We start from the raw sequence: 129087 nt of genomic DNA, 5'->3' as shown, positions 1-129087 counted from the left end.
GCCTGAGAGAACACAGATGGAGGCTCATTCTGTCTTGGCTGCTCCACATTTCTGCTCAGAGACGTTGAGTTCAGCTACGGACACAGACAGAGCCAAGCCAAGTACTACACGCTGCTGTACTCCTACACTAACACTTAATAATAAGCCATGCAGGGTTTAAGTGTGTTTTTTGTACAGCCTGTGTGCTCCGTGTGTTTTCCTACGTCCAGCAGCAGAAGAAGAGCTGCCTCCCTCTCAGGTGTGTGTGCTGCAGCTGGTGTTGTGAATCAGGCCGATGACAGACACCTCCTATAACCCGGCTATTTCACAACACCAGGGTGGCACCGCACCACTGCCGACGAGACGAAGAATAAAGACATGATGCTGCAAGAGCTGCGAGACAAAAGATGTGTTTTTAATTTGCATGAATGAAATGAAACAGAAACTGATGTTTGGTTCTTTGTTGTTTTGCTCTGTAGCCTGACTGACTTTTTGTTAATTCCACCCTTTCATAACATCAGTTTCTGTTTTTTTAATTTTCAACACATATGTCCTCCGATATAAATCATGTGAAGTCAAATCCTCCCTTTACACAATGAATAAACACAGACATTTCATAAACTAAAAATCTTTCTTACCCTTTTGCTTTGTTAATAAATAATATATCCAATATTGTATCTGTGCGTTTGTTTTGTTGCTATTTGAGTCCAATGTATATTTAAATTTAAGGTTGTGGCAGCACAATGAAACTATAATTTACAGTTTATTTTAATTTCACAGAGAAACAAAACAGGCCTCAAAAGAAATCAAACTTAATGATCAGTAAAATACAACTGACTGGGTTAAAAGAACAGGGCCAGAAAATGAGTATCTTGAGGTTTCAATGGGGCGACTGAAATGTTTGAAATACTCATTAAATCCATCAGCAGATAGCGTAGTGTTGGGGTGTATGAACAGAGAAGCTCAACACCATAGTCCTTTGTTATGGCATGTAGATTAAAAAACATTCAGAGATTGTATATTAATGTAATTCAAAGCTGAATGGTTTTCAATGTAACCTGCTTTGTTAATGCTGCATCCTCTACCTCAGCTTCTTGTTGGGCCTTTACACAGTTCAGAGGGGAAACCTGTGCGCTTTAAAAACCATCATGTGACATCATGTATGTTGCATGTATTTCTAATGCTGGAAGAAAATATGTTTAAAAGCTTCCAGTCTTCAATTTACTCTAGGTCCTTTTTAATAGTGGTTGTTAACAATATATTACAGAAATGCTTTGCAAAACAAGATAGAAACAAACAACTTTATTTACATTATTTTTATTTTTCTTACCAAGGCCGTATCAGAAAATGAGGGAGTCAACTTGAAAGTGACTTGCAGAAAAAAGCAGATACTGCACGCAATTATCTGAGGCCATCTGATCTGCTGCAAACCACCTCATCAATCATGGTGCCTCCCTTATCAACAACTTATTCTAGCTGTGATCCGTCGCATCAGAAACAGATGGTCTGAACCCAAAACTCTGAGAAAATGGAGTCTGGCCTCTGGGTGTGACGAGTTGGCACTGCAGGAAATACAGTGACCCACTTATGGCTCTCTCCCTCAAGACACTGTAGTGTCCTTACATCTTCATGGCAGAGCCCCCCACTGCTTTGACCTGCTGTCAATACAAACCCTTCTCTCTTTATTTTGCGCTGCCTTAATTTGTGTAGGAGATCCAAAAGAAACGTTTTCTCTGAGATTTCCCTAATGGGGTATTATTTTGTAGTTTGAACCAAAAAGCTTTTCATAAACATAATAATGGCAGTAATGTATTAATTCACTAAAACAGTCTCATTGTAAACTTTCCAAAGCACTTAACCACTTTATGTCAACAATAGCGCCACCCGGTGGAGATCCATTTATATATTTATGTAATAAAACTGACTTCAGATTCACTCAGATTATTTCTACACTTCTTCTTGTACACAAATGTATTGATTGCTTGAGGGTTTTTGAATCGTCTAAAAAAATAAAATCTTTTGCATATTCTAAATATCTAGTTTGTATTTTTGCACCTTTAACAGTGAAAATACCAACCAAAAAAAAGTCTAAAAATACGGAAATTTTGAATTTACAAAAACATTTTAATTACATCCTCAGTTTTTAGCCTGCAAGAGATTTAATAAAAAAATCTTTAGTCCACCAATTTATACAATTGAAATGACTTTAATATAATTACTATATTAAAACATGAATGGCACAGGCACGCGACAGCCACTTGAAAAAACCTGACAGGTGTTCATAATTAGAGAACAGCAGGTGTTGAAATCGACGACAACGGAGAAGAAGATCCCGTTTGAATAAAAAAATAAATCGCGTTTAAAGACAAAACAAGATTTATAAAAACATAAATTACACTGAACATTACAGAAATGATACTAATCAGTCTAAAGGTGAGTGTACATAAAAATATCTTTGATGTAAAAAAAAAAAAAAAAAAAAAGCTAAGCTTAATGTCTGTGTAGCTGAAGGGTTCAAAAAGACATGCTAAACTCATAAGATCATTTTAAACTTTACAAATTTAAAGTGGAAATGTTCCTTCTTCAAACTAGCTGAGCGTGGTCCTTGTGCTTTTCCTCGGCTTCACGCGCCACCGTGTTGAGGGTAAATATGTTAACATTTATGAAAATGTCAAATGTTTTGTATCTTGTGGGAAGATGACGGTGATTTCTCTGCTGTACAGGAGTCTGTAGTGTGGATCATTGCACTGACCGCATGAGATGTGTTCTGTCTAAAGACCAAAGGAGCTGCAAATGTGCCAACGGATACTACGCTGACAAATGTGACAAAAGTAAGGACATTTTGTTTACTATCACTAATTATGTCTCTTAATAACTCCAAATTAGAAAATCTTATTTTGTCACAAGGGGTTGTGAGTCGCAGTCAATAACCTGCATTTACGTTGTGTTGAAATAATCGGAAAAATGGGTTATTACTGGGAAGATTTATGTAAAAGCTCGAAATTACAAGAACATTTTGGTACCCAACTTGTCCAGTTGACAGACTTGACGTCATATTACGCAGAAACATGGCGGACTGAAGAGAGCGTTGGCTTAATGGTCAAAAACATTGTTGCTATATTTATTTACGTATTTCGCATACATTTTTGGCTGATTTATAATTTGGTATTTGGTTGTAATCAGAAGTTTCTTTCAACGTTGGCTGACCAAGACCAGTTCTAAACATAAAATACAACAAATGTTATTTGTAGTGTTCACTTTGTTTTCATATTATTATGACTAAAAGCTACTGAACACATTGAAGTTGGAAGTGCTACTTTTCAACTAAGGAAATGGGACCATCCGAGGAGCAGGTGAATGCAGCATGAATCCTCACATTTTTAGTCCCTTGTCCTTGTCGGGCTTTAGACTGGGTCCTACATTTCCCAGAATGCAACCTCTAGAATCCCTTTGTTTTACCTTTCCTATCAAGTAAATTCCCACATCTTTCAAATTCTTTGCCCCCTATTTGTATCCCAGACCTTCTTTTTTACTTATCAATCATTACTTCTAGGTTATAAACTTAAATTAGCTTTGTTCATACAACATGTACACACTTATTAATAATATAATAAATGCTAGTGTTAGATAAGTAGCAAGTGTTAATTAAACATTATTTTGTGCCCTTACAAAATCTCAAGTGTTTATCTACATAGCCTTACTGACCTTACTTCTGCATTTGTTTTTATAGATGCAGACATTAAAGTTATGTGCGGTAAAGACTACATAACGTTCAGAGCCTTAGAGGATTTCTTCAAGTATCACAATGTGCCGCTGGAGTCCCTGCACCTGCCTAATAAATCCTGTCGTGCTCAGAGAGAGGTCATTCACGGGGTGCCATACTTCATGTCCAGGATATCTAGAGGCAAATATATCACCTGTGGAGGGAAGCCTTTAGAGGTACAACTGGAATATTTTCTAAGCGCAAACCTGTCGCTGTTGTTCCGCTTAGAAACTATAAACATTTTAACAGCTATTCCTGTCATTCTTTTGACGTTCTTACAGAAAAACTTCACTCACATCTTGTACTCCCTGAGTCTACTCTCAGACCCTCAGGCGATCGGAAACATCATCAGAGATCCTCTCATAAAAATGGACTACACGTGCGTCTATCCGTACACAAGGACAGTGAGCCTGCCGTTCCCGATCATCCCCTTCTCCAGGTGAGGAAAACATGTGACATTATGTTGCTCTATTCCTTTGTATTGATGCTTTCTTCACCTCCTCTCCTTCCTCGGACAGTGAGACAGTGATGCGTGTGGAAGATCTTGACGCCACAATACAGCTGATGTTGTACACAGATCACTCCTACACTAAGGCCTACACCAGTGCCCCCACAATTGAACTCAGAGAGAAGGTGGGTCAGCTTTCATCGACCATTTAAAAACAAATCTTCAAATTTCAGTAAACCTGTCTGTATCATGTCAGTGCAACTTGTGTGCAGGTGTTTGTGGAGGTGACTGTCACAGAGCCTGCAGATTTCTTCCTGCTGAGGGTTGATGAGTGTTGGGCCACACAGTTTCCCCAGCCGAACACCACAGAGGAATCGGTTCACACTCTGCTGCAGAACGGGTCAGAACAGCTCACAATCTCCACAGATCATCTCAGTTTATACATCTCAAAGTTTTGTCCTTTCTACTATGACAGGCTACCTCAGGGGTCTTCAAAGCAATGAAAAAGTATGGCATTTCATAGTCTCAAAATACAGCCTGAATTATATAAAAGTTCAACTTAAAGTATTGAGTTTCGTTTGAAAAGGTCTTTAACTTTATTTAGTCTTTTTTTTAAAGGAATAAATAGATCTGCTGACATCATTACAAATAGTCAGTTGTATGAACATTTTTGCCTTCATGTAAGGTAAAAATTCTATTTGATGTGACTTGGATGTTACAAATGTGCTCTCAGGAAATAAAACAAAAGTTCTTGCTACAAACATGCGAAGGTTAGCTTGTTGCTTCAGAATGTTAGACCAGCATAGCTATGCTTATAAAGCTGCTCCACCAGCTAAATGGTGCTGGTCCATGGTTTTGCTGGGTAAGAGAGTTCACCAACAGGGTCTTATCAGTCGCTTCAGGATGTTGCAAACTTGCATTCCTGCATATTCACTCAAATTCAACCAATAGCCGCAACTTTTTCGCAAATGTGAACAATCATCCTATTTCCCCACCCGTGTCAAGTCATGTACGTCACCAAACTCATTTCTTTGATATTCAGAATTTTGATCCCCTGAGGTCTGCAGTGTTGCCTGAACATCTAAGGGCATCTTTTACTGTAGTACTTGTGTCTGATGCTGGTGTGTCAGTGCTGGTTTTAAACAGTCCTTGCACAGTGACATAGTAATCCCTCTGTCTCTTATCAATTGTTTTATGCTGCTGCAGCTCCTGAGGAAATGAGTAGAACAGCATAAATATCATTATGTGTTGATTCTCATAGCATTGAATGTGCATGCACAGTGTGAAATGAGTATTTAATGGCTATTGATTGTAGTGCCGTTAGGTTTTTACACATTTTATTTGGAATCCTGACACTGAAATCAACCAAAAGTGATGTCAGATGACAAACAATTGTCTCAGCCAATAGAAGGTTTCATTGGAGCATTTGTCCCAGTCACTCAGAGTGGATGTGTAATATGTTACACTAAAAAAGGCTCAAAATATTCATTGCAAAAAAGCTGCCGCAAAAACAGGCATTTTAGGCCGCAACAATCACAGAAAATACCAGCGAAAACCTGGAGGGGCTCTCTTGTTCCTGATACTGGTACCCACATGATGTAGCTGGTCGAGCTGGATTACTATTTAAGCTAATTTGACTGCATCAGTACTAAAAATGTTTGGTCCTATGGTGTAACTCGATGTTTTTGTTAATATTCAATCCAATCCATTCATATTGTTTTTTTGGGCTTTAAATTCATTAATGACTGCATACTTTTGCCAGTATGGTTGTGAAGTTGGCATTTACTTCTTGGTTTTAAAAAGGTTAAATGTAACTTTGAGAACCCTGGAGGTATCCTGTATGAACTCTGCTCCTTCTCATCTTGTCCATCTCTTTGTAAGGTGTGTGAAGGACCGGACTGTTTCCTTTCTTAACATGACAGCGGGAGAGTCCGGCCGTAACGGAGGAAGTTCAACCGTTCGCTACAGCTTCGACATGTTTCGCTTCACGACAGAACCTAATGAACTCTTTCTGCACTGCACCGTCCGACTCTGTGAGCCCGACGACCACAAGTCCTGCACGCCTGTGAGCACATCTGAGAATTTTAAAATCTTTTTTTATTTATTAACTTTTACTGTTTGTTTTGTTTTTGTTTTTTTTAACATAGCCAGCATTTACAAAAAAAATCACACTTGTAAATTGTTTAGCAGGTATGTAAGACAGCACCTGTATTGTTGCGATCCTAAATGCAATACACATTCTAGGCCTCTTTTATTACCTGTAGTGAAAGCATGTTTTCATCTCCATCTAACAAGGATCCCATTTTTAAAAATAATATATAAAATATACCGTATATACAGCACTATAGAAATAGGAATTTGTTTATAGACCCTGTAAGAGTTACATTTTTTCAAATCTCCCAAGCAAATGTAATCGTGTTGCCAACAAAGACACAAAGGCTCTTTATTCCATTTGGTCTGTTTTTAGGGGTGAAGTAACCAAAAATAACACCATATAGGGATCTGGCTCGGTCTTTGTGCGCTTTTTTTTTTCTGAAAGTGTCATAGTTTGAAGTCTTAAGATGTCTTTGCTGTTATGGCTTCATGCTGTGTTATCTGCTGTTTTCGTCATCTCTACAGAACTGTAACTCGATCAGTAAGAGAGAAGCTGTGAGAGCCGGCCCCAGCCAGGGCCTCCTGTCATACGGACCCATCAGGATCGAAATGCCAGACAGACCCCTATCCAGTAAGCTCCTGTTTCTTTATCACTGCTGCCACACTTATACTGCAGTCAATACTGTGTCAACCCTTTTAAATTGTCCTCTAGCTGTGTTTCCTGAAAGCCTCACTGGACGCCATATTCTCCCAACATGCCTGATGTAGATTTTTGCACACTACAATCAACTCTCTGACTTCGTTTCAGGTGTACTGATGACGGTGGTTCTGCCTGTAGCAGGCGTCTGGACTGTGGGCTTCTTCCTCGTCATCCTCATCACTGTGGCCAAAGCAGGCAACAGGAGGCTCGCACAGAAAGACGAGAACTGACAGTAATACTGCTGCTGATGGCAGCCTGAATAAAACTTTTAAATGTCCCCTGATCTTGTTTTTTTTCCTGTCTTTAGATATGTTTCCAAAAACAGGGTTATGTCACCGCAGGAGATAAGCCTGAAATCTGTACACTACATGTTGGATTAAACCATTTTCTTCTTGGTTAAAGTGAATGTGGAGAAGCTCCTGTGGGACGTCAAAGATCAGCGTTTATCTTAATCAATCAAATCCAGAAACAGTGATGCCAGTAACAACTTTCCCTGAGACAACTAAAATCTTTTTTTACTTTGATACTACAGTGACAATATTTGACTTTTTTTGGCTCAACTGTCATATATACAGTATGTCATAAAAGGAAAATGAGATGTGTAATTTATATTTTTGATCAAATCTACAATCAATTTCGTTTGATGGTTAGCTTAGCTCCTGCTGTAACACTTTATTCAGCCCAGCCATAATTTACGTTTTAAGTTACACCTGTGCTTTACCTGCTATTATATTTAACTTAACTAACATTTTACTTTGAGGGACTCAAAACTCTATAGTGAATAAATAACATAAAACTTACAAGTTTAGTTTTAGCAGTAACTTTTTGTAACACGGGCAAAGTTGCTGAACTTAAATTAAATGCCTCCACACATTTAAGAAATAAATTCCTGCATTCATATATTTGTCTGTGGACTTGGAGCTATTGTTTGACTGTAGTTTCCTTAATGACCGGCAGGGGGCGCACTGACCACTGTGTCCTCTGATGTGGTCTGCTGTAAAAGAAAGGAGTGGGGCTTTCTTCTTTACATGAAATCAGAAGAAATCTTTTGTCAGATCTCAGCTGTGCGCTGGTGGTCTCACAAATATTTGCACAACGCGATTTCGTTCCGGGTAGAAGCCGAGGGGGTCCATGAGTGAAAATCAGTGCCGGTGAAATGTGATAGCTTTGCACTTGAGTTCTGAGTTCTCGTGTGTAAGTTTAAAAACTGCGTAATTTGAAGAAGCACTTTATCGTTTGCTAATCTGTGCGCCCGGACACTTGTGTTGGCTGAAAGTGAAAGAGGACTTGTTGCGGGACTTGTTGCTGTGTGATCAGCCATTGTGGACGTCGGAAAGGGGGAAGGTCTAGTTCATTTGCCCGCTGGCTACAGTGTTAGCTGTGTGCATGAAGGAGACTGCTGTGTGAACAGTTGGATGAGCCATGAGGCTGCTGGTCACAATGGACTGTCCGCAACCAGGAATGGATTAATAAGTTGATTCCTGTTTTCCGAGGGGTTGTAAATGCGCCTTTACATCCGTGAGACACTTTGTAGCATTTTTTCTCGAGGTTTCTCATGTGTCGGCTCCAAAAATGAGCATAAAGCTCACTTGCTGCGGAGGTTTGTGATTAAATGTGGACGGAGGAGGAGAGTATAAACCCTGCAGCTCTGTGTCCTGTATCTGCCTGCCGGAGGAACTTGTTTGTTTCTTGTCACCGCATCTTCATCACTCCACAAGTCTGAGCTCCCATCTGGGGATCACAGGGAGCTAATCATGAGGAAGATGGCATCCAAGCAGCCCTTGACTCTCAACATCCTCACACTATCGTCCTTATTCTCCATGATCCTGTACAGCACAGCGGCAGATGTCCCGGAGGAGGAAGACTTCAGTGCTGAGGTACAGTCATGTCTGTGGGTCAAAGACCAGAATCCCAATGTAGATGATAACAATATTCGACGTATTTATAAATATATCATGATATTGCCTGAGGAAATCCTGTATATTGGAGAGTAATAACCTTTGCATAAGCAGGTTTGAAGTTCAAGTCTTCATGTTTGTTTTTGCTGAATCCTCAAAGCATCCAGTGGGCAGTTCCTCTGCGGGTTTGTCATTTGACCTCCTGACCTTTTTCCACATAACACTGGGCATGTGGTGCACAGATGGAAAAACTGCAAATCCATCTATAGAGAAAATAGATCTTCACATTACTTAATTACGAGAGATTAAACTCTAAGTTTGAAAAGTAATTCACCATTATTAGTTATTGAATTTTGTTGGAATTGTTTCCTGAAGATACAATCTTATTGGCTACAAATCACACTTATTTTAATCATCAATCAATTTGCTGATTGCTTCTAATAGCAAATTAGTTCATCTTTTGGTCTATTAAATGTCAAAAAGCTTGAAAAAAGCACATCACAATTTCTGAGAGCCCAATGCGTCTTCAAATAGCTTCTTTTGACCAACCAACTGTCCTAAACCCAAACACTCTTTATTTCCTGTCACACAAGACAAGTCCTACATTTAAGAAACTGAAACCAGCAAATGTTTGACATTTCTGCTTGAAAAATGACTGAAACGAATAATCGTTTGTCAAATTTATTGGTGATAAATTGTCTGTCCAATAATCAGTTAATCGTTGCAGCTCTGGATCATATGTTACATTTCTGACTTAATTTTAGTGTTTATTAGCAGGTTAGGAATGTATCCATAGCTGGAGTACAAACAGGAAATGAGTGACTTCCTGACTTGTGCAAAACAATTATGGATAGGCTCACACCAAATATAATTATTTAAATTTTCAGATATTTGGTACTCTCAACAGATTTCCCTGCAATTTTGACTCACCACATCACAACTTAATGACTCCTCATGCTGGCGCTAATGACATGAATGAGGGTAACGTGAACGGAAGTTTATTGGCCGAAGAAGACGAGATGCTCCAGCCACTTTCAAATGCAAAGTGCTAATTTGTTTTTACAGTTGTTCTATAGTTCTCATTTTTTATTTACAGACTGAAAACACGTTCATTGTTTCATCTTGGTTTGTGTCAAATCTTTTTATGGGCATTTTGTATTCTTCAGTTAGTCAGGTATCGCGATGTACCATTACATGATTGTAACGATATATATCGTCAAAACGATATGAAAATGTCTATTGTATGTGTTTTTCTATATCGTCTCTATTGTGATGTCGCAAAACCAGAGGCCCAACTGCTGCACAACAATTTTTAAGTCATTTTGACAACACTTCATGTTCTAATCCTTGCCCGTGGTAGTGAACCTGGATCAAACCACAGAGGGAGGCACTGTTATTAACATAGAGAGGGCGGATACACAATGTGCAGAAAAGGACTCATGGCTCAGCCCAAGCGAAAACGCAAAAACTAAGTACTCTTACTTGGCAAGTATTTCATTCACACAGGATTATCCAACAATAGGCTTTAATATGAGGTCATTACATATAGATTATTTGTTAAATTACCAGAATACATGATATGTCGTGATATATCGTTATCAAGATATGAACAATCCTATATTGTGACATAGGATTTTGGCCATATCGCCCTGCCCTAATATCAACTATCACAGAATCACTGCATCATGATATTATCGTTATCATGGGCTACAAATCGCACATCGTATCGTGAGTTACTTTGCGATTCCTACCCTTAGTTGTTATCATAGAAAATATGTCTCTACAGTTTACATCATCATGAATACTTGTTCCTCACTCTCATGACAGTAAGTTGACCTTGAGTGAAGGATTTTTCGACGGCTTTTTTCAAGGTGAAGAATGAACTTTGAATGCACTTGTCTGTAAATGTTTGTACATGTGTATAAACAGTTAGTGATTGCTTTATAATGCTCTGTAAGGATTGGCTCATTCGGTCATAAAATGTCATTATACACTGTGCAATCAATTATTTATTTACTGTTAATAGTCAAGTAACAGATGGATGAAAGTTATCATTGTTGACATATGCATTAACACTTAAAGGTGATACTGACAGCTACATAATAATGTGTTTTTAGGTGTCTATACATCGCATAAAGATATCTATCAGGGAGTTTACCATTATTACAGTTTTTGATTTACATTTACATGAACCTTGGCGGTGTCTGTACATTAAAGTGCAACAAAGTGTTTTCTTGCATGTGCCATGTTTGGATTTGCTGTATTATGAGTATAGTGATATCTTAATATCATAATAATGATGGTCAGCCGGTTCCTGCAGCTGTATTTTTCTTTATCTTCTTTAGGCAAGCCCATTTTAACGTTACATTAGTTGAGACTTGTTCTGTGTGGCAGAAATCATCTCTACGTATTTTCTTCCTGAGAGTGTGTGCATGCATGATGGGTTTTTGTTTTGCACATGTGTGTTTTGCCCCCCAGGCCTGTGTTCATCCTGTTCCTGCATGTAGGTATGAGTCCCATGACCCAGCTTTGAGAGAGCTGTGCTGTTGTTTTTGAGCTCGCTGTTTAAGCCTCTTAAGGGGTAAAACTTTAAAAAACTTTAACGTTACATTAGTTGAGACTTGTTCTGTGTGGCAGAAATCATCTCTACGTATTTTCTTCCTGAGAGTGTGTGCATGCATGATGGGTTTTTGTTTTGCACATGTGTGTTTTGCCCCCCAGGCCTGTGTTCATCCTGTTCCTGCATGTAGGTATGAGTCCCATGACCCAGCTTTGAGAGAGCTGTGCTGTTGTTTTTGAGCTCGCTGTTTAAGCCTCTTAAGGGGTAAAACTTTAAACTTGACAGAGATGCCCCCCCCCCACCCCCCCCCCCCCCCCCAGGAGCCCTCGTCCTGTTCGCCCGGCTACGTGGCTCCACTCGCTTAATTTCACTGTCAGCAAACATACAAGAGAAAGAGGGAAGATTCAGCATGTGTCACACAGACAGACAGTCAGACGGATTATCTTTTACTGTCATGCAGAGCTTTGTGTTTATCCTGTGTCTTACAGTAGTGATATACAGAATAATTATTGTCCTTTAGTGTTCATGTTTCCAGATCTTCCTCTCCTCTCCTCATCTTTGCTGTCAGGGAGGAGAAAGGCCAGGAATGAGAGAGCAGGAATGTCGTAATGTTAATAGAAGCCATCTGCTTTCTTTCCTTTAACTCCTTAGATGCTCCCTCCTGTTATTAGACAGCGGCTTGTTATTGGATTAGCATAACAGTGCCTCACTTCCTGTTGCAGCTGTCCTATGCATAATATATACACCATACGTCACACACACAAACAGAATCATGTGTGAAGCTACTTCTCCTGGGCATAACTAACTTCTGACTCTCTCTTGGCAGGCATGGCTCCGTAAGTTTGGCTACCTGTCTCAGGCGAGCAGGCAGATGTCCACCATGCAGTCGGCTCAGATTCTGTCCAAAGCCATCAGCGACATGCAGCGCTTCTACGGCCTCGAGGTGACCGGAGAGATGGATCCTGCTACTGTTGCGTAAGCTCCATTAAGTTTTATTGTGCTGGAGGTAGGTGTAAAAAACAAGCAGCATTACTTTATCAGTGTGTGCAGAGACCACAAAATGAATCCAGGGATCTTGTAGAAGGTATAAGAGCTTGTGTACTATAGATGGAATGATAGATGGCCACAAACATCACCTGAAGATAACTACTTATCACAACCATCCTGGCTCTGGCTTTATCACCATCACAAAATAATAGTTCCAGATTCATCTCCTCCAATCGCCAATAGCTGCTTAACAGTGCTACTTTTTTATAACGTTTTCCTTATGTCACATCTTGGCTAATGAGGCCAGCCTACTGTGTTATATCCTCACATGCAGCTGTGACCTTGGTTAATTTTATCAGGCCTTTGTTCTCAGCCTGTATATAAAGATAAAGGAAGCATTACATTAGGTGTTGAAGGAAGAGTTAAAGTTTGGGAAACACAACTCCTTATGTGAGATTTAGAGACAAAAGTTGGATACTCTCTCATGTTTTTATGCTAAGTTTAAACTAAAGCTGCAGCTTGGGGTTAGCTTAGCTTAGCATAAAGACTGGTCACAGGGGGAAATAGCTACCCTGGCTCTGTGCCAAGGTTAGGCCTCCCAATGCCTCCCAAATTAACACATTATAGTTATTAGTTTAACTCCTACATCAAACAAATTGTAAAAAAAGAAACATGTTGGCAGATGTTTTTCTCTTGCCAGACCCATGCTAAAAGTTTTGTGTTTGTTCTAAGCTAAGACGAGAGGCTTAAGTGTAGATTGGTGCCTGTCTTCCTTCCCAATTCTCATAAAAACAGCGAATATGTTTATTTCTCAAAATGTCAAACAATTTTTTTGCTGACCGCCGGGGTCAGCCCTACACACGGGTCTGTATGTGACTGACTGAGTAACTGACTGACTGACTTAATGACGGTACTTTCACAGCCGTAAAGAGAGAGCGGTGCGACACAATGGCGGATCATGGAGCATATTGGACCTCCACTGACGCGACTCTTTGTCTATACGGCTCTGGATGCTTTGTTCGGGGAGTAGGCGGGGCTCCTCGTCCGCTGCTCGTCCGCTGTCCTCACCTACGTCCGCAGCGGGCACCTGCCATCGGCCTCATAAGGACAGTCCTTGTAAGACATTGCCCACAAAAGTGCACGTTGACCTGATGCGGTCAGCCACATACTAGGTTTTGAGCTACTCTTGTTAATATGAAAAACTGACAGGAGTTTCTTTCTTTGTGGTTTAATTCTTTCACAGTCTTTGTTTCAGAGATTAGCCCAGTAAAAAGGCTTAAATCCAGTGTTAATTTGTGAATGCTGCTATGTTGGAGTCCATTTCCAGCTTTGTGAGGAGTCTAGAAAAAGAGTATAAATGAGAATTTTTTTTACTACCTGTACAAGCTCCATTTTGTAGAACTGAAGAAATTCTGCTGCCACTTTTTCATCTACCAGGTTCTAATGTGCTCTGTGTGTGTGTGTGCGTGTAAAGGGCCATGCGTCGGCCTCGCTGTGGCCTTCCAGACAGACAAGCGTTGGAGTTGGATGAAGGCACAAGGAAGAAGCGCTACGCTCTCACTGGACAGCAGTGGAACAAAGACCATATCACCTACAGGTTCTCAGCCCTGAAAGTGTAACACTTAGACAAAAATACAGCTGAAAGTTCAACAAACTAACTCTAAAATGTGAACTCTTCTTGCTCCAGTATCATGAACCAGCAGATCCCCTCCTCGTTGGGCGAGGAGCGGGCGTACAATGCGATCCGAAAAGCCTTTGACGTGTGGAGGAGGGTCACTCCGCTCACCTTTGAGGAGCTACCTGCTGATAACAACATCAGCATCAACAGCAGCCAGGCGGAGCTCGCAGACATCCTGCTGTTGTTTGCCTCTGGTTTCCATGGTGATATGTCACTGTTTGATGGTGAGGGGGGGTCGCTTGCACACGCCTACTACCCCGGACCAGGAATAGGAGGTGATACACACTTTGATGCTGATGAGCCATGGACTCTGGACAACCAAAACCCACAGGGTAAGTGGGTTGGTTTTTATTTTTCTGATGAGAATCGAAGCTTTGAGTTTCTGGCAACAAGATAATATCCCTTATACAACAGTTATTTCTGACCAAGTAATCTGATTGGACAAACGGCATTTTATGTGTGCTGATACAGAGTACAACCGCACTGGGACTTTAAACTACATGTCCACTTCAGGTGTTCTCAATACTGTTCTCAATAAGTTTGTAGAAAAGTATGACAGAATCTTATTTAACTGTTTTCAAAGTAAATGGAGACATAAAGATAAATGTACATAATAGAAAGTAGCTGGTCAATGGTAACGTATAAACACACAAAGGAGCAAGTGTGCAGGAAACGTTTGTGTTGCTTGGCAAAAGTCCAGTTCAAGTCATGTTGCGTTGACGGAGGAAATGAACAGTTATAAGTACTGTTATGGTGATTGTAGTCATGTTGTATAAGCGCATTGTCACACTTGAGGCTGTGCTATTGCACTGAATATCAGCATGGCTGAGATTTGCTTCAGCAATTAGCTGTCGGAGGCATAATCTGCATTGTACTTAAGTTGATTTCTTTATCTTTATCTTGCACTCATTTTACTCCTCACTCGGGGTAAATTTTACCTGGTCATGGTTTCACACATATATCAGCTCATTTGTGTGGCAGGATTCAGACAAAGAGGGTGAGTAGGGCTGGGATATTTTCTGTTGTTGTCGCATCTTTGCTTTTTTTGTATTTAAATCTGTTGTTAGTTTTTTTAGTTAAATAAACAGTTAAACTCATCAGGACTTCTTGTGTCATAGTAAAGAGCCCTCTTAGCAGCATTATTCGATCATAGTCACTACAACAGCCGGGCTGATAATCAGTCCAACAACACAACCTCCAGTGTGATATTGCTTAATTACTGGCTGACTTGCTTCACTTGCTCCTCAGCTTGTGCTTGGTACACATTATCTTTTTAGTTCTGTCCTGATTGTCAAAATGGTGGAACTGCTCATATTGGGTATTTCAGAAATGTTCCCAGTTGGACAGCAACATTATCAAAAGTGTTTCTTCGTTTATTGATTTATGCAAGTTTTAAATTGTACTTATGTGAATGCAACTTTATTTTAGTGCTGTGTAGAAAGCACCAAGAGCCGGGTTTGTGTGATCACCTGTAAAGTTTGAGCTTAGGCACAATTTTTCATTTATTGCCAATGAAGTGTCTTGAGAAGTAAGCCACTTCTTTCTCACCTAAATTACCATGTGGTTAAATATATAACATTAATTTGTTTAATTTTATGAATATGCTGTATGTAACTGTGTGTCTTTCAGGTGTGGACCTCTTCCTCGTGGCTGTCCATGAGCTCGGTCACGCTTTGGGTTTGGAGCACTCAGATAATCCCAGCGCCATAATGGCTCCTTTCTACCAGTGGATTCACACACACAACTTCACCCTGCACGAGGATGATATCAGAGGAATACAGCACATATACGGTAAGAAGCCAACACTGTACTTTCTTTGAATCACAGAATCAGAAAATGTTTATACAGTCATCATTGGTAAGACAACTTCCAGAGTGATCCATCTTTTCAGCATTATGCAGTATAACTATAACAAATAAAAGGATACACCTATTTATTAATGTGTTCAACGATCCAGATATTTAAAGCCACTACCCAGCAGAGATTTGACTTAATGACAGGAGACACAGTAAGTGTCTTAGTCTGCTTAGTGGTGGGGCTTAAATTTGCATTGACGGGTCTCTATAGTCTTTTAGAGAACGTCATGCTAATAATCAGAATCATAAAGCACTGGCTACAATAAGCTTTGGTTGAGCTGAAAACCTTGAAACTGAAAAATATTTAACCAACCTGTTTGTAGTTGTGTAGTTAAGTAAATTGTCTCTGCTTGTGAGTATATTAGTTTAATGCTACTATTAAAGACACTGTGCTAACTTTCATAGCTTAGCGTAACTTTACAACCTTTCCAACAAAACAGGATTTTATTATCTTTCAGCCCTCGAAGGAAACACAAACCGTGATAAACAACAACACGGCTGCTTTGGCTCATATATCAGTGCAATAAGTGCAGAATGTCAGCTGAGATTTGGGCTTATATCACACTCTTATATCATCTGGACCCTTGTAAAGTCTTGTAAAGAAGCTTTGTGGACAGTATGTGCACAGACACGCACAGCCGACCACACACACAAACATCAGTGAGACTTCACTCAAAACAGCATTTCATGCATGCCGTTATGATGTTCTCATGCTTTTCCTGCATGAATGGATTGCATTGTTGATTGACTGATGACATCTGTGTGTGTGTGTGTGTGTGTGTGTGTGTGTGTGTGAGTGTTGGAGAGAAAAAAGGCTCATATGTGCTTTATATTGTATCTTTATTTGAGTTTCTGCTGTGGTCCTGCTATAAGATCTGTTTTAATAGGCTGAGTAATGAACCTGTCTCTTAAACTGCGACATAGATTCATTATAGATATTGTTTTCACTGAATGACAGACTTATGATTTCTTTACTGCTTTAGGCAAAAACAAGAATTTCCCAAAGGTTCATGTTTCCTCTTTTATGAGTTTCTTTGCTCTCCATGGTTTTGTCCTCGGTCGCACAGCTGGTATCAAACACTCGGCTTCAGTTTGGGATTCTTGCAATGGTTTTATTTTGCCCTGCAAACCCCAAATCTTTCCATACCCACACGACTCTGACCAAGTGATACGCCTACACTGGACTGCACCAGAGTGTATTCAAGTTATGGGACACTAGATTTGACAAACTTTGTAGGCTTTCTGCTGTAAACACTGCAAGATGAAATGTCTCTGCTGAAATTATACAGTAGTTTCCCTTTATTTAAAAGATCTAAAAGATCTGATTGGATGAAACAGTTGATCTGAAGAGTTTAATTGGAGACTTTCCCAGCATAAACTTTGCTGGTAGAAATAAACATTTGGGTCCTTTGAAGAGGTTCCTGGACAAGAGACCAGCAGCTGTGCATTAGCTACAAATCTGACTTCACATTTCTGTTTAGATATCATGCACAGAGTCTTAAAGCAGGAGAGATTAGCAGTCTCAAGTCCTGCCCAGTGCTGGAGCATGCATTACCTCCTTTGCTACTTGCTTTTAAAGGTAGTCCAGTTTTAAATGATTCCAAGTTGTAATGTTAATAATTATAAGTTATAAGATACTTAAATACACCAATGTTGCTATAAGTCTTTGTGTTTATGCTGTTTGTATCCTAAAGCCTCAAACAAATATGGTTTAAAAGGTTACTGTCAGGTGGGTGAGTGTGAGGCAACAGGAAATAGATATGAAAATAATTGGGCCAAACAGAAACAGTTCAGTAATTAACTTAAATGTGAACATATATGAGCTTACTGGCATGGGTAAAAAGCACAAGCCAAAGTAACCGAGAGTCCAAGGGTTAAAAAGACTGGGACAGGAAAAGGTGTGTGCAGGCCTGCAGACAGGACCTGATAAAGGATTCAGGCTATAAAGCTACATTTACCATCTGGCAGGGTATACATGGACCAGTTACACACTGCAGGGCTGATGAGAGAATGTATGTATGTCAAATTCAGTATGCCAAGACAAACAGGCACAACACTATGATGAAACAATAAATACAATTGGGACCAATTATATGGATACTGCATGTAAAAGACAAACTTCCTAAGGGCAGCAGCAGTGTGTACTACTAAAAGAAACAGTATGCGTTTTGGAATGCAGTGCATGACTCATTAACATGTTTATATTATTATACGTTTTACATAGGAACATAACAGGGGCGTTAAATCCCGCCTTGAACTGGCAGTGTATAAGAGGCTATAGGTGCTTTTTCGACAGCAGGAACTTTCCCCAGGAACTAGGAACCTTTTCAGGAACTCGCTTTTCGACAGCAGGAACCATTGTCTAAATCGAGTTCCATGGTAATAGAGTTACCGCATGAAAAGTCCCTGCTCAGGGGGTAGTTGCTTTCCAAAGGTCCAGGAACTTTCAGGGCAGGGCCTGCAGTGCCATCGACATTGGCCTGATTTGCATAATCTTCCTGTGGAAACGCAGACAAAAATTGGCCACATGAACCGTTTAGTTCCTTGAAGAGAAGTTCCTAGAACTAAAAGTTCCTGGTACTTTTGGTCGAAAAGCACCTTATGTGTCAGATGAACCACAGGTGGTGCAGTGGTTGGCGCTGTTGCCTCACAGCAAGAAGGTTCCAGGTTAAAATCCTGGGTCGGACATAGGGGGCCTTTCTGTGTTGAGTTTGCATGTTCTCCCCTTTGGGTACTCCAAGACATGCTCGTTTGGTGACTCTAAATTGCCCGTAGGCGTTGGCGAGCATGAATGGTTGTCTGTCTCTACTGTCAGCCCATTGGGCAATCTCGCCCTAATGACAGTGCGACCCTGAACAGGTTAAGTGGTATAGACAATGGATGGGTCAAATTATTATATGTAATACGAAAGGTGTCATTTGTTGTGATGACCTCAGCATTTCAGCTTCTTTTAGCTTGTTGTTTTTATTTTACAGCTCTCTACTTTACTTAATTTGTTCTCCCTCATGAACCTCACAGCTGATACCAAAGCTAGCAAGTAAACATTTGTGAAGCATTTACCAGCTGTAGAGCCAGTTTTTCCTCTCTTGTTTTAGTGAACACAAAAACAGAGCTATAAACAGAGTGAAAATTGGTCTTAGGACTTTATAAGGTGATGAAATGTATATGTTGTGATTACAGCTTACTTTGCCGCCTGTATGTGGCCGAAAAAATACAATCTATAGATGTAACATCATTGGAACTTCTGGCCAATGCACAGGGGCTTTAATTTTGAAAATCTCATATTGTGGTCCTTTTTTTTATCCTGTGATGACACAAGCGAACTGAAAGGTCTTTGTGTAGCCAGTCAGACTTTTAAAAATCAGCTTAAGAAACTTGCAGAACCTTAAAAACAAACACACAGATTTGTTTACCTTGACTCTCTGCAGACTATATTGTGGTTAAAATAACAGGTTGATTTTCTTCACAAACTGACATCTGAGTCACCGGCCAACATCAGCCTTCATATATTCCATGCGGTATTTTTAGATGTGTATAACTCAATACATCTATGAGTTCATCAGCTGTCCGTTCATATTACATAACTGCTTGTAACTGTGTGTTTTCTGCTCTTAGCAACCAGCCGGGCAGCAGCTCAGTCGCAGTTAATCAAGTGAGCTTAAAGCTGCTGCAGAAATGGAAAATTACATTTGCTTTGTGTGTGTGTGAGATAAAGAGGATACTGTGAGGGGAAAGGAGGAGACTATAAAAGATGTTTAATGCCACACAGAGAGGCTGCAGGGATTTATTACCCCTCAGATGGAAGTTTTTTGCACTTTAGATAAAAATAAAAGAGGAAACAACACATCTTCACTCTGGAAGTTTCTCCATCTTGTTCTGATCTAAACTCTGCCTCTCCATTTTTTGTCATCAGGGCCTCCTCTTGTATCGGATGCTCCTCCCACTTCTCCTCCCGCCCCAGGCGACGAACCCAACGATGACTCCCCCACCTCCCCATCTCCTCTTGAAGATGAACCCACCTCCACTCCACCTACCGACCCCCCACCCAACCCGACCCACAGCAGCCCACATCCCCCAGCCGAGCCAGAGACGAGCCCCAACCCCACTTCACCTCCTGTCCTCCCCACCTCCACCCCCACCGATGCCCTGCCCGAGCCTGAACCCGTCACCCCGCATGTTAGAAAAGATGTCCCCCCACCGCCACCTCCTCCTCAGCCACCTGCTCCTCCACAACCTCCCAAGGTGCCTGGCAACCAGCCCCCTGACATCTGTGACGGGGAGTTTGACACGGTGACCATGCTGAGGGGGGAGATGTTTGTTTTTAAGGTGAGATGCCAACAGATGATTGAAGTAACTAAATACAAATACTTCCTCCCTGTATTTAAGGGAATTTAAGCATTCAGGTATCTGTACTTTATTGGAGCATTGTGTTTCTGACATCTTTTACCCCCTACACTTTAACAAAATTATCTGTATTTTCTACTCCTTATGTTTGAGAACAGCTCATTACTAAAGTAACAAATTGATGGGAAAATAAAGCAGAAAAGGACATTCTTGATTTTTGTATCCATTAAATGTCACACACAGCCGTAACTTGACCTTAGCCTCCTGAGACCCTGCGTCCTCATACGGGAACATTACATTTTGGCTTCACAGCACCATAATATTTAATTCTGTGAAACTTAGACCCGTTGGTGTCATTCACTGATCAGTGTACATTCAAGATGGCTGTGATCCCGACCCAAATGTGTTACAGTTTCTGTCTTTACAGATGACTCGACCAGGGACAAAACCTCTTCAGATTTTACGATTGAAACTTGTTTATTTAATGTGTATGAACAGTTGTAGCTGGATATGGCAGACAAATTGGACTAATTTATCAATAGCAACAAGCTACAACACCGTTACGACAAGGTACTCACATGAGGACATTGGGACTTTTTCAATGGAACACAAAGACAATTCTTAGGTTTTATACTTATTAGGTCCTATTAATCCCCAAAAGGTAGGAGAAATTAAAAATGCATACCAAACAAAAGCTCAGGTCTCAGGATGTTAAAGACATATCGAGATCAAACAGACAAGAGAGTCAAACAGCAATTCCGAGTAGACATGTCAAGTAAAAGCAAAGTCCATGACCAACAGGAAGAACCTGTAGCCACGTGGGTGGTTTGAAATGGCCAACATTACAGACACTGTCTTAGCAGATTCAGAGCAGGAAGACAAGGCATTGCACAGAAACGGCCGGGTATCCCAGTATTCAGGGATACTTTTGTACTTTTAGGCAGTAAGTACATTTCAGAGCCAGTAATTTTTCTTCTTCCTTATATTACATAACGTTTGCACTTTTGCCACCTCTGGATGCAGAAACAGTGTTTGAGAGCTGTTAACTCTTATTTCCTACTCCTCCAAGGGGAAGTGAGCAATAAAGATTTCTGATTAAAGACAACAAGAAACAAATGTATTATCATCTTGCATGCTTGTGCAGGGTCGTTGGTTCTGGCGTGTGCGGAGGAACCGGGTCTTGGATAACTACCCCATGCCGATATCTGTCTTCTGGATCGGCCTGCCGAGTGACATCGACGCAGCCTACGAGCGTCATGATGGCAAATTTGTCTTCTTTAAAGGTTTGTAAAAGACGTTTTTTAACCAATAAAACATTTCACTGTGCAACCACATGCAGAGAACTCACCGATCTGTTACGTCAAGACCTGAGAGGACTGTGCTGAGCGTTTTTATGTTTTAGCGCCTTGCCTGAGGACATAACAAATGGCTGGTTAGTTTCCACACTGTCTCTCTGCTGGAGCCAGCGTGGAGCTTTTTAGGAGTGTTTTCTATAAACACAAAATGGGGAGTGAAACACAAATCTGATCTTTACTTGATTTGAACCGGTCAGACTGAAAGAAATACTTGAAACTCAGCATTTTCCCCACATAACAGGATTTACGAGGATATGGTAATAATTCAACACGGCTATAAGTCTCTGTGTCTGCCAGAAACACACACACACAAATATTTAAAACTCTAGGAGCTATGTGGCCTCAGATAGAGATTTTTAACAGTATTGGGTTTCAGAGCCTTTGCATGTGTGTTTATCTACATCACAGACTTTTAGTGTGTGCATGAGTGTGTGTTGCTGAGTTCACCGGGTGTCTTGAATGAGGCCGATGCAGCGTGGCGGTTGTAGCTTGCCCAGTATGACTCGACTCCAGCTGAGCCCTGAAAGGCCTCATGAGAGAAGTGGATTGCATCAGCCGTCTCTGCAGTGCTCCAGATGTTAACAGAGGCAGAGATTTCACTTTTATAATGAGGCCATGTGGTGATTTGTCCTGCATTTTCTGGAGTTTATAAACTTTTGATCATTTATTTACACTCATGAACATCCACAGATGATTCTGCTGAATTTCTGTTTTTGTAACTGTTGTTGCTGTTTGATCAAAGCACTCAGTGTGACGGGTGTAAGGAGAGCTGCACAAGTTGTTTCTGCTTTGAGGGAAAGGTCTTTAGACAGTCCAGTGTATGCATCCAAACCTGCAGAAATGGGCCCTATGAATTCAAAATTGTTAGCTATTATAGTAGAAAAAACCTTCGATTTAATGTTGTAGTTTAGAGCAAGTGTGCACCAATTAATAAGAGCCTGTGCACAAACTTAACTATTATAGTTTTAGTATGTTGCAGTGCAGCTGTGCCCTGGCAGTGGAGGCGGAAAGTGGCAGGAAAGTGTGCCCAAAGGTTAGGGTTAGAGAAAAAACTGGCTCCCACACAGGAAAATCTTGGAAAGTTAGTGTAATGCCACCATTTCTACCTTCCCTGTCCTTTCTACTTTACATCTGGAGAGAGACATATGCCATATGTTCTTGCCATGCCTTTCTCTCCATGTGCCCTGCTTTTCTTCCTCCTCTCATATTTCCACTTTACCTTATCTTACCTTACCTGTACAGGAAAGTTGTATTGTAATAAAGTTCTTGTTTGTCCTTGTAGATGATAGATACTGGGTGTTCAGGGAGGCTGACGTGCTGCCCGGATACCCGCAGCCCTTGCATGAGTATGGACAGGGAGTTCCTGCACACAAGATCGATACGGCTATCTGGTGGGAGCCTAACGGATACACATACTTTTTCTCTGGAGACAGGTACAGTAAATCTAAGACACATAACCAAACATCCAACAAGATACTTTTTAAGATAAAATCCATATCTGTATGAATCTCTAAACATCTTATTGTCTGCGTCCAGATACTGGCGGTACAATGAGGAGACCAGGACTACAGACCGAGACTTCCCTAAGCCAAACTCCAGATGGGGCAGAATCCCTAACTCACCCAAAGGAGCCTTCCTTAGTGATGATGGAGGTAAATAATAACTTATATAAAGCAAATATCGTCTCTGGTTGGAGGAAGGCAACATCAAAGCAGCTTCTGTTTAGAATCATCACAACAGGCACCAAAAGCTGTGCATACATACAGTGTTTGAGAAAACAGCATGAGTTAGGAGAGGTGGAGGGAGAGAAAGAACGAGAGGTTAGAGGGGTGACATGGGGTGTGTAAGAGACAGAGAGGGAAAAACTGACATTTGAGGCTGGTTAGGCTGGAGCAAGCAGAGCAGAGAGAAGGGTGAGGGGACGAGAGAGAGAGAGGGGGGAGGAATGAGAGCTCTGGTTTGAGGGTTGGCCCGTCCTTCCTTTGGAAATTAGATTTGTGGCAGAGCTGCTCTAAATGCATTCTGTAGCAGTCGATCTCATCTCCACCCTAATGTCTCTGCACGCCTGGTGTTCAATACAGAGCTGCATTTACACCCAGAAAATTACGCTAAAAAATGTATGTGGTTCTTGTGCTTCCCGTGCCAAGACTTCATGCATGTTACTCATTTATTTATTTATTTGTTATAGTTTGGTAAACACATTTTCTATGTAGTCTGGTTTTATGCTGACGAGTGTCTGCAAAGATAAGTGCAGAGGCTAAACTGGTGCCTTAAAGACATGCCTAAGTCTGAAGTTTGTTTGCAACTTAGATTTACCTTTTGCAAAATGAAATAGAAAAGGAAATGAGGCAGACTATGTAATGAGAGTTGAACAATCGTTGCAAGTCTATCTGTTCTATGGTCTTGGTTTAAATGTTTGCCTCTGTTAATATCTTCATTCAACCTTGAATTTTCTTTTCTCCAAAAACACTACCCTAAAGTAATCTATAAAAATCATTTTTTTTGCAGGAAATAGATAGGAAGATCAATACCGCTCTCAATTAGCTTAGGTTAGCATAAAGACTGGAGCCAGCTAGCTTTGCTCTGTCCAAACTTCAAAGGTCAAAAAGTGTGTCCACCAGCACCTAATTTTATACCTTGTTTTTATAAACTAAACAAAAACTGAAGCGTAAAAATGGCATGTTGTGTTTTTACAGGCAGTTACTTTGTAAAAAAATATTTTTTCCATGGCCAGTCATTTTAAGTGTCCCTGTGGGGTGCTTGGAAATTGCTCCCTCCCAAGAATTAGTCCAATATATCACACCCCATAAATTGACAAATAGACATTTTTACACTTCAGGTTTTGTGTAAATTAACACCTTTGTTGTTTGTTTAACCAGTGAGCTTTCGAGGTCTTAGTAGGTGGAGATTTTTTATTTAAGTTGGGGCAGAGCCAGATGTTTTCCCTGTTTCCAGTTTCTATGCTAAGCTACGTTTGCTGACTGCTGGCTGTAGCTTCATATTAACTGTACAGGCATGAGATTTCTATTTTTTCATCTTTCTCTCAAATGCATCCAAGAAGATCAAAAGAAAAACTTTAATTCACCCTAGAAATAATGAAATTATAAAATCAGGGCCTTGTGCTGGCTCAGACAGTCAACTCCAGTAAGACCCAAGACATCAAATATCAACACTGTAAATAATAACTGTAGTATATTAACATAATAATCAATCAGACATAAGTTGACTGACTTAAATCTTCTCTCTCTTCCTCTCATACAGCTTTCACCTATTTCTACAAAGGCACCAATTACTGGAGGTTTGACAACCGCAGGACAGAAGCAGACAAAGGCTACCCCCGCTCCATCCTGAAGGATTTCATGGGCTGTGTCGGAGTCCCTGACCCTAAACCAGACATAGACACCGAGCAGAAACCAAAAGACAAACCGGTCATCCCTTCAGACCGAGGCAAAGACGAGCACAAAGAGCCCGACCCGGGCACGGACAAAGATACAAACCCAGAGGAGGACCAAACCTCTAAGCCTGACAGCACAGAGGAGGAGGACAAAGAGGTGAACGTGGTCGTGACGGTGGCCGACAATGAATCAAAGGTCATGACCCTGATTATGGTGACCGTTCCTCTTGTGCTCATCTTGTGCATCCTCGTCCTAATCTACGCCATCCTCAGGACTCTGCAGAACAAGGAGACGCCGAGGGCTTTGGTGCACTGCAAACGCTCGCTGCAGGACTGGGTGTGAGGTGCCGATTTAGAAGAGATAAAACGGGTATTCATCATTTTTCTGGTGCAGTCACTGGCGTCAAAAGTTTCCCTGGTGGCGTGCTGGAAAGAATCTTTGACACAGTACTAAAGCCTAAGAAAGCAGAGGATGAATCACCGTTTTTGGCCTCATGTGTTATGAGACCTTTTATTGCTCATGTGAAATAATGCAAAAGTGTTCAAGTGGATGCCTGTGGAGCTACAGTCTACTGGCCTTTAAGTTTTCCCTACTGTGCCTCCCTTTGTGCCTTCCAAATGTCTGAAATTGTACCTCCATTTCTTATTCCATCACAACGTAAAAAAACGTGTCAGCCACCTGATTTGTGACTTCAAATCATCGACTGTATGAAAAGATGGACAACGTGTTTCCACCACCTCTCATTGTACTTACTTGAAGCCAAAACACCCCCAAGGCGGGCGCTGCAATCTTTCCCTGGGGACGTTATTTGGAGCCAGAGACTGCGCAGTAGAGATCGGCAGGTGGAGCAACGTTAACAACGTCCCGCCCGTTCTGCAAACCAAAACAAACATTTAACTTCCCGCAAAAAAGACGGCAAAGATCCCACAGCTTCTTGTGTTGGTCTGAACTAGATATTTACGGTTAAAGAAAGTTCAATGACTCCTCTACTCTGCTACTTGGGAACAGAACGCTGCAGGAGCCCGATTTGTCAACAGAGCTGTCAATCATGAGGTCACACCCCCTTTTTATAACATCAAATAACAAATTAATAGTAAACTTGTCAGAAAAATGAACACTTGGACATAAATCAGCATGATAAGAACTAACTACAATGACAGAAACCATGTTTCAGAAAAATGTATTCGATGTGTATTTTGATTTTATTGTTTGACTCATGTCCCATCTGTTAACATGGAGGAGGCAGGCTTTATGACCTATACTGCAGCCAGTCAGCAGGGGGCGATGGAGAGGGTTTGGCTTTACTTTTAGTGAGCTGTCATGTCGTCAATCTTTTTATACAGTCTATAGGAGAAACAGATGCAACGCACTAAAACATGTCCATTACTATCACCTTTAATTGCACAGATTAGGGACAGATGATTTATTTGTAGTAAAAATGCAGACATAGTCGATAATGCACATACATCATACAGAAGCAGTGAGTGCTTTTGGCTATGAAAACACTTAAACAAATACAAGCATTAATAAGAAAAAGTCTTCCATATGTTTGACTACGGTGCCTCAACCAATCTTGACTTTTTTCTTTGTTCAGAGCAGATAATTTGCACTTTTTTATTCTGGTTGTTTTTGTCTTTGTTTTGCTGAGCTTGCTTCACTGCAGAGTGTGTGTCTGTGTCTGTATGTTTGCGAAGCAGAACCCTTCATCATTATTAAGGAGCTTGTCCCCTGACCAGTGCAGGAATGTCAGACAGCTGTGTGCATCCATGACCGCCTGTCTCCCACTGAGCCTATTATGTCTGGCCCGTCTCACACACTCATGCACTAACATCACATGATGAAAGAAAAAAACCCGAGTGCACTCATATGTGCATGCATGTCCACATATGCAGACACACACACACCAACACATAGAGACCACTTACCCAAACAAAGGCACACAGAGTTTTTGCACACAGACACTCGGGCTCCAGTCTCCCCTCCTCCCACCACAGCTACGATAACTGTTCAGTGCACCACTAAAAAACAGAATCCCAGCGGAGACATATTGATATACGATTGGTGCCAGGGTTGACGTGAAATACAAGAGTCGGGGGGTTTATTCACATTTAACAAGTAGAATTGAAGAGTTTTGTGGTCTTTACAAAGTCTATCCATGTCGACTTAACCTGTGAAAAGTAAATCCACAGCAGTATCTGTCTCTCTGTATCTCCTCCTCTGTTTTCATGCTAAATCTAAATACAGACAAAGTTTATTGTAATGTAGTGAAAGAGGGAGAAGCCTGCAGGCTGGAGAGGAATGGGTCAGGGTCTGGTTTCCATTAAGCCCACATGCTGCTGATTTAGTGCTGTCAGGCATGAGGAGGGGGGAGAGAAGGGAATTGGGGGAAAAAAAATCCAAAAAGAAGGAAGTATAAAAAGTGGTGGTGGGGAGTAAGGAGAAATGAGAGAGGATGGATGATGAGGGAAAGAAAGAGAGGGTGGGCTCAGCCAGAATTTCCTTTCCAGTTTTCTCTGGGAAAGGAGGAGCGAGTGAAGGAAATAGAGGAGGAAGGATTTCGGGGAGGGGCAGCGCTGGCGTTGCGCCTCCTGACCTAGATCGGGACATTAGGTCCACCCCTCTTTTTAAACTCCTCTTGTTTTTTCTCTGCTTGTTATCATGAGATGGAGATTACTTCCTCTGCTATCCTACTCCGTTTTTCCAATCTCAGTCTCTTCTTTTTTGTTCTATTGCCATACCCCAGCTCCCAAATGTATTAATTATCTTCTCCTCTCGTTAGCTCAAGCATTTAAAATGTTCTTAATGCAGAGAAACATCTGCAGAGAGTGATCCTGGCCTAAAGTGTTCACTGAGGTCACCACTATCTATCTATCTCTGTGTAAAAAGCAATCACATGCTACAATTATTAACTTTGCTTTAGGTTCGTACCTTTACATTGTTGCCTTCACATTTCAGTGTGCCTTTTTCTGTGAATATTGGGGGGCATTTTTTTAACTATAAATAGCATGAGGGAAAGTTTTTTTTAATGTTTTTTCCTTTTTTTTTACTCTACTTATCATTTGTAGTTTTGTAAATTTTGTTTCTGTTCAGGTTTTTGTAACAACAGCAGTAGATTTTTATGATGATGTTGATGCATGCAGGGCATGTTCTGTAAGGCCTGTGAACACCCGTGTAGAGTACATTAAAGATTTCACAATAAAACTCACAGGTAAAAGCAACATAAGTCTTCTTTATAGCAGTTTCTGGCTTCATTTTAAGCTGCTTTGCACATTTCAAGTTCAAGGACTCGATTGTACCTCTGGCCACAAGAGGGAATCATTGCATCTAAAAACAATAAATTCTTATGTTAGCAGTTTTCAGCACATAACACACACACACACAAAGAATGAATAAAAACTAAAGGAAAGCAAGATTTACAAGTAAAAGCATCTAAAACATGTCTGTGCACTATTTAATGGAAAAATATTATTCTATTTTTAATTCACTGCATTATTTACAGCTCGAGTGACTTGTTACTTAGCAGCATAACATTTTTCATCAAAAAATATGTAATAAAATATTACAGTAAACAGTTTTTAATATACTTAAAATTAGTAAGCTAAGCTAGTATAAAAAATACTGATCTACTTATATATGAAAATATAACTCTGAAAGTGACCAAACTAACATTTTTCTGCAAGAATTTTACTTGGATGTAATAGACTACTTTTACTTTGGTATTACTGCTTTTACAGCTTCAGCTTACAGAGTATCGTTTCCACCAATAAACAGATGTATGTCTGTGTGTGCAAATGTGTGCACATGAGGTCCAAATGTGAGTGGGTGAGAGCACCCTCCTGTATGTCTTTATGTCAGAAGTAATCAGGATTAGCTCCAATCTCCAATCATCCACTGCAGCTTTACCTCTGCACCCGCTTTCTCTTTCATCTTCTCTTTCATCTTCTCTTTCTTCCGCTCCATCTGTTTACACCATTTCCACTCATTGTTTTTTTAATCTCTTGTACAATGAATAAAGTTTCAAAAATTCAACCAAAAAATAATTCAGATTTCCTCCAATCTCTCATCAAATATTGAGATCATTATTAACAATGCAGCTTTATCGTCACTATCCTCCTCTCCGCTGAGCCTGTCACCAACCTGCTCTTGTTATCCAGATGTTCAATTAGGATTGAGGCCACAATGATGCTGTCATATTCCAGCCAAGGGCTAAGGCTCTGTCATCAACCTGATCTCCAAGCTTATCCTGTGCTAAGCTGATAATGGGATATACCTGTTGCCTCCTGCCTCATCAGCACCATAAATTCCTCTGTAGTTCCCTTTCTCAAACACAATAACTGGCCTCAATGGATGTGGTAAAAACCTACCCACCTGGTGATTTTTTTTATACACGTTTGTGACTCCCTGATAACCTGCCTTCCAAAATTACAACTGCATGTAAAATGACCATGACACATCCTTGAACAAGTTGTTTGTTCAATATTAACAATACAACCCATCACAAGAAGCGTGTCATGTCTGTCATACCAGTCTTTGGCAGTCCTGTATCCATGCTAATCAGGCAGCATGCTTATCCCCTCCTCATCCTTTCCTTTAATCCATCTTTATCTTGATTTGTGTCTTCTTTTGCCTTACTTCTCTTATAGTCTTTCTTACTTGAATACACCCTGCAACCCTCATTTCTCAAAATACAGCCACTTAAGAAAGATTACAGCAGTAGACCTATGAACAGCAAAATGTTCATTGTTAGAAATTAAATATGAAAGCATTATGAACAAGCATTGTTGTAGCTGGAGATAATTTTAACTTAATTCTTTTCTCTTTTTTTTTACAGTTTGGTTGTTCTGTTCAGAAATTCCTCATACTGTTATTTTTATGAAAACCATCAAAGAAGTTTGCCCTTAGGTGGAACAATTAACATTAGACATGTGATGGGATCTGAGGAGCCACAAAAAAAGGTTAGAAATCACTAGTTTAATAACGTTGTTTTGTTTTTTGAAATGATGACTATATTAATCTGTAAACCACTTTTCTACAGACTGAAATATCTCAAAAACATTTAATACAACCAATATATAATTTATGACCACATATTTGCCAAACTCCCATCAGCAAATGTTCGCATAGTAACTAGCTAACTAGATGGTAATCATTAGCTCTGTCTACCTGCCAAACATTAGCATGTTAGCATCAATTGTGCGATCACCTTAGCATGTTGATGTTAGCATTTAGCTTAGACCAACCGACCAACTCTGTGCCTATACTCTGCCTGTGTTGACTGTTAGCCATGTTTTTTAATGAAATCTTGTAAATTAAGCTGTAAAACAAGTGTAGTTGAGTAAAATGTATGGTAACATCCCATCTAATTGTCGAGGAGTGGAGAAGTAAAGTACCTCAAAATTCATCATGTTAGCACAGCCACTTTCTTTCTGTTCTGTCATTCCACAATTTACTTATTGACAAGTAACTGAAAAGACAATGGATAGTGCAAATCCTGAGGGGCTTTGGGCCACATTTCAAGTTAAAACAACCTATTTGTTAACCAGTTAGCTACCAAACAACAACAGCTAATGTTAGCACACAGCCATTTTCTAGCTAATTGTATTATTACCTAGGTGCTGGCTGAATGCTAACAGTAGTTATCAAATATATTGATTTCCGTTTGAAATATGGCTTGATGTCCCTCTGAATGTTTAGTGGCTAATTAATCTTGAAGCGTTAACGTGATAAGGATTTTTTTAAGATTTTCACATACAACCTAGAAGACAGCAGTGTACAGTATGTTGTCAGAGGAAAATGCCCAGTGTGAATATGGTCCTTTACATGTACAGTACTTTAGTCATTCTACTTAGTTATTTTCCAGAGAAACAGTTGGCTGCATTTACAAAGATAGAAGAAAATTTTATCAGTCATTTCTGAGTTGTGGTCTCGTTACGGCTGAAGGAACAAGTTAAGAAGTGGATCATTAGAGGTCTAGTCAGACCCCAGGCTAAGACTGACTAATAAGCTTTACTTTCCTCTGTCTCCTCCTGACTGTTATTCTGTCAAAAGGTAGACTGTACAAAGTTAGTAACAGGTAGGTCAGCCAGTGGGCCTGCGGCACTTATTGGGGATCATACTGTAAAGAGGATGTGGTAGGACACAAACCACTTATTACTAACTAAATTCCTCTTTAACTTGGATATAGTGAAAGAGAAAGTGATAACCTATCTCTTATTTGAGACAGGATAGGCCTACATAAAAAAAAATCCTGACTTTGGCAGAGAAGCAAAATTTTAAATTCACAAACAAACTAATGACTTTGCAAACATAATATGACATATAGACTACTTGGTGTGGACCCTGCACTATGTTGCTGCTGGAAAAAGGTGCAAATCCCTGCAATGGGTGGTCATGAAAGGTGAGATCACCCCTTATTACATATTTGCTGTCTTTCAGGTGGGCAAGTGATAATACTTGATAGGTTACGGGAATGATGTCTTGGAGATACTATTCTCTATCGTTAATCTGTGATGGCTCTTGGACAAGGATTGTTTCCTGACCTTCAGGTGGGGCTGGTTAATCCCGTTAGCTGCAGTCAGCCGCTCTGGCAATCTCAGCAGACCTGTGCTGGCCTCGCCGCACTCTGGATCTCTAAGCCAACGGCATGCAGAACCTCCTGTAGGCACTCAGGTAAGGAAAACACGTTTTATTGTTTCTGTTTAGAAGAAGGAAAACACAAGTTGGTTGGTAAAATGAATACATGAGAGTTGATGCATGTTGATGTGATTGGATGATCTTTACAACTTCTGATATGCTTTGTTGAAGTCTGCACTGCCAGGTTTTAGAGGCCTAAATGCACAAATCCTTCTTAATTTACAAACACTTAAAGTAAAATTCTATCTTTAGGATGTATTCCTCTGATTTCCGCTCTTTTGACTGCTAAGAATGGTCAAGTGTTACGAGGATACATCAGGTGTTGATCCAGGCCTTAAGCAGTAAGGAAGGCTGTATTTGAGGGGCAAAGCTGCACAATATAATCCAATGGGACTAACTTCAGATTAGATCAGGCAAGAGGACCCTCTGATCTCTGCTGATGGGCAAAGTGTGTCAAGAGTTACACACTGGGAACACAACAACAGCTTTAACAGCTTAAATGTGACATTATAATTACGGTGATGTGTTTTTTTTAGTTTGTTGTGTGACCGAATATCTTAGTTTCAAGTGAATAAAACAAGCAATAAAACAGAAATAGAAATACTGCATTCAATATAACTACTTGTGATTATGGTCCACTGAGATTTTGACTTGTAGAAATCAATGTATTTGACATGACAGCTAAGAGAGCTGTCCTGTTTGCTGCGGTTAGTTTGCGGTACATCTTGAGGTTAAGTGGTTCTTTTCTCTGTTGCTGATGGGGATGTCATGTGTATAATATACATATTTCAGAGTGGTTTTGTAAACCTCTATCTTGAACCAGGGTCCTGGCCAATTTACATTTTGTCCCCTGTAAATTAGTGACAGATTTCTACCTGTCTAACTGATTTAACTCTTTGCAACCTGTGGAGGCCGTCGGCAAAGCAGCTTATGGTTCACTGCTGCCTGGGTGAGGTTTTACCTCTGCCCCTTTGCCCTGTAGCCTCCTGTGACTTTTCACTTGTGTACATGAAGGACATGATCCTGATTTCTATCTCCTTAATAGTGGATTGAACCTGCAAATCTACACTGCATACTGCAAACACAATTTATTTAGTAATCAAAGATCCAACTTTACCTGACTGATAACTTCTCTTATGAAGCTAGTCACATTCCAGACACTGCATACCACTGTGGAGGTTTGTAAATGTGTCTGATGAGAAACTAAAGACAAGTCTGAATTTATGTGGTTAATAAAACCATGAAGCAAAATTTTGGGTCGGTTCAAAATTGTAGCCTGAGATAAAAACATAGCAGGCGAACGCACCACCATCAGACCTCATTAGCTTAGGTTAAGGGCTCTCTGTCTGACAGATGGAGAGCCGCTTTAATGAAGACACGAGGAAAGCATTATTTAGGAATTATCATCAGCAGTGTCTGCAATGTTTGATGAAGGGCTTTTGAGAGCCTAACTCTGTGTGTGTGTGTCTGGGTGTGTGTGCTCAACAGGATGTTTAACTGGGTGGTGAAAGTGGTCCCACAACTCCCTGAAGCTCCTGGGGCAGAGGAAAATGCAAAGACCCCCGCTGCTGTACGGAAACACACACACACACACACACACACACACACACCAGCACACTTACTGTGCACTTTCTGAGTGTTCTTCTCTAATTGTTTTCTCTCTCTTCCTCTGATCTTACAGTCGCACACCAAAAACAAAGAGGGTGAGGACTAATTTCACTTTGCTTTGTAGTATTTGTACCGCACATTTAACTATCTACAGTATGTATACATGAGTGTGTCTGTTTGTTTACATGTAAGAATACAAATAACCATAAGTATTTTTTGTGTTTGACTCATCCCACAGCAAAAAACACAGATGAGACATCAGAGGACAGGTAACGCTCTTTGCTCACTACTTTCTCTTTATGATTTAATAAGTGTGTGTGTGTGTGTGTGTTAGTGTTTGTGTGGATGTACTGACTGTATCTTCTCAAACTCTATAGCCAGACCCAGACAGGAGTTTTAGGCTGGCTGTCTAATGGGTTTGTCAGCTCCCTGCCTCAACCATCTGGCACCCCTGGACTCTCCAGGTCCAACTCTGATGCCATGGTGAGCAATGTCAAAGTCAGGTCAGGCCCACATCAGGTCTTCTACGTATTTTCTTACAGGAAATAAGTTAAGAATTCGACTTACAACAAGGCCAATATTTGCCTCCTTTTAAATGCCAGATGTCAACCAGTCATGTTACACTTCAAAGTGAAACTTCAGGGTGAATGTTTCGTCAAAGTCAAAGGAAGAAGACGTGTTAGACAAAGGACAACAATTGTCTTTACAGTAAACACGATTTACAGGCGACTGTTTGGCCTGTATTTTATTTCATTCTCTTTTCTTTTCTTGTATGGCGGCCACAAGTCGGGAGATACCAGAGAAAGGTACAGTATGGTAAAATAAGAGCGAGATGTAATGCTTATTCATTCTTAAAGGTAAATTCAGCTCTGTGTTTCTCTCAGGACTGGAGTGATTGGCTGGGTGTCTCAGGGTCTGACCAAGGTGTTGCCTCAGCCTGATGAAAAGTACAAAGAGATTGATGACAAGGAGGAGCACACTGAGGTGAGACTCATGTAAATCAATAGGCCTTATTTGAGTCTCATATACAGCACTTTTTTCTTCAGAAACCATCGCACAATAGGAGCACCATATTTTATGTTATCGAGTTATTGTTAATGTATCTATGAACAAATGGATGAAGCAAGTAGATAAGCCAAGCGACAGCAAGATAATCGGTCTTTGACACTTGACTCAAACAACTTAATGCTGTCACACAGGCTTTTATGACTAATCATGAGAAAGGATTAGGCTTACAAGACAAACCACAGGAGGCTCAGCCAGGTTAAAGCCCTCCATTAACTTCACTGCTGTCTCTTCATGTGACTGACAACCCTCTTACTGCACCTAGACGCCTCAGGGCTGCAGGGATAAACATCCAGACATCTCCACAGAAGAAAGCAGAGAAAATGTTTGAAATGTTTTTTGATTTCTGCAGGCATACCATGACCTAATTATTTCATGTCACTGTGAAATTGCCCAAAAATTAAAAAAAAAAATCAAAAATCAACTTCTAATTACATGCTTAAGAAAGAATATTAATGTATTGCATCTAATTAACTTTTGCACATAACAGCCCCACTTGCAGGACTTCTTAACCTTAACCTTTTGTCTACAGGCTGTACTAGGTGTTAGGACATAAAAGGGGCCCATATGCGAGACGTTTATTGCTCTGTTGAGACTCCATTTGTTGCCCACATGAGGACACACATGTTGCCCTTACTGTGTGGAACTGATGGATTAACAAGTAACAAAGCAGCATTAACCTCTGTGGTGCATACATTGACATAAAAACTATAAAAATGGAGACAATTAATCTCTGTTTTATTTTTATTAAAAATAGCACAATACTTCCCTAATGTGGTGCAAGAATAATGCATACCTATATGTGTATATCCATACTCTGTTGGCTTGACTTTAAACACATTTTCTCTCCTATATCCTAGGTGTATGAAGTAGAAACAATGCCAGGTATGTGACTTCATTTTTTATAAAAATATGGTTGGTTCAGTTGATTAAAATAATAGATTTAAGATGCTAGCTGCTCTATGATTGGTCTGTCTGTCCAGATTACGATCCCCTCCCACACATCCCTGTGGTGGAGATGCACTCAGATGATGAAGACGAGGTAGAGGATCTACCTAGATTTCCTCCCAAGTGAGTAGTGAATCAAAGGCACACAAACATCTTTACTGGTTAAAAAAAAATTACATGTGAAGGGCTGACCTCTCTCGTTTCTGCTGCAGCGTGGTGAACTGGATAAAGCAGATTGTCCCTCAACCTGCTATGCTGCCCCCTGGTGCCGTACCGATAGAACCATCAAACAAGTCGACCCGCTCCTCCCTGGACAAAAGTACTCACACACACACACAAACACACGCTTGTAGCCTCTCCTTGAAACCTCAAAGCCTTAAAACCTCCCTCACACTAAGAACATATTTTGCAATTTACTGGTGGATACTTTGTATACTGATATATATGTGTTTCTCTTCTTTCTAGTTTTGTCTCCTCCGCCTGAATCTCTCAGTGGAATCTCACTGGATACTGACAGCAAAGCCTCAGGGTACATTTTTATCCCTAACTTTTTAAGACAATGAGTCACTGTCTTTCCACGTGTTCCACAAGATAAAGGGATAAAAGGGACACTTGTTATGATCTCCATTGGAAAAAATAGGAAATTGGATAATTGGAACTTATCGTGTGTGAAGGTGTCTTTTCACAGCAGACATTTTGACGAGTCATACAAACGTAGTTGGATAAGCACAAGTGTTACTAGAAATTTTAACAATGGCTTTATTCTATTTAGATGTTACAGTAAGCCAGGGCAGTGTGACAGTGAGCAAGCATGCATAGTACACGGACCCTCAAACAGAAGCTAAATTAAACTCAGCCATCATTCATTTTACTTTTTACATTTAGGCTTTTTCTACATTTGCAAAATATATCTTATGTAATAGGAATATCTTATATTTCTGCTGTCTTTCCAATATCATAGCCATGTCTGGTTTTCGGTTGGGCTCACCAATGCTGATTAAAGCATAACCACATCCTGCAACATAATATAACCACTACTATCACTATCACGATGGATGTGCATGTTTTGGCCAAGCTTCATACATAAGGGTCTTAATTTGTCTTCAGTGCATCTATTCGATTACAGTTCATGGAATACTAAGATGTCTACACCAGCAGATTTTACTGATATTTACCTTCAAATTGCCTTTGGAAGGATGAAATGTATAACTTGTTGGACTTTTGACAGTGTGGTTGGCTGGTTCGTGTCCGGACTGGGCCTGAAGTTGCCTCAGCCTGCAGTTCCACCAAAAGATGAGCCTCAGGTAACTTTTGGGAATTAATCTTCTTTCTTCTCCTCTTTTTATCTTTCAACCTGTCAACCTTTCCTGTTATGCATTGTCACCGTAATTATTCTAGAAATGTATCCATAGCAATTTAACTTTTACCAAAGCCTCTCTTCATTTGTCTGTTTTCCTTTTTTTCTCCCAGGCTGCAGCTGACATCCTACAGAAAGGTGAGTTTGGCTTTATTTCACTTTAATAAGCTTTCCCCTAGCTGTAGAAAAGTCCTCTTCCTGAGTGCCACAAATTCACAGTTCAATCAAGTGGATCTTAAACACAATGTTAAGCTTACAACTAACAGAAAAACATCTCTTTGACAACAAGGGGTGTGTTTTATTCAAGTAAGTCATATTTCCCTTTGAATAACTAATCCGATCTGTGTAATATTTGGAGAGTATTGTATGTTTTTTTTCTTGAAGCACCCTCTTGTTTTTCCCCCCATAGTTTTTGAAGAGGTGTTTTGGTCGGACGGTCGGAGCCTAACTCAGTTCCTCTTCTCCTTCTGTTTCAGGGGGGAAGGCGCTGCGAGCCCCTTGAACAGCAGGAGGAGACGACTGGGGGACGCTCTGATTCCCACAAAGACAGACAGACACACAGGCAGACAGATACCAATAGAGCTATTGTACTGTTGGCAGCGCAACAGGCGCTACACAGCTCCGTACAGAAAGCAGGCAGCTGTAAAATACGACAAGAATATAGACAAATATTCAACTCACCTTGCTGTACTCAATACAGTTCCATATGAATGTATTACTACTTAAATACGAGCACTGATTTAATTAAAATATGTACTGTATATTATATAGCAAATAAGATGTATTTTTCTCTTGAGTCTATGTAATTTCAATTTGCACGTATTCTGTTTGACAGAAGCATTTAGTAAATGCCATTCATTTGAAATTCCTGTAGGCTTTGCTATGCAGTGAAGATTGCAAACACTTTTTACTTTATTGTGCTTTAACCTGCACTGGATATTCATGTTGCCATTTTCACATCCATAAAAAGAGATACAACAATGATGCACTGGTTATTAAATTTAACACGAACACTGGTTCTGTTTAGAAGCATTTCAACACAAGGTGTTCAATCTTTTGTTTCCAATTCACAAATATCTAGAAATAATAATTAACGGCAGCTATATTTGCTATTTATTCTGTAATTGCCTAAAAAGTAAAATATATATCTTTATTTATTCTTGATATCTAGAGGAAACTGTTATAAAGGTTTATTTTTCCATGTAAAGTATGAGTTTAGTTTGTTGATCATATCACAGTTGGTGTAAGCGTTTCAAAAGGTTAAGTCGAGGTTTAACAACATATGTAAAAGCACTACATGCTTTGTAAGGCCTATTTTGATCCACTTGATCTGTTTCTATAGCTTTGAACTGTGAACTGTGGCCTGGGGATGTGGTGTGGTGTTGTTTTAGAGGGTTTGACTCTTTTTAAAGAACCATACTTGCTCAAATTGATCTTGACTGTCATGCAGACAGGGTGTTAGAACATATAATAACATACTGTAATGTAATGAAACTGCAGGAGTAATAAAGATTCAGTCTGAAATCATTTATGTGGTCTTCTGGTCAATAACCTGCTTTATAAATATAATTTATGTCTGCAAGCGGAATTCACCATCTGGAACACATTCATTACATCCATGCACCCTCACACATCAAGATAAATTCAATATGGAAGCTGTATTTCATGTCTTCCTCCTATTTAACATTAAACAAACTGCAACAAGTGACATGTATAGAAGCTCAAACCATAGCGGTTTACCTGTATTATTAGTATTCCTCTCAGAAACCTTGTATAGCACATGCACTAGATTTATTAGTTCCGTCATAAAGAAATCTTTTGATGTGCATCCATTGTTTAAAGAAGCCCTTCATATACGAATGTCCATGACAAAATCCAATGTCAACTACATCTCTTTCTACGTCTCTTTCTCCTTACACACAAATCAACCGTCTCACCCCCTCATAGTTTCATCCAAACTCAAACCTGACATGGTACTAGAAGATGTGGATTCAGACCACGAGGACCAACAGAAAAGTGAAGATCATACCACAAACGAGAAGAGACATAGTCTCCAACAGTCAAATAACCAACAAGAAACAACACAGCAGACACAGTCCAATTTCAAAGCCATCCCACAACCACAACCATCAGAGACTGTGACAAAAATGACTCAAGAAGACGCTGAGACCCAGACCGGGCGCTGGACGCCATTCATTCAAAGCATCAAAAAGGAGGCTGAAGATGTGGCTATGGCTACCATGGAGGAACGGTAAGAGAGGTGGAGGTGGTCAGAGCTGCAATCCTTGGACATTTTAAATCACTTCAATTTGATGTACAGTATATACCCCTCATCACATCAAACAACTGAATAATTGCAAGTAAGATTTGAAAGCTATGTCACAATATGGATCCTGACTATCCAATAATTCCAGCCTAACCACTAACAAATACTGGAAACTTTAAAAACTGTCATTTTAAAATTCCCTCTCTTTATAAAAAACATAAAAAATGTAAGCTGTATTTAGCCTTACTATGAGTCCTGTCTATGTACTTTGTTTTAAGAGCCATCTGAAAAAACTTAATTGGCTGGACAAGACATAACAGATATACACAGTGGTCGAAGGATTAATTTACCTGGTTTGGGGTGGGGCCAGATTTTGTATGGGATCTAAATTCTTAACAATAGGGAAAAAGACTTGTTACATCCAAAATTTTTATTAACCACATTAGTAACATTTACTGCAGAGCACAATAACATTGATGTGTCCCGTCCCTCTTCAGTCTGCTGTTGGAGCGCATGGAGATGGCCCGGATGGCTGAAGAGGTGGCCAGGCAGACAGCTGAGATGGCCATTAGACAGATGGCCAGTGAGGGGCAGTCCATCAAGCTCTCACTGGGGAGTCAAGAACTGCTGGAGGAGCCTGAAGTCGAGTAAGACCTTGTGCTCAATTAGAGAGATAAATTGTGTGTTTTTGGCAATGGTAGATATGTGATACTGCGTGTTCACCATGACCAGGCTGCCAGTGCCACCAGAAGAGGAGAGTGAAGAGGAACATATTAAAGTATCAGAGTAAGAATGCAAATAAAACATACTTTGTAGGACCCTTAGTCCTCTTAGTTTTCAACCAATGATTTATATCATACTGCTATTTTGCCTTTTCCACATCTTAGAGCTTTTTATATTGATTTGTTTTTGTAAGCTGGGTTCTTAGCTATGCAGGTGATATCTACTTTAAATATTCAGTTTCTTATTGTGCCCTTTCTATTTAATCAATGTAGTGGAGTAAAACCATAATACTCCATACTAAAATGTAGAGGAGTAGAAGTGGAAGTCTATAAAGTAGCATGAAATAGGAAAACACAAGTTAAGTTCGTAATATTGTGCCTAGGTACAGCTTTCGTAAATTTACTAGGCTATAGTTTATTTCCATTACTGGAAACACCCAAAGCCACATTATCCCCAGGTCCACAACCATGCGAATGCAGTGCCAAGTCTCACACTGGTCCCAAATCCCGTGGGTTCTCGTTATGTGATCTTTGCCGCGCGCTGCCTCAGCATCACACACAGCAACCATAGCTTCCCTTGGCAACAGCTACCCCAACCCGCCCCCTTCCCCCTCTCAACGGTTCCCCCGGTAACACTGTGCACCTGCTGCTGCTGCTGTTTCACGTCTGGAGTCGCAGAGAAAATGATGGACGGAGGTGTGATGAAATATTTTCCCGGTTGTTTTTCTAAAATTTCTAAAATCTCCTGATCTTCTGTACACGACCCCACCGCCGAGTTCGTGAGACTTGTCATGTGTCGATGCTCGGGACTTTTAACGGTTAACGCACGTGAATATTGACAGAGAAAGTGAGTAACGTCAACTTGTGATAACATCGTGATTTGGTAGTAAAACGACTCAATATATGTTATTAAATGAGATCTGACCTTTTTTTAAACCCATAACTTTATTCCTGTCATGATATTCACAGACAATTAGCGTTATGTTAGCGTTTGTTATGTAAGCCTGCCTGTTGTTGGACACCAATTCAGCCGTTTTTATGCTAACAACAAAAAGGAAACACTTTGTACTATCGTTAGCTAACACTGACTAAAGTAATTTCCCCACATTTACAGTAATGTGTCTGATGTGTCTAGAGTATAGACCTTTGTTTTCAGTGTATTCAGGCCTATATTCAATTTTTTAAATAAATTATCTGTTACAAGTGTTATTCTAGTGGACTGTGCACAATTTATAAAATAATGTTGCCGACATGCATTTGCCTGCTTTGGAGACATCAATTCACTACGTCGTGTAATCCAAATATAAGTATAAATGTGTGCTGCTTAAGGTAGTGCTTTAAAAATTTAATTTACCCTCATAAAAGATCTAAATTATTCTTATGCTATTTCTGTAATGTTCAGCTACAACAGGTCTTGAAGCTTGATTATATTATTACCTGTATGATGGTTATGTTTATGCTATCTTTAATGTGTTTCTAACCCATACAAATGAAGCCAAACAATAATTTCAGGGTTAAAACAATATTTAAGAGTCTACACAATTAGATACTAAGCCTTTTATTTACATCAGAATATGTTTGTGTTTCTATATATTTAATATGCCATCTGAAATTGCATGAAAAATACAATGTAAATTCTGTTTCAAGGTAGGTTATAGCATGTCTGTCCTAACTGTAGAACTCTTTTAATACCAATAACTGTTTTTTAATGGATAATATTACATCAAGTCCACTGGACAGTGAAACAATTCAACATACTGCAAATAAGCTTGATACTTTAATTGTTCAACAAATCTTTCCCCTGTCTGTCCTGCAGGGAGGAACAGAGCCTTGCTGAGGAAGAACAGGAGGAAGAGTATGACGAGCCTGCCATCAGGGAACTAGGTACATAGGTTCTTAAACTCCTGCATCGTATTCATCTCAGAATGTTTCTATAACATCAATATCAATTTTCCTTTATCAACATCTGACAGATGTATGTTCACGACTGTTGAGAATTAAAATATTTTACCTCACGAATACAAATCTAGAGCCACAAGAGGAAGTAGAGCCACAGCCAGCCTCCCCCTCTCCACCTCCAAGTCCTGAACCAGTGAAGACCACTGAGCCAAAGCCTGAACCAGAACCAGAAACCAAGACCAAGGAAGCCAATTCAGAAGCTGGGCCTATAACCAAGCAGCCACAGAAGGCAAAAGAAGACGGTCAAAGCCCTGATTCTGACAAAGCAAGTGAAAAAGTAATGTCAACATGATTAACGTGATGTTTGTCTGTGACTGTTAGGCATGACTAAGGTTATTTGGCCTTCTGCTTTTCTTGACTTAATCATTTGCATTTATATGGATCTTTACTTTTTCAGTCTCCTTTCTCCCTACTTGCTTCTTCTTGCTTTCTTTTTTTTGTTTGTTTCCTTTCTTTCCTTTGTTGTCTTAATTTAAGTGCTCTCCTTTCCTTCTTCCTTTCTTGTAGCCATTAATAATTTTCTCTTACTCACAACATATCTCATTCTTATCAAATCATTTTTAGCCAAGGAAGGACAGAAGAAGAATTTAAATCATTTGAACATGTAGTGTCAGGCTTTTTCCTGACGTTTCCACATACAGTATGTCATATTGCATCCTTACTGATGCTTACCACTCTCTGGCCATTCTTTCATGTGCTTTATGTTTCTTTGTAGGAAGAAGAAGCTGCTGGGGACGGCTGTGGTGGTATGTACTTGTCTTACTTTCTATCTTTTTTTTCTACAGGAAAGTCTTCTAAAGCTGTTGTATAACTGCTCTAATTAGCAGTTTCATCCTGCATGCTTGATTGGCGGGTTGTCTTGTGTTGATGTCACATGCTGCTGACTGACTATTTCATGCTTGTCTACTTTAAGACAATAACAACTATGTTTTCATTGTTGTACCCTTATACCTCTAAGAGTGGCCTCAGTCAACCTCACACTGTTACTGTACATGCTGACTGTAGGTCATAATCATTATCCATTTTCCTCTCTAGAAGAAGTCTGACATTGTTATTCATGCTGCCCACATTGCTGTTTGACTGTGTACTGAATCCATGTATCACCTTGCTTATATTCTGCCTTAACTGTGAATCTGCCTGTCTCCTCTGTAGCTCCAGTCAGCTGTGATGCATTTAAGAGCTGCCTGATGCGCATTCCTCACACCTCCGAGTGCCTCGGCAACATCAACGCATACTTCAAAGAGAACGGCATTTCTCCTCCTAAAGTACCCTCCATGCCTGAGTTACCCAAACAACTTTCTGACGTGACCAAGTACTTACCCCGCCTACCCTCTTTACCCCCTGAATTGCGACAAGAGTTATCCCAGATCAGACTCACGCAGGTCCCCCGAAATATTGCCCTCACTCTGACTGAGCTCTTGCCCAAGAACTCTGAGGGTTCAACTGGTCCCAGTCTGGCCGGTCTTTCCGAGAGCCTTTCGAACATTCCGCAGAAGATCTCCCAGTTCCCCACCCGGACACAGCAGTACTTCCTCAACGTCCGGAACCGCCTTAACAGCCTCATGCCTCAAGATGCCTAAGAAACAACAACAACAACAACAACAACAGCAAAAACAGAAGCAAGACAAAAATCTGCAAGATGTTGAGCTAAACCGGCTTGTCCGACACTCCCCTCTCCCTCCTCCTCACCATCCTCAGCTCAGGTCCCGCTCTCCTTCCCCATCCTCGCCCAATGGTAGTGCCCTCGAATTGCCCAATGTGCCATCATACCCACGCCTGCCACCAATTGTCAGCCCCCCATCAAAGCAGCTTAACTCACCATCCCGCCAACTATCGGGTCTCTCTAACCCGGCGTTCTTCATTGAAGATGACTCAGAAGTTTCAGCAATAAGACCTGCAGGTAAATGGTCAGCAGTGGAAAGTCTGTTTTAGAGATTCCACACCTGAACTCACTCTGAACTCTGAAAACAGTTTATGTGATTTATAGTTAGAAAAAAAAAAAATTTAGGAACTATTTTAAGAGTAGTATACAAGTATACAAGAGGAGGCAGCATACAGACTGTGACACTTTTTGTGTGTAATAAAGTAAACAGAAGTGTGGACCATGAGCCAGAGTAGCCAGGCTGAGTGGTTTTCCAGTCCTCTCAGCTATCAGGCCCCTCTTATACAGTACTTGCCTTTGCTCGTAATTGTGACCTGCTTTGCCCATTTTAGTGCAGCTCTATTCGTCCCAATGTCAACACATTCACACTATTTGTGATGCTCTTCATTAATCTATAAACATTTTGTACTTTCCATCTCTCCAGAGAGCTCTAGCCTCAGCCTTCGTCCAGCCGTTAACGTAGAGGATGTCGACTCAGACCATGAAAAACGACGGGAAGGAGGAGCAGGGGGAGGAGGAGGGGAGAAACAGAGCAATATCCCTAAAATCCTCATCCCCCAGGACCCCAAACTTACAACCCTCACTGTCCCTGTCACCCCTTCTGGAGGTCGACAAAGGTGAGACTTTCTCTCATAGTTTATTTATTCTTTGAGATATTGTGATGCTGAGTCTAGGTACTCCAGGTAATCTTGGTGTGCATAACAATGTTTTGAATCTTTTTCTCTCCCCCCCTTTCATCTACAGCAAAGGAGATAAAGAGTAAGCAACTGTTAGTTGTTTGAGTTTTAGTACTTTTAATTTTCTGTCAACATAACTGTACTTTTCTCTCTTGTAAAACACCACATATGCATTAGAGCCTGACCGATATGGGATTCTTCAGACTGATACAAATACCAATTTAAGAGAGAAAAAAATCTTTGAAAAACAACATGGTAACTTAAATGTTTAAACTGAAATGAAAGTAGACCTTCCATGTGGAATTTGCTTCGATTTTGCACCAATATGACAATGAAAAGGTAGTCAGAAGGCTGCTTTATTAAACAAATTAAATATACCAATATACTACACTTAAAAATAGAATATGTTACTTAATAATGCATTGTTGACCAATTTTAATGTGAACAAGAGTCTGCTCAGTGTTGATGCTCTGCTCCATGTCTTTATAACATTGAAACATAACACGCTTGGCAATATATTTAAATTAGGCCCATATTGTGGGCCCTTATATACAAAGCTATTTGCAGTCCTGTTAAAGCATCTCAGGTAAGAGAAATTCCCATATTGTTTGGGGTCTGATGTATATGTGATGTTTTACTGGAGAAATGTAGAACTGCTGTTTGAAAGAGATCTACTGCCCTCTACTGTCTGCTGTGCACTCACAGTTGGTAGAAGCATCATAGTCTGTCTTCATTTCAGTGTCCTGGGGAAACCAGGTGTATTCCTTAGAAAATCTGAAATATCATTCTCTTTAGTCCCAAGTTTTATGACATATTTTCTGCAAATGAAAGTCAATAAGACACACAGCAAACCAGCACACAGACAGTTTAATAACATGAATCTTTGTGGAGCTAAAAGTTCTTTGGAGGACATTTAGTATTTTTGTTTTGTGCTTTTCTGTTTGAGGGTACTGCTCACTTTTGCTGCATGGCTTTCACTGATTTATTTGCTTTTGGCTTCTGCATGGATCTTCTCATAGCATTGTAAAAATCAATAAAGTGATGACTCACAATCTTGCACTTGCATCATCACTTTGTCACCTAACTGTAAAGTATGATGAATTAAACTTATTTTCGCTCTTTTCTCTGATTGATATCATCTTTCTATTTAACAAACTCACTTCAAACCTGACTCTGACCAAACCCACAACAGTAGTGGACGGAATCGAAGGACTATCTGGACAAAGATGTAAGTATATTGTATTCAACAATTATTTAAGTATTTGAATTAGTGTTTTAGTCAAAACTGTCCGTATAATTAATTTTATTCTGTTTTATTTTGATAATTACAAATGACACGATCTACTTTAAAGCCACATAACAGTGGATTTGTATCTAACTAAGGCTAAAGTGTCCTAAAGTTTAACCAGTCACGTGTCTGTGTCTGCTTTCTTAACAGTAGGACGCTGCACTCTCAAAGTGAAGATGATGATGAAGAAGCCAGCATCCCTGTCAGAGCCTGGCCCAGCCAGTCCAGCCTGCACAGCACAGATGACATGTGAGCACTTTTCAAACACACTCACACAAACACCAAATGAAGGTAGAAGAAAGTGTGAGACAAGTCATTGAAGTGCTGAAATGTAGTAATGTAAGGGCAGTCACAATGTCATTTTATTTCTGATTTTTCCCAGACTGAAAGAACGTCCAGCGTCTTCAGCCAGTCAGACCAGCACAGTGGTCAACGAGCGTCTTCAGGAGCTGGTCAGGATATTTAAAGAGAGAACGGAGAAAGCAAAGGAGAAACTCATCGACCCTGACAGCTCAGATGAAGACAGCAACATCCCCTGTGAGTCTTATTTTCTGTCTTTTACCTTCACGCACGCACTTGGCTGGTCTTCAAGGGACATAAAGCCCTAATGCATCCATAAATACTAGGGATGCACCGATACCAGTATCGGGTATCGGGCGGTATCAGAGCTTAAGTACTCGTACTCATACTTCTGCGCCGAGTACCGTATCCGAATACCACTTTACGGCTTGACGTTAGCCTCCCGTTAGTTAAGCAGGTAGGTGTTAAAAGTGTTAAAATGTCAGCAACAGTTGCAGTTGCATAATTAGGTCTATTTACTTTGTTACAGTCAGAAAGTGAGGGACATCTGATGAAAATGTGAAAATGAAAAATATAAAAGTAAAACAAGTAAGAAATATATAGGCAGAAGGCAGGCTTAGATTGTAGCAGCTGTGTGTTATATTTTAGCTCAAGGTAAAAAAAAGCCTGCCTTTTTGTAAGCCGAGTAACGTAACTTGTTTGTACTTAGTCCTCTCTAATTGGGTCATTAAAGATAAACCTTCTTCTTTGCTTATCCTCTTTCATGCACTGACACAACATGCTGCAGGCCTGGTTTATAAACCAAAAGCATATATGGACCTATCTTCACAAAATCTTCCTCATGTGTTCGTCTGACCTTTTGCTCTCTTCCTATCTCACCTCCATGCAGCTCCTCCTCAGGCTCCAGCTCCTCAGCCTGCTCCTGGTGGTCAGGCAATGGACGGGGGAGAAAAGGAGGCACACGCAGGTCCCTCAGGAGCAGGAGAACGAGGAGGGTGTGGTGGAGTGGAGGTTGGGGCAGAGGAAGAGCAGTCACAGCGCTGCTGCGAGGTGAAAGCTCCTCGCTGGATACAAGCCTGTGTGCACTACCGCTTCCCTGCCAGCATCGACCCTTTCACCAGTGAGCACCCAGCTGAATACACAACATGCTGCATCAGAAATGAATGTGTAATCTGGAGCGTCTTTATTTTTCAGCCGCATAGTTGTAAATACTTTTCTAAAATGACAGATTAACGTTGGCTAAATAAGAAACACATTTTTTAAATCTTATTCCATAAAATAACTGAACACTCACTGAAACTTATTTTTTTTAAATGCAAATGCAATTATTGATTAATGAGAGGTTTTGGTAAAGGTGAATCTATTGTACTGTCCTGTTACAATACAGACACCTGTCTCTGAATCATCTGGTATAAATGCTTTTTCCTTTCATTTGTTTCACATTCATACAGACTTATTAAGCAAATGCAAATTCTGCTTTATAATACAGATTAGATCCTGCTTATTTGTCATGCTCTTTTCACCCTCAGTTTTTATTGTCTAATTTCCTAATTTTCTCCATCTGTCTCTCACTTCCTCCATCCTCTTATCTTTGTCTCTCTCTCAGATCTCATGTATGTGCTGTGGATGTTATTGGTCTCTGTGGCGTGGAACTGGAATGTGTGGTTCATCCCAGTGCGCTGGGCCTTCCCCTATCAGACTCCAGACAATATTTACTACTGGCTGCTGACTGACTACCTGTGTGATCTTATTTACATCCTGGACATCACCATCTTCCAGCCGCGCCTGCAGTTTGTTCGCGGGGGAGACATAGTGGTGAGTGGGACACTGCCAGACTTTACTTTAACTAAGCGGCATCTTATAGTGGGACACAGGAAGTTATATCGTGAACAAAAAATAGATAAAACTAGTTATAAACATCTCAGGTCTTCTTGATTAAATGTTATGATGTACACTACCAGTCAAAAGTTTGGACACATTTTCTCATACAAGTGAATGGGAAAGTGTGTCCAAACTTTTGGTAGTGTATATTCAGTAACAGTTTTTGCACACAAATGGATTTATTATAGCAGCCCACTTTTTTAAGTAAAATGTCAGTTTAAGAATCAACCTACCAGGATCAGTGCTTATTTTTACATTTGTTTTGGTTTAATTTCAGAGTGACAAAAAAGAGATGAGAAAGAATTACATGAAAACCAAACGCTTCAAAGTAAGTAACTCAAGCAAACAACAGTCCTTTTTTCAGTGTCTGCTTTTCTGGCTTTTTGACATTAATGTTAAATGAATCATCAAAGCATTTCAGTCAGTTATATTTTAACTTCCTGTTTTCAGTTTGATGTTGCCAGCCTCGTACCCCTGGAGATCTTCTATTTTAAAACTGGCATCAACCCTCTGCTCCGTCTACCCCGGCTGCTGAAGGTGAGCTTTTTGTTTTCACTCAACCAAACATTGTAGCCTGTTAGAACATCAGCATGCTTGGATTACCTCCGGGTACTCCAGTCCAAAGACATGCCCCTTTCACATGCTCCGTTCGTTGTCTGGTACCCCACCTCTTGCCCAATGACAGCTGGGATAGGCTCCAGCCCCCCACAACCCTGAACAGGATAAGCAGTATAGATAATGGATGGATGGAAGTCATGGACAGATTTATAAAACTCTGTGTGGAATTTTTCAGTCACACCAGATCAAGAATATGTACATAGCAGTGACAGTGACTAATACTGCTAAAATACCCTTGCTTGCTTTTAATGAGGAAGGTGTATCAAATATACTGAGCTGAATTACAATTACAATTACAATCAAACACAGTCAGTATGTCAGTATGTACGTTAGAATAACAAGGAATATAATTTATTTTGGCTCTACATTTCCATTCTTACAAATCAGATGGCAGTTATTTTAGACATTGATTCTTCAAATGTTTAATAGCAAATATTTTTCTGCTTCGCCAGATCAACTCCTTCTTTGAGTTCAACGAGCGTCTGGAAGCCATCTTGACCAAAGCCTACATCTACAGGTCAGCTGCAACCTGGTGTTTCTTACTGTGCTGCTCAGAATTTTCTGTCTTCTCAGTCTCTCTGTCTTCTTCTAACTTTGTCCTCCTAGTTTTAACTTCAGTGTTCAGTTTCTGAAAGTTTACCCCTCTGTCTCTCAGGGTGATCCGCACCACCACCTATCTTCTTTACTGTCTCCACTGTAATGCCTGTCTGTACTACTGGGGCTCTGCCTTCACAGGACTCGGATCAACTAAGTGGGTGTACAATGGCGAGGGTAACAGGTGAGGGGGATAATCACACATAAAGTGATGGCTTATTTTTGTGCAGAAGATTAGGAGAGTAGTTTAAAGGTGACTGATTGGTGCACAGATGTTATAACATGTAAAGAAAAGGTCACTCTGCCCTGCTGCGTCTTTTGACATTGTTTATCTAATTTATTTTAAAATCCAGCCCAATGTGTTTATTTGAAGCAATTTTCTTATTCTGCCTCTTTCCAATGCTTCATGTCTTTGTCTCTGTTCAGTTACATCCGCTGTTACTACTTCGCGGTGAAAACCCTGATCACCATTGGTGGTCTGCCAGACCCCACCACCTTGTTTGAGATTGTCTTCCAACTCATCAACTACTTTGTTGGAGTCTTTGCCTTCTCTATCATGATTGGACAGGTATGTAGATATAATGTGGACATTTTTACTTTCCACATTCATTATATTTAACAACAATAAAAAAACCACAAATACATTGTAAATCTCTTTGTGCAAAGATGGGTTAAATAAAAAATAAAAAACCTTTTTTGCTCATGTGTCTCTCAGATGCGTGATGTGGTTGGTGCAGCCACAGCAGGTCAGACCTACTACCGCACATGTATGGACAACACTATCAAATACATGTCCTCCTATCGTATCCCCAAAGATGTCCAGAACCGAGTCAAAACCTGGTACAACTACACCTGGCAATCACAAGGCATGCTGGGTAAGGAGAGCATTATGTGTTGATGTTCATATGTATCTTACACATCTGACCTTTCAGACATACCTGACCTCTTATTGTCTGCCTTTCAGATGAGCAGGAGCTACTTACTCAGCTGCCAGATAAAATGCGTCTGGACATTGCTATAGACGTCAACTACTCCATCGTCAGCAAAGTCCAACTTTTTCAGGTTGGTCAACCTATAAAACACATGAAAAAAAATATCAAGATATACTTGATAGAGAAATTCTAATATATTGTGATAATAAATAGATGATATTCGAAAACATTTCATGCAGAAAGCTAGACATTGTTTTTTTTCCTCTCCTTTTACAGGGTTGTGACAGACAGATGATCTTTGACATGCTGAAAAGCCTTCGCTCTGTTGTCTACCTGCCTGGGGATTATGTCTGCAAAAAGGTACCTACTGCATGCTTACCTGCCTGTGTTTAGTTTGTAAGAGACAACTTCTTTCAGTTGTACCATTTGTATTGCTCTGTCGCTCTCATCATCTGTCTCTGCCTCTATCTTCTGTCTTGTTCAGGGCGAAGTGGGTCGGGAGATGTACATCATAAAGGCAGGGGAGGTGCAGGTTGTTGGAGGACCAGATGGGAAGACTGTGTTTGTCACTCTCAGAGCAGGATCAGTCTTTGGAGAGATCAGGTAAAGACATTTTAAGAGGTGGTCGTTTAATGAAAAATGTTGTAAATGCATTACATATTTATCCGTTTTGACTTTAGTATCTAAGAAGCCAACTCTTAAAGCTGGAAAAAATTATTAGTTATTTTTCAGGTTGGTTTTAAATCTTTTCCACATTTTATTTTGCATGAAATCCCCAAAATCTTACATGAAGTATTTCAATTATCCACTGCTTCACTGAACTTGAAAAAATGTAATCTCATTGTCAACTCATTTATCTCTGTTTGGCAGTTTGCTTGCAGTGGGCGGGGGTAACAGGCGCACAGCAAATGTAATCGCCCATGGCTTTGCCAATCTCTTCATCCTGGACAAGAAAGACCTGAATGAGATCCTGGTCCACTATCCTGAGTCCAAGAAACTGCTCCGCAAGAAGGCCAGGTTAAACATCAGCAGCAATACTTACTGCAATCTTCAAACCACAACAGCAATTACTGCATCACTTTGCTGTCAGCTTTTTATATGTCCTGAAAAATGGATTTAGACAAGGGCTTTGATGCTTTTGGATGTCATTAATTATCACACAAGTCTGATAGAAGTGTTCACTGTCTCACACACAGGAAAATGCTTACTAAGGGAAAGAAACCTGAGCCCAAAGAAGAGGCGAAGGATCCCCCTCAGGTCCCGGCAGCCCACGTTAGGCCGGAGACGCCCAAACTGTTGAAAGCAGCTCTGGAGATGACCGAGAGATCGTCCGGACTCAAAGGAGCTCTGGCTAAAGTCAAAGAGAAGACCAACAAGTCCAGTATCTCATTACAGGTAAGTATACACAAAACCTGAGCTGACCAAAAAATAAACACATGCAGGGTCTTCTTTATACAGGTGGTTCATCTCTTCTCTTCTCTTCCAGCCCTCCATCTCCTCCTCTCTCCCTCCACCATCTCCCACCTCCAGCTCCGGACCTGACAGAGACGTTGACACGCCATCACCCGTTTCTGCTAGCTCCGCCACATTTCGATCTGCTTCCTGCTGCCACAACAACAACCCTGTGATGCCCCACTCTGAATCACAGAGCCACGGTGAGACAGAGTAAATGCCCGTGGTGGAGAGGAGAGGAGGGATTTAGGGTGAGAAAAGGAAAGGAAAGAAGTGATAATTCTCTAACAGACAAGGAAAAGGAGAAGAACAAAAAGAAAAAAGGTGGCAGCTGCAAGAGAGCAAAGGTGGCAGCAACTAAAAAGAGAGGAAAAATTGGAGCAATCAAATGGTAATAAAAATAGATAAATATTTAATGCTGAATATATTTCCTAGAAATCTACAGAATGGAGGAATGAACGGGAGAAGAGGTGTTGTAAATGAACATGTACAAAAACTGTCTTGATGTCAGCCTGATGTGCTGAAATTTGAAGTTTGCAAAACTATCAAGGTAGTGCTGTAGCCTACCCTCACACATTAAACTCCATTTTGTACATTATATTCTCACAGCCCGCTATTAACATTATGTTGTGCAATTGAAATGTCATGCACTGGGTTTCATCTCTATTTTCCCTGTGTTTCAAGCTGGTACACTGGAGAGTACATCTCCTGATTCTCTTGTTTCTATTCTCCCCACTGCGTTCATCTGTACTAATCTTAACATACGATCATCTAATGTAGGAGCAAGCCATTTATCGCCTGGTATCCACTTCAGAATTCAAGCCTAATCCTAATCTACACTGAGTTAACACTGTAGTTATGATGAAGATTGAATTCTGTGTGTGGTGGCATACTGAAGCCATAACAGTTAACTCAGTCAGTTGTACTAAATTTAACTTCTTTCTAAAAACTACAAAATGTTTTTGCTGTTGTTGTCTGCTTACTGTTTACAGATTAATTTGTAAACTTGAATTTGCCTTATGTGTTTTGTCCTTTACCTTTGTGTTGTGCTGGTGTGAGTAGCTTGCACTGCTGATGTTTTTACAATTTGTTTTAAAAAACTGTTCGGGCCGAGTACAGTTGTCTTTACGATTGTAGAAACATCATCCATACTAACATCACAAGATATGATACAGACAAATCAATGTAAAGTCATCTCAGATTATTCAATATGGATTGTCAGTCTGTCTTTTACCATCTTTACTTTAAGCATAACAAGCTCAAAGTTCATCCAGCCTCTTATTACCTCAAAACTGGATTATAAATGCTATTACATGCTTTTTAATATGTCACTAATCACTAATACATTTACCCACTACTACATGTGGTACACTTTACATCACTTTACATTAACATCTTGCAACACATTAACATTGTTATGTTTGTTTTGTACAATAATGTAAATATATTAGTTTTTAAAAATGTAGATAAATCACGTTTTCAGGTAAAGTCACTGTATTTCTCTGCAGTGTCATAACGTGTAAATGCAGTCTAAAAATGGAAAATGTTTAATTTGTTCTGTAAATGTGTTCAGAATTTAGTTGTGATGTAAGAATAAGCATTTTTGTATAGATGGTTTAATTATTGATACAGCCTCGGAAGACGGGGCCACAAACCAGCTAACCATACTGCCAGACAATCTGTAGAAAGGATTATTAATGTATTTCTTTACTAACTGTGAGTGTGTGTGTGAATGTATGTGCGCTTTTGCTGTGAGAGGAAAGGTGAGTGCTTAAAAAGGACTCAAAAAACTGTGTAAAAGTTTGTTTATAATCTTGATTTTTGTCACTGATGTAGCTTTGTCTTTTTGTGAGTTTTGTTTAAATAAATAACTGCTTTCAGCATTCTTTGTTTAGATTTTTACGTGTGACCTGCAGAAGTGGCTACTATAGATAAATCTACTTCTATATTTATGGTGGTTACAGGTATCCAGCAATGTTTTTTGTTTAGTTATAAGATTAATATATTTATTAATAAATATTCATAGCAACTTTCCACCGGTATCTTTCAGTGGGAAAATAATGACGGGAAACATAAACAATAATTTTCCTTTTTGTAGGTCAGAGGATTTATTTTTATTGCTTTGTGTGGGTGAAAAAAAACATTCCTATCAACTGAATGTAGGGGAACCAGGGCAAAACCTCATTACCCACAATGCTCCGCCCACTGACGTCAGTGTTTACTCTGCGGTCAGCTGATCCAACTGAAGTCGGACAGCAGACGGAAACGTACAGACTGTGGTACATTGTAAAGTAGCTTAGTGAGGTGACAGCAGGCTGCACAGCTCGTCTTTTGTTTCCAGTGATATGAAATTTGTTCAAATTAGTGATTAGTTAACTGATGAAAATAATGCAACTTATCGGCCTTTCATCACGTAGAAGCTAATGTTTTTAGCTTAACGGCTAACGTTAGTAACGCAACAGCTTTCAAACTTGTGCAGCTAGCTTACATAGTAAATGGCTAGTTGAGACGCTTGTGATGGTCCAGAGTTCTTTGTAACAACGAAGGAGAAGCTGAGATGGAAGACTGCAATGGGGAGGACATTATGGAAACACCGGAGCTTCCTCTGGAGGTGGGTCAATCTATTAGTTACATCATACACTATGGGCGTTGCATGTAAAGCCATAGTGACAGTGGATGAGACTGGTCATGACTGTTATTGTCAAAGGACCAAATGTCTTTCACTCATACAGTGAAGTCATTTAAGTTAATAATGTGATGTAAGATTAGCCTGGGATGGAATTTTCCCTTCCAGGATCAACAAACTTTAGAGCTCCAATGATTAATCAATAGTTCGTTTTATCAATTGAAAGAAAATTAATCGCCAAATGTTTTGATAATTGATTAATTGTTTTGTTGATTTTTTCAAGCAAAAATGTGTCACATTTGTACTAGCTCATTAAACGTTAGGATTTGCTGCTTTTAGTAATTTTGTAATTGAAAAGTCTTGGGTTTTGGTTTTGGCATTAGTTGCAGCCCTAATAGATTTTAATGTAACCGAATGCTGTATTTCTATCTCTTATTGTAGATCATTATTTACATCCTGAGCTTTCTTCAAACGTCAGACAGGAAGGAAGCCTCGCTGGTATGTCACAGCTGGTACATTGCCAGTCAGGACCTCAGCTTTCAGGTAATTTGCACCTGAGCAGAGAGGATTTGCACTCTGGGGTAGAGTTAGCCACATGTAACCTCTCTGTCTGTTTCTTTCTGGGCAGAAAAATGTCACCTTCAGCTTCCCAGCTTCAGCCTTGTCCCTGGAGCTGATCAGAGGTCTGGGGAGAAAGTCACGCTGCAGTCTGATTATCAGCCAGCTGGATGGACACAGTATGTCCAGATTGCTGCTTCTGGAGGTGCAGTACACTGTTATTATGATTAAATAATTTAAAACAATTTAGTTTAGATCTCTTTAGAAAATAGCTGTGTGTACATGTTAACAGTCCTGATGTAATGTTTAAAAGGATGTTGATAGAGAAAGCTTTACAGATGTTGGGCTTCATTTTCTTGAATAGATTTATGAGTGTTGTACTTTGTAGTGAACTGTCTCGGGGGACTTGAACACTTGAACACTGACGCAGGCTCTCTTCTTCAGTGTATCAGTCACTTTTATAATAATGTACTTGAACCTACTTGAAGTGATATACAACCTAGTTGTTCTGGTTTTGTTATATGTTTGTTGTTGGGCCTGTTGGAGCTATCTGCACTGTTTTACATCTACTGACATAAAAGTTCAAGAAAGCATTGGATGCAAAATAAGTTTACGTCCCTGAGTGCTGGATAACTCATGGACCTTTTTAATGTTTTTATGAAATTGATATTAAACATTTTAGGTTGAGAAAAACATTAGCATCTTTTAAAATGCATAATGTTGATACATGTTAAGAAAATGGAAACAATATGCTCCGTTTATGCCTTTTCATAGAGATTCCAATTGTTCAAGATGTGAGTGTTGAACAGCAAAATCAAAGAACAAAATTGAAGGAACTGGTCAATGATACCACTTTTTATACACATCATCAGTCCCAATCAGTCATTGACTTTTTTCTAACATCTACAGAGAAACAAGAAGTTATTTCAATTGCTGTTATGCATGCTGTTTGTCTATAACCGACTTTCTGTTGTTATTTTCCCTCCTTGTTGCGAATCCGCCACCAGACTCTTGCAACGCAGTGTCTCACTTCTCACTCACTGTTGATGTCATTTCTGCTTGTGATAAAATCCAGTCCTTCTCACAAATAATATCACACAGCAGCGATACAGTTGGATGCAGAAAAAGCTTTCCAAATGATGTAATGGGGATTTGTGTGAGATGTCTTGGACTGGTTTGGTGTTGGGATGGAGTTTGTGAACTGGATTAAATCATTTGTTATTCACTTGATGCTAGTGTCAAGACTAGGCTAGTGGACAAAACAGGGATGCCTAGTTTTTCCATTCCTTTTTGCCCTCACACCAGCGCCAATTGGAGAACAAATTAGGAGTTATTAGGAAGATGTTACTTACTTAGAACTACACACAAGATAGTATTATATGTGTCAATGTTAAACTTTTTCTTACACCCCCTTAGATTGTGTCACAGCTTCTCTGTAAATATGAAATAACTGTGTAATATCAGGATATACAAATAATTGATAATATATTCAGGCCTTGAGTGAATTTTGGCAATACAGTTTTATTTTCATCATATGATGGGGCACCTTAGGCTTTGTTTATCTGGTAATAAAAGCGTCACACAGCGTCTGTGGAAACTTTTTTTTGCAGCTCTAATTTGAATTGTTTACCTGGAGAGATGACATGAGCTCTCTCTTCCTCGTATATGTAAAATTATTCTGATAAAGATGAACATGCTCCCCAGAATACTTAATCTCCTACTGTTTTTACCTTTATGGATATTTAGATATGTTCTTCTGGAAAAGTCATTCTCTTGATTTATTTGACGTAATAAAAAGCTCAAAATTAGGATGAAGACTGCCGGAAGAACAGAAGACTTAGCCCTCCCTAAATGGCCACAGTTACATTTAAAATGAAGACTGGTCATAGATAAATGATTCCCCACTTTCCTAGATTGGTTCAGTAAACGAAAAAAATATGCTGAAAAAACGCAAACCTGGACATTAAGAAAACATTTCTAGGAAAAAACACTGGGTGAAGTGATTGCTCCGTGAGTGGGAAATTGTGTTTTGTTATGTAGCATTCACAATTGATCATTTTAGGGATTTATACCAGGACAGTACAATGAGGTCGTTACAGAGACTTCAACAAACCTTTTACATTTAATTGGAACAGTTTTATGTTACCCTCATGTGAAAAAGTTTTTTTTATTGAAGTGAAGAGACTAAAAAAACATTCACATTCGTTCTTGTTGCTCAGTCCCTCAGATATAAGTGGTGATATCTTGGTGGTGTTGAATACATGAAGGATGAGATTGGAGTTTGTTTCTCTCATTTCTTTAGGCAGTATAGGATCTTCAAAACAGATGCGGTGGTAGGGGAAGATATGAGACATAGTGGTAGGTTTGTGTGGATGTTAAAGAGATACAGAACTGAACTATGAATCGTTTTACTGAAGAACACCTGGAGCTCCCTCATAGAGGAAAATGAACTCTTGTTATAGAACACTGAGGCCAAATACGACAAATTTGGATAGGTGAAAAAAGGTATGATAAAGGAGTATTTCTTTTTGTACGTCTCCCTCTTCCCTGTACTTTAAAACAGTTGGGGGTTTTTTGTTGTCGAAAGTGTTGCTGCTGTCATGTGGTGACCTAGTTACTCTGATGGCTATAACCGTTTTCACTTTAAAAGATCGCATGCTTCTTTGTGGGTTCAGAAAATTCCCTCACCTTAAGGGCTTTATTCTACTTAGAAACCATTTAATAAGGTCTCTCCTCCTGAAAGGCAACATAATGTGTTCAAGGGAGAGGAAATTCTGAATCATTTCTTAAACATGGTTCATTCTCTTGAGTATTTGCATGGTATTATTTTAATTTCCTGTCATAATGATCAGGATGTCATAGCACAGTCAAAAATAAATCAATTAGAGTCCAAAGTTCAGTAAGTTTATTATAGCCTGATATCACAAGGTGTGCCTCTAAAAGACTGAACATTAAAAAAAACATTAATTAGAAACATTTGCAAAACATAAACTGTATATTTGTGAAATGATTTATATGAAATGACATTGTCAACAGTAAAAAGATTTAAAAAGATTTGGTACTATACACAATAACCACAAAAAGGTCTGGCACATTCACACCTTTGAAACAGTTGAAAACACCTATCTACAAAAATGTGTTACATAGAGTATGTAACCATAGGCAGAAAAACTTCTGTGAAAAGTTTGTTACTTGCCTTATTGACCCTCATCATAATAAGGTGTGTTTATTTGCATGTGAACTTGTAAACACTGAATTTCCCCTTGAATTTCCACCTGTCCTCAGGTGGGTCTGTGTCTGGGCTCTAAGTTGGAGAGCTTGGCCCTGCCTGGTAGCAGTATAACAGAGGCCTCTCTGCTGGCCCTCCTCCCTCGCCTCACCTCCCTACGCAGGCTGGACCTCAGGGGCCTGGACAGCCTCTTCATGTCCGGGGCTTTCCTCTCCAGGGAGGAGCACAGACAGCAGGTATTGTATTGTATGGAAAGGTGGGATGTTCTGTAGAGGTTGGCCATTTTTTCACTCACACTAGAATTGCCCGTCCTCAAAACAAGGGTTGAAAGCCCTGAAAGCCTGTTACTCTGGAATAATCTTGTATGTATATCTTAATGCATACTATGTTTGAACACTAGAGATGAAGTAATGGGGAAAAAAACATTAAAACCAAACCCATTTTAGGACTGAGACACTATCCTAAAACCGTGTAGCTACATCTTTCTTCAAAATCTAGGGAGGATCAATATCAGATTTTTTTTAACTGCTTAGATATAATCTTAAAGATTTTCATTTAAAGAAATGTCTGTTAAGTCACAATCTATCGCCGAATGAGGTAACACAATCTTGATTTAGCCTATGGCCCACTGATGAAAGCCTTTGCATTAGCAGTATATAGTATTAGTATGGACTGGGTGTCTGTGGCGACATTTGCAGAAAATATCACAAGGCGCCCAGCTAGTGAGGCATTTTCCATCAGCCAGCAGTGGTTGGTCTGCCAGAGAGGGTATGCGGAGCTAAGCGGCTGCTTTTCCGGTCTCTGCAAGTGTTGCGAGTAAACAGTAATCTACTATGGCTGAACAAACAAAGAAAAGATCTGTAGATGACTACAAATACAACAAAATTCAAAAATAAGTGAAAATACAAAGAAAAAGAAACAGATTCGATGAAGCAAACAGTCTAAAAAGGAAAGCGACCGTCAGCCAGGAAAATCAAGAGTTACAACCGTAACAAAGGGAGCCATCCGTAGACGTCTGGTTAAATTGGGACGCATTCACCCACATGTCCTTTTTATTGCCATTAGGTGCCGGCAAACAGAACAAAACTGAGAACTTCAAGATTATGACTTTAACATTTTTAAAATTAATATACTCCAGAATGTTCTAATTGTATATGAAAAGGTTTGTATGAATTGCTTTAAAACGGAGCCAAAAACCAAACCATGTTGACGTCACTAACAGCAATCTGGCTGTATAGTCTTGAAACTGCTTTCATACTGCACCCTCTGTCACGGAGAGACGGCAACTATTAGCTAATGAGAACTTTATCAAGTGAAAGCTAGTTTTTGAGTTAGCCACTGCTAGCCTTAGCTCAACAAAATTTAGCTCAGCTTATATCTGTTATTTAAAATAATCAGTTTTGATTTAGACTATCAACATGTCCGTTACTCGTTTGTTAGTTGACAACTAATTAAGGCAGAAGATACATTTTATTATTATAAAGAACAAAGCAAAAATCCTAGCTTAGCTCCTGCTAAAGAAAACATGACTAGCTTAGCAGAGAAATGTTAGCATGTAAGCTTTTGACTCTAGTTGAATTCATGTCATTTCATATGGTTAAGCTAATGTGAATATACAGTACCAGTCAAAAGTTTGGACACATTTTCTCATACAAGTGAATGGGAAAGTGTGTCCAAACTTTTGACTGGTAGTGTATTAAATAAACCGACAGTCAACAAAACTATTTTTTCTCAACTTTGCTGAGTCAGCTAAAATGAATGCACTCTGCCTTTGCTGAGCTGCATTAGATCTGCTTTTTCCAACATTTCTACTAGTACGACTAAAGCCATGATTTTTATCTCCTTTGGGAAAATGGATGAGGGTGCTATGCTGGGTATTCCTGTCAGTATTTCAGTGTATAAATGTAACCTTTCATGCTACTGCCCCACATGACATTTTTTATTATCTTTGTGTTGTTTACACAGCTTTATTGTTTTAACATCTTCCATCTTCTTGTTCCAGGTCAGGTTAGCTCTGTCGGGTCTGGAGGAGCTCGACCTGTCTGACCTGCGCTACCTCTCTGACCTCACCTTTAACCGGCTCACCGGCTGTACCCCGCGCCTCCGCCGCCTCTCACTGGCCGGCTGCCATATCGCTTTCGAGTTCGATCCGTATCGAGGCTGCCCGGTGGGAGCTGTTGAGGACTCGTCAGCGTTGCTGTCACTAAGGAACCTGCGGAGGCTGTTAACTGAGCAGAAATCGACCCTCATAGCTCTGGACCTCAGCAGAACCTCCATCACCCCTGAGTCACTGCGCACTGTTGCACAGGTCAGGATGCCTTTAGACCCTGCAACAGCGACTTCATTACAGGAGAAACCAGGAATTTAACTGCTCAAATCACACCTCAGCATCTATTTGCCAGTTTCTGCAGAGACTGTATTCTGCTTTAAACTTCTGAAGAGATTTAGAATCTTTTCATTATTTCATTATTCTTGTGTTACAGATGCTTGTCCTCACAGAAGACTCATACTGCAGGGATTTTGAGTGTTTTTCATCAGTTGATATTCTCTCTGTTCCAGGTTCAGGGTTTGGTCCTCGAAGAGCTGCGTCTGCATGGCTGTAAGGAGCTCACTGATTACTCAGTGGAGGTTCTGGTGAAGCACCAGCCGGACCTCCAGACACTGGACATCAGCTCCTGCACAGAGCTGACCAACAGGTCTGTAGAGGCCACAGCAAAGGGCCTTAAGTCAGTGACACACCTGTCCTTGTCCCGCGACTGGAGGATCACTGAAAAAGGTGAATATAATTTTTTTTGTGTCAATAAAAGGCTTAAATATTCTTTTGTAAATATAACACAACCAAAACTTATAAAATCTCACTCAGTAGCCATGAGAACAGGCAGTGTTCATTACACCCAGAGCTTAATCAACAGCTACAAAATATAATTGCTTTATCCTGTTGGGTTCATGAATTTGCTCAGCAAATTAAACAGCAGTCAGCCTGTTGAGTTATGAAATATTGTTGTGCAATATTGAAGTTGACACGTAGTCCTGATGGTAGCACTGAAGAAAAGCAGATGAAGTCCAGATTGATAAGGGTTTAACATCTATGAACTATGACTGTTTGCGTCGGTCTGCACATTTGATTTATATATATTTATTGAGTTCAAGCAAACCATGTAAGTTAAAGCTGCCGCTGGAGCAAAAGTAAGGGAGTCACAAAACATATTAGGGTACATCTTCTGGGGATCGGGAATATCCACAACATGAGAATCCTACCATTGTTTTTTTAGACAGCTTGTTGTGATGGAATTCGTGTAGCTTGACAAACCAGAAACAGAAGAAGACTCAGGAGACTCAGATGGCTTAAATTGAAGAGTTATATAGCTTGGCCAAGGAGAAGTGACAGAAACAATACACTCTGAGGCGTGATGTACTGCCAAGTCAATTCTACCAGACCATTCCTCGTGCTCGGTATTTAACCCTTCGGATGACGTGGTGTCTATCTACTATCTACCATATAAGGACCTCACTAACGCCAATAGTCCTAATCTTAGAATTACATTGTAAGCAATCTTACCTACAGTTCTCAGTCTCAAGTGCGCAGAGTGTGTTAAGAGAAGTCATGTGAGGTTTGGAGCCACTCTGCCGATAACAACAGATAACTCGAAGACCAACACGCGGATGGTGCATATCTTCATCAGCACACAGTAGGATTTATGATTCGCAGTGTTATAAAGTCACTCTGCACTTTGAGAATACTATCCTAGACCGTTTGGGCCTCAGCGAATTTAACAAATATCTCTTTACTCTAAGACCTGAATAAGGAAAATTCCACCACACTTCAGGGGGCAGTATTAATGTGATGTAGGCGCTTAATGAAAGGTCAGGAGGTCACTTAGATCATGAGGAATCATATTCTGGAGATTATGAATATTCATTCATAATGTGTAGGCAATCTGGCCAGTACTTGTTGAGATATCTTCCTCATGAGCACAAATAATAATTGTAATTAAATGCGTGCAAGTTTTTTTAAAACTGCACAACTCCATATTTTCATATGAAAATGAAACAAATGTGAGATATAAAGGGAGTCACTCTTAGAGACAAACCCAAGAATTATCTCCTAATTTTTAACACTTGTTTCTTTTATATGCTTACAGAGAGTAAACACCTACAGAGGACTAACCATGATTTGAAAATGTATAGTACCTTTGTATATTGTAGTGGTAAGATCTGTGTGTTCATGGCTTGTTGCCACCCAATGGTCAAATAAAGTCAGTTAATGTTGGTTTAAGGTTTGTTTATAATGAAATACAGTATCTTTTAGGGCTGCTAGATTATGGCAAAAACCATAATCACAAGGATTTTGGTCAATCATTGAGATCACAATTATTGAAAACTATTACTCATTGACTTTGGAACAGCAACCACTTATGCTAGTCTTTCACATTTTCAACTAATTCAACTAACAAATTGGCCGTGTCCCTTTTGTGGTGCAGACACCACCGTGTTACAAATCTTGAACAGTATTTGTTGCTGCTGCTCGTCAGACTCTTTGAAACCAAAGTGTCTCCAAACAATGGAATTACTTTTACCTTTCTTGATGACCAAAGGCTCTCTCTCTGTCATCTTGGCTCGGACTGAACTACATGCTGCTACAGCCTGGCGACTGAGTGTGGGCGGGGAAAAGGTCACTGCTGAGGGAAAGGGGCGCACTGGTTTTATATCACAGGATAGAACAAGAGCGTCATTGCGAAACGGAGTTCGGCAAAATAATTGTTTTAACTTGATTTTTTTTTATAAATCGCTGGAAGCCAAAGTCGTTACTGAAATTAAAATTCGATTAACTGAGCAGTCCTAGTATCTTTCCATTTCTCACCGTCCAGACACATTAACAGTCTCCTGTCTGTTATAAAATGTATTCTGCTTAACATTGATGATTTCCTGTCATCCACAGGTCTCGCTGACCTTCTGTCCCTCCCGTCCCTGAGGAGTCTGGATCTGTCTGAGTGTCTGCACGTCAGTGGCACAGAGATTGTGAGAGGCCTGAAGGGATCCAGCGGTGGCAGAGCGCAGCTGGAGACACTCAGCCTCAAGAGCTGCACCTACATTAGGGTGAGTGGGTGTGATTGCTCAGTCTGTAAGACTATGCATGTGTAACTGTGTCTGTGAAAACTGTGGCTCCTCCCTCCTCTCCCTTCCTCCCTTTAGGATCTTGCAGTTTTCTCTCTCACTCAGCTTCTTGGGGAAACTCTACGTGAGCTGGACTTGACTTCCTGTGTTAACGTGACTGACCTGTCAGTGCGGGCTATAGCCACCTACCTGCAGAGGCTGGTAATTTTGAGGCTTGGCTGTTGTAAAGAAATCACCGACTGGGGTCTGCTGGGGATGGAGGAAACAACCAAATGTGACCAGGACCAGGAAATGGTGAGAACTATATATAAATCAATCGATTCTTCTCAATTATATAGCCCCAAATCCCAAGAAAATGACACTTCAAATATAGAGCAGATCACTTGTGGTGTTCCAAGAGAAAATTAGGGAATAGCTTTTCTGTACTGTGGGAGTTACCTGTTTCTTGAATTTGTGCTCTTATCCACACAGGGAGACAGTGGTCCGCGGTTCACCCGGACCTTTGGCAACATGGGCTTCTTTAAACCTCCTCGTTTGCCGTTTGAGGAGCGACCCAAACTGGTGACACATGATGACCTGGAGCAGTTCAAACAACAGGCTGGATCTTCACTGTTAGCGCTCAGCAGGCTGCAGGAGCTGGACCTCTCTGCATGTCCCAAACTCACCGACAGCAGCATCACACAGGTGGGAGGAGTGGCAAATGTCTCACTTTGTATATCTCATGTTTTAGAAACTGTGTTAATACCTTTTCTCCTCTCTTCAGGTCTTGCGTTACCCAGACCTCCACTGTCTGTCCCTCTCCATGCTGCCGGAGATCACTGACGCCAGCCTGGCGTCTGTAGCTTTGCACTGCCGCAGCCTCACCAGCCTGGCACTCAGCCAATGTCCGGGTATCAGTGACCGTGGAGTGGCACAGGCTGCACCGTACCTCCACCGACTGCAACATCTCTACCTCTCCTGCTGTAACAACATCACTGACAGGTGAGTGGCGTACATGTCTGCTGTATTTTCACTCTCTGGTAAAGGAGGAATTCTTAATCTCTTGACCTCTTACCCCTCAGATCCTTATTCCTCCTCGTGCAGCACTGTAAGCGTTTGCGAACACTTGACATCTCAAGGTGCCAAAACATCTCCATAACAACAGTGGACCTCCTTCAGTCACAGCTGCCCTTCTTGGAAAACGTCCACTACAAGTTCATTGGCGGGGCTGATCTCACTCATACACTCTGACTGACAAGCTGAGTGTCCTGAATGACTGCTGGACCTTTTCGTTAACAAAACCTGCTGACCAAAGACTGCTCCGTGTGTCGAGCTCTTGCACATTTCGAGGATTTAGACAAGAACTGAAGGAAGAGCTAAAAAGTGGTCACCTATGATCCTGTCACCTATATGTCATTACTCAAGTGATTTTAAAGATAATTAACTGTCAAGTCCAAGTGGGAAAAACTGTGGATGTGATGTTTATGTGTTGTTTATGTGGTGCATCATCACTGAGGGAACAGCTTTTATTTAAGTACAGCCTGAAGAGAAATCAGCTGCCACAAGAAGAAGAAAAATATGTCTCACAAACATTTCTTTCTAGAAGGTAAATGTTGCAGAAACAAGAGGTTATAAATGTACTGTGAAGCAACAAGGTACTTTAAGCAGACAGAAGACAGAAGCTTTGCCGTACAAACACATTTTGTTGAGGTTGAAAGTTAATTCTTAATAATATATATTATAGTAATGGTAATGTATTTAATAATTCTAAATTATAGGACACAACTTAAAATGTTAACTGTGGTTTATATAATTAGTCCACTTATATAAATGACATTCTAATGTTTGCTTAACCAAAGCATATTTCTCTTGTGTTTTCAGCACTAAAAGGAGCTAACACGTCCTTTAATTCTTATTGTCTTTATAGATTTGTTGACAGTGATTTTGATTAATTTCTCAATCTTTTTTTTTTTTTTCTCAACATCAATACAGAAGATTTTTTTTTTACAATGTCAGTTCTATTCTGCAAAAAAATGGGATTTCTACACCTACTAAGGCCACGTCTGCATCTACTTCTACGACCAAGCTAAAGACTAATTACTCCAAGGCTAAGTAGGAGTATGCTTGGCCTCTTTCAAAAGGTAGAGCAGGTATTACTTTTCGTTTAGAGCATGTCAGCTGTGTTTCTGCCTTCATTTGCTGCATTAACAGAGTCTATGAGTGTTTAAATATTTAAGGGAGATGTGATTAGCTGTATAATAGTCACAACATGCTCAATGAAAATCTCTTGATATTTATTGATTACTGCAAGCTCACTGTTAAGCACAAACTGCCGTGTCAAACTAACTTGAATTCATTTGAAGGTGTCTCCTTAAAGAGGGGGTGTTATGCTGTTTCACAATTTAAGACATATGTATAATTTTATGTCCAGACTAAACATTGGTGAAGTTTAAAATCTGTAGTAATCCCCAGGCCGTAAACGCGGGGTTACAGACAGTTTTTTCTACATGCTCCACTGGCTTCAGAGAGCTGGCCAATCAGAAGAAAGTGGGCTTGTAGGGGTGGGGTTTCTTAAAGGGACAGACCTGACTGAGTCGTTTCAGGCAGAGGCTGTATGAGGGCCTGCACAGAGCACCAGTGTGAGAAAAATGAGTTTTTTTAACTGTAAATTATGCAAAGCTACTCCACAGGTATCACAGAACGAAATATGAAGCTTGAAATTAGCATAATACCCCACCGTTAAGTTGTCAAATGTAGCCTGATTATAGACATATTATTCCTTTATTCTGTAAGTACACTGTTGACATTTTTACAGTTGTAACACTGTATGATGCACTATGACAGAGGGAGGCTGTAAAGATGAAAACTAAGGAGAAATTATGATGATTTTATAAATAAATCAGCAAAACAAACACACGCTTGTTTATTTTTTCCGTATAAATCAGTTTATTCATGTGAAGTCACCCAAAGGGAACGAGTCAAAGTGAATGTTATCACATGTCAGAAATGCACTGCAGGCACAGTCGTGATCGTGCTGAAATGAAAGAACCCGCTACCAGAGAGAGGCAGAAACACTCAAACACACTGTGTGATAAACTGTAGCGTCAGTGTCTGTGTCAGTTCACGAGGAGCTGCTTGGAGTGCTTAGTGACTGAGCCTGTCATCTCAATCATTGTAGAAAAAGTTGGCTACCTTTTTATGTAATTGATCAGTTTAAGAATTAAGTCAGGATTTGATCCAACTGGTTGCATAATGTATCACACACATGTACGGTTGGATTTAAAACTTGTAACTAAGTTTTTCTCAGCATCAAACTGTTCATCACGGCAAACGTACATTTGCCTTTGGTTAAAAACAAAAAGAAAAAAGTCAGTTTGGTACCTAAATCATATTTTTTTAAAAAGAGGTCATAATGAGCTTTCTGCTCCACAGTAATTATATTGTACCACTGGGATCTGTACAAAGGTACCTGCAGGTAAATTTAAGCAAAATATTGTTTTTTAAAATGCTGGAAATGTATCGTATGTGCCACATCATGTGAAAGCACTGGGTACTAGTTAATGCCCATTACAAAAAAGAAAATAAAAGAATACGAAGACAAGAATACTCCATGTATCAGACATACTTTTAGATATATTTAAAATATAAAATGATTACAAAACTAAATTAAAGTACCATTACTTGAGTCAGTGGCTGTATTATGAGAAGAATCTCATTTGTCCAAGTGTTTTCTGAGCTGTGTTGAAGCTGAGCGCTCGTGAATGCAGACAAACATTTGTCTCTCCCAGATGAGAAGTGATGACATTAGTGCAGTTAAAAGGTAGCAGTCCACACACACACTACACATATTGTTGTAGTTTGAAATCACTGTCCACAGGTTGGCTCCTGTTCACTGTATCACTTGGATGTAAAAACGAGGCCACAGAAGAAGAATCAAAAGTCAGAGTAATAAATCCGTGTTAAAGGAATAAGTGCGTGGATGCACAGGTCAGATCTCATCACACACTCTTGTTTCAGACACACACACACACACACACACACACACACACACATATATATTTACACATTCACACTTCCAAGCTGCACTCCATTGAATGCACACACTCTACTGCTCCGTCTGGCTGAAGTCGTAACAGAAGTTGTAGTTGCTCGGTGGTTTGGGGACGACCGGCGCGCTGTCAGGGATGGGAACATTCTCCAGGTCCAGGAGGCGGAGCTTAATCTCCATAGATAGGAGGATCTCCAGCTCGCTGCGCATGGATTCACTGCTCATCTCCCTGCCCAGGAGGACGCTCAGTCCATCTGTCCACAGGCAGAACTGGCAGAGAGAGAAAGACAGTAAGAATAATGTTTAGTGTATATTAAAATGCACTTAGGAAGAAGATGTAGGAAAATAGACTCACATCAGTCCTGGAGGGGGCGATGAAGTTCAGGCTGTACTCTTCTACATCATATGTAATGCTAAATGCCAGGTCCAGCACCTCCTACAGCACACACACAAACACAGTGAGATTAATCGTGTGTCACGTGAACACGAGCGAAAAGACAAGTGCTGCTGACCTTGTTCTGTTTGCCTTTGTTCTCCTTCATGTGAGGGCAGTCTTTTCCTGTCAGCAGGCCTTTGATATCTGCTACAGGAACTGAGGGAGGAGGAAATATCAAGTTATTATTCTCATGGATAAATCAGGGCTCCAATTTTTTTAATTTTCCAAACCCCATCCGAGCTATAACTCACTTTTCTCCTGCAGTGTTTCAATCGGTGGAGTGTCCGTGTCTTCCTCAACGTCACCATAGTGCAGCATTTTGTGATTGGGCGACAGGCGGCAGTACCACAATTTATCTGGAAAACAACAGACAATCAAATACGTTGGCCGAACATGTATGCTGTTTTTTTAAGGGTGTGAGTGTTTTTTTTTCCTCACCCTGTCTGCGTCGGCTGCTGATCTTCCTGAACATTGTTCCTTGACACAGCCTGTTGAGTCTCTGCTGGCGGATCAACTCGAGCAGCTCTGGCTTCAGACGCTCTTTGAGCTCCCTGGAAAGACAAACACACAGACACTCAACCAAGTGCTTCAAAAGGCTTTGTAACATTGTATTAGCAACCCCTTTGTTATAGAAGAACTCCTGTTTGTAAAGACAAACAGAAGTAAAGACAAACAAAGACACATGAACAGTGGCAGGACAATTATCAGTTTGAATAACAGTTCTTCATTAATTTGAGGGTAAATTATGAAAACCTAGCAACCTTCATGGATGACTGTGACAGCAGCCTAATGTTACACTCAGTGTTTAGTGACAAACAGGAGCATATTAAACAACAGCACAGTCCAGCTGACCTGTCAGCTGGTTCCATAGGGGTGGAAAATATCTGTAGTCTTCAATACAGCAGCTGATTAAAGACACAGTGTTGCTGTACTTTTTTACAAAACAACTTAAATGACAAGAGTAAATAATGTAATAATGTGCACATGTGTATTGTTTCATCCAGTACTGGCATCTCATCTGTAAACATCGTGCTAACTCACAGTACAGGTGGAGCCAGAGTCTCTTCTTGGTGCAGCCGCTCTGTCTGCCGCAGTTTGAGGATCTCACTGTAGTTCAGAGCATTCACTTTGTTCTTGAAGAGCTCCAGAGAGGTCGGCTTACTGGACAACGTCCTGGTGATCTGCTCCCTCACCACCTGCATCACCTGGGGATGAAGACAGAGAGGTTATACTGTATACAGTGTGCAGCCTCCTGTGTTAGCTGGGAGAGAAGAGCAAGAAAGAAACAATGTTTATTTTAGTTTTGTTGATTGATATTACTATTTGGGCTGAGACTGACGCAGCTCCCTAACAATAAAAAACCTCTCGTTTTGGAGATACTTCCTTAACTTCAAAGAGGGTGCTTCTGTGTGAGTCTTTGACTTATAACTTGTACAGATCGTAAGAAATCTGATTTAGGGAAAGACTCCTCAGTGACATAACGCTCAGCTCTATTTGGTTTTTAGAGCTTTATACGACAGGTCTCCGTCATCATTCACTGAGAAGACTCAGTAAAGATTTCCAAATACATTTCTTGACACTTTTTGTTATCATGGCTGAGAGAGAACTTCCATGCCTAAATTTTGCACAAGTGTACATGTCCTTTCTTGTGGTGTAGAGCTTTGTAACAGGCAGCCAATCAGAAGCCTGTTTAAATTGATGTGTTCACACTAGAAAGAGCATACAGCGAGGACAAAGTTTGGACTATGAAAGAAAGAATTTAGCTCCTAATAACAGGAAATACCTGGTACCATTGACGAAATAAAAGCCCCTAGCCATTACCTTTGAGATTTAAAACCAACAAAAGAAAGTTTGGTGACCAGAACATGGTCCAAAGATTGATAGCTGAGCTTGCTGGCTGTTTGGCAGCAGGAGTACTTTACTTCCTCTCCTCAACTCTTTCATTCATTTCTCCATCTTAGCCACACCCCTTACTTTTGATCCAGGGGTCTCCAACCTTTTTTCATGTGAGAGCAACTTTGAAAAAATTAGAGTGGCCAAGAGCTACTTGCATTACATCGCTGTAATTACACGTGGCACTCCATGTTGATTCTTTTGTCGACTGAATCGTGGGTACTGCAGATGAGGCACACACACTTGTCCTTCACATTCGTTAATATAAACTTGCTTTCCCACGCCCCGTGGAAATAGTATGTTCATTGTCCATCATACATCATCACCGAACTCCTAACAGCATAACTGACCCGACCTGTCGATGGAGGTTGCTGCAACATTGCTGTGATTGGTTAGGTTCAGACGTTGACAAACTTGCCAGGAGCATCACCGTTTTTTATATGGACAGCTGATAGGCCTATCCTATTTTTCTGTATTGGAGGGAGTGGGACATCTGTGTATTTGATTGGATTGAAGTGGGAAGAGGCTTTCAAGGTGCATAATTGTCATTGGGTTTTTTGTACAGAGTCTGTGAACCTCTTGGCGAGCTACAAAAATCCAGGGCTCGCAAGCTACCTGTTGGAGACCCCTGCTTCTCCCGTCTCCTTCAATTATCAGTTACAAGTTTACACACTGTCTAATCACATAACCCCTTCCCTCCTCTTCTGACCCTCACGTGGACCCGTCATTGATCAGCCCGCTCTTTATCAACCCCGTTTTATGCAATATCCTGTCAACACCCTCACACCAACCAAACCAAATTAGTACGATCAATGAGGGACAGACTCGGCTGTTATTTAACTCAGCAGTTATGAAGGGTGAGGGAAAAATCAGCAATAAATTCAGTTCTAAAACAAATTTGTTGCAGCAATGACTCAGCATTAACTATACCAGTGTGTGTGCGTGTGTGTGCGTGTGTGTGCGTGTGTGTGCGCGTGTGTGTGTGTGTGTGTGTGCGTGTGTGTGTGTGCGTGTGTGTGCGTGTGTGTGCGTGTGTGTGTGCGTGTGTGTGTGTGTGTGTGTGTGTGTGTGTGTGTGTGTTCTGCATGACTTGTTTGTCTGAAGCTCACACAGGGGGACAGGGCTTGACCCCGGATACCCTAAAACAAGAGCTAAGGGCAGTGGGTCGAACCGTACGCCTGCATGTGTAAAATCTATAGCTTCCTTTAGTATGCATGCCTCAGTTGTAAACAGTGGAAAATCTATATAAAAATCTATAACGCTACGAGACAGCCAACGCCAGCACTATTCATCATGCTCTCTCTAACACAGTCTGCTGACCTAGATCATTCCTGTTCACACCCAATTTGAATGATTGTGAACAATCAGTGACTAAGTGTAAATAGAGCCAGTCAGTCCAGCTCTTTCCAGGCTTCTTGCAACACAATAAAGTGCTTTGATATAAATAAATGTGCGGTACAAGAAAGCATCACAAGTAATACACATGCATCAAATGGAAAGCAGAAATCTGCCTGACTATGGTTTTAAAACTGTTAACAAACTCAGAGAATGACAGATGAGTCTGTGCATCTGGCAGCAGTGAAGGTGCAGTCGGTAACACCCAGACTGTCATCCTAGTTTGTGTGAACATGCAGAGACACAAAACAAGCAGCTAGAGTTTCACGCTGTACCTCCCTGCTAAAACCCCAGAGCCAAAATAACCTCACTGCCCAGTAACTTTCACACCAACCACCCTCTTTACACTGTTATGTCATCTTTACTCTCGTCCCGTAAATCCTTTCTGTTGTCAAGTGTCACGTTTTTACCCAATCAGCCTTGGAGGACGGATAAAACATCGAGAGAGAACATTTGATAACAACTACCTGATCAAAAGCAAATTAATCCACATTACAAGCAAGAATAAATAAAAAGGAAAACCCTTACCTCCATCTTTTTTCCTGTCAGGGCTGCCTATTCTGACTTAAATCCCAACTTCAAATTTCACCTGTTGTCGACAATTAGAGGAAAGTGGCGGGGATGACGGGCAGTGAAGGTGAGCGAGAGACAGACCGAGATCACCTACATGACAGGAGAGGTGCAGGCATGTGGCTGTTTTGTAAACAGACACCCTGATACTCTGACTCACATTCACACCCCCTCCTCCATCCAGCCCCACTGTTATTTAGCGGAACCGGCCAATAGGAGCGATGACTGGCAGCTGTCTCTGTTCCCTTAAACCCTGCAGCATGTGCATGCATGCTAAACGTGTGTTTGGAGGCTGACCGTTATCACAGGGGGCGTATAGAGTAACGCAAATACATGCACAAGATTAGATGGAGGGTTTTTAAAGCAGCCTTACTCACACACACAAATACTTCTAATATATTTTCTGAAGGTAATGAAACCTAAATGTGTTGTTTCACATATTCTGACCCTCTCTTTATCCTGGGATTCAGCGCTCCCTCCAGTCAAGCCCTCTCATTCTCCCCCTCTCATATTGTTTCCAGAGGTTTTATGTTCCCTCTGTTGTTGTGTAATTACTGCTCGTGCCCTGGGCGCTTTGTTTTTCCTCATTTCCTTCTCCCTCTGTTTCTGCCGCCCACCACGCTTCTCTTTGTCCACCTAATGCCCATTTGTCCCTGCCCCAAAGCACCCTGGGTAGGGGGCCGTGGACGAAAACAAAAGGCCGGTCTGCTGGCCTGGCGCTCAGAACGCTGGCCCTGTCCTGAAAGGTCAAAGGGTCGCTGGGTTTTATGACTATCGGGAGAGCACTATGTTGATGACAGACGGTTGTGTGTGATGTTGAAATGCCGCACAGGACAAAAGCTGCACGTTCAACTTCTCAGGACGACTGGATTCTCAATATTTCTCCCAAACAAGACCCCTCTGCTGACGGCCTGGCTCAGCCTACTACCATAGCACAAGCACTACACTGTGGTCGTAAGGTCACTGTGTGCTCCTAAAAGAAGGGTAATTTCTATCTGTGGGGGCAGGCTGGAGATAGTTAGCATAAGAATGAACCAAACTTAGACAAATCCACCATAAAGCTCTTTCTTTAAGCTAAACTCTGTGTGTGTCTGAAAGAGCGTGCCCCTTTGTTAGACTTTAATTTGCCTACAGTCGGTCACAGTTCATTAACATAACTCAGGGTGGGCTTGATTTATCTGGTCAGATTAATTAACACCTACAAAGGAGCCTGTAAGAGGAGACACATTTCTCTCTTAGCTGCTGAGGCTCAGTTTCATACACGATTCATTATGCTGCAGGGTAGCGAATAAACAAGTAATTAGGGATGTAATCACAGAATGAGCCGACCACTGTTTTGATGCTGACAAACCTAATTAAAACCCATTTAAAATGTGTAATTGTGGGTGGACACAACAATTTCAACAGTTTTTTTTATCATTTATAAAAGCGTACTTGTGGTTAGTCTGGTCCAAAATAATGGCAGAGTCTACGTACTCTATGGGGGAAAAAATGATGCTATGTCACTGGATTTGTTTGCTAAATTTGAAGTCTCCTGGTTTGTTTTGGGGCTGCACTATTGCAGTGGTTACGCTGTCGCCTCATAGCTAGAAGGATAGTGGGCCTTTCTGTGTGGAGTTTGTTCTCCCTGTGCATGCGTGGGTTCCCTCCCAGTACTCCAGCTGCCTCCCACAGTCCAAAGACATGCTTGTTAGGTTCACTGGTGATTCTAAAAATTGCCCATAGGTGTGAATGTGAGCGTAAAAGGTTGTCTGTCTCTATGTGTCAGCACTGTGATTGACAGGGCGACCCGTCCAGGGTGTACCCCGCCTCTCGCCCAATGACAGCTGGGATAGGCTCCAGCCCCCCGCGACCCTGAACAGGATAAGTGGTATAGATAATGGATGGATGGTTTGTTTTTGATATGGTGGGACTAGATCTGAAACACCCTGTGTCATCTTTTTACACACACAGCGACAGTCAAAGTGCCATTGAGCCATACTGTATACGTGATTCAACTGGAAATTGATAAGCATAAAATATCTGTTTGCAGATTGATAATTCCTGCCATCTCTGATGATAAACATCACTGTTATCCTGGCTTGTTAAACACATAAAATTGTTCATCCAAATAATTCAACCTGCTCTCTCAGCCAAAGACGTGTGTTTTCTAACAGCATCTTTGGGCAAAGGCCAGTTCATTTTCAATGGTACCAGTTGATTTAAAGCATGTTTAGAAAACACAGTTTGTTGCTAGGTCGTCTTCTTTTTTACACAGTGTTCCTCCTGCTGCATCTTTATGAGGTTTTCCCCAGCAAATTTTAAGGCAGATATTGGGACACTGTTACAGTACAGCTGGGTAGGTCCACTCTTTCAGTGTATTTATGTATGTACAGGGATGTGATTTAAAACTGTAAATAATGTTACCATCCTAAATATACACAGGATGAGATCATTTAGGGGTTAAAAAAACACTGCTGTGATATTTGTTCCCCAAACTTCACAATTATTCTTGAATCCTCAAAGAAATTCTTGGTAATTTTAGTAAATATGAGAATCTGTGTTCTTCCTGAAAGTTACATGAGAAGATAATAACCACTCTTATGTTTGTATGTTTAAAATGAAGCTATCAGCAGCTGATTAGGTTAGCTTAACTCACAGTGCTAAGCATGGCACAAAAGTTGTTACTAGGCTTTTAAAAAGAATCCATGCCATGCCAGGACATGCTACTGTACCTTGTCGAAGTCCTCCTGTGTGGCTCTCATCTCCTTCCAGGTCTTGTTGAGCAGCTGAATGCAGACACAGAAAAGCTCCTCCATCAGCCGGTCCTGACTGAAGAAGATGGGGTGGTAGTCAGATCCCGTCTCTGAGGCTGTTCACGAGGAAAGGATGGAGAAGAAGGGGGTCAAATGCAACACAATGCAGGATAATTACATTTAGCGTTGGTATTGACTTGATGTTACAAATTTATAGCATTTATAGATTGGAGGTAAACTTACGAGGCTCTCCGATTCTGAGGATTTCACACAGGATGAGAGTGAGCTGGATGCTGCTCCTCGCAAACGGACATTCGTGTTTGTCTTCCCTACTGCTGTTCTCAAGAACAAACTGGGAGAAGAAAAAATGTAATTACAAATCAAATTTTAGTTGGTTATTAAGCCTCTGTCATAGAGCTTTACAACTTTTCATTTGTACTTTTATCATGTAATAGACAAACATTAAATGAATAAGTTGCATGAATAACTCAGGATCAGGATAAGGTGTTTCAAATAAGGAACAGTTCAGATGAATGGCTTACTGCTCAAGGATACTGACATGATATTAATTATGATATTGCATAAGTAAAAAAATGTTTTGATAAATGTTTTACTGGGCCATAAATATAAATCAGAAGGATGACCTGTTGAATTAACAGCAGATAAATCATGCTCACCCTGCTGTAGGCGTCAGGATAGCGAGCGGCAAAGTAAAACATGGTGTCCAAGGCTAGAAGACCAGGAGGCGTTCGCACCAGGTCCTGACCAGGGTTACTATTGTTCTGAAAGGTCGAGAAAGAGAATGTTAAAGATGAAAAGTACATAGGTACGAGTATTGATAAGAGTTTTCATAGCACAAAGAACCGTTACAGAATAGTGTCTGACAGCAGCCACTTACAGAGAAGCCGAGCTTCTTGAACTCTTTGGCGCAGAGCGAGCGTCGCCTCTCGTTGCTCAGACTGTTCTCGCTTTCTGTCTCAAACGCTGCCTGACGCAAACCATGAAGGATGTCTCTCTGCTCCTGGAGTGACAGGCACATGAAGGAAATAAAAGGTTGAGACTTAATACAGTGATGGAAGATGAGCGGACATCTCTGAGGGGATTTATTGAACCTAAAAGACAATAAATTGGTTTATAAAGAGTTTTATAAATCTGTCCATGACTTCCATCCACCCATCCATTATCTACACAGTGTATCATGTTCAGGGTCGCGGGGGGGGTGGAGCCTATCCCGGCTGCCACTGGGTGAGAGGCGGGGTACACCCTGGACAGGTTGATAGTCAATCACAGGGCTCACCCATCCATCCATCCATCTATCCATCCATCCATCCATCCATTATGTATACCGCTTATCCTGTTCAGGGTCGCGGGGGGCTGGAGCCTATCCCAGCTGTCATTGGGCAAAGGGCGGGGTTACACCCTGGACTGGTCGCCAGTCAATCACAGTGCTGACACATAGAGACAGACAACCATTCACGCACACACTCACACATAGGCCGATTTTAGAGTCACCAATGAACCTAACGAGCATGTCTTTGGACTGTGGGAGGAAGCCGGAGTACCCAGAGGGAACCCACGCATGCACAGGGAGAACATGCAAACTCCACACAGAGATTTGAACTGGAAAACCGGGATTTAAACCTGGAACCTTCTAGCTGTGAGGCGACAGCACTCCCCGACATATTAAGATTAATATTTAACAGAACAAATCACATTTTAAACCATTAACAAATTAGTTAGTGGGTTTAACAGAAAGTCAGTAATATGTTAATTAGCAGTGTGTTTGTGCTCACTTGGCTGTAACAGTCCAGAGGCGTCCTCATGCGAGGCTCCAGGTGATTCAAGGTAACTGACTGCAGCACATAGAGGTAGTGGGCCATCTCATCCTGGACTGAACCAGAACTATGGATGATGTTCTGCAAAAAAAGGATAATTTTCTTTAATAAGCCAGTGTGTTGGGTTATTCACACTTCTCTGCAAATAACTGACTTTTTTTAATCATCTTTTCACTGAGATACAGAAAAATATGTGTAATTAAAATGCAAATAAGAGGATGATTTACTTTATGAATGTACTGGCGGAGATGCTTCTTATTCAGGAACGCAAACATTTCCTGCAAAACAGAAGACAAGTAACATGAGAACAAAGTGAGCATAAGTAAATTGTGTTACCGGGGTGCAATGCCGTGTTTCTAACATGGGGTGGCGACATAGCGCCAGGCACTGATTAATGGGCGGGACAAGTGTTGGTGTGTTGGACTTTGACCCCAGTGACGAAATCAGCACTTGCTGGTACATGCATCTCTAACCCAACCTCATTTTGTTCAGGATTTATTTGCTGATAAGAAGGATGGATTTGTTGACCTACTGTAAAAGTGAGGAAGTGTGTGTGTGAGTAACAAAGAGAGTCTGAGAGAAAGGAGGCTGGAGGCTGAATAAAGGAACTGTTTCTGTACAATAAGAGAGGAGCAGGGGAAGAACAGAGGAAGAGAAAGACTCGACTGTGCAAGAAGTCGTGGCGCCTGCAAGATACTGATTCGGGTGTACAATTAAGGCCCAAATAAACTCTGCTTATCCCAAGTCACATGCATGCAACTCTCAGTCTGGGTTAAGATGACTGAAAATAAAAACACCAGCTAAGTTAAAGTATGCAGAGCGCGTACTGACTTAGAGCTGCAGGCACCAAGTCTGGACGTAACAGACAAACTGAGAGGCCCTGAAACAAACCAAATACCTCATTGTCTGCAGGGTGAAAAGTTTGAGTAGCTTAAGAAGTTAGGAAAAAGTGTGACACAGTTGGACAGCAGCACCTGTCTGTCTAAGTCCCCAGCTGTTTGTAGTAGTGCCATAAGTAGGGCCATGGCTTTGGTCTGAATCTGCTGGTTCGTCCTGAAACAAGCCCGAGAGGAGAAAGTGAGAAAAGCACACAATTTACATGTTCCACAGCTGCATGAAGGAAGGAAAACAAGCTGAAATTAAAAGATGTTTATGTGTTACAGGTTTCAATTATCACATCGACACATTCCAAATCAAACTGTGAAATCTTGCTGTGATAAAAGGCAGTTATGGTGTCAGAATGAGCATTTTACATATTGAAAAACTTCCTGTTACAGAGACAATGCCACCACACAAACACGTGCAGGAACCCTACCAACCCACAGAGGTGACACTGTCTGTTTGTTTTCTCTTTCACTTCAACAGTAGATCATGAACATGCTTTTATTTCTTCCTCAAACAGAGAGAAACACAGAGGCTGCCTTCTCTTTGATTTATACAGTAATTATTCAAATGGTAAATGGTAAAATTAAGGCTCACACACATTCAAGGACTCAAATAATTTAAGATAGTCAGTCCAAATCTATGTGTCACTTACACCTGGAGGTGAGCGATGAGCCTCTCCATAGTGACTTCCTGTTTGACCTGCAGGAAGAGGCTGTGGCTGCTCAGCACCATGCTCTCCAGGATGTCCAAGGACACCTGCTGTATTGATGCATCGGTCGGCTTGGCGTTGACGAAGCCGGCAATCTGAATGAAGAGAGGAAGAAGGAGGGAAAGGAGAAATTTGGAGAGTAAGAGGGGCTGTATATGCAACCAAACAACAGACAGACACAGAGTGGCAGGTACAGCACCTTCTTGATGAAGACAGACGACAGGTTCTCCCAGGAAACTATCCCATGATCCATCAGCTCCATGAAGCCCGTCAGCGTGTGTGTCATGATCACATTACTCCTAAATGACACACAGAAAATATTTTGTACATTAACACACACATTGTCAAATTACAACAGAAGAACTGCTTGTGTGGAATCCTTTCAGTAGTTTAGTTTTAAGCCTTAATATTTATTCTATCTATCTACAAGCCTTCAAGCATTTGACGGAGCAGCGAGGATGAAGCTCAGTGTGCTGCAGAGATGTCTGTGTTACCTCTCATCATGGAAACCAGTTAAGACAAACAATCTTATACACTTAAACTGAAATTGGAAGAGAATATGGATTATATGGATATGGACGCAGGCAAATGAAACAGTGTCAAAAGAAAAATCTAATAATGCTGTTAGCAGACAAATGACAAGATAAAAACAATAAATAATGGAAACAAATTTCTACACACATAGAAAATGCAATTTAAGCATCTTTAAAGCCAAAGAAAAGAGTCGAGGGGGCAGAACTGATGCGAGGAGGCAGCAAGTTCCAAAAGGAGGGCCCACAAGTGAAAAGCGCAGTCACCCCTGAGTTCCCTCAGGTCCCTGAGCCCGAGGGACGACCAGAAGAGACTGCTCAGAGGACCTGAGGGATCGTGGTGGGGTGTAGAGAATTAACAGGTCTGATAGATATGAATGAACTGATCCATGGAGTGACTTAAGAACAAGTAGTGTGACTTTGGTGTTCATTCTAAATCTAACAGGAAGCCAGAGGAGGGAGGCGAGAAGGGCAGAGATATGCTTGCACATTTAGCAGCAGCGATCTGCACATACTGAAGACTTGAGAGGGAGGACTGACTGACCCCATGTACAGGGAATTTCAGTGGTCCAGGCATGAAGCAATAAAAGCATGGATCAGTTTTCCAGATTGGAATTTTAAAAAACAGTCAAATTTAAGAGAAGAATCAAAAATCACCCCAAGGTTTATTGCTAATAGTTTCACACATGATGTCAGTGGGCTGAGTTTACAAACAGTTACTGCAGGATGTGCTGCTTCATGTGTGTACTGATATCTATCTGATGAAACAACATTCCACCCCAGCAAAGGAAAATATACAAGCACAGACACACACACACACACACACACAGAGTACTAACTCATTAGAGTCCTCTACAATCTTGACCAATAAGAGGTGACCGTCCCGGCTGATGAACTCCTGAGCAAATGTGACGTCTGTGGAAACGCTCGCCAGTTCCTTCAGCGAGTCGCAGCGCACGCCTGAGTCTGAGCTTTGGATGCCTTTGAAGAGGTCTTCTGCACAGCGACCCTGCGCTCAGCAGCATCAACAACACACACATAAGAAACACACAAGCTCACATACAACAAACTCCTTTTCCAGTTAGTTATACACACTTTTTAAAATTTAGCTCTGTAAATCAGTAGTGACAGATTAATGCTGACTTATTCTATTGTCCTGCATGCAGCTGATTCTGTAAATCATGCAGAATGAAAAATCAAAGGCAAACGCTTCCAGAGGTCTGGAGGAATGTGAGGAGAGTGAGGTGAAGGAGTTGTGTGGCTGAGAGCCCGGGTGATGCAGACTCACCGGTGCCTTGGTCAGACGCAGAATGCAGCCGTTCTTAATGTCCAGACGATTCTACAACACGCAAACAAACAGATACACACACACACACACACACACACACATGCAAGCAGAGGAGAAAGTATATAAATAACATAAACAGTGAAGACTGCAAGGTAGAGGAAGTAAGATGGTTATAAATAGAAGCCCCCCCACAAACACACACTGCATATAAACCTTTACATAGAGACATACTAACGGTAACTGATACACAAGCTAACACCTACACACAAACACAAATATCATCATCTATAAACTGCTAGAAAAGCTATGACCATTTAGTAGCAGAGGGAGAGACAACAGAGTTTGATGACAACATAGAAGAATTGGTTTGTGTGTAAACTGCAGAAAGATTAAAGCTCTGAACCTCCTGAACAAAAACAGTTTCTTCTTAGGAAGCATTCATGCGCTCTCCTCACAGGCCATTGGATACATGTTTTGTGCTTTTTAAGGGTTTGAGGGCGTGTTGGTGTAAGCCGGCCCAAAATTTAACTTTAAACTGCGGAGATTACATATTTACAGAAACAATGCATTTTCCTCCTCCAGTCTAATTTTATTTATTTATTTAACTGGGACAATACAGATAATAGTGGCTACATATAAAAAGAAAGAAATGTACAAGGACTTGTTACGGCCACAGCCACACCCCCTTCCCTGTGTGTGTGTGTGTGTGTGTGTGTGCGTGTGGTGTGTCCTCTAGGCTGGTTATCTCATCCACCAGTGCTGCCTGCTGGAGCAGATTGATTGGCGCGCCACAAAGACAATCCATCAATCAGGAGAGAGCACCCACCGACTCACTCCTCTTAAGGACCTGTGCAGCTCGTCATGAAGAAGAGCTTTTTGACCGAGACCTGATCGTTTCTGTGCCCTTTTTATTTGTAGACTTCATTGTTAAGTAGTGAATATAAGATTGTGAAGAGGCACTCATTTAGTCCAGACTGGGCCAGGTATAGTTTAGTATTCACACAGGCTCACTTCGCTCATAAATCATTTTGTTAGACACACTAGGTTTCGGGGTGCTCTTCACTTGTTGTTTGGTTTGGGTAGTCAGAGTCGAAAGTTTGGTGTATTTTCATTTATTTGTTTCTCTATAGCAACACAGATAGCGTTTTTAATTCCAGTTTAGAGTTCTCCTTTTGTTGTACTTGTTGATTGATTTGATCAGCACCCACAGGCCCTTTCAATTGCACATTTTGCCTCACTTTTTGTTTCTGTTTCCAATTTTCCTTTTTTGTGAATAAATAACTTTGCTTTAACCATAGCCAACTGGTTTTTATGTTGCTTCCCTTTTCCCGTCACGAGCTGGGGCGTAACAGGGCTTCTGGCTAAGGCAATATTCATCTCTGTCCCTGGTTAGACTTTATCAGTTCAGAAAAAACAGTTGGATAAAAAAGATGAAGGACAAAAACAACTAAACAAGCAAAACAAAGTGTGCATGTTTCTCTGCATGTTTGTAATGTACATACAAAATGAGCATATAGGTGCAAAGGTGTATGGGCATGTGTATGTGACTAGTGGACGCATTCAACAATGTTACAACCGATTCAATTTAATTCTCGTCTTCGTTGTTGAGCTTGCACTAAAATTGTAAAAGTTATTGGTTTGATGGCCAAGATTGTGCTCACATGTGCACTTTGCATCACTTTGACAAAGGCAGAGCCAAATGCGTTAGACTCGAAGGTAAGTCATAAATAGGTACAGAAACTCACAAGTCTCAGTATGTCATTGTTAAATTTGTGTTGAAGAAAGTACTGGTGTTGAATTGTACTTGCAGACTCTGCAGCTACTCTGAGTTCAAGTTTCTGCATCAGTTTTGAAAGAGAGTGATGGATTGCTGCGTCACTACTCTTAACCCGAATAAGGGAGGAACATCTCTACACATGGAAATTTCTGAAACTCGACCGCTGCTTAGAGCAGGAAATAATCAATTATAACACAGCCGCAATCAAGCCAAGTGTTTCTCAGACTCATCAAGCAGCCGCTTATAAACAGAAACAGCTGTCCATGTCAAATCTGAAAATAAGCATCGACTGTGGGAGTTGTAAACATAAACGCTTGCTGTGAGTTTCACTCTGTAACAGCAGCTCACTTCTATCAGTCTCACTGCAGTTATAATTATTAAGGGGAAAAAGCATCTGTCTCTGCATCTGTCTGATGGTATTGTGATGTCTTCTGCAGCCCTGCCTTCAGCCCAGAGAGGGGGAGGGGCTTCAGTGGCAACCTTTAAAAAGGTTACTTGACACCAAGAAGCTGAGTGTAGCTCCAGCTGCTTTTTCTTTCTCGCTCCCTGCTCTTTGCTTTTTCAGCCAGTCCTACACTTCAAGAGCATTAACGACAGAGTGTGACCTGGGCTTCAGGTTGAGTCATATAATACTCACAAAAGCAGACAGTCATTGCCAAGTTTTTACTTCCTGGATTTACAACATTCTCGTTTTAAAGCTGACTCAGTTCTATTGCTCAACGTCTTCAAGATGTGCTCCAACATTTAGCAGACTGATTTCCTGGTGTAGATAAATATTTGAATTGATTTGTAGATATATGTGACTCACAGACTCAGTGATGTACGTCTGAACTCCATCAGCGTACTGCAGAGCGTAGTTGTCAGGACCTGGGAGATTCCAGCTACACACACACACACAAACAAACAGGTTTTAGGTTTCATGGTTAAATAATTATGATGCCAAACGTAACCACAAAGACAGAATCATGGCTGCAAAACAAATCTGATCCATTATCATGAACTTACCCATCACACACTTCCTTTATCACAGCAGACAGAGGCTTTTTCTGCAAGGAGACACAACAAAGCAGCAAGGCGTCAAACACGGTATAACATATAAATCCAAACACATCATAAAAAACACACCTGCTGCTTATATGTGGGTCATAACATCAGGACTGAGCAGGCTGTACAGTGAGAGTATTTTCTCAGACGGAGCTGGACACATGCTTCAGTAATGACTGGCTGTTATGGGATTACGGTACCACAGCTATTCTCGCTGGCTGCAAACCTTGTTTGCTGAGAAGAGGAAATCCTTGAGCTCCCCAACACTTTCTGAACAATGTTACCCTCAGTGCCCAGAGCCCTCTTTGTACGTAAATAAAGCCAGACGTCTTCCATGTCTGACTCTCAGCCATCCTGCCTATTAGTGGTCAGCCCCGCGGTCAACCAATCAAAATGTCCCTGGGTTCTGTGGTAGACCCAGAGGCTGCTCTGTTATTAGTGGCAGCCAATAAGGTCGACCAATCAGAGGTGTTTAGTGGAGACTGCAGGGCAAGGATTGGTTGTGATGCAAAATAAAAATATTTTGAGGAGAGAAAGGACGTTCACCTCCAATTCAAAACTCCTGAAGGCTCAATTTTTATGCTGCTTTAATGATCACCGAAACAAAAAGTCATGAAAATATTGGTTTCAAGTATCAGAGCTTGAGAAGTGAGTGAAACTTTCATCAGTTTAAGTTGTGTTTCATTTCTCAGAAAGTTTATTAAGTACCTGTTAAATCCATTCTCTCAGTTCAAACCTTCTCAACTGATATACCATATGTGACTGAGGTTAAGAACCCTGCTGCCTGAGATTCAGTTTAAACTACAACTCATGCATTTCACTTGCACATTGACGGAGAGCTTCCCCAAAGTTTCTGGAAAGACACAATCGCACACGAGAGACCAATCTAGTGAGTGGGCTTAGAACCAAGGAATGACATTAGCATCTACCACCTGCCAAATATATGGTTTAAGTGCTAATCTCGAAGATCTCATTCTTTCATTCTCTTTGGTGGCACCTATGGCGACAAACAGTAATTGCGAGAGCACAATTCCCAGATATCCAGACAGTGTTGCATGGTCTAAGGTTGGCTCCCTTTGTTACAGTTGTAACTCTTGATTTTCCTGGCTGACGGTCGCTTTCCTTTTCAGACTGTTTGCCTTTGTGTCGAGTTTGTTTCTTTTTCTTTGGATTTTCGCTTCTTTTTGAAGTTGTATCTGTAGTCATCCATCTTTTCTTTGTTTGTTCAGCCATAGTAGATTACTGTTTACTCACAACACTTGCAGAGACCAGAAAAGCAGCCGCTTAGCTCCGCCTACCCTCTCTGGCAGACCAACCACTGCTGGCTGATGGAAAACGTGTCACTAACTAGGCGCCACCTTGTCTGTAATACTGCAATGCAAAGGCTTTCATCAGTGGGCCATAGGCTCAATCACCATTGTGTTACCTCATTTGGCGATAGATGGTGACTTAACAGATCTCCCAAATTACTACTTTAATGTTGGATATGGGAGGTAAAAAATTGGTTGTGGTTGTTGTTGTGGGTCCTGCAAAATATTGGTTTATTTATATTTCACAATGAATCCATATAAATGTAATAAAAATGTATCTATTTAATATTGAACCTGTTAGGGCTCCATCGCTAAGGTTGATAAAAAGCATTAGAAGGTGTACATGACAAAAAAGGTTAAAAAAAAAGGACCTGTTGGTGTAACTACCAGTCAGTGACCAACGTTTGTAAGCTAATGTCAATATGTTTAGCCGCAGCAGCTGTTATCACGCTTCAGTGTTAAGGAAGTGGGGATAGTCAACTTCTGCAGGCAAACACACCACACAGTCAGGCCGAGGTTTTATAGCAACAGTTTGCTCTTATTGTTTTTTTATTTTCCAGTGTGACAACGATTATATCAGCTTTTTAGTTTTTAGTTCGATTGGATATTTTTGATCACAGACACTTTTCAGACACCTGAAAGAATCATTCACATAAAATGGTCCTCAAAGCAAGTTCTACACATCATTTTTTGAATTTGGTCATTTTTTATATGAGCGAAAATGTAATAGCTCAAGGTACGCATGTCCAAAAGTGTCAAATGCTGCTGAGCTATAAATCTTTGTTAGCATAAAAAATTTTTTACAAGCCAAATTTGATTCAGTGCACTGTATATGCTCCAGTATATGTCTGTTGGTCTGCCAGTCAATGTTACTGCATGAAAAAAAAGAATCACTGAGCTATTTTTATCTGATTAGTTCACAGGGTTGGGATTCTTTCTTGCCCTGAATTCAGTCTCTCAGGTACCTCTGACCAGATTGTCAACCCCTTCTACCTAACTCCCCTTTCCACATCTGATCCCCAGACAATGACCAGAAAATCAAATTCACACGTTTTCAATACGTGCCCCCTTTCACACGTAGTGAATGGGTGAAACTTTTTTGTGGCCAATATTTCTGTGTAAGATTTGTGACCGGCCCCTGGGAGTTCCCAATCTCCCCTCATGGTTAGGGTTTTGGTCACTTTTGTGGTCTTTAGGTTAACCAAGATCAGCAACTATAGCAGCGTGAGAGGAAGTTCTGGCTGAAAGGCTCAGTTAGGCTCAGTTTACAGTTTAGAGTTAAGAGTTTCCCATGGTGGTTCACTGACAACAGAATACAGAAGGAAGCTGCAGCTGAGAACAGGCAGACACTGTGGTACGATGTGATATTAAGATAAAAGCTATTGAAACAATGAGCTAATTCATTCTTCTTTACCAGTGTTTTGAGTTTTAAATGAAGGAAATGTGCAGTGTGTGTGTGTGTGTGTGTGTGTGCGCGTGTGCATGTGCGTGTGTATTACCTGGTCCAGTTGTATGAGCTGGGGGTAGGCCCCCGGCATCTGGATGGCTATCTTCACTATGTCCTTCTGTTGAGGCATGTTGGCACCTCTTGACTCCACCACTCTCAAGCTGTTTATAATCAAAGCGATAAAAGTGTCAAAAGAAAGTGAGTCATCACTTAACACACACTACCTTTCCAAACGGAAATTTCATGGACTTAAACATCTGGAACCTGATTAGAAAAATGTTTCATGGTGATCTCATAAAAAAAAAATCCCAAACAATAAAAAATGAAACAGCTTTTTTGTCTGCTTTTGACAAAGACAACTCTGGGAAAAGTAAGCATTATTTAATTTCACAACATAGGCCACAGCTTTATTCAGATCGTGGGCTTGTTTTGCAGAGGGAACATGGGTCACACACTTTGCAAAGGAAGGAAAAATTTAAATAAATAATCAAAGCCAAGATTAACTTTGATTGGACTTACAATACTGACCTGAGTTTATTTTAAATATTTAAAATACAGTATTTTAAGCATTAGCCTATTATTAATATAAAACTAAGATTAACTTTATTGATCCCCCAGTCAAAAATGTTTAGTGTTATTGTCATCAACTGTCATCCAAAAAAAAAAAATCTATTCTTAATAATTAATCTAATCTTACATGTGGCCTGACAAAATCCTGACTATAACTGATCCTTGTTTGTTTGAAGTTTAAGTTAAAAAGATCTCTCATGCAGTGTTATCAATAACTGAAGTGCAATGAATTAAATCCCACGATATAGTGCTGGAAGTCTACAAGCTCCTGATGTCATGCTAGTGTTTTACACCAGGTATATTAAGCTACAATGCCTGGAGTTTTACGCCACACAGACGGGAGGAAGCAACGTTTCACAGTCACTGCCTGAGAGCGAGAACAGAAACACCCGGTGTCGTGGAGCCTTTACGATTAAATAAGTGTTACAGGTTAATGACTGCATCCCTAGATGGGACTACAAATCCCAGGATTATATTTCACAATAAATCTCGTACTACGATTTTGTAGCTTGGTCAAAACTCTGAGCTGTGTACTGGTGATAAACAGAATATTAATTAGGGGTGTAAATCTGAAGTTTCATAACAATATGATACATATATGTTCATAATATGTTATGACATTATTTGCTGATAAAGTCGGTTCATCTTTTGCTGATTAAGTAAGGATTCAATAGAGTTGCTACAATCGATATGAGATGATATCGTAGGTCGATCTTTTCTCCACATTTAAATGAAAAAACAATCTCGTCTTGTCAAAATAAAGAAAAGACAGCAGCATTTTCAGACATATCTTAAAGTTGACGATATCAGTCAACGTTTTTACTTTGTATCATTGATACTTGATTGTTGATCAGTGAATGGAAGTACTGATCCAGATGGATATATTGTTACACCCCTAACATATGCATATCAAATAATACATGTGCAAAAATGTGGGCCTAGTCTCGACGTATGCTAGAAGGAGATGAAAAGGGGCGCTGGTTGAGCTCAGTTGGAGGAGCGGGCACCCCATATATAGAGGCTACAGTCCTCGACGCACTGATCGCAGGTTCGACTCCTGGTCTGCTGATCATTTGCTACATGTCATCCCCCCCTACGCCCCACATTTCCTGTCTCTCCTGAGTTATTCTATACAATAAAGGCAGAAGCCAGAAAATTGTAAAAAAAAATTAAATAAAAATAATTCTGTTCAGCTGAGAATTTTTTAGGCTGAGGCTGTGTCAAAGTGAATTAAAGTTCAGTGATTTTGGGCGCGAGTTTAGTGCAGCAGTTAAAACAGCGGCCTATAAACAGAGGCTATAGTCCTCGATAAGGCGGCCCCGGGTTTCAGTCCCACTCTCGGCCCTTTGCCGCGTGTCATCCCACATTCTCTCTCCCTGTTTCCAACACTATCCACTGTCCTCTCTCTGTAATTAAAGGCATAAAAGGCCAAAAAAATAATTTTAAAAAGTTAAGTTATTTTAAACCAAAATGAAGTAAAAAGCTAACCAACCGGAGAGTAGCCATGTCCCTGTGAGGTGATCCAACCGGCTGAGGAGTTTCATAAATGACTCATAGCAGTTACAGCAGCTCTCATTTTCATTATGAAGCTGAACAACATTGTTCCTCTTTCACACTGTGTTTATGGTGCACTGAGTAACGCTCAGAGGGCTAATTACTGCCTGTACACGCTCTATGGATTGTTCACTCCTTCTTCAGTACTTTCAGCTTGCACACACACAAACACACACACACATGGATCATACACACTTCCTCCTCAGCCTTCAGACAGCATTCCCAGAGGATACAGAAGAAGCTCTTGTGTTTCCAACCCTTCCCCCTTCCTCCTTGTCCTCCTCCGTCTCTCCCTCGCTGTCGGCACATGGAAACAATACAGCTGGATCTGAATTCTTCTGTACATTCATGAGCTCACGATGAAAGAAATAGAGTCGAGCTTGTGTCTGCTTGTGTTCGGTGCGAGTAATAACTCTTGGATAGTTCGCATTCCAGTCGAAAAAAGAAAGCTCTCACAGTTTACGGCGACTTTCAAAGCAATATTCCTGTCAAAACAACCAGACGCCTTAACTGTCTTCTCACCTCACTGGCCCTGAGGCCTCGTCTTTCCTGATAAAGAACAGCTTCAAAGCAAGAATACACACGGGAGGAGTCCTGCTGAGTCTTACAAGATCATGCAAACACAATCACATCAGGTTTGTTTTGGGGTAATTTACTGCAACTAGACGGTCCTGGAGTGCTGTAATAATTTCATTCGAGCAAAGGTCAACCTCCCTCAGACAAATAACAATGAGTGTGCGGCCTTAATCTTTCAGAGATTTGGGGGAATGTGGGTTTGTTCTAGAGCAGCTTATGAGTCAGCAAATTCAAGTGCAAACTCTGGGTAATGGCACGTCATGTCTTTGAAACAACAAAGACCGTCTGTTGGCTGAGCTTCAGTCTGAGCTCTAATGATGAATGTGTCTCCATGTGTCTATCAGCTAAACCAAACTATTGCTTAGTCTTCTATACAAAAATAAAGGGAAGGTCGCGGTTTCTCAAAGGTGTGTTTTGGGCTCTCTACAGCAGCTGCATGTTAGGATGTTGTGTTTTTCTACACATTGGGCTTTGGGATGACAGGATTTATGCGATTCACACTTTTAGAGTCATAAAACCAGTTTTTAAAAAGGCTAGATATTAAGAAATGTTAAAGAATTCTATTGGTTGTCCCAGCACTTTGCTTCAGACTGACATATTTCAAGTTTAGGGTTATAATTAAGGATTATTTTCATTGTCTATAAGTGTATTGATTATTTTCTTGATAAATCAATGAATTATTAGGTCAAGAGAATAAATGGAGAAAAATGTTGAGCAGTGTTTCCCGAAGCTCAAGATGACGACCTCTAATGTCTTTTTGCCCACAACCCAAAAATAATCTGTTTACGGTCACAGAAGAGTAAATAGAAAGGAGAAAATAATTACATTTTAGAAGCTAGAAACTCAAATCGATTTATCAATCATCAAAATTGCTGGTAAATAGTTAATAATACAATCGACTTATCATTGCAGCTCTTCTCAAAAGCTTATGTTGTTTCAAAAAGAGTTTGGTTGAGCCTCCTCAGAGACATTAATGCACACACGCTCCCTGAACAAGATAAAGGATTTAGAGACTCTGTCTGGCTGTATTGTTTTGGTACAGACATTCAGGGTTTGCTGATACTGAATCCTTATAACTTTTGTTGATGTGCAACCAAACGCTTTAGACTTTAGCCCAGACTTTGGATGGTGGCATTATACTACAACCTACTAAGTGTTTTCACACCCACTGAGTTACATTCCCTGCTGAAGATTATTTACATTATGTGAGCATTAGGGATGGGACAAAATATCGATACAGCAATATATCGTTGTCCTGACTCCTGATATACAATTATCAATGACGCCAAATATCGATATCTTTATTTACAAATATTTGGCTTTTTAACAGATTTCCCTGCGATTTTGACTCACAGCGTCACTACTTCGTGACTGACATGACATGAATGAGGGTAACATGAACCGAAATTAATTGGCCGAAGAAGAAGTTGACAGCGGGATAATGTCAGACAGCGGTGAAAAGAACTTTAGAGATGCACCAGCCACAAATCCAAAGTGCTAATTTGTTTTTACAGTTGTTTTTTAGTTCTGCAAATTTAATTTAGAGACTCAAATTCTGTGAAACTGACACCAAATTGCTGTGAATAAATACATTAATCCTGCACGTTACCTTTTACCTTAGGGGCCTTTTGTATTCTTCAGTTAATCAGATATTGTGATGTAACATTACATGACTGTCTTGGAATATATCAGTTATCGCAGAATCGCTTTATTGTGATATTATCATTATCCGGGGCCACGTATCGTATCATGAGTTTACCTGCGATAGAGAGCATTTAGCTCAAAGTGCCACTGTGACAGCCTCACAGAGCTGTTAGGATGGCTGGAGACTTTTAGCTTTGTTTTCCTGCACTTTAACTTGGATTTCTATTAATTTAGTCATAAATGTTTATTTGTATATAATTAATGCTGCCAAACAGGTAGAGATGTTCACTTTTGAACTTATTCAACAGTTGAGAAATTTGTCTTAAAGGACAGAAAAAGCAACAACTACAATGATGTTGATAATGCTATCTATGTTAGCATTATCAACATCATTTTTCTCAAATATTACATGACCGCTGGTTTAAGTCAACAGTTAAATCGCGTGTCCATGACAGAGACTACAGTCCTCGATGCGCCGGCCCCAGGCTCAGCTCCCATACCTCAGCCCCTTGCTGTGTGCCATTCCCACTAGCTCTTCCCCTGTTTCCAACACTACCAACTGTTCTCTCTCTAAATAAAGGCATAAAAGGCCAAAAAAAATTATTTAAAAATATTAATATTACTAATACAAATCTACATAAGGGCTGTGTATTGGCCAGAATCTGGAGATACAATATGTATCATGATTCATGGATTAAAAATCAATATATTGAGGAATATTGGCATACTGTAAGCGAGGAAATAAATGGCGAATTTTTATTCTAAATATAGGAAAAGTGTCAATCATTGTATGCAATCACAACACTGGTATCTGTATTTATATGTATCACTGTCGTTGCAATATCCAACATCAGGGTGCTACTTTAGGAGTGCTAAGATGTTAAAGGAGTTACCAATAAAAGAGTAAATATTCCATGATAACATGTCAACAGTGTTTCTGAGAACAGAAACAGAATCACAAAACAGAACCTAGCAACACTTTGTTTGGAGCAGACATACAGTACTTTCTAGTCTGGTCACAGTCTGTAGTAAGTTAAATCATACAGCAGGGAAAGTGGCTGATAGATAAATAAAACAAAAGTTACTGTGTAAACCATCGTGGGGCTAATAGCTAGCTAGTAGCAGTCTTCCAGTTAGCTGTGTTAACCCGTTCATGCTGCTGACAGAGCACTATGAGTCTATATCCTGACCTGTCCGTACACGCTCCAGGCCTCGTGTAGAGCTGGATAGAGCTCAGGCCTTCATTACAACAAGATGAAGCTCGTTTCCCCCCTTTCCACTGTTGTAACCTGAAGTCTGACTCATCACATGTATTACAAACTAAATCTAATCGTATCACTCTCTGTTTGGACTACCTGTTGGAAGAAGTACAGGACAGTGGGGACACTTCCACAAAGGCCCTCCTCAAACATATTTTAAATACTGTCATGTAAGTGATTCTGAGTTTGTTGCACACCTCAGCTCATGAAAAATGCTGATCACTAAAATCGTTTCCTTTCTTAACTAGAAGAGGGAGGGGGGGTTTTCATTTCAGTCTCCAAAGAGGTTAACCACAGAAGTGAGTGTGCCTGTCTGTGCCTGTCTGTGATGTCCCCTTCATTAAGTAACACGGAGGCTGAAACGGCACCTTCTGTGCATGTGTGTCTGATTTAAACAGAAGTGAGGTGAAGGTTATTACACTGATCTCAATGTAATGGTTACGGTTCACATAATAAACCAGTTATAATTAGTTATACCTTTTGTTGGAGCTATCCTCATTGTTTTGTACAATTTGATTATTTTACATTTAGTCATTTATTTAAGTAAATATAGGATTAAGCTTGATACCATTTGTTTTATAAATATATTTGAGTATTTAGGCTTTTATTTTGATAGAAGTTAATATATGGGCAGGTAAGATAGGATGGAGGGGCACCAAGAAGGTGAATGGTAAAAAAAAAAATACCAGGACCGGCAGAAGATTATAAGACAAAATTGTTGAATAAACACAAAAGAAACTGTATATTTGCCTGGACCATGACAGTTTGTACGATCCTGTGTACAACCCACCCTCCCCGTGCAACAGTGGCTGGTTTGATTTTTGTTGGTTGACAAGGCCAAATCGCCACTATACCTTTAGTTCTCTTGTAATATCACATCCGTTACACTTATATCCAGTTAATGTGGCAGCAAATAGTAAATTGATGTATTTAAATATAAATGTATTTATATTCTGAGGAAAAATGCCACAAATGTACTAGTTTCAATGTCTCAAATGTAATATTTTCTGGTTTTCTATGATAGTTAACAGAAAATTGTTGGTTTAAGTGCATGGTTTGGATAAAGCAATGTATTTTGAAGGCATCATCTTGGACTCTGATATGAGTTTTTCATAATTCTTAGACATTTTGTAGCCCAAACAATAAATCTATTGATCGATAAAATAGTAAACAGAATAAAAACGAATTAAAACAATTATTAGTTGTAGCCTTATTAGGTTTAATAAGGAAAATCATAGAAATTGTAACCAGGACACACTAACAGACTTTTGTAAACAGACAGATTGTTTACATTTTAATACATTACCATAATAAGGGAAGTAAGATACAGTACAGGGAAATCTGTCTATGAATAAACCTAAAGCTGTCATACTGGAAACACCTATTTCCCCTTCATGTCATAATAACTTCTTTCACAGAGGGTTAAAAACGACTTTAGAGCTGTTAAGATTAAACTGTCCTCCATGTTCAGCAGCTGTCAGTGCCTGTATTCTCTTGTGAGCACTTTGCTTCATTAATCTTAAAACCACCAGCACGCCCAGACCTTTTGTTAGCCTGCAGACTCACAGTGAGTCTCAGACCCCCTGGACTGACAGACCCCCACCCCCCTATGCAAGTGTGAGTGAGTGAAGGGGGAAGCTCTCAGCTGCCTGAAATTCCTAACCTGACAGTGTACCTCACACACACACTTACACACTTAATACATCTGAAATACAGGATTAATACTGTGGTATTTGAATAATAAAGATTTCTACTGGGAGTAAGTGAATTCTGACTCTTTTTATAAGAGGAAAAATTATATAGCCCATAACATACAGATTTAACACTAGTTTGAAACCTATTATTACAATACCACATAAAGAGGCTGAACTGTTGCTAACTATTAAAAACAGGTATGACTGTTGTAAAAACTTTGAGAAAAGAGACAGGATAAGCTGTGAAAGAAGTGTGAGAGTCAGCTGCAGAGCTTTTTCAGTCTGCGTCCTACCTGAAAAGACAAGTCTTCGCGTTACTGTCCTGCAGGGACCGCCGCAGTCGGAGCGAGAAACATTTGCAACTGTCCTTTTTTACCCCCTTCAACAGGAACTAACTCAGTCCGTAGAAGCGGGTTTACTTAGTAAAACATCTGAACTGCTCGAAAACAAAAAGAAACTCCTTTCAATAAGTTTTCAGGATTTTTTTTGTTGACTTAAAAGTTCCGGGTTGGTTGGACTCGTTCTGTCGAGGGTTTCAATCAAGCTAACCGGGTTTAGACAACGGTTTTCCGGTTATGGCTTTCAAAATAAAAGTCATCCTAATCTGTTTTAATATAAGAATTAGTGGAAAAATACAAAGAGAAAGAAAGAGAAAGAGCTGTCAATATTAATGTATTAATTTCACGGCATTAATTATATGTTTAAGTTTCCAACTTTTGGCAGACAGCCAATACATTGTTTATTTCTTCAGCATCACAGTGCTTTTACTTTGAAAGAAAATAAGTTCTGGAAATGTTGTTGCTATTATTGCTGAGCTACACCACTTTTTCTTTCAAATTTCCAAGAAGTTATATATGAACTAATTCAAAGTTCCGGTTAGGGTATGACTGGTTACAGCCGCCCCCTACTGTCCCTCCTGTCATAATGTTCATGCTTGCTCAACACTACTTTATTCAGTAATATATCCAGACCTGTTGAAACCAAATAAGTCCTAGTGGCTTATTGGACCATATATTAATTATATTTCTGCACCTAATGTCTTTCTTCTGACCCTTCAATTATTTTAAAGTTTTTAAATGCTTCCTATCATAGAAACTAACCAGCAGAGACAGCTAGCAGGAAGTGAGGGGACGAAGAGATAGGGAATGCAACTAAAATCTCCAGCTGGGAATGGATGTATTAAAAGAGATTATAATACATCCATAAGCGAGAGTCAAGCTGGGGTTATTGTAGCTACATGGTGAGCACCCCTGAGGTCACCAGGACACCCCATATATCGTCTAACCTAAAACATAAAGCACATTTTTACATATATACTGTATATCAATTGTCTGTTACACATGTAATTAATCGTAAATGATAACCTAATGAGGCTTTAAGACTTGTAACAACGTGCTCCATACAGATGGCACGGCTATATGTGGACCAATGGAGATAAAGGGATAATACACCCTAATCTCAGAATCTTATTACCCACATAATCAACATTTCTTTTTAGGAGTGTCAGCATTATCTGGTCTCGAAAAAGCTACTCAGTTTATCCAGTAATACTAATAATCTCTATCTTAACACTATTTTGTTAAAAGTACACTTAACTGATGTATTGACTAGAGACAAAATACATTTTAAAAAATGGGCTGCTGTGTACTGCTTACCTATCACAACTGTTATCACATTGTTATTCTCACACCGCGTCTTTGTCAAACTTATTTTTCCATTTCTTTTGTAACATGTAAGAGTTACTTTTCCTGCAGATTGCCTTAGCTCACATGAACAACACATCGAGGCACCGTTCAGGATTGTCCCCTTTTGAACTTACTGTAAAAGCATCATACATTGACAGGAAACTCTCTGACACATGTCAACGTCACAGCTTCTTAAACTGGAAACCACATGGGTCAGACAATACACATACAATACCAGAGTGTTTATTTTGTGTCATTTGATGCAACTACAGCTTAGCAATAGTTAAAAAACTGTCTGTAGAATGGAGTCTCACACGCCAACACAAACAGACACCCCTCATTCAACCCAGCACTGTTGAACTCCCCGGCTGCTCTATTGAAGGATTAGGCAAACTCACAACACTGTCCAAACACAACGACCGGCTACTGACCAAGGAGTGGATGAGTAGCAACATATCTGTCCACAGTGATGTAAAGTGCAACAATGAGACAGGAAAAGGTTTGGTGGATAAATTCCTTAAATGATGAAGTGTAGTAGCCCCAAATTAGTTGCAGTAATAATATATCTATCAGGTATAAAAAATAAATGCTATTCTATACAAGCGGTAAAGAGGGATATACACAGTACATACTGTACATACACACGTCATCCAGGGCAAAACGGGACATTACACAAAAAGAAGCACTGTAGAAATATGAAAAAACATCATTGTACTGACTAGTGAAAACTCATCCTGACTTATTACCCACCTGTCCCTTGCACAGAGAGAATTATTAAATTTGAAATATAGAAATTTAGATTGATAGGCAGTATTTAATTTACCGAAAACAGGAAGAAGATTAGACAGAAAGTTGAATAGGGACCTGTGCCAAATATACAAAAACAAGCAATAAAAGGAGCATGACATGGGGCCTATATTCACTGCATCAATAAAAATACATACATGTCATTTTACATACAAATGAGCCGAGTACAATGGTATTTATATTTATACATATAATATAATTCAAAGACACAGAAGTCATTTTGAAAAAGGGAGGAAGAAGTGACTCCTCTGACATTTACCAGTTAAGTTAGAGAAAAATCAAAGCCAAAACAAATCTGCAAAGTCCAAAAGTCCAGAGGCAAAATTAAACTGAAAATAAGCTTATTTTTACAATCAGACCTTTCTGTGTAGAAGCACCACAACTGAACCAGTTAAAGGACAAAGTAGGCTTTGTGTGGGGCTTAGAGGGGACACTTTATTATGATTTAACATGCATCTTGTTGACCTAAATGTGTTCATGTAAAAAGGTACAGTTGCAAAACTTCCTGCATTGGTACTAAGTTTATTGGATTCAGTAAGATCCTCTTTTTCTAACTGGCACACAGAAAGCTCAAACGCTGAAAGGTTTGATTAAAACAAACTGAACCGCTTTGTTGACTCGAAACAAAGCACCTCATACATACAGTTTGCGTCTGGTAACTTTGTTTATTTGCAGCTATTGCCCTGCATGCGGTACAAATGTAGTTCATTATTACACAATAGTTTTGTGTGCTGGTAATACAAAATATATATTCTCTATGTACATGAGGACAGTGCATATTTAAACAGCTGTGTTTGGACTCATATAAGCCATGCGTGAACAGATGGAGGCTTTGCTCGTTTAGTCTGCAATGACTCTTTACCTGACAGGAAAAGCGTTTTTTTGTTTTTTCTTGGAGAGATCTGACTCAAGTTAAGAGAGTATTCAATAGAAAACTCAGGCACACACACAGACACACAGACACACGTTAAGTGTGCCCCACACTTTCGCTCACAGGCACGCAGGAAAGCTGATACACAAACATAATGTTTTATCATACATAACCATCCAAAAATATAATAATTTGTTTATTTTCGTTGAATATTTTTCCTTGGAAAAGCGGTAAGTAAAATGTTTTGTTCTTGCGTGTATATCTTCACGAGGCTGTACATCGAGCTACCGTCTGACTGAGCTCAGCTTGAGCTCACCTTGTCAGTGCAGAGGTGTCCTGAAAAGCACTTATCAGATCATATCGGCTTTCCCGCACCTCTTCTCACCTTCACCGTCAGTGAGGGGGGACATCTTGGAGAAAACGAAGGTAGATTAGCATGTTTGGGAAACTGCTTCCCAATCTGACAACAACGTCAGGGGTCAGAGGTTGAGAATGGGGACGTCGAAGAGGTCACACAGGCCTTCTGTCTCGTCCAGGTTGTATATGTAGTCATGGTCACTGGGCGGAGGGGATAGACGGAGGAGAGGCGAGAACACTGGAGGTGAAACAGATAGAGAAACAGATGAGGCATGGAGGATGCATTAAAGGAGGCAATGAGTCAATGCCTCATATACAGTACATTCTTAAATAAGGGATCAGGCCGTCATCCGATACCATAATTTATTAGCCCAGAAAAAAATTACATTACTTAAAATCAATTATTTCCATTGCTCTAAAACAGTAGCATATACAGCAAGCTGTGCTGTGCTGCTTCTAAAGACTGCTAACGCTGACGTATTATGGCTGCAACTGGCAAATATTGTTTGACAAGAGAAAACAACAGTTGAGTGACAGCAGAGAATGTAACATTTGTCAGACCTACACTGAAGAAAGCAGTTTCATGTTAAAAATGTGTGTGTTAGATGCTCCTCATTGGGCACTGCATGCCAGGAGGGGCAGTGAGCCGAGCTGACAATAACATCAGCTTCTTTATGGGGCTCAGCTTTTTTTAAGCTAGGATTTCCTTCAGTGTGGATTGTTCACAATGTTTGTCCTGGGAGCCAAATCATCAGCAGAGGTCTCCACCTCTACAAAACACGCAAAAACTGAGAATATGGCAGATTCAAGCTAAATTGATTGTCTATCCAAAGTTTTTCAGCAGACACAAGAGAAAGAGGTGTCAATGTCTCGTATGGTACATGCCCATACCAATTGTTTTGATTCCTCAATGTATTTCTGATCTTTTTTAGTTATAACTGAAAAAGTTATACCATATGCATTCACTGTATGCTTTTTTTCATATGTTACAAGGTGTTTAACCATAGCCATTATAAACAACGATAGCAATCAAATCACATTCATACAGGGTGTGTAGTCTAGGGCAGTTATTTTTAGGCTATCCCACTGGCATTGGAATTGTGGAACCAGGAAAGTAAATAAATTGTATTAGAGCATCTCGATAAGCAGGGTTCTTACACCATTTTTAAAATTAAATTTGATGCTTTTTAAGATCTCATTTAAGACCTCAACAAATAGCTTTTAAGTCTCCAAACAGACAGAATTTCTTTGATAGAAAAGAGAATTTACAAAAGTCTAACTTTGGAAAACAAAGTTTCCTCTCTCACATTCAGAGCTCAGAATAGTACCTATTCTATCTTTTTCAAACCATTAACCAAAAAGAGAACAGTTCAAGCATATTAACCATGAAGCTTTTTTCTGACAATTTACTTTAAAGATCTGAGAGGGTGCTTTCAGTAACTGTAAATGTTTCCATGTGTACAGCAATGTCACTGCAGCAAATATTATGGGACAGCAAAACTATAAACTTGACAGGACAGAGGAAGCTATCAAGGGGGAATTCGAATTAAACTTAGCTTCTGAAATAGTTTGTTGACTTCATGGACGTGTAGCACAACACAGAAAATCAACAACATTTGATCCTGACATATCCTGTCGGCGTGTCGGGTTATTTAAATCATCATTAAGTTACACCGCTGTGCCTTGCGCGTAATTACACACGATGTGTCCCCTTGAGACACACTATTTGTTTCTGTATCTGTCTAAGTGTTTATGCTTAAAATATATTCAAATTCACATTTTAGTCATGAAAATGTAATGAATATTTTCCTCATTATGTATTTTTTCACTGACATGTCTTTCAGCATAAATTGCACCTTGCGTTGTCGTTTCCTGCTGGCGCCAACCACCTCTGATACCTCTCTTCTTCCAACCATTTTTCGCTAAACCTGCATCTCCCCATCTTAACTCAATTGTGTCTAGCCACAAATCTCGACTGACAACGAAACGATGTGACGCAGCCAAACTTCCCTGTTTGTAGCTAACCAACATAACACACACTTATAGCTTGCAGAGTGTCTGAAACATTACAATCAAACAACTTAGACTTCTTTACTCTTTGTTACAGTAATGTTAGGCCACTGGGTTACAATTTTCACATCAGCCTTAAACGCACCATCTGCAAATTTAATACCTACAGCAAATTTAAGGTAAATGTATTACTTTAATTTCCCTGATTTCAATTTAAGACTTTTGAAGGAGCCGCGGGGACCCTGTATAAGCCTTTTATTATAATTGTAACTTGCGTGTAGATCCATGTGTCTTTGTACTTAACTCACCTTCTGATGACATCAAGTCCTCCAACAGGTCTCCACTCATGATCTCTGACAGAGATGAAGAAAAGTGAGGGATGTTTTAAGACTTCCAGTCTATAGGAAACTGAGAGTGCTGTTTACAGCTAACCCCAGCATAATGAATAAACATGTTTTATGTGTTATACTCCAGAGAAACTTACCTTTTGTTGGATCAAACATGTCAGAGAGCTCTTTGGGAAAGTCCAGCACTAGAGGGAAACAACAGCATCGTTTCAGCCATACAGTCATTACATTACATGTGTATGATATGACTATTCACAGTTTCCTCATATAATGTATCCTACTCCTGCCTGGAAAGAGGAAGGTTAAAAAAAAAAAGATGCATAATTACCATTATTTCTGTAAAATTAAATGTTGAAATTTAACATCCAATGAATCATATACATCCCTATATTTTGAAAAAGAAATGACCAAAACATGCCAAAATCACAATACATCAAAGCGACAATGAACGTTACAGTGAAATATTATTCATAATCATCCAATCTGAACATTTTCATCTTTAAACGCTGCATGTCAGAGAGAAAAAGAGATGTTCAAAAGCAACATGAGAAAAAGAGATGTTCAAAAGCAACATGAAAAACTCACATTCAGAGGGATCCGATTTAATTGGTTCAAATACTGCAGAGGCCACAGATCCGTCCAACGAGGCAGAGGACTGTAGTTGCTGGGTAACTGCTGTGGATGTATCTGTTGTTGGGGTGAGTGGCGTGGTGCTCGTCACTTCTGTGAAATAAAGTAATGTTGGTATTTCTTAAATTACAGTACATCAAAAATCAAACATGTAAAAAGCATGTCGGGGCACTGGTTTGGCTCAGTTGGCAGAGCTGGCGCCCCATATACAGAGGCTACAGTCCTCGTCGCACTGATCACAGGCTCGACTCCCGTTCTGCCGATCCTTTGGTGCATGTCATCCACCACTCTCTCCTCCCAACATTTCTTGTCTATCTTCAGCTGTCCTATTAATTAAAGGCAAAAGCCCAAAAAATAATCTTAAAAAATAAAAGGCATGTTGATAAAAAGCAAAAGATTATATTTTTGTTAATGATGTAAAGTAATCCAATGTAATGTGTCAAGTGCCACGTTTTGGCTCATGGTGGACTGTGGCTGAACTATTTATCGTTTAACATTCACAACTGCGATGTGTACATGTGCAAAAGTCACATGGCAGGATGTGCGATAGTGAAGCAACAGGTCAAGCTGCTACTTATTCGTTCCTTGGTGCAAACGAAAACTTGCCAGTTTCTTGTTTCTACGACTTGTCCACGGGAAAAGTCCGTCTGATATCACATTAGTGCAGCTCCTCAACAGAACCCAGAGTAAACTGACCGCTGCGCTGCAGAGTCTGTGTGTGACCTGCCTAAAAACATGCAGGTCACTCTTCTGCCGTCACAGATCTTGTAGGCGGGATGATCGAGGCTTTCAGTTACGTGAGTTGGATTATTAGTGTGTCTATTCCTGTTATCAGTGGCTCCTCGCCCTGGTGCTGGTTAACGCTGTGGCCACATAAACAGGCTGTTAACGAAGCGGAGGTGCCGCAGAGTGTTTACTCTTAGCAGCTAAACAGGAAGTGATGTTGTGTGTCCTGACAGGAAGTAGAAGACAGTGAGCTTTCGATTCTAAAACTTACTGTCACCAGGCTGGTCACACTGATTAAACATACATTTAAACATAATTAGAAATGGTATGATGACATACCGTATAAGCATCGCAACTGCAGCCCACAAGTTTATATGTATTTATTTTATTAAAAAACGTATCGCTCCACCTGAACTCTCTCTACTTTTTCATGCGGTTGTTGGAGGTCTAAACAAGTGTGCAAAGTAGGAAGGGGGGTTGTTGTGTTCGAAGAAAAATTACTTAAAAGTCCAAAATTATAGTATAATTGTTAACTGTAGTAATTGTTAATTAGAGTATAATTGTTAACTGTATAGATGTAATTTTTGTATTGCAATAAATATCGCAGAACAAGTTATCACATTGTCAATGTTTTTTTTTAAACCGTGCAGCCCTATGGTGGACCTATTTGTGCGGTGTCTGGCCCTACCTGTCAATGAGGCTGTCTGGTTGGCTGCTGTAGCTGTCGTTGTGGCAGGACCAGGTTTTGTAGAACCTGCTGGAGCTGCTTTGGGGACCTGAAGAGTGAAAAGATGAGGAGCAAGAAAAAGAGGACCAGAATCATATTATTACTTAATAAAAAAACATTTTGCATATGCAAAAAGAATTTAGTGTTTTGAATCAGTTTTTCCCAAATCCAGTCTCTTCCAGTAAACAAATCAAAACATTAACGGATGTTGCACAGAAAAAGCTGCTATCTGTGTGGACCTGGGGGGCAGCAGTCAGCTGCTGAGAGGTAGGCGTCGGTGCTGGGAGGCTTTGAAGGACGTCATCTGGAGGAGGGACGGGCAAAACCACAGGAGAGGCACTGGACGGGTCCTTATTAACGAGCAAAACCTCGATGGGACCAGATGAACTCTTGAGACGGATCTGGTATTTCCTCTGTCCGTTGAGGATCTGAATGAGAACACAAACATCCAGTCTCAGACATGAAACATGCAGAACAAAAGTAGAATACAAATCGCACCACCCATCACTTACAGATTCTGGTAAGGGGACCTCTAGTTGTGTGCCAATGGGAGCACGGATTGCTAGGAGTGTGTCACCTGAGGAAGAACGACAGATGGGTAATGAGTGATGGAAGCTGTGTTTGAACCTGTTAATGAGTCACAGAGAAGGAGAAATAAAGATAGAGCAGCTGGAACATTTACCTTTGAAAGCTCCACAGAGGTCTTCATGTTTTACATACGCCACAGTACAATGTGTTAAGGGTCTAATTTCAATAAAATGATGAGATCACAATTACATGAGAAAACATCTCAACAATGCACTATTGCACAACTGATAAAAGCCATTATTAACCAATGACGTGACGGTGTACTAAATACTTACACCTAATGATAGGGTGCTCCAGACATGTACTATTGCATGAAATGGACACTTGAAAGTTTGAAAATATAATGAATCAAGATTAAAAAATGTGGGATCCTACAAAACCAATAATAAAACTTAAAAGTAAATTTCATTCGGGCCCCCCTGCCTGTTAAATCGCCTAATGACGACATCATCAGGGTTATTTTCTCTGACTCATTTCAGCGCAAAGAAGGCCTTCCACAAGTGGTTTTACAGGCTGAGAGATACAGTGATCCGTGATATGTAAAATCGGTGCTGTGTGGGACGCTGGTTTAGCTCAGTGGTTAAAAGCGCCCGTACCTCTGCCCTTTGCTGCATTTAGGACCTATCAAATAAAAAGGCATAAAGGCCAATTATCATACAAAAAATAAATAAATAAATCTGTGAAGTGTCTCTTTAAGTGACCAGGACAGAGAGCATTAATATGAGCTGTGTTGCTGACAGAGCTGGCAGAGTATGCGGGGATGTGTGCCCAGGATTATCCCCTATGAGATGCCAGATGGTGGTGAGATTGGATATGTTTCACTGCTCTGTCATTGTGTCTACAGCTGATCTGTGCCACTCAGTGCCACATGCACATATAGCACCTACTTCTAACCAACTGTTGTTATGTCCAAGTAATTCATCCTGGTTGGTTAGCTAATGGTTGCAAAATCTTTTCACGCAATTTGACACCGTTGTCATTGCTTTTTAGGAGCACTTCTAACTCAAGGTGTCTGCTAGAGAGGAGACTCCCTGGTTGCCCTGACAGTAGCAACCTACAGATCATAGTCAGCAATTTAGCACTGCTCAAAGCAACAATAATGCACCTGCAGATATACTTTATACTTTAAATGAACAGGTGAACGTTACAGAATTATAATTGACTGAACGGTCTTTAGCACTGCTGAGACAGCTCTACGGAGAGAAAAAAAAAAAAAAAGAATATAAAAGGAAAGCATGAATCACGGGACATAAAGGGAAACCCCACCATTTTTTCAGACTCAGGAGTACTACTCAAGTTGTTTATTACTAATAGATGAATTCTCAGGCTCTGGTGAAGTTTTATGATGGCTTAAAAAATTGCCCAACAATGCCGCAAATGTTACTTTGGCAGGGTTTGTCAATGACACAAATCTTCAACAGAATATGAACATGGCTGATGAAACTGCACTTACACTTAACAACGACCATGATGGAATATGTCAACGAAAACTATTTCTAGCTAAAACATATAAATAAAACACACTGTGCAGTGAAGGATATGGGCTGTTGTTGGAGTCGTCTGTGACGTTCTTGATGCTCTGCTGGACCCAGACTTTCTGCTGGTCCAGCTCGTGTTCCCTGAGAGCTAGGTCATCCAGCTCAGCCTTCAGATCAATTAGCTTATCAGCTATCTCTCTGGTGTTACAGCCTGGACCTACACCCCTGAAACACAAAGAGGGATACATGGTCACGTAGAGACAGGACAGGAAACATTTTAATGACAGACATTGTCATTACCAGAAAGCTTGGAATAATGCTCTCTTATTTTGTTACATTGAATAATGAAGTGGGTCAAGGAGCTCTACAACTAAATTTATGGTAAAGCAAAAATGAACGGCATTAAGCAACATTGTGTGAGCAGCACTTGACACACCTTCCCAAAAACCATCAAACATATTTGGTCCGCTAAACTTTTCACATCACACATTTTGACCCATCACAGTCGCGCCTTACTAGGACTCTTGAATAGAACAGAGCGACCTTTAATGTTATTAGTAACACCTGTGCCTTTTCCTGCTATCAGAAGTTGAAACGTCTACAGCTAAAATAAGCCTCCAAATAAAATAGCTAACGGATATGACACAGTTCTTTTGATGTGGATGCAAACACCTGCAAGTTGGAGCTAGTAATTTACCTTCAAAGTTGTTAGTTCAAATGAAATTTGACAGAGCTGGGACAGCACAGTGAAGTGTTAAAGTCCTAACAGTTGCACCCTCCAATGTAAATGTAAAACCATCTACACATTTTCACGACTTAATAGCTACAGTTCTCCAGGAGGGTGTAGCTGTACATCCGCTGTAGTCAGGTGTTCTTTTTTTGATAAAGCATCATTATGAAATGACTGTAACAACTAATGGTTGAATGTTAAATAAGTAGAGGTAGGTTAATAATACAACACATGTTGTCTATAATTAAATGTGCACATTTTGCAAATTGAGAATCTAAATTTGTTTCTTATGGCTTCACACTTCACTGCTCAACAGTCGCTACTCTAATGATATGACTCTGTTGGACGGCTGTGGCTCAGCGGTAGAGCCGGTCGTCTTTCAATCGGAAGGTTGGAGGTTCGATCCCTCAGGCTACATGTCGAAGTGTCCTTGGGCAAGACACTGAACCCCAAATTGCTCGCGGTGGCATAGCCAACGGGTATGAATGTAATAACTGATTGACAGTGGGGCACTTTACGTAGCAGCCTCTGCCATCAGTGTGTGAATGGGTGAATGTGATATGTAGTGTAAAAGCAGCTTTGAGTGGTCGCAAAGACTAGAAAAGCGCTATATAAGTACAGTCCATTTACTCAGTTAAACAGTCAAAGTCAAGAATGTGTTAGTCACACCAATTAATGATGTGATTGTAACATTTAGTGCTTTGATTCTCAGATGAAGCCTTTTCTATAAACCTCCGATGTGTACGTATTACATGAACAAGTAGAAGTGGTGGGGGATTGATGCAAGTGCTTGCAAGACACATATTTTGTAGGATGGGTTTAGACAATTCAGCCCTTTTATTAGTTTTGTGTGATGAACGTCATGTCAGACCAGAAGAAACCCCAAAATTTGAATGTTATAAGCCTGTGACATGCAATATGTTTGAGTAATTATGAAATTAACAAATACAATGAAATCAACATTTCTCCCTTTTCATTTAGGCAAATTGCAAAGAATCATTTTAAACAGAAAATTTGGACTTACTTCCATTGGATGCTGTTCTTGGATTTCTTCTCTATCAGTCCAATTCCCTCCAACACATTAGTGATATCGTAGATCCGTCGTTTCTGCCGCACTGCCAAGGTGTCTGCCGCCTGAACGACAGGACAAAAGCAATGAAAACACAATGGAGATTACTGGCATCTCGTTAAAAATGCTCACAGCTAAAAACACACACAGGACAGGCTGTATCTGTGACAACAGGTTCAATGCCCTGCAACCAAAAACCATTAAATTTCACCACCCAGTACAGGGCACCAGAGTGACATTCAAACTTCCTTCTCAGTCCAGCCTCTTAGTGTTTAACAAACTGATGATAACCATATGGCTGGTGCTGATAAGAATAGATTTGGCACGAGGGCCTGTGGGCGCAATAGAGGCCTTCTAGATGACAGCTATTAAACGATATGCCTTTTTTTAAGTTCACATAAAATTTAATTATTCACCCATGTAAAAACAATTGAGATTGCAAGTATGAGTTAAGAGAGTTAAGAGACAGGCCACTAATATTTTTTTTTCTGTAAGGACCCATGCTTCTTGGAGGAGAGAGAGAACCATTGCTCAATGTGAACTGGTTTCATTACCAAAAACTGTAGTGTGTTTAGGGACAGGTGGGAAATAGAATAGGCATGACTGTTGAGAACGTTTTTATAGGTTGTCCATAAAGCAAAAGTGTCAATATGAGTGTCAGAGGGTGTAAAGCCACTCTCTGTAAAGTCATCGAGGTCACTGGGAAAGAGAAACGGTTTTATTATACAATGTAATGCATGGCTGGTCAAGCTGCCATCTGGTTCACTGGTCTTGGTTGAGACAAACAAGCATGGCAGCATTTGTTAAAGTGTTTCTATTTATATTCCCATTTCATAAGCATAAATCAACATGTTTTAATAAGTACTGGCGGCAAATCATAAACATTTTTTTCTGTATTTGAATTAGGGGGCATATGAAGAGTTAGTGGTACTGGCTGAAAAGTGTGCATATATCATTTTGTTCCCAGTCTTTATTTTATCAAAGTAAACGCCAACTAGTTCTTAAAGTAAATTGAGTAACTTTTACAATAACAGGCTACTCAGCAAGCATGATCGTAGTTTTGTGGGAGTGTTACTGCAATAACTTTGCTTAATAAGAGATTGATGGCCAAGACCGTGGTGCAGAACACAGCTAACTGAGGTTAATACACATGTAATTGCAAGCTCCAATCGTTAAAATGATACGTCTTTTGAGAAACTATTGGAATGGAACTGAGTGAATGCATGTCGTTAAGTAACAAAGACTATCAATCAGAAATAATTGTTCATGTGTGAAGATGCAGAAACGTTAGCTCTGATGGGAACGACAAAAGATGACCCACTTTTTTAACTTGGAATCTGCAGGGGGCAGAGTCTGAAAAGTTGACCAGTGCTCCCAAAAATCAGCTTGTAACCCAACTTTACCCGCCTTAAAATAACGCTTAGAATATGACATGGCATTTAAGCGGAGGTTTGTGAGTACGAGGAGTGTATAAAAACTACAAAGAGGTAGCACTCATTCAAATTAGCCTGTCACTCGGCTAAGCTAGGCTAACAGGCTAGCTAAAATGCATTCAACCTAACGACAGCAGGCAGGCTCAAAATGACATGTGCTAGCTAACAACAAAGACTGGGCTGCATGCTCACCGCTTTCAGATCCAGCACTCCGTCTTTTGCCTCTTGTAATAAAGTCACAAACTTGGTTGTGAGCAGTCCCAGACTCTTTTCGTGCCTGCTGGGAGTCTGTGGCTGCAGCGAGTCCCCCACAGCTCCCAGTTCCCCTCTATTACTGGCCGTCTCTAGCTCCATCATCACTCGGGACCAGCTCCGTACTTCCCCCTGCCTCCCCGACCAAACCCAGCCAGCGAGCCCAGGAAAGCACTCCCTACCACCACAGCCAGATATACAAAAAGCCGGGGAAGTGTGTTGAAGGTAACCGATGTTTAAAGAGTTAGTCCGACCTGGTTTGCTCAAATCTATTTCACTAAATCGAGCTGAACAGGCTGAGTAAGATAATTCAATGAGCGAGCACTCGGTGGAGAGAGCCGTTGGCCACGCGAGGTATGACGGGACGATTCAATTGTGAGGGAGCGTCATAAAATGCTCACGCCGATTCAAACGCGTGTTATAAATCAAGGGCGTCTTTATGAAATTTGTGAAGTTAACGAATACTTTTTATTCCACGTATTAATTTATCGTGTACGAATGTTATTTGAAAAATATTTTTTATTTTTTTAGGCCATAGAATCAAGTTTTTTCGGATGCATTTGTGAGTGCCATTTTTACACGTTCCCTTACCTACTCAAACTTGAAGAAAACACACGCACGCGTTTAAGAAAGTGCACACATCCATGCACACCACACACGCGCCCAAACACTGTCAAGAATATTCCCTGGAAAAATCCACGTAGAAGACCATTTAAAACTCCTATCAGTACATTTGAGTTTTTGCATTACTTTTCACAAAATTTTGCATGCATTCATTTGTATAGGCCTATATTCTATCATTTTATTATTGTTTACCTAGGCAGCCATACGCTAAAGACTAATTTGTGGTTGAAAGCCTCGTAAAAAGGACATAAACAAGAGTAGTCGATTTAAATATGATATCATGATTGACAAACAAAAGAATGATATAAAATACCATCAAAGTACATATAAAGTTAACATTTCAGTAATATTATTTTAATCTAAAATTTCAATATAAATATTTAAAAAAAAGTTCACCACGTGTTAGAACCAATGCTACCCTCTAGTCACTTAATAGGAACCATTAAAAGGAGCCTGACTTAGTTTACCTTTAGTAGTGTAATCTTCACGATTCATGACTGACATAGATCTGACCTGATATTTATAAATTACTTTTAAAGGTGATGCTTTATAATCTTGAGTTGGAGTAATCTTCAACCTCTAAAGCATAATTATTAAACCAAAACAAATGTATTGTATGTGTAAACCTACTTGGCAATAAACCCTGGTTCTGATTCTGATTCTGATGAAACTAGTATGAGTATAGAGTAGAGTATGGGAAACACTATCGTTATAAAATATAAAATGTGAATGCTAATATAAGACTTTCAAGTGCAGCTGGAGAAGATGCTCTCTGCTCAGAGAGAAGAAGAGCATCTGAGCTGAGAAAGGTCAGGGCAAGCCTGAAGAAGGCTCACATCGATCTGGAGCTGCAGCTCTCCAAAAATGAAGACCTTCAGGTGCAGCTGAAGAAGATGAAGGAACAGAGTGAGGCTCATCAGAACAACATGGAGGCAATGAAGATAGATGTCTTCCTCGTCAAACAGCTGAGAGTGATGGCCGAGAACGACGTCGAAAGGATGGATCCTTCCAGCTGTCCCATGATGCTGAGCTGGAGGAATGCAGAGCAGAGAACAAGATCCTCTCATCAGCACTGAAAGAGGCAAAGGATCTGCTTAAGACTCAGCAGCAGGAGAAAAGCTCCCTCCAAGAGGAGATGGAGAAAAGAGGAGCCCCCTGTCTCACTAAACTGGACCAGAAACATAAAAATAAGAAGCTCACGTCCGCTCTGAAGGAGGCTGAGAAGGAGCTGGAGAGACAAAGCTAGTGGAAGGAGGAGAAGTCAACCCTCCTTCAGATCACAGAAGGCCTCAAGCAGACTCTGCAGGAAAAGGAGCAGCAGTGGAAGAAGAAGGAGAGCTCCATGAAGTCCCCGCTGACAGACCTGCAGGGACAGGAAAGTGAGGAGAAGATGAAACAAACCTTCTTCTCATACCTCGACCTCTTTTAAAGAGACTGTGGGCTGCTGCTGACGGGCTCAAATAAATAATGCGCATAAAATATTTTATATGTTTAATTTTCTTGGTATAAGAGCTGATCAAACTGAACCTTTTTAGAATACTAATGTCAAGATTTTTTTCAAGATTTTTCAACACCTGCATATATATATTTGTTATAATAAATACAACATAACACCTATCGGATATACTATTTTATTGTTTTATCACTTTAAACATACACAGGAGAAATGATATATTACATCATTTATTTCCTAAAACAGATAAAATCTATTTTGAAATGTATTTCCTAGAATCAAAGATGGATTTAAAGTAGCTACAGAATGAATTTCATTCAAAAACATCCATAAACTAACCATCTTCGACCAGCAGAGGGCGGTAGTGCACAGGGAAAAACATTCGCGTAAATGAAACAAATGGATCAACAGATTCGTTAGTTTGTAGATTGTCTTTGTAGATGAAAGAACATTTCAAAAATAAAATTTATAGGATTTGTCCGACGTATAGAGATTTAAGATAAATAAAATAGCAGTTCTGATGCACAATTGAAAACATGACTATAAACGTCTGATCCTCAGTGTCGCGAAAGTGCTGTTGGTGTCGCGCTGCTACACTTTGTGTGTCAGCTGACTGACCCAAACAGTAGTGCTGTCTGCAACAGGAAACACCATATTCAAACATACTCAGGTAAATAAGCATCTTAAAAGATTCATATGTTCACCAAATGAAGATAATAACGCAGTCTCAGTTAGACATATTTACAACCAAGTGTTTATCTTTTATTATATTTACCTTTGTGCTTAAGCGTTAGCACTTAACTGCTAGCTAACGTATCCACTATTTAGTGTAAACCTAGCTTACACACTCACACCGTGATTTTAACCTGCTTGTATAAATAACTTGGATTTTTCTAGTTATAGTTCAACAAGTTATAAATTAAGTCTCGATGCCACTGTCTTGGCTGTCTTAACTGTAGTTATTTCACATATTTGAAGACACAACAGTTCGAAGAGGATGGTAGTCATATATAATGATGACAGACACGGCTATCATCTGTATTTTTTCTGTACGTGTGATAGCTCATCAGACTCTCAGACTCTCAAGTATATTTCTTTGATTCGTGTTAAACTGTTGTTTCCTGTTTTCCAGCCGCTGCAATGAAGAAGAACAAAGGCAAAACAAATACTACAACTGGGAAGGAGTTTATTTTTGAGTTCAAGGCAGGGAGACACAACTGTGTCCTTAAGGTGCCTCTGCAGTTTCCAATACAAGAAAACATCAGTGACCTCCATGGACGCCTGATGCTGCTACATAAAATACCCTGCTACATAGAAAATGGTGAGATTGCTGCTGTTGGTAAAATAAAAACAATATGAGAAATGGTTCCTATGAAGTTCATATGTTTTTTATCTTTCTTTATCTTCTGATTTTAGTCGGCAACCCCTGCTATGCTTTTGTAGCTAGGATTTACAGACTCTTAACTGCAACCATCAACCCAACCCTGCCATTTACTATATAGCCTAAAGTAAAAGCCTTTGAGAGGGAAACTTCAGGTGACTGACTTGGACCCCCTAGCCTGCACCTTTGATGGCATTAACCCCTTCAACTCTATCCCCTACTAGTCTTTCAAAGTAAATCAAATTAATAATAAAAATGTCTGTAGTCCTGTTTGCAATGTAATTATATGTGTCTAAATATACTACTTCTATATTTTGAGCTCTTGAACTGAACATTAATGTAACTTTATTGATAAAAAGTGGCTGCTTAAATGATTGATTTAAACATTTCAGAACTGTATTTTTATTAGTCGTACATACAATATCATCCCTCTATAAGTATTTGATCTAAAACCAGGGCTATTATACTAATATTTTATTACTGTTATTTCTGGGCAAGTGCAGGATCATGTACTTACTCTGTAACAACCCCCCTAAATTGTGGGAACAAAATCTAAACAGCTGACATGAAACATAAGATTGTGTTTATTTGAGATGACTTTATTAAAATAGTAACTCTCTACACGTCTTCCTGGGAAGGAGTTGATAATGTCATCTACATGCTGTTAGTTTGAAACCTTAACAGATGGAAAGGATCCAGCCGAGTGATTTAGTCGTGTACTATGTAGCCTGCACTGAAATTAAAACATTCTTGTAATTCCTGGGTTTTGCTGTGTTTTCATCTCTTCCTGCAGAGCTAAAAACCTTGCTCTCCAACTTCGTTGAGAAGGAGACCATCCTGGATTATGACAGAGAGGCAGAGCTGGCCCTGCAGAGACTCACAACAGGAGAAGTAGATGTGAACCAGCTCACCAATGCATGGACCAGGTCTTATGTGGAGGTGATGACATATTTTTGAGGGGTTGTAGATGGCTGTTAGTAGCTTATGGAACATGCATTCAAATCAATACATAGAGTCATGGGTGGCCCTTGGCAGACTTTGTGTCATACACTGGCTGCTGAACCTTGATTGTATATCCACCACTCCATGTTTCTGTCATAGTGCAGCAGGGTTTTGGAAGTGTCCTCGAGTGCTCCCGCTTACTTCGGTGCAGTCATGGATCATTTAAGTAATTTAAACAGAAGCAATGCAGTGCATCTGCAAATTGATTATTCATGAGTTCCCGAGAAAAAAAAATCCCATTACATGAGCCCGCGTACTGTGTTTAATGTCTCTTCATTGCACTCTGTTACACTTTGATGCGTTTTCTCCCAGAGGTCCAATATGTGGCGGCGGTTGCATATATTTGAGAATAGAGTCATAATTTTCAGATCATGGATCAATAAGAAACAAACACATTCAATGAAGCATGGTCTCCTATAAGACACATCTGAATGTTACTTATTTCATGCTTAAAGAAGGTCAATAAGATCATTTGGTTTTACACTTTAAAGTTCAGGAGTCTAATCTCTGCTGTCACTTTCTCAGGCAGCATTTATAAAAAGACGAGGCCTGCTTCTGCTCGTGTCATGAAGCCCCTCTGGCTCACTGCGCTCAGACACGTAGGACTGGGAACTTGTTAACTGTTTACAGCAGTCACACAGAAATACACATGGACGCTTTCCAGTGTCCATCGTGTTAGTGGCCTGAAGATTCCTGAGCCTGTATAAATAGAGTTTCACATTTGAACACTGTTCTGTTGCTTTTCTAATTATGGAAACGGCACATTGACTGCCCTGGTTTATTGAGCGGCGCAAAACATCCAAACTGTGTTGACATTGCATTTTGTCTTCCCCCTTTGTCTTCTTTTGACCAGAGAAAATTCAGTTTTCGCACTTTTTACTAAAAGTCAGCATCTTTTACTCAGTCTTTCTCACAACATGTGCAACTGTTCATCACCCACAAGTGATAAGTTGTAAACGGATCAGCAACCTGCAAAGTTTGATGTATAGCGTGATAAGGTTCCCTTTTTCTTCTTTTGGCCACTTGCAGCTGCCATTTTGAAATAGTTTCTTTCTTTCTTTCTTTTTAATTTTTTTTTTAATCACAGACTACACTGGAGCATGCTCGGCCTGAAGAGCCCAGCTGGGACGAGGACTTTGCTGATGTTTACCACGAGCTGATCCACTCCCCCGCCTCAGATACACTTCTCAACCTGGAGCACAACTACTTTGTTAGCATCTCTGAGCTCATCAGTGAGAGAGACATGGAGATTAAGAAGCTGCAGGAGAGGTTGGTGTCCTGAACCTGCATCCTTGAATTTCCTGCACATACTATATTGTCATGTCATTCTCCATAAACTCACCTATGACTTTGTGTATTCTGAGGATGCTTTGACACCCTCAGTAATTCAGTCCCTCTGGTTCAGACTATGATACAAACTCATGAAATGGGGCATTTTAGTATAAGTAGAGTATTTAGTGGAGTATAACAACTTTGTGGTCACTAAGTTATATCTATCCATCCATCAATTTTGTATAATGCTTATCCTGTTCAGCGTTGCGGGGGGGCCGGAGCCTATGCCAGCTGTCATTGGGCGAGAAGCGGGGTACACCCTGAACTGGTCGCCTGTCAATCACAGGGCTGACACATAGAGACAGACAACCTTTCATGCTCACACCCACAGGCAATTTAGAGTCACCAATGAACCTAACGAGCATGTCTTTGGACTGTGGGAGGAAGCCGGAGTACCCGGAGGGAACCCGCACGTGCACAGGGAGATCATGCAAACTCCACACAGAGATTTGAACTGGAAAACCTTCAAGCTGGGAGGCGACAGTGCTAACCACTGCACAGTGCAGCCCACATTTAATCTGAGATTTTAATTTGAGATTCATTTTATTAGAATAAGTACACCATCGGCTCAATACACCTCTGTTTTGATTAAACTGCTTGGGGGATTTTTATCAGGGGAAAATTCAAGAATTTTTTCTGCATAAATATAAGATATAAGGGTGAGAATATCAATCCGTTCATGATCAGCAAATAGTTGTTTAGCTAACTTTCCTGTTAAATTCACATCAAAATCACTACACCACTGTTTTCTTGAAAGTGGCCAGGACCCACCTTTTCAAACAATCACAATTCAGTTTTTCCTTCGCACCAGAGCTGGATTCACAGCTGACCAAATAAAACCAGAGAAAACAAACAAATGAACCAGATTTTGTTTGCACAAAAATAAATGTGTTGAAATGATATTTCATCCCGCTCTTACTGACTCAAATTTGCTATTCAAGAGCTGTCTAAATGCTGATATATCTCCTCAGCAGTCTGTTCAAATGGCTGCATATTTTTCTGTCTTGCAGGCAGGCAGCGGAAATGGACAAAGTGATGCACGAGCTGGGGAACACTTTGAGTGACCATGATGTAAACGCAGTTGCCTCTCAACACTTTGATGCACAGCAGGTAAAGAGGAAGTTGAGGTGCTCTCTGTAGCTGCATTAGAGGGAGGTGCACCTTAATCCCACAACAAAGTTATCATTTCACCACAGACGTTTCAGATGAGTCGGTTTGTAAAGGTTCTGTTTACAGGTTCAGATTACCCCAAGCCTGTCAAGTGTGAAAATATGGTTTTGTCATAGTAATTGATATGTGTGTAAGTATTCCTCAGTGTCTCACTTGTTCTTCTCGAGCAGGTGTTGGAGAACAAGTGGGCCAGTGAGCTGAAGCAAGTTACATGCATTCAGAAGCAGGAATATCAGGAGTGGGTCATCAAACTGCACCAGGACCTGCAGAAGTCCACCAACAGCAGCAAAATTAAGTGAGTTTGACAGTACAGTATTCAGAAGCTTTGTTTTTGTTTTTGTGCAGACATCTGATATCTGTAGGTTCACATTACACCCAAATGCACCTGAAACTGCCCTGCCAGTTCATTGACTTAATCAAGTTTTTTTTGTCAGGTTAAAGCCCAAACAGTTGATTTAAGATAATAAACAACAACAGGGTCAGGTGCTTACTTGCTAACCGGTTAGGTCAAAAAAGTGATAACCTATATAGGCTTTGTCAAAAAGACATAACGGCACTCTATGAACTTTATCTTCTGGCTTGTGTGGTTTCGAGGTTTAAGTTGAGGTTTTTGCACAGTGATTTAACATGGGAGTAGAGTGAATATTTAACATTTAAACTCACATTTATATAGTAGAGTTGTTAAATTAACATCAAAACCGGTCGAAATGATAATAAGAGTAAAGAAAACAGCACAAAACAGATCAAATACAATATAATATAAATATTCCTCTTGTGAACTGCGTTGGAGAAGTGCCCCTGAATCTTGACTAGAGGTCAAACTAAACTCTTAACTAACAGGATCTGAACATTTGCACTTCTGCATCAGTTCTAATCCGAAACACAACACGTCTGCTGCTGGGTCTTTGAAGTGCAGCCTCCATTTACATAGAAATTGAAGTGATTACAAGAGGTCAAGAACTCATCTCACTTTGACTGATGCGTGGCTTTACAGCATCAGTTATGACTGGCATCTTGGGATAAGAAGTAGGAAAAAAATGTAATCGGGGTTAACAGTAATGAGGTCCTGCAGAGTGGTGGTTTGAATTCGGCTCTTACACTCTGCATATATTGGATATTCCATCAAAACACAGATACCAGCCAGGACGTGTATGCTAAGAGCTTCTCAGACAATGTGCTGACCTGGCATCAGTTTTTCTTAATGATGAATTTCATTATCTCTGTATGTGTGGGTGGAACTTCATACGCCTGCATCAGCACTTTGTACACTTTGTAAATATGCATTTTTAAAGCTGCAGCCTGTAAGGGAAGACTAAAAACAGAATTCAGGTTGGATGTGTGATTCCTTTGAGAATCGTATTCTTATTTTATATAGAATAAGTGCTCAAACAAAAAAAAAAGAAGCCGCATAACTGAGACTTTTATAATTAAATTAGATGTAATATGTAATGTACGCGTTATTTCCTTCGGTTTTGTATTCATTTTCCAAAGAAGTAACCACAAAATACTGTTGCTGAAGGGCTGTTTTTTTAAATGTCTAGTAATGTCTGTAAAGTTCCTTATATATTTTTATTATGTCCTACACTGGGCAGTATACATATTACTTTATAAAATATAATTTGTATTAAATTATATAATATAATGTCTGCATTTTTCATATGGATCTCTTCAAATTGTGTTGGTTATTCTCTTAAGCTTTAAAATCTGCATCAGGATTTTTATTATTATACACATTTATTGAGAAAGAGACGACAGTGGATAGTGTCGGAAACAGGAGAGGAGAGAGTTGGGATGACACGTGGCAAAGGGCCGTGGGTGGGAGCCGCAGCAAGGACTGAGCCTCTGTACTGGGAAGAGCGATTTAACCACAGAGCTAAACGGGGGCCCTGTAATTATCATTTTTGATGGATCCCTTTCATCACTGATTTGTTTGTATGATTGGTTTCTAGTGAGGAGATTAAGGTGCAGCCCAGTCAGCTGTCTGAAGTTGCAGATTCTGGGGCCAGGATGTTTGAGGAGCAGCCTCAGCTGGAGGAGAGTTTCACCATACACTTAGGTGCCTGACATTTAACCTGCTTCCGAGTATTTGTACACAGTTGTGTTCCACTAACCACTGTAATAAAAAACACCTTTATTGCTACAGAATAATGTTTTTTCAGCGCATTGTGTGTACATATCTTTTTGTATTTATTATATTTATAATTTATATTTCTTTTTTTGTTCAGGGGCACAACTGAAGACGATGCACAACCTCCGGCTGGTCCGGGCAGACGTGCTGGACTTCTGTAAGCACCGGCGACACGGCAGCAGTGGAGCCAAGCTTAGGCGGCTACAGACAGCCCTTTCCCTCTACTCCTCCTCACTCTGTGGTTTGGTGTTGTTGGTCGACAACAGGGTCAACTCCTACAGCGGCATCAAGAGAGGTCAGGGGATTACCTGTAGTTGTATTTTGTGTAGGGCAGTTCCCTGCATTTGTACATTGTCCTTAATATTACCAGCAGTGGTTTGTTATATTTGGGCACCAATGAATTGAACTTTATTTTGGTTGTAGTCAGGACTCAATCTTATTATCTCTCACCTCTACTGTATGGGTAACACCTGTAATTGATTATAAACCAGGCACTCTATTAAGCATTATTAAGAGTGGTATTACAGTATGGTGAGATATACACAGAGATAGGTTTTCATGCATAGTTTCATCCCTGGCCTGTTCTGTTTTTATTCATAGACTTTTCAACCGTCGCAAAGGAGTGCACAGACTTCCACTTCCACTGTCTGGAGGAGCAGCTGGAGGAGGTGCAGCAGGTGGTGCTATATGCCAGAGCACAGCGGAGCCACAAGCAGAAAGAACAACCCGGTTAGTCTTTTGGCTCCTCCATGCCATCACAGCTGTAGACACAGGATTAGAAAGAGAAAGGCAAAACTGGTGGCACAAACACTGCCACTGATCTCCTCCTGGATGTACAGTATATTGCACCGGAGATATAGGTCCTGACCTGGACACACATGCTACTGATGAAAATGGATAATTCTAAACGTCGCGGCTGTCTTTTTTTTAAGCCATCTGTGCATAAAAAATGCTTAACTAACATTTTTATACATGGCATGTTTAGCAGTGTCACAGAGACACAAAGCTGTAAGTTTTTGCATAGTCTTAAAGTATTTGGTTTTGCCCAAGTTCTGCTCAATATACAGAAAACATTCACTATGCGGTTGATTGATCGAATTTGGTGTTTATGAAGACAAGAAAGATGATTGTTATTACTTATTTTCACACCAGAGACTTGAAAGTAAGATTCAAAAGAATAAACATAAATGTAACTTTGTTGCAGCGCAAAAACTTGACACTGCAAACACTTTTCAAGAGCTAAATGCTATCAGTCTGAGAGGGGGATGAAGCAGTCAGGAAGTAGGAGACACTTTACATCACTGCTACAATGTTGACGGGAAACTGTCCAGATTCCTGTCATAGAATAGTTTAAGTGGTTCGCAGAGTAAAGATGATGTCGATCTAGTCCAGCTGCAACCATTAAATGTCCTGAAGGAGTATTTTGATAAATCCCTGTGCATACTATTTTCAATGTATTTTTAATTCTGTACCCTTATAGAGGTTCCAAGGAATGGAGGGGATGACAAGAGCAAAAATGTTGAAAGAAATCCTTCTAACATCTTACCAGGTAATGGTCATCGATATATATACGTTTTTCACCACCCTGGTTAAGCTGTATATATTTTATATAATATGACACACTTTTGTTCTTTCCCTGCTGCATCTCTTTCTCAAGGTGAGTTTTATATCTCGCGGCATTCCAACCTGTCAGAGTGCCATGTGGTCTTCCACCTGTGTGTAGACGATAATGTGCGCTCAGGGAACATCACGGCTCGGGACCCGGCTATCATGGGTTTGAGAAACATCCTGAAGGTCTGCTGCACGCATGACATCACAACCGTGACCGTTCCTCTGCTGCTGGTCCACGACATGTCAGAGGTAAGAGACTTCACACACTGACACTCTTTATAAGGTTTATATTAATGTGATACCTCAGGGGATTTATTACATTGAAATAGAAAATTCAGTTATCCTCATATCAACTCACAGTTAGTTCCTACATTTCTTTCTTTACTCTTGCCCAAACTACACAAGATAACAAGGCGACTTTGTATTACTCAAAATCACTTTGAAGTTAATAACATTTTTCCAAATAAAATGTAGTCAAGGAGAAGATACAGTACATGAAAGATAATGGTTTGAGTTGGACAGTGCAGCTATTTGGATATTAAACCCATGACTTGAACAGATTAGGAAAGGGTCGTAAAACCATTGCTGCCAAATAGCTCCGTTGTTGATGGTCCAAATTAATTCTTAGGTGAGTAAAGAACAGTAGGGATGTGCGATATTATCATCACGTTATCGTTATCTGCAGATAATGGCTTGAAAATGACAAATCGGCATCGGCAGATATGGCATTTTTCTGCAGATTTTTTCTGCCGATATTTTCTGCTGATAACACAACGCTGTAATTCTGCCTAAATGCACGATGATTCCCTTAAAAAGCTTGACATAATGCTTCAACATCAACTCGGTGCGAGTGTGCGCGCGCGCACTGCCTGCACCACGCTGTCAAGCCTGAGGAAGGGTGCAAGATGTCTGCGGTATGGCAGACCAAAGTTTACGAAACGGTTGATGTCATTTTATGTATTTGCTGTGTGCAATTGGTAAAATTTGCCCTAGTTGTGGCTATATTCCGGATTGTCTCAGGGAGAGCATCATCCATTTTATTTGAAAGAAAAACATACATACAAATAAATATGGCATTTTGTACATAAACTGAGTTTAAATAGATTTCTTATGTTGCCCAGTGAATGTGTACATTTTAAAAGCAGTGTATTATGTTATTTCTGCATCTGCCAGTGGGCCACTACAATAAGAGTAGGCATGATATCAATTTCACTACAAAGGAGACTTGATGTTTTCTGCAATTAGAAAAAAACATGTGCCTATTATATCGGCATTGAAATCTGTGATCAGCACAAAGGGTTGGAAAATATATCGGCAAAAAATCCAATATCGTGCATCCCTATATTTTAGGGTAGTATGCTTACTTAGTTCACTACAAACTTAAGGTTCCTATGTAGTTGCCAGCATATCTCAATGAATTCTAAAAAATAAGCTATAATATATATACATATTTAGCCAGTTATATAAGTTAATTCATATATAGAAGCATTAGCATAGCATCAATACTTGTAGCAACTGAGCAAAGTCTTAACAATTTGCAAAATGGAGAAATGTCTAAGTAGAAAAACTATAAAAAAAACAGCTATAAATAGTAGAAATAGTAAGATAAATGTAAAGGATAAAAATGAAAAAGCTAAAAAGCTTTTACATAAATTATTGAGATAGTCGGCTAGTAGCACTTAAGCTAAAGCTAATGGCTAAATGATTGAAATTCTTTGCTGAAGTAATGGATGAATAGTAAAAATGCTTAGAAAGTCAGTTTATGTTAAGTATTGGTTATTATTTATTATTAGAAGTATTATAAGTAGATAATGGTTGAAGTAGTTTGCTCAAAGTACTAAATAAATAAGTGTAATTGCTAGCTTATAGTTCTAAATAAATACCTTATAGCTAAAATTATGGTTAAAGTAGCTGGCTAAAATTATTGAATAAATAGTTGAAATAGTTAGCTGATACTAATGAATAAATAGCCTATATAATAGCTAAAGTCATGGTTGAAGTAGGTGGCTAATATAAATGGATAAATGGTTTAAGTAACTAATGAAATGAAAAGGTTGTTTTTAAGTAGTTGGATAAATCGTTGTAACTTACTACTGCTACCACAGGTACAAACTTGACCACGCCAACCAAAGCAAAGTCGTGTCAGCATTCACTCTTGGGAGTTCAGGGGTCAGGTTTGGCACATCACATTCATGTTCATTTCATGTTTGTGTGCGACCAGATTTTAGTATGGGAAGTCTTCTGGTTTCCGTCTGTGGTTCCTTTGTAGTCTGAGTAATAATGACCAATCACATGTCAGCAGGCTTTTTCGTTTCCAGGAAAAACAGTCTGTGTGGAGAGGAAACGCAGGAACGTAATCCACCGTAATGACATCCCGGCTCCCATCAGCGGCCATCAGATTATGATTTATTAATGTCTATAAACAGACATCTGCATGAAAGTTCAGCTAATACTTTGCTCTAGATCAAACATGTCAGCCTTCCTCGAATGCATCAGAAATGATCGTTCCGACCTACATTCAACAAACTTTTTAAAGTAGTTTTCTTCTCCTCTTGAGGACAGACCTGACAAAGCTTCATTTTGACTTGTTAATAATCTGCATCATGATGTTATTTCAGCAAACTGAAGAGCCGTTAATTAAAGTCACTCACAAGAAAATCTGTTTCTGTTTGGGCTTCATCCCGCTGCAGTAAGCCAGAGTGCAGCCTCTGTGTAACTTACTGTTTACAGTGAAACTGAGACTCACAAACAGATGAACGGGGATGGAATGAACCAAGAAATGACAGTGTTTATTTTGCAGACATATCTAGAGGGGTGAAATTCGCTTCAGTTTTGATCTGAACACGGTTACTTCTCAAATTGTAACTGGACTGTAAACAATGCAGCGCACGCAAAAAGCAGTCTTGGCTGGAAGTCCTTGTCGCTAAACGCTGGCTAAACCGGAATGCCCAAAATGTTCAGCGTTGCTCACAGAGGCTTTATTGTAGTCAGAGATTGCATATTGAATAATATATTACAATAATACTAATAAAGATATGTATTATGTAATAGCTAATGTCATGGTTGAAATAGTTTGCTAGTAGAAATCGATAAAAGGTTCAAATAGCATCACCACAACAGCTGATATTCATTGTTACTTAAAGACACTTTGACTGAATAGATTCAGCTTTTAATAACATCCAAAAATCCTTTTTGCATAATCTTTTATATGCTTTTGACTTTAAAGTTCTTGTCAAGCTTGAATAGTTTGTAATTGTTTGTGGTTGAAGCTGAAAAACATCTTCTGGCGTCACAAGTTTCCGTGGTCCTACCTGACATCATCGTCACATTTCTTCCCTTTCATTCTGGCCCTTCTTGAATGCTCTGCATACTCAGCTGTGGTCTGCCTTGTGAGGCTCTGGCTACAACTTAACATTTCCCAGGTTTAAAACCAGGAGGGCAAAGTAGAGAGTCGTGAACCCTTCTGTTTACTTTGTACCTCGGCGTGTATGTACAGCAGCACTCCTGTGCTCACACAGCAGGGGAGAGAAACAGAGAGAGCTTTCAGTGACTGATGAACCAAGATCGAATCAGACAGAGAGGGAAAATATCTGATCACAATAAGGTGGATTTTTCATTAAATTGGATTTCTTTTATGTTTATTTGGGCATGGAATTGGGATTTTCTTTGAGCCTGTACAGCAGCTCCTTCTTAATTATTTTTCTGACTAAAAATTAAAACCTAATAAACTAAAAATCCCGTCAGATGGAAAGTAAATTCTCCACACGCCTCAGTCAGGGGTGCACTCATGCCACAACATGCCCGGTGCAATTTTTCTCCTCATGTCTAATCAAGAGTCTTTGTTTACATAACCAAAGACTTTTGAAGCCCTGGGAACCTGAGGAAGTTTAATTGATAGCTACTGGTTTCACATCAAAACTTTCCATCTGTCATCTTCTCTTTAGTCTTGTTTGCCATTCAGAGGTGATGTTTGCCTGTTTGTACAAGCCTATTTTTGTGTTTTAGTGTTGAAAGCAGCTAACATAATATGTCTGGATGAACTGCAGACTGCATATAAATACAACAGGGCTGTGGCTTATTCATATTTTTAGACGTTTTCATTTTTGCCTTGAGCTTTTAAAGATTGAGGAAAAAGGAACACAGACGAGTAGCTTCATAACATTTTTTGTGCATGTTTTAAAGTTTGCAGAGAGAAAATTAAAAACTCTTTCGACCAGAGTTGAAGGAGAGACAATAAGCAGACAAAAGATGCACATCATTTGACAACTGTTATGTTACTTTCTCTGGTTGCCTTTCAAAGACCATGTTTTCCTTTAGTGCTCCTCTGTGCAGCAACAGGCAGCTCACTCCACACCAGCCTCTGTCAAACTGAAAAACTCTTGGGTGTGCTGTCCTATTGTTGATGCATCACAGAGCAATTGCTCAAGCCTGTGCAGGTTATCTCCAGGCGCAGTTGACATGAGCCTCGATGACACCCCTGCCTTCAGTTCATGGATCCAGTTTGTTGACTTGTAGGTGAAAGGCTGTGTATCCGTGTGTCTGTGTGTGTGTCTGTGTGTGTGTGTGTGTGTCTGTGTGTGTGTGTGTGTGTGTGTGTGTGTGTGAGGGACTCTACCTACCTGATGTTTCTTGCTGTGAGCAAAGGTTGACTGCAGGGCTGACTGCCTGCTGAGGTCACTGTGAGCAGCCTGACACATTGCCAACTGTAGGGAGATGAGACGTGACATACGCAGGGGCCTTTTTCAGGGCGTAACTGTAGTGTGTGTTGGTAACAACTGCCATTTCTGCCCTTTAACATAGCGCTGTAGTGTGTAACTATAGTCACATGGCAGGGGACTGTGCGTTTGACGTGGTTAATATATCATATATACAGTATTGAATTTGCATACCTGCGTAACACTGCTATGACACATCTAAGTACGTATGTAATATATCACAATATTAACTGTTAAGTAGACTCCAACTGCTCCAGTTATTTTTTACTTTGAACACAGGAGATATCAATTTGTGTTATTATTTAATTATACACAGCATAGGAGAGGTTTTACACATAGAGACAAAGTTAAAAAGATAAATAAAGGGGCGCTGGTTTAGTTCAGTCGGTAGAACAGGCGCCCTATATACAGAGGCTACAGTCCTTGGCACAGCAGCCAGAGGTTCGACTCCCACCCTCCGCCCCTTGCTGCATGTCATCCCCAACTCTCTTCTCCCCATATTTCCCGTCTCTCTTCAGCTGTCCTACCTAATGAAGGCAAAATGGCCAGAAAAAGATAAATAAATAAGTGAATTTTAAATTAATTTGAAAGAAAGAAAACAAAAGAAGCTGGTCTAATTAAACTTGGATTTCTATTTTCTCTGAATCTCAGTGAACATTACCTCTCTTCCAAATGAACCTTTGCTTGAATTTCCAGTTAGGCAGAACAAGTCTTGTGCTAACTTACTCACTTACATAAGATAAAATGAGAGTGGGGAAATTCAGGTGTTGCAGCAGCACAACGACAAATAGCAAGTAGTAAATACAGTATCAAAAAATATGAATAGATAAAATGAAATAAAATAAAAGTCATAAGTTATACAAGTAGGAGTAAGTGGCAAGTTAAAGTGACAGTTATCAAATAAAGTAACACGTGTAATAGCAGCAACATTTAGCAGTATGAGATAATACTGTATGATATGAGGTTTAAGGTTGCAACTAACTATTCTAGCTTTGGAGCAAAACAATTCAGCGTCCCCATTTCTCTTGTGCTCTCTCTGCAGGAGATGACCATACCGTGGTGTCTGAAGAGAGCCGAGCTGGTTTTCAAATGCGTCAAAGGTAACTGGAAAGTTCGAAATATTTTATTTTATTTTAAGGAATTATTTTAGCTATTCAGCCACCCCAACACACAATGCTTTATAACATTGCACGTTATATAGCTGGTTATTGCTATTGTTATCATATTTTCATAGATAACTACCCTAATATAAACAACCAGACTTGTGATGAGGTGCAGTGTTTCCAGCAGTATCGAATTAAAGTTGAAAACTTTAAAAAACCAATAAAAAAACATGTATATATATATATATCTATATATATATAGATATATATACATATAACATTGTTTTTATCTCCTCTGAGTCAAAGAGCATCTTTTTTTTTTCTTACAGGTGTGTCTATACACATTATTGTTAACTATCCTTAAAAAAAAGCTGATCAAAAAGATGTAACATAATTGATCAAAACAATTTCTGGCAAACACTGAACATCACAGAAAGATATCACAAAGATATTTTATGTGATTGACTTTTATTCTGTGTTAACTGCAGGCTTCATGATGGAGATGGCCTCATGGGATGGAGGTATTTCACGCACTGTCCAGTTTCTTGTGCCAAAGGTGAGAACAGAATGTACTACGCATGTTTTTGGTTTCACAACATTTAGTTTAGGTGACACACAATCTTACTTTGAGTAATTGCTTGCAAGCAAAGCTCTATGTTAACAAAAAAATGTATGCTTAAGGCTTCACTTGTACATAGGATCACAAAGAAACACCTGGCCGTGCAGTACGCACCTTTGAGAGCAGGCAGAGAAGAGAAAAGACGCTATAAATCATAGATTATAGGGCCTTATGTTCTCTTGACCAATGTTTACACTGCTGTAATAAAAGAAAGCTCAGAGACTAGTCCATGATATTGTGTGATAAGCGTTAGGATTAAAGTGTAGTCCTTTTCCTCTATATCCACGTTTAATCTGATGCCTTAATAAAAAAAATGTAAATAAGTCAACCTATTTACAGATTGTGTTACAAGTAAAAGGGGAAAAACATTCAGGTTCAGCTTCAAAGACAGGTTTTGTCACACTTTCAGGGGATAGTGAGCTCAGTGCTGGATGAGCATATCTGTTATTTGATTCAGGCTTTAGCTGGATGTTGTATACCTCTAACGTTTGTGGTTTGTCAGGACGGCAGCAGAGCCTATAGAACGATCACATGTTGACAGGTTAGGATGATAAAACAAGCGGCATCAAAGGAGTCCGACTGCATCGGCTTCCTGTCAGCTACATGCTCAGACACCATTTAAAATAGCACTTCTGAAACAACATTGTTGTCTGCTCCTCAAAGGGACGCGGTGGCTAAATATACGCTCTGTGTTTGTGTGTATGTGTGTGTGATGAATGTGCGACTGTTTCTGCTTAAAGATTAATACTTAACATTCTTATTTGACGGGTGGCGATGCTTAGAGTGACACGGTATGTTCCCCCGTTAAAGTCACAGCTGCCGGGGTTCACATCCTTTCAGCATCTTGACTGCTGTTCCCTTGGGGGTAAAAAAGACCCTCTGATGTTGAACTAAAGGGCACCACAGGGGCTGTTAACACTTGGCTGTACACAAACACTCCAGATGTATATTTGTTTTCATGAGCACACTTTCAGATGAATTAGTTTCTTTCCATTGTCAGCGTGTGGACTCAAAACGTGGGGTTTATGTTTTTTTACATTGATGCTGCACAAATCTCTGTCCATGTCCCTTGCTAATAAAGTTTTCCTTTTTTGTGTTGACAGAGTATCTCAGAGGAGATGTTCTACCAGTTGAGCAACATGCTGCCTCAGATCTTCCGTGTCTCCTCCACCCTGACTCTCACCTCAAAGAACTGATGGACAGAGATGCAACATGTTGAATCCTCATATTTATTAACAGCAAGGGAACGTTATACATCTACCTTTAATTCAGGAACTTTAAATGAACAGTGAAGATGTGATGAAGTAGCAAATGAGCCCATGAATAGGGTCAGCAAAGTATGGTGGCATTAAAGCACTTACAATACAGATGCAAAACATCATTCTAATTCAGAAAAAAACATTTCAAGCAATTGCTGAGCCTTTAATTTTTGCACCTTCTGTAGTTACACATGCTAGAAATTCTTCTTACTGAAAGAAGACTGAGTTCATTGGCTCACCAAAGCAGCTGCTGCAATTATCATTTCAAGCCTCCAGGGTGCGGTTATGGTGACAGAGTTTTATGACATCATGGCATCAGATGCGAGCCCTGCAAATATTCCAGTATTCCTTTAAAGCTGTCACTCTGTGCACATTCAAGCTACAGCATAACAGACAATATGGTGTTGTGGTGAAGTTAAATATTGCTGGTACAGAGAGAAAATGCAGTAGCAGCAGCCATGCTCATTCTGATGAATTTAGTAACAGTATGTAGATTTGAAAAGTACTGTATAAAGTCCCTGTTGATGTCACGTTTCATCTGTTGATTACTCATGAAGTAGTCTGGATGTAATCTAACAGTTCAGCCATCATATGAGATTTAACTGTCCAAACCAACGAGGCATGGCTTCACATTTGAGGTCTGATCAGTCCTTGAAGAAGTGGCATAAAGTTGGCTCTTATGGACCTAATGACGGATGGTGTTACCGCTGTGATGAGCAATGTGCAGGGGTTTTATGCTGCATTGCAGTGAGTTGTAGTGAGGACCCCTCTTTGAGTAGGTGTGTGTGCACGTGTGTTTGGTCCCTCCCCTCTACCTCTGTAACAGCAGATGGCACTGTTCTTAAAGACAAAGATGTGAAAAGGATGACTACACACACACACACACACACACACACACACACACACTCCCCACTTATTAAAGAGATAAAGTTTAAATAAGCGTTTGCTGCCACCTCAATGAATGTTAGTCCAGATTTATCATGAGCGAGGGGAAACTTCAGCTTCAATAGTCTCGTACCTTCAGTGTAATTTAAATGTGTTTAACACTTGAACCTACTCAGATGTGCTTTCTGTATATTTACTGTTTATGTTTACATTTTTATGTTTTAATAAAAACACTGATTTGATGTGAAATCATAAAAGCATTTATCAGCTCCTGACACATTTTAGATGTAGGTGTTTTTTCTCCCCCGCCACACTGATGCACTTGTAGTGGAATTTGGTGCGGCGTTTTATTTAGTGTTGATGGGTTATCCACACGCACATAATCTCTCTGAAGTTAATAATCCATGTCATTCATTGGAATTACATTCCTGCACATCTAATGGTGGCCTACAAGCTATTTTAAGACGGACTGAAATCAATTCAGCTTGTCAGGAAGTTTGCCACAGCCACGTTCAGGATGATTAAAAGATTTGAGGGGGCAGCAATCAAAGCAAGTTTCTGTCTCTTCCTTTAAGCTAAATAAGATGGCCAGCGGCTTTGATATTCCTTTATAGCTGCATGTTCAAACCTGCAACTGTTTATAACACACTGCCATGCTGAGCACCTACAAAATTGTAAGAATATGTATTGCTGAGTGTTTGGCATTCTTGGGATTGGTCTCAGTGGCCTGGTGGGTTGGGTTTCCTCAGAGTGAGAGAGTATGGTGCCGATTAAGCATGATTGTCTTCCTCTCACTGCTACACACATGTCTGAAAATAATCAGGGCAAGATTCAGAAACAGGACAAAAGTATGAATGCATATTGAAGTTTTACCCTAAACAACTACAGCAGACTAAGTCACATGATGGAAACCAGCACCGAGAAGCACCTGTTCAAAGCTGTTTGGACAGAAGTGAAACCTAAGGCCTCCTCAGACAGAGCAGAAGGGTCTGAAGTTTTCATCAGATGGAAATGTCCAGTCTCTCTCCAGTCTCTCACAGACAGAGAAACATGACCTGTGAACAGCCCGACACAGCATGTGATAAAACATAAATTAAAGGGGGGCTATTGTATCCAGTCAGTTCAAGAGGAAACTAAATCCGAGCAGAGCAGAACTATTCGGAGATAAATGAATAGCTCACCTTATTAAATCTTTTATGGGAATTACAGTCTGAAGTTTGGCCGCTCCAGCACTGGCTGTACAACAGTTTGGTTCTATGCAAGATTAAAGGAATGGAAAAGGAACAACAGAGTGATTAAGATTGACTTGGTTTAAAGAAGATACATATACTTCTGCATATACAGTCATGATGCTTAAGATTATGAAAATTACATGAATCCAGAGTAAGATTTGGAGCCTATTGAAAAGCAAAGCATTTTAAAACAAAGGAATATCCCAAGCCTTTTAAAAAATCTGAAGGTGTAGATTTTGGCAGTCTCCAAATGTTTCAAATCATAGCTATGATTCACACATTAAATTACCAACTTTTCAGGTGCAACATGCAGTAATCCAGCCATGATATTTAAATTAACAAACTAAGCTTGACAGTGTAAGAAAAGAAGTTAATATGAGATCAGTTGAGGATACAAACGAGCTCAGCTTAAGTGTCGGCAAGGGGTGAAACGAAGGAGTGGCAAAAAGCATTAAAGACTTCATTCAACAAAATATAATATTAGACGTATTTCCGAAAAGGCCGTGGTTTAACCAAAAACACATCAAAATATTATTATTAGCTACATATTTATCAATCTATTTGTTTGTTTAAAGCCGTTTTCCAATCCCATCTCAGGTATTAATACCGGAAATTGCTTTGTTTTTGCTTAAAAGAATAAAAGCTTTTGTGTCACTTGTCATTGCTTGACATTGATGAAGTAGTTTGAAGTGAACATAACATTTATAACATTAAACTGAATATATCTACGTTAAGTATGGAATAAGGGCTTTTAAAATTCGTTTAGGCATCTACTTATTTTGTTTACTGTGAAATTATTATTTTGTAATTTAGCAAAAAAAGCGCCCGTTCCGAGTGCTTCTGGTCCTTTTATTTTGAAATCTGGGACCGGAAGTTGTTGTCATTACGCCTAGCTTGACAGCGGTCGTCACAGCTGGGTATCTCTGCCTCTCTACAAGTTGAGTAACAGCGGTAACGTCGGGAGCGAGCAAGTTGCTGCATGGATTTCCCGGAGCTGCACATAACTTAAGGTGAAGTTTGCACTTTAGAAAAATGTTCAGTGTAATAATATCTTTAATTTATATGCCCCGCACTTGTTCGGCCTTGTTTATTAGACAGCGATCTAACGCGGTACTTTGTAAGTTAGCGGTCGCTGTGCGGGTTAAAACTTATTCATTGTATGTGGCTGTTCTCCGACGGCTGACCGCGTCTAAACTGCAGACAACGGGGTTTAAATTTCGACCCAAAGCACGGCGGGTATAGCTGATATTGTGCCTAATTCATACTACGACAGAAGCAGTGATTTGTCTGAGCTGAAAATGGAAGTCTGTGATTGTGTTTGGTTTGAGCCTGCGGCTGAAAGGTGTATAGACAGCCAGGGTCCAGCAGCATGGTGCTTTCTGGAAGTTTTTCCACTCTGCGTCGTTGACTGCAGCTCTTCTCCGGGCTCCCTGCATACACTGATGCGGTGCCAAGTGCCATGGTGGCAGTAACTTTACAGGCTTACCGACTGAGCAACCTCTCCTGTAATACTCATGAGAGCCTTCATGTAATTCGCTGTAAACATTTGGCGCTGTGTTGGCGAGATCCCCGCTGTTTTGACACATGGATTTATGGGGGAGGAGGCGTTTCAGGACACCCTGTTTGGAAAGTTGCTCCCGAACTCGTCTTACTGGCAGGAATTTTGACTGCGACGACACTTTAGATGTTGTTTCTGTTTTCTGTTTTCATGCACTGGTCAAGTATTTAGTAGATTAAAGTGATCTGGGAGCCAACTAAGCTCAGATATGCTGATGAAGCTGTGAACTCATTCTTGGCAAATAAAGCGCATCATGTATTTATTGTACTGAGCATAATGAGAAAACATTTTTGTTGCAAGTCTTCACATTTGTACTCCTGATTTAAGGGAGCCTATCCCTGTGAAAGTCAAACCAGACTGGACAGCTCTTTTTGCTGGACAGCTGTATTTGTGGAATGAGTAGACTGACTCATTGGCTGCTCATGCAAAGTTTCCAAGCAGTCTTCCTGTTGGAAACTTTAGCTTCCTTCTTACACTGATTACTCACTGCATAAGTTATAATAATTTGTTGTTTTAAGTACCAAAAGTGCATTTTTATAAACAGTTGATCGTGACAGTAATGACTGCCACAATCTTGAGTCAATCCATGAAAAAAACTGTCTGTACTTATTATGTGTTAATGTCTTTGAGTCATTTTATTGTAATATTATTAATATTAATTGTAGTTGTATTGCACCTTTCAAGCAAGGCTGATTGGAGCCCAGGCGATAGTTACCCGGGTCTACTGCAGAGTCATTTGACCCAGGTCTGAATGCCGATTGTAACCTTTCCCACTAAGCAAAAAAGCAGAGTGTTAGCGGGTTTTTTGACCAGTGGGAAAGGGGCTTAACTAAGACAGTTTTTACGTTTTTTAAAGGTGCCAATGCAGCTCACGCTGCATCACCCTTTTACTATAACCTCAATTCAGCTAGCAGTCCTAGCCCAGCAGATCTAAGAGATCTTTTCGTAGATTGTTGCATAATTTTTGATGCATATTATAGGCCTATATACATTTTTTTACTCTGCTCTAGCAAGCTGCGGTTAAGAGTCAATGTTTCAATGCTTTTCTTTGACTTGTGCGAGAACTTTCAAGAGCCCAGAACCACATCAAGAAGGAAGAGGATCAAAAGGTTAAACAGCTCTAACCCAGGACAGAGGGACTTTTATTGTCACCGTGACCGTGACTCTGCCATTACACAAAGACCTCTTTCCCCTCTCCGCCAACCACTCAAGTGTGTTATTCATTCTGCCCTGGAAAATAGACTCTTCTCTTCTGCCCTGTTGGCCCCTGCAGCCCTTCTCTTCTCTGCTCTGAACACGGTGGACTTTAACTTAAACAACCTTGAAACTCTTTACCTTTTTAAAAACTAAAAATATTAAC

General features: G+C 40.2%; 7 protein-coding genes across 9 annotated transcripts; 5 read left to right on the top strand and 2 right to left on the bottom strand.

Annotated features, from left to right (window-relative positions):
* The first annotated feature begins 2391 nt into the window (after positions 1-2391).
* On the top strand, positions 2392-7214 carry zpd (zona pellucida glycoprotein d). The gene is made up of 10 exons (XM_069687180.1): positions 2392-2412; positions 2572-2623; positions 2703-2810; positions 3710-3918; positions 4024-4181; positions 4261-4375; positions 4463-4590; positions 6072-6255; positions 6810-6915; positions 7093-7214. Exons 1-10 carry the CDS (start codon positions 2392-2394, stop codon positions 7212-7214), a joined length of 1203 nt encoding a protein of 400 aa, XP_069543281.1.
* An 804-nt stretch (positions 7215-8018) lies between these two features.
* On the top strand, positions 8019-28261 carry mmp15a (matrix metallopeptidase 15a). Its single transcript, XM_069685896.1, has 10 exons — positions 8019-8861; positions 12269-12417; positions 13904-14026; positions 14117-14439; positions 15737-15898; positions 19877-20289; positions 21452-21590; positions 22945-23095; positions 23199-23314; positions 24924-28261. The coding sequence occupies exons 1-10, from the start codon at positions 8739-8741 to the stop codon at positions 25397-25399; spliced, it is 2175 nt and encodes a 724-aa protein (XP_069541997.1). The 5' UTR covers positions 8019-8738; the 3' UTR covers positions 25400-28261.
* Positions 28262-31437: 3176 nt separating this feature from the next.
* Positions 31438-53084, top strand: LOC138613380 (cyclic nucleotide-gated channel beta-1-like). The gene is made up of 38 exons (XM_069687043.1): positions 31438-31454; positions 31603-31726; positions 33372-33393; positions 33537-33567; positions 33676-33801; positions 34183-34282; positions 35224-35248; positions 35347-35434; positions 35524-35630; positions 35777-35840; positions 36540-36615; positions 36782-36806; positions 38616-38919; positions 39432-39581; positions 41473-41540; positions 41687-41892; positions 42331-42361; positions 42768-43153; positions 43314-43515; positions 43922-44114; positions 44242-44256; positions 45367-45402; positions 45613-45711; positions 45845-45999; positions 46652-46882; positions 47369-47577; positions 47921-47971; positions 48094-48180; positions 48714-48778; positions 48917-49039; positions 49282-49423; positions 49571-49730; positions 49820-49917; positions 50064-50147; positions 50272-50390; positions 50658-50804; positions 50984-51182; positions 51274-53084. Exons 1-38 carry the CDS (start codon positions 31438-31440, stop codon positions 51454-51456), a joined length of 4548 nt encoding a protein of 1515 aa, XP_069543144.1. The 3' UTR covers positions 51457-53084.
* Positions 53085-53595: 511 nt separating this feature from the next.
* On the top strand, positions 53596-65644 carry fbxl9 (F-box and leucine rich repeat protein). Its single transcript, XM_069686171.1, has 11 exons — positions 53596-53850; positions 54307-54408; positions 54494-54628; positions 57709-57888; positions 59655-59960; positions 60212-60428; positions 62592-62749; positions 62846-63061; positions 63239-63451; positions 63531-63748; positions 63829-65644. The coding sequence occupies exons 1-11, from the start codon at positions 53797-53799 to the stop codon at positions 63995-63997; spliced, it is 1968 nt and encodes a 655-aa protein (XP_069542272.1). The 5' UTR covers positions 53596-53796; the 3' UTR covers positions 63998-65644.
* Positions 65645-65682: 38 nt separating this feature from the next.
* Positions 65683-92462, bottom strand: elmo3 (engulfment and cell motility 3). Of its 2 annotated transcripts, XM_069686169.1 has the most exons (21): positions 92239-92462; positions 84701-84809; positions 81853-81893; positions 81656-81728; positions 79071-79121; positions 78622-78791; positions 77452-77551; positions 77196-77347; positions 76633-76711; positions 75886-75936; positions 75617-75739; positions 74722-74844; positions 74501-74605; positions 74067-74175; positions 73803-73939; positions 68272-68435; positions 67669-67781; positions 67482-67586; positions 67307-67386; positions 67150-67230; positions 65683-67064 (listed from the first exon to the last, which is right to left on the bottom strand). In XM_069686169.1, the coding sequence occupies exons 2-21, from the start codon at positions 84776-84778 to the stop codon at positions 66852-66854; spliced, it is 2148 nt and encodes a 715-aa protein (XP_069542270.1). In that variant the 5' UTR covers positions 84779-84809; positions 92239-92462; the 3' UTR covers positions 65683-66851. The 2 variants fall into 2 exon arrangements, with proteins under 2 accessions (XP_069542270.1, XP_069542271.1); XM_069686170.1 differs by lacking the exons at positions 73803-73939; positions 74067-74175; positions 74501-74605; ... (10 more) ...; positions 84701-84809; positions 92239-92462 and adding an exon at positions 71047-71192.
* Positions 92463-93870: 1408 nt separating this feature from the next.
* On the bottom strand, positions 93871-105969 carry e2f4 (E2F transcription factor 4). Of its 2 annotated transcripts, none has more exons than XM_069686167.1 (11): positions 105596-105969; positions 103926-104035; positions 102236-102396; positions 100788-100832; positions 100618-100682; positions 100345-100533; positions 100067-100154; positions 98608-98745; positions 98160-98207; positions 97984-98028; positions 93871-95903 (listed from the first exon to the last, which is right to left on the bottom strand). In XM_069686167.1, the coding sequence occupies exons 1-11, from the start codon at positions 105758-105760 to the stop codon at positions 95788-95790; spliced, it is 1170 nt and encodes a 389-aa protein (XP_069542268.1). In that variant the 5' UTR covers positions 105761-105969; the 3' UTR covers positions 93871-95787. The 2 variants fall into 2 exon arrangements, with proteins under 2 accessions (XP_069542268.1, XP_069542269.1); XM_069686168.1 differs by having other exon boundaries at positions 98608-98742.
* A 2382-nt stretch (positions 105970-108351) lies between these two features.
* Positions 108352-125622, top strand: ferry3 (FERRY endosomal RAB5 effector complex subunit 3). Its single transcript, XM_069686356.1, has 14 exons — positions 108352-108402; positions 108865-109053; positions 109907-110052; positions 111203-111384; positions 112458-112557; positions 112788-112912; positions 114567-114673; positions 114843-115040; positions 115346-115474; positions 116226-116294; positions 116403-116605; positions 122114-122171; positions 122663-122730; positions 123897-125622. Exons 2-14 carry the CDS (start codon positions 108873-108875, stop codon positions 123987-123989), a joined length of 1659 nt encoding a protein of 552 aa, XP_069542457.1. The 5' UTR covers positions 108352-108402; positions 108865-108872; the 3' UTR covers positions 123990-125622.
* The last annotated feature ends 3465 nt before the right edge of the window (positions 125623-129087 follow it).

The sequence above is a fragment of the Semicossyphus pulcher genome, unplaced genomic scaffold (genome assembly GCF_022749685.1).
Source record: "Semicossyphus pulcher isolate SPU_LCO1_2020_fin unplaced genomic scaffold, fSemPul1.0.p SCAF_8, whole genome shotgun sequence".
Classification (NCBI taxonomy): Eukaryota; Metazoa; Chordata; class Actinopteri; order Labriformes; family Labridae; genus Semicossyphus; species Semicossyphus pulcher.
The sequence above is the reverse complement of the archived record's forward strand: the minus strand, read 5'-3'. Positions and strand labels throughout refer to the sequence as shown.

Bases quoted from the DNA above. Each gene is read 5' to 3' on its own strand.
- LOC138613380 (XM_069687043.1), top strand. The intron at 34,283-35,223 runs GTGAGACTCATG...CCTATATCCTAG, and splicing joins ACAAGGAGGAGCACACTGAG to GTGTATGAAGTAGAAACAAT. The intron at 41,893-42,330 runs GTAATGTCAACA...GTTTCTTTGTAG, and splicing joins CTGACAAAGCAAGTGAAAAA to GAAGAAGAAGCTGCTGGGGA.
- ferry3 (XM_069686356.1), top strand. From the start codon at position 108,873: ATGAAGAAGAACAAAGGCAAAACAAATACTACAACTGGGAAGGAGTTT. The intron at 109,054-109,906 runs GTGAGATTGCTG...CTCTTCCTGCAG, and splicing joins ACCCTGCTACATAGAAAATG to AGCTAAAAACCTTGCTCTCC. The intron at 110,053-111,202 runs GTGATGACATAT...TTTTAATCACAG, and splicing joins GGACCAGGTCTTATGTGGAG to ACTACACTGGAGCATGCTCG.
- mmp15a (XM_069685896.1), top strand. From the start codon at position 8,739: ATGAGGAAGATGGCATCCAAGCAGCCCTTGACTCTCAACATCCTCACA. The intron at 14,027-14,116 runs GTTCTCAGCCCT...TTCTTGCTCCAG, and splicing joins AAAGACCATATCACCTACAG to TATCATGAACCAGCAGATCC. The intron at 14,440-15,736 runs GTAAGTGGGTTG...TGTGTCTTTCAG, and splicing joins GGACAACCAAAACCCACAGG to GTGTGGACCTCTTCCTCGTG.
- elmo3 (XM_069686169.1), bottom strand. From the start codon at position 84,778: ATGCCTCAACAGAAGGACATAGTGAAGATAGCCATCCAGATGCCGGGG. The intron at 77,348-77,451 runs GTGCTGTACCTG...CTCTTCATTCAG, and splicing joins CGTCTGTCTTCATCAAGAAG to ATTGCCGGCTTCGTCAACGC. The intron at 74,606-74,721 runs GTAAGTGGCTGC...TCGACCTTTCAG, and splicing joins TCAAGAAGCTCGGCTTCTCT to AACAATAGTAACCCTGGTCA.
- fbxl9 (XM_069686171.1), top strand. From the start codon at position 53,797: ATGGAAGACTGCAATGGGGAGGACATTATGGAAACACCGGAGCTTCCT. The intron at 54,409-54,493 runs GTAATTTGCACC...CTTTCTGGGCAG, and splicing joins GTCAGGACCTCAGCTTTCAG to AAAAATGTCACCTTCAGCTT. The intron at 57,889-59,654 runs GTATTGTATTGT...TTCTTGTTCCAG, and splicing joins GGGAGGAGCACAGACAGCAG to GTCAGGTTAGCTCTGTCGGG.
- zpd (XM_069687180.1), top strand. From the start codon at position 2,392: ATGATACTAATCAGTCTAAAG. The intron at 2,624-2,702 runs GTAAATATGTTA...TCTGCTGTACAG, and splicing joins CACGCGCCACCGTGTTGAGG to GAGTCTGTAGTGTGGATCAT. The intron at 4,591-6,071 runs GTCAGAACAGCT...TCTCTTTGTAAG, and splicing joins CACACTCTGCTGCAGAACGG to GTGTGTGAAGGACCGGACTG.
- e2f4 (XM_069686167.1), bottom strand. From the start codon at position 105,760: ATGATGGAGCTAGAGACGGCCAGTAATAGAGGGGAACTGGGAGCTGTG. The intron at 100,683-100,787 runs GTAAATGTTCCA...GTTCTTCCTCAG, and splicing joins CCTCTGTGGAGCTTTCAAAG to GTGACACACTCCTAGCAATC. The intron at 98,208-98,607 runs GTGAGTTTTTCA...GTTTCCCTCTAG, and splicing joins TAAATCGGATCCCTCTGAAT to TGCTGGACTTTCCCAAAGAG.